This window comes from Bubalus kerabau, chromosome 6 (assembly GCF_029407905.1).
Source record: "Bubalus kerabau isolate K-KA32 ecotype Philippines breed swamp buffalo chromosome 6, PCC_UOA_SB_1v2, whole genome shotgun sequence".
Lineage (NCBI taxonomy): Eukaryota > Metazoa > Chordata > Mammalia > Artiodactyla > Bovidae > Bubalus > Bubalus kerabau.
Window position 1 is genome coordinate 92,610,501 of NC_073629.1, and position 105,097 is coordinate 92,715,597.

The following is a 105,097-nucleotide window of genomic DNA, read 5'->3' on the forward strand; positions in this document are numbered from 1 at the left end:
CTAAGGAACGTGGGCTCTCTCCTGTGGGAGAGGGCAGAGCAGTGACACAACCAGGCATGAGGACCCACCTCTCACTAGCTCTGTGACCTTGGGCAAGGCACTGCCCCTCTTGGAACCTCGGTTTTCCAAAACTAAGATCATGGCATTTGGTCCCAATCACTTCATGGCAAATAAAAGGGGGAAAAGTGAAAGCAGTAACATATTTTCTTTTCTTGGGCTCCAAAATCACTGCAGATGGTGACTGCAGCCATGAAATTAAAAGACGCTTGCTCCTTGAAAAGGAAAGCTATGACAAACCCAGACAGCATATTAAAAAGCAGAGACATCATTTTGCCAACAAAGGTCCATCTAGTCAAAGCTATGTTTTTTCCAGCAGTCATGTACTGATGTGAGAGTTGGAGCATAAAGAAGGCTGAACGTTGAAGAATTGATGCTTTTGAACTGTGGTTCTGGAGAAGACTCTTGAGAGTCCCTTGGATAGCAAGGAGATCAAACTAGTCAATCCTAAAAGAAATCAACCCTGAATATTCATTGGAAGGACTCATGCTGAAATTGAAACTCCAGTACTTTGGCCACCTGATGTGAAGAGCTGATTCTTTGCAAAACACCCTGATGCTGAGAAAGATTGAAGGCAAAAGGAGAAGAGGGTGACAGAGGATGAGATACTTAGATAGCATCACCGACTCAATGGACATGAATTTGAGCAAACTCTGGGATAGTGGAAGACAGAGGAACCTGGAATGCTGCGGTCCATGGTGTCACGAAGAATCAGACACAACTTAGCGACTGAACAGCAATAACATTCATTCATTCCTGCTGCATTCTGCCTCTCAGGGCCTGGACAAGGACTAATAAGACAAGAGACAAAAACAATTATATAAATTGTAGCAGATCTGACAGATGCAGGTTGGTGGGAGGCATGGAAAGAAGTGAACAGACAGCAGTTGTGAGAGTAGCCAGCTGTTTTCATCTAGAGACTACCAGATTGCCTCCAACTTTTATTGTTATTAAAAGGAATAGCATTTGCATGAGGCCTTGCTACTGCCATGTGGCTTTTATCACCTCAGTTGAGGGCCCTCAAACCTTTTAAGTTAGATGTAATTATTCATCTTGGGCTTCCCTGGTGGCTCAGACAGTAAAGAGTCTGCCTGCAGTGCGGGAGACCCAAGTTTAATCCCTGGGTTGGGAAGATGCCCTGGAGAAGGAAGTGGCAAACCACTCCAGTATTCTTGCCTGGAAAACCCCATGGATGGAGGAGGCTGGTGGGCTACAGTCTATGGGGTGGCAAAGAGTTGGATACGACTGAGCAACTTCACTTTTATTCAACTTACAAGTGAAGACACCAAGGTGCAGAAAGGTGAGGTGATCCCTGTACCCACCGAGCCCTACAGGCTAGGGGCAGAGCTGAGCACAAGTTTGGGGTTCCAGGTGCACAGCTGTGTTCTTTCAGTGTCTCATGTGACCTTCTTTATACTGTCAGCTTGTCAGAGCCAGAGGGCAAACCAAGGGCACGAAGGTACAAGGAGACAGGAAACAGCAAGAACTGAAGACTAGAGGTATTTGAGGTCTAGAGCACTGGTCAATAACCTCGAAGGTCTGACAGGTCATAACTTGTCATTTTACTGAAGTCCAAATCTGAATTCTTTGCCGCAAGACCGATAAGTGGGGCAAAAGCCTGTCAGAAAGGCCATCTGGCTGACTGCCCAGTGGGCAGTTCTCAGCTCAGCTGCCCGGTTTTCTTCCTGGGGGAGGCGGAGAGGCCTAGGGTTGAAGTTGCACAGGGTTAGAAGCAGTCCATTTGGGGAGAAATCCCAGCTCTGCCACTTGAAGCTGTGTGACGTTAAGTGACTTCCTGTCTCTGAACTTGTTTCCTGAAATGGGATATAAGAATAATAACATCTACTTCCAAGGATGTTGAGAGGATTAAATGAGATAGTCATTCATAGGCTCTCAGGACAGCCAAGGAACTGGGTGGTACAGGGTAGCCTCTGGGAGGGGAAGTGGGAGGCAGGGATGCAGAAGAGGGAGGAAGGCTTACTGCTCACCATATACCTTTTTGTAATCTGTTTTGTTTTAATCATGTGTAGAGGGTCCCTTTTCAGATATATTAATAGAATTTCAATAAGTGAGATAATGCATATAAAATACTTGGCACAGTCTTGACGTATAACACCCCATAACTCTTAGCCTTATAGTTATTATATATATTAGTATAAAGTAGTTATTATGAACTCTTTCTTTGCGGACAATGACTCCCTCCTGCAAAGATGAAACCCTTGATGGAGCTGAAAAGGAGGACGCTAAAACAAGGGCTGTTTCTTACCTAGAATTTCACAGAGTTTCAGGGGGCAAATATTTGCCTTTGACCGGGCTTCTTGCTAAGAAAGGTTAGGCTAACACCTGGGCACCTGGAGGATCATGGCAGCCTCATTGGAGTAGGAGGCTGGCCTTGAACCTGTGTCAAACCATTGGTCCACAGGCCTGGGCTTGGCGCCTGTCTCTGTCATTTACTGGCAGAGTAACCTTGAGCAAGTCGCGGAACCTCTCTGAGCCATCAGATTTTCAATTGACAAATGAGGACGGTGAGAGTGGTCTGCCTTTCAGGGCCATTGGGAGGATTTTGAGAGAATTATGTGGTACCTCCCATTATCACGTCTTCATCTTCATCACTGTAAGGCGTCTGTCCTTCATCTGGACACAGCGGGAGCCAGTAAAAGGTTTTCTGCCAGGCGCAGTAGGGTTAGATTTTAGGCATGAGAGGTCACTCTGGAGGTCAATGTGGACAGAGGACTGAGCGAGGAGGGGACTGAGAAGGATTCTGTGTGGACCCCCAAGCCCACCCCACCTGACCTCTCTGAGCAGCACCTTTGGCCATGAATTGTACTCACCCTAGAAAAGGACTGTTCTGGATGTGGCAGGGAAACAAAATCTGATGTAACTAACAGAGCTTTGCCTTATCCACTTGCCTGGGATGGTATTTATGTTAATCCTATTCCCAGCTAAAGCAACTCACTAATAAAAGCGGCGCCTCTGCTCTGGGCTTCACACCATCTGTCAGTTCCGCTTGGGAGGCGCTCTTCCCAGGGAGCAAGGAGCCCATGGCTGGGCTTCATGGGCCCTCATGGCCCAGCCTGAAGGCCCTGTTTACCTTGCACATACATACGAAGCCCTGCTGGGGGCCAAGCCCTGGGCCAAGCACTGGGGACCCGGAGGAGAGAAAACAGACAAGGTTGCGGTGCTCCCATGAAGCATGCACTCTGTTGCTGCTGCTGCTAAGTTGCGTCAGTCGTGTCTGACTCTGTGCGACCCCAGAGACGGCAGCCCACCAGGCTCCCCCATCCCTGGGATTCTCCAGGCAAGAACACTGGAGTGGGTTGCCATTTCCTTCTCCAATGCATGAAAGTGAAAAGTGAAAATGAAGTCGCTCAGTCATGTCCAACTCCTAGCGACCCCATGGACTGCAGCCTACCAGGCTCCTCCGCCCATGGGATTTTCCAGGTAAGAGTACGGGAGTGGGTGCCATTGCCTTCTCCGTGCACTCTGTTAGGAGAGGCAAAAACAAAAACACAAGTAAATAAATAAGTGACTGAGGTAAGTTCAGATTGGGTTAAATCCAATGCAGAAAAAAAGCCCTCATGTGTCAGAAAGTGGCCTAATGAGAGGGTGAGGGGAGACCTTGTTGAGAAGGTGAATCACCCTGGCCCGTCAGAGTGTGCCAGGCAGAGGGAACAACAGAAGCAGATCCCCCAAGGAAGGGCCACTGTCAGTGAGTTTGAGGACAGAAACTAGAGCACTGGGGCCGGGGTAGGAGATGAGACGGAGCCCGCCGGTGGCAGAGGTCAGGACATGGGGGACCCTGGAGGCTGTGGAATGACTGTGTGAGGGGAACCACAGGAGGGTTTTGAGTGGCATGACCTACAGTAGGTTTAGATGTCACACTGGCTGCTGGGTGGAGAGTCCATTGCAGGAGGGACAAGACTGCTCCCAGGAGACAGATAAGAGGCTCTGGCAACTGGAGATGGGAGAGAAGTAAGGCTCGGGGTTCCCTTTGAGGGTAACAATGTGAATAAGATCCAGAGTGTAGTTTAGCACAGCATCTAACACACCTCGGGAGCTCCCTCCATGATAGCTAGGGGTTTGATTATTAATATTTTGATTCTCCTCTGCCGCACAGCTTCTCCAAAATATTACCCTTTAAAAATCCTGATATTTGATCAGCTCAGGTACAATGCTATGGGCACTTTCCCCGGTGGGCTGGCCTCCAATCATGTCCCCAGTGGCCACGTGGGCTGCTGACCTCCGAAGTGACCCTCCCAGGGGCCATGCATTCATTTCCTGGCTCTGAAGCAATCCAACGTTTAGTGCCTCCTCAGGGAGCCTTGCTCTCTGCTTCAGGCAGGAGGGGATGGGACTCTTGCACACAGAGAGATTTCGAACCTGACACAGTCCCTGCCCTGGAGTGCACATTAAAGTGGAGGGGGAAACAGTGTCTGATGCACTACAGGTGCTCCGTATTTGTTGATTCACAGCTACCCACGTAGTAAGCCCCTCCCACTGTATCTATAACTTTACTTGGGTATCTCCTCATCTCAAAACCTTTAAACTTCTCTAGGTAGAAACTCCCAGCCCAGAATTCAGGCCCTTCACAGACTGGCCCCTACCTCTTCTCCAGTCTCACTTCAGGCATTCTGCCTCTTCATGCACTTTGCCTCCTGCCACAAGACACTTGGGCTTCCCTGGTGGCTCAGTGGTAAAGAATCCACTTGCTAATGCAGAAGATTTGAGTTTGATCCCTGGGTCAGGAAGATCCCCTGCAGAAGGGAGTGGCAATCCACCCCAGTATTTTTGCCTGAGAAATTCCATGGACAAAGGAGCCTGAGAAATTCCATAGATAGAGGGCTAGAGTCCATGGAGTCACAAAAGAGTCAGATATGACAGCGACTAAACAACAATAACACACGACACTTATTATCGTTCCCTGTTCTCTGACATTTCTCTGACTTGCACTACCTTTCCTTGTACCAAGAATATCACTTCTCCCATTCACTACCTGCTAAACTCCTATACATCCATCAAAGCCCAGCTCCAGGGAATACCCCGGCAGTCCAACAGTTAGAACTCTGCACTTTCACTGCCGAGGGTGTGGGTTTAATCCCTAATCAGAGAACTAAGATTCTGAAAGCTGTGTGGCAAGGGCAAAAAAAAAAGGTCCAGCTCCAACATTAGCATCTTTGCAAAGCCTTTCTGATTGTCTCCAGACCGAGACACTCAATAGGCAGAGTTGGCCCCCACTCCACGATACTCCCACAGGCTTCCACTCATTACTCTGGCATGCCAGACTGCTATGGATCAGTGATTCAGTCCTTCCATTGGACTGTGAGCCCCTAACAGGTTCATCTCGGTGACCCACAACAGGGCCTGGCTAGAGGAGGGAAGTGGTCAGGAAGCAATTTTGTTGGGTGACAAGGATATCGGTGTGGCCACAGTTACAGGTAGATGAGAGGCACAGGCATGAGGCCAAAGTGGCCAGCACATGCCTGGAGGGCAGGGCCTTGGGTGCCAGGGCTTGGGTGGATTTCAGCCACTGGAGAGAAAGATGAGGAAGAAGAGGAAAACCAAATCCCACTTAAAAGACCTGGGAAGGAGAACTATATGGCATTATGATCGGGGATATAAATATTAATTATGTTTATACAATGTTCTCAAAGGCTATTAGCTCTGGGTTCATTTTCCAACATAAATAAGAGAAGATAACCCTTGCCATTAAGAACTTCAAGTCTACTAATAGGTAAAAAAAATACCTGTGCACCTATAAACATATAAAATTGTCTCTTTCTTGACCTCTGACTCCATCTCATCAAACATTCCCTTATGCAGATGTAGAAATCGAGTCAGGGAGAGTTGAACTAGCTTGTCTAAACTTGTTAATTGAAGCAATAAGCTAATGACTATCCAATTCAAAGGCAGTCATGAAGTGCTTTGGAGGAAGAAATCTCACCAGTCACAGAACTTGTTTTTCATCCAGTATGGTTGCTTGTGTTTTCTGCCTTATACATGGGTTGATACTCACTGTGAAAAAAACCCAGATTGGATTACAACCCAAAGTGTAAAATAAATATGAGTCCATACTTACATAAAATAAATAATAATTAGGGGGGAATAGGCAAGTCTTCCTTAGGAAGAATTCCAAATACTATATGTAGATACTGCACCCTCCTCCAGGAGGTGGAGTTTGATTCCCATCACCTTTGAGTATGGTCTGGGGAAGAGAGTCTGAGATGGAGATGAGCACACAGGAAGTTTATTAGGGGCTGCTCCCGGGTGGAGGGAGGGAAATGGGTAAGATTAGGCAGAGATCAGCTGGGGGATGCAGTAGTAGGACCTCAGCTGGTGCCACAGAGCTGTGAAGCTCCCAGTCCTTCAGAGTCGTGCTGAATTGGGACAGTGGAAATAGGCCTTTATAACCTTGAATCAACCTGCCCTGGGGGAGGGGTCTGACCTGGGGGGAGGTAACTCTCCTCAGCTGAGGGAATTCCCAGCAAGGGGTTGCTGGCTGAGGGGGAATGAGGGTGTCAGTCACAGGGATAAGGTCTGGGCAACACAGGACAGCACCCTGTAGAGCCCACACTTTGTGCCATCCAGCCCCACTTCTTAAGTTCTGGGAGCATCTCTTCCGGGATTCCGGTGGGCCTCTTTTCCTGGGGGAAACTTACAGAGAAAAGTTAGCCACCCTCAGCATTGTGACTGGTCTGCATCTGATACTCATCTTCCTCTTCTGTTACCTGTTCTAGATTCCCCTTACCCTCAGCTAGCACCTCTTCTGGGCTCAGTGACCTACATGGTGGCGTGATCTTACCCTGCGGCCTGAGAGCCTGTGCTCACCTGATCCTTCTCAGGCCACGGCTCCTGCACTGTCTATCTACTATAAGTATTGGGAAAGGATCCCCTGGAGAAGGAAATGGCTACTCACTCCAGTATTTTTGCCTGGGAAATCCCATGGACAGAGAAGCCTGGTGGGCTACAGTCCATGGGGTCACAAAAAGAGTCGGACACGACTGAGCGACTAAACAATCTGCCAAGGGAATGCCAGGGGATTTCCAAATGGATTAGCTGGGTATGAAAGACATACCTCTCTGCTCTCCAGTGCTTAACAGCAGCCTTACCACTTCCCAATGATCAGGGTTAATTATGCTGAACGAATGGTGACTCTGCTTCTTGCCTGCTGGTTCCTGGAAACCAGGATCTCAAAGTACCTGGGTGTCAGACATGGTGAAAAGTTCAATAGTCATCTTGAGGTTTCCCCAGCTGAAGTGTTGCCTCTTTGGGAACCAGACCTCCAACCCTGCAGATGCCAGAGTTGTGGGGAGTGACCGTAAGTGTGAGACCACTCCTGCTTTCATCCTTGGTTTCTGGACCCATGTATTTATTCTCCCTGTTGGAGACAAAGCGCTGTGTAATGGTCTTTGATATACTGCTTCTAGGAGGATGGCATCCTGCCCTCACAGAGTGTTGTTTCTGAGCTGGTGGCTCAGCCGTGCCTTTACAGACAGTTCCAAACTGGCAGCTTAAGGACAGTGCAGTATGTGGAGGGATGAGCTGCCTCCATGGCCATGTGCCTACTGACGTAGAGTCATGCTGGATCCCATGCCAGTAGCTTAAACACCCTGTAATCCTTGCAGAAATGTGCAGGATGAAGCCCTACAAAGAGATACCTAGGATATATGTCTATTTCAGGAAGGATGAATCGCAGCTCTTTCCAGGGTAGAAGGGGTTTAACATAATCAAGTTGTCAAGTGGTTATTTTTCTCAAGGAAGGAGACATATCTAAGATTGAAAGTGGGGTTTTGTTAGTGGTAGCTTAAACACTTAGCATCAGCCATAGCTAGATGAGTCTTGGTGAGTGGGAACCCATGCTAATGGGCCCATACATTCTCTCTCTCCATGCCATCATGGTTAGTGTTTATTGACACCCCTATTGCCAACACTGGGATGGTCTTATAAAGCATACACATGGTTGTTTAATGCTTCCCCCCGCCCCCCGTCTGGTTGGTGTTAACACAGAATTCAATGACCTTCACACTCGGTGCCCATTTCCATAGGTCCATCCATACGCCTCTAGCCCAGGTCTCCTTGTCCCTGGTTTTCTAATCTTATTCTTCCAGGCCCCCAACCAAGCAGCCAAACCATGCACTGCTGCCCATGAGATCCAGTAATACTCCATCCTTGGGCCCCTTTTCTTTCCACAGAGTGGATGACTATGTGTGCTATTCAAAGCCCTGCCCACTGGAATTATTTTCTCCTCCACTGTCTTTCAAGGACACCCCTATGTGAGGCCTGCAGTGCAGCAAGTCTATTTTTGGCTTGCTCACACGTACTGAGCCTACCCACTCATAAACAGATTTTGGCTTTTTTTCCTCCTTCAGCTGGATATAAGGAGCTCTCCAGGCAGCCGTAGGTGAGCAGAGGAAGAGACACTGGTGCAAAGGGGGGAGGGTGACAAGGTGTCTGGGCCACCTGTTCATGCAGCTGCCTTCTGCCCTTGGTCCTGTGACCAATCCCAGCGGTACCACATCTGTCTCATGATGAACTACTGCAGGCCTTGTCTGACCTTCCGACTTGGTGGATCTGATAGAATCCAGCTCACAACGAGCAGCTCTGGCTGTGTGGTCAACTTGATGATGCAGAGTCAGACGATCTAACCTGGTAGCAAATCAGGAGCTGTATTTTGAAAAGTGTGTCATTCCTGGCTAGAGATGACATGGCCCTGCTCCAGAACCCCAGGGGTCTAGATGGTGATTCTCCTACTAGGCCTTGTCATAAACTCCACAGGCATCTTTTCCCACTACAGCTGCCTCAGATACCATGGGTTCTGCCAGATCATATGGTCCACACAGCAAAGCTATTTGTTTTACAGCCTGGACCTGCTGCTGAGTCCCGATCTAAACTCTGGGTCCCGATCTAAACAGGCAGCCCTGGGGGCTTCCCTGGGTCAGATGAAGAATCTGCCTATCAGTGCAGGAGACTTGGGTTGGATCCCTGGTCTGGGAGGATCCCACATGCTGTGGAGCAACTAAACCCATGAGCTGCAACTATTAAGCCTGTGCTCTAGAGCCCAGGGGCCACAACTACTGAATCCGTGTGCCCTAGAACCCTGGAACAAAAGAAGTCACTTTAATGAGAAGTTCATGCACCGCAGCTAGGAGTAGCTCCCACTCCCTGCAACTAGAGAAAAGCCAGCAGTGAAGACCCAACACAGCCAAAAAAACAAATAAATAAAATTACATATATTAAAAAAAAAAAACCCAAACAGGCAGCCTCTGTGTTATCTGATATATAGGAATATATATGGGAGGAAACAGTACGTATTCCTAGTTATGGAATAGGCTGCCTCCAAAACCCAAAGAGACATTGTGCTTCCTTCATAATGGAGGAGTAGATGCAACAATTTTGTCTTTTACTTTGGAGGGAATGTGTCTGGCAAATCCCCGATGACTGGCCCCTAAAAATTTCACTGATATGTCAGATATGCAGATGATACCACTTTAATGGCAGAAAGTGAAGAGGAACTAAAGAGTCTTTTGATGTGGGTGAAAGAGGACAGTGAAACAGCTGGCTTAAAACTCAACATTCAAAAAACTAAGGTCATAGCATCCGGTCCTATCACTTCATGGCAAATAGAAGGGGGAAAATTGGAAACAGTGGCAGATTTTACTTTCTTGGGCTCCAAAGTCACTGTGGATGGTGACTGCAGCCATGAAATTAAAAGATGCTTGCTCCTTGGAAGAAAAGTTATGACAAATCTAGACAACATACTAAAAAGCAGAGACATCATTTGGCCAACAAAGGTCCATCTAGTCAAAGCTATGATTTTTCCAGTAGTCATGTATGGATGTGAGAGTTGGACCACTGAGCATTGAAGAATTGATGCTTTCAAACTGTGGTTCTGGAGAAGACTCTTGAGAGTCCCTTGGACAGCAAGGAGATCAAACCAGTCAATCCTAAAGGAAATCAACCCTGAATATTCACTGGAAGGACTCATGCTGAAACTAAAGCTCCAATACTTTGGCCACCTGACATGAAGAGCTGACTCACTGGAATAGATCCCGATCCTGGGAAAGATTGAGGGCAAAAAGAGAAGAGGGCAGCAGAGGATGAGATGGTTAGATGGGACCACCAACTCAATAGACATGAATGTGAGCAAGCACGGGGAGATGCTGAAGGACAGAGAAGCCTGGTGTGCTGCAGACCATGGATGTCGCAGAGTCAGACACAACTTAGCAACAACATCAGGCTCCTGAATCTTCGTAGTGTTTTCTCCCATTCTCTGCAATGTGTGTGTCTCACTAAGGTTTCCAGTATACTTGCTGTTTCTTGCTCATCTGTTTCAATTAGCTGATGGGTTTAGTACAATAGATATGTGTGATATTCTGCAAGATACCTAGTTGGTATAGGTCTTTCAAAACTAGATTGTACGACAACATGAGAGTTAACAGCCCTGGCGCAAGACTGTAAATGTATACTTTTGTCTGTTCTAAGTGAATATGAAGTCTGAGCTTTCATTCTGATATGGAAAGAAAAGAAAAACATTCACTACATCAGTGGCTACATACTATGTACTGGAGAACATATTAATGTACTCCAGGAAAGACACCACATCTGCCATTAGAACTACCACTTGGCTGATCTTGCTCTGGTTCACTGTCACCTTCCAAGGTACATCTGATTTTTGTAGGGGACAGACCAGTGAATTAAATAGAGAGATAAAGGGAACACTATTCCTGCAACGTTTAGGTCTTTAAGGATGGCATTAATCTTTGCCATTCCCTGATTACCAGTGAGGTTGAGCATTTTCTAATATGTTTATTGGCTTATTTCCTCTTCTTTGAATTCCTATAATTTGTAATTGTTTACTTTTTTAAAAATGGTTGCTCTATCTTAGTCATCCCTGTGATCCTCAGACTTGGCACATGAGAACTCAACAAATATGCACTGAATCAAAGGTTTTTCTCTCTTTTTCGGCCGTGCTGCCCGACTTGTAGGATCTTAGTTCCCCAACCAGGGATTGAACCTGAGCCTTCAGCAGTGGAAGCGTTGAGTCCTAATGGGAAATTCCCTAAATCAAAGATTTTAACAAGATGAAAAAGTAGCATTTGATTGGACATCCTGGTCATTTGGGATCTTGAAACCAACCTCCTTAACTTATGGGTAAGCCTATTCCTGACAGCAATTGTATCATTTTGGTTTATTTAAAAAGAAAATACAAAGTCATCCAATCAAATCATCTCTCTTCTGAAACCGAGGCAGCGTCACCAAACTAATCGAAGCTCCAAAGCCTTGTTTTCTGGATGGACTCCCTTTGATAGCAATAATGGGCAGTAACAAACTGAGCCCTCAGCCCATCTGGCTGTGATAAACGCATCCAAAACACATTACAAATCTCAGAGTGAGGCTCTGAGGCCTGAGGCTGCAGCAAAAGAAAACCAAGGCTGACAGGCACAAGTTTAAAACCCTGATATTTTATAAATGAAAAAAGGCCAGCTGCCTGTTCCTTCACCACTGAACACGGTAAATGAATTATCTGAGCTTCCTGCCATTTTTCAAACTTGGGACTCTCAGATATCATTAGAGTGTATCATCAACTCTAAACTTCATTTGTCCAAAAAAAAAAAATCTCTAATTTACTGAATCTCTAGTGTTTCTTTCCTTTGCCTTAAATTGTTGTTGTTTTTAAATCATTAAGTTTTTTTTCTTATGTATCTGTTTATACAGGAACATCTTTATCTTTTTAAAACACACATCTTATTAGGTCTCTCACTTCCTCAGAAACTTCTCATGCCTTCCCATGATCTGAAGGCCAAAGTCCAAACTCCTTCACAAGGCCTCCAGGGCCCTATCGACTTTTTTTTGCCCAATTTCTCTCCATTCCTAAGACCCTTAAGCATCTACCACCCATTTTATTTGCCTTTACTGAAATAAGCCATGCACTTTATACCTCTGTGCTTTTGTGCACATACTGACCCCTCTGCTAAGAACTCTGTGTGAAGACTTCCTTTCTCTTCAGTTCAGTTTGGTTCAGTTCAGTCGCTCAGTCATGTCTGACTCTTTGCGTTAGAATGGTGTTAATCACCACTTTCTCCACTTCCTCAACATTGTAAATAAATATCTACAGTAAGCACTTAATATGCTATACTGTAATTATTTTCCTATGTGTTTGTCTCTCCACCAGACTAAGAATTCCTGAAAAGTAGAAACTGTATCTTTATTACTGCAGTTTCCCCAGTGCCAGACTAGTCCCTGGAACAGAGGAGGTGGGCAACATTTGTTTATTGAGTGAATGAACAAACAAGCTCCCTACTCCAAAGACCAGGACCTCCAATTTAACAACCACAAGAAAACGATCAGTAAGCTGCTGGAGCAGATTCTAAGAGTATTTACTCACCCGAATTTTCTCCAGCAACTGAACACACTCAGAAGACATATTCATGCCTAGACTTACGGGCAACTCAGAGGTCCCAGGAACTTCTCTCACCCCATTTCACAACCTGACCCTTTCATTTTTAAGAGGCTGGAGCTCAGAGGTGCTTCTTAGTGGGTGGGCAAGCTTGGATGGATGTCGGCAAGCTTCCCTTCGGCAAGCACTCAGAATAGCTCCATTAGTGTTCATGGAAATTCTGCACATGCATCAAGGAGAAAACAGCCACAAATAACACAGCCTGCTTTCCAAATCTCCAAAGCACATCTCTGCAATCATTTTACTTTCCAACTATCACCACCAAAGCCTTTCAGCCATAGAGCGATTTGTCTTCAACTTACTCTGGGCTCCTAAGTTAGCAGAACCCTTTGGCTGTTTATAAATGAAGCTTGCTACTTCCGGTCTCTCTCCCTGCTCCAGCTTTTCTTCTACACAGCCACTTATCCAAAATACTAACCAGTTCCTGCATGGCATCAGTCCAAATACCTTTACTTGATGCTCAAAAGACCCTTCACACTTGATCCTGGAAATCTAGGGGTTGACACTTGGGAGACAGGGATGGGCTGAAGATACAAACTGGAATTGCCATCAGCATGTAAAAGATGCTTGAAACCATAAGCGTGGATGAAATCAACCAGGGAAGCTATATATAGGCAAATCACCTGAGTTTTGAGGCTTAGATCTGCTATTCACTATCCATGTGACCTTAAGTAAGTTATGAAACTACTGTGAGCCTTACTTTTCTCATCTTTAATTGGGTATTTTAAAAAATGTCCAGCACAGTGCTGAGCAATTATTATTCAATCTCCCAGAGTTACTAGCAGTGGGAAACTGAACAAGATACTTCTGCATGGTAAGCCTCAGGGTCTCATCTGTAGCTCCTGCTAGGTATCCACAGGCACCATGGAATGGGTGCTCTGTGGCTGCCAAATAAAAGAAGAAATGTAAAAAACTGAAACAAAACTTAGTAATAAAATAGATGAGATGAATCAACAGGCTTTTTTAAACTGTATAAAGATCAATGTAAATGCTAATAAATTATCTTAGGAAAAGGATCTAGCACTTAGAAGGTAGACAATGTTAGGCCCTTTCTTTCTGTCCTTGCTTTAAAAAACAAACAAACAAAAAAGTTTCTAAAATAAACAAATCTCTGATAAGCTTAATCCACTATAACAGCAAAAATATAAACACAAGTACATATAAAATCATACAAATACATTCAACATCATTACATTGGCATATTTCGTTTTGCTACAGACTTTTTTCTTCCCCATCTCCTATTTCCTTTCATGCCATCTTCTGGCTCCCCTCTCCTCCCTAAGGCAGCCAGTGGAAATAGTCTGATACATACCCTTTCATACACTGCTCATATAATCCTGTACAGAGACATATATTCATATATAGGATTCTTTTGCTTCCTTTTTATAAAACTGAATTGTTATTAAAGACATTTCTCTGTAAATTCTCGCCCCCATGCCCCTGCCCCCGCACTTAATAATACATCTTGGTCAATCCTTCAGGTCAATGGATGCAGAAGTCATACTTTCTTTTCAATGACTGACTGCTCACTGTCAGTCTTCCTCCTCCCACAATAAAGCTGCACACAATGTCCTTCAAGGATTATATGTTTCTTTAGGAAACTTCTCTGCTGGGTCAGTGTACACACGTGTCTTAAATATGAGTAAATATTGGCAGATTATTTTCCAAGAGGGATGTGGTCATTCATATTCCCACCATCAGTGTAAAAAGGGACCATTTCTCCACATCCTCAACAGAAGTTGGCATTTTAATTTTAAATGTTTTCCAGTTTTACTGGTGAAAATGGCATTGTATTGTTGCTTTATTCTTCATTTTCTTGAATATTTTTGAGGTTCCGCATAGTTTATTGTTTACTGGTCATCTGTGATAAAGATCTTCGATGTACACAACTTACTATCAAGAATATCAGAAAAAAACTGTGTATGAGAGAGAAAATGAGAGCAAGATGGTGTCCTTGCTTTTTTAATCTATCTCTTCCTTTTCTGAATTTTAAATCTCTTTTTTTGGCCCAAGCCCCAAGGCTAGCAGGACCTTATAGTTCCCTGACCAGGGAATATGGAACCCCTGCAATGGAAGCAGAGAGTCCTAACCACTGGACCACCAGGGAATTCCCCAAACTTCTTCCTTTCTACTGGCTCCTTCTTTTCAGATTACAAACATGCTCCAGTCTCCACTAACCTAAAAAGTCTTTTTGGGGTCTCATTCTATCTCCCTAAATTCCTGCCTAATCATTCTTTATTTTCACCAACTATACTCTTTTCTCACCTCAAAACACTTTTCAATGAAAAATCCATACCTTTGGTTTTAGGGGAAAAAAGCCACAGTTTATTATTTTTTTAAAAAAAGCAAGTATCAGTTCCATAATTGTTTAAGCAAGCCTATATACAGGTATTTTGTTTTAAAAAACATATGTATATAATTTTTCTCTTACAGTAATTCATTTCAAGAGCAATTCCATTAGGTATCTTCTACAGAGCCCTAAACCGAGGCAGCGAGCATATTCAAATAAACTCCAAGGAGTGGGCATGCTTCAGGCCAGCTCCTCATTAGAAACCCCAGCATGGGGGCTCTGGAGACCAGCGCGTGGAAGGTCTTCCAGGGAGAGCTGAAACGTTCAGATAAGTCAGTTCTGCAAAGAAGGGGTAGCTGGCGGGCTCCAGCAGGCTCACCCCTGGGGCAGCGCAAAGAGAACAGACGGGGGAGTTCTGAGAGGCACTGGCGCTATCTAAACTCGGGGGGATGGAACCGAGTGAGCAGCAGCGGTAATTGAGTTTCAGTTACCTGCAGGGTGGTGAAATAAAGCAGTAACTTCATCCGCCTGACACGGGGGAAGTTTAGAGGTGTCCTTGGCACACGCACAGTGAAATCCGTCACCCTTTCACTGCGTTGGGTGATGGCAACCGTGCTGCGCTTCCTAGTGGCAGCGAGCACTCGTCCTGTTGGGCAGCCCCAGCGCACTCCAGCTAATGCGGCATTTCCTGCAGGCCTGCCTCCAGGGCTCTGCATCCTCTGTCTGAAGGAATGGCACCATGGGGAATTTAGCACAGCCAGCACCAACCATCGCCCAAACTCAAAAGAGTCTTTGAATGGCAGAGAGAGGCCCACTTTCCTTTCTGCCCAGCCCAGTGCTGGAACCACCCTCAGGTCACTTTTTGTGGGTCTGTACAAACGTGCCGACTGGCAGCAGGCCGCTCTTCACCTGCTCCCGGATTTCAGCTCGGTGCTTTAATGTGAAGACCAGGGCTCTCACCGTCCGCCGGTATGGCCCACTAATGAGGCGGGAGCAGAGATGAAACGTTTCCCGTTCAATATTTTCAACCAGTAGGTGATCCATCTAAAAAAACAGAAAAATTATCAAATTAGGGCCTTGCATTGCATAAAGATTAAAAGCAAGAGAGGCTGGAGCACTTTGCTCAGAGGCCTCCATTAATCAACTGAAATTCAAGGACATCTACTTCCTGTCACAAGAGAAACAGGAAGAGCAAATTAATTCCACCCTGGCAATTAAGGAACAAGGCCATGTGCTTTGTGACAGGGACCTCATTCACAACCCCTGCCGGGTGGTAATATTTGCCATTATAACAGGAAACTGGCTTGAACCAAGCAATGGGTTCTGGGCTCTGGGCCCTGTACTTTACCAACCAGGAAACGAAGACCAAGGATAATAAATCAGTGTAAGAGTTTATACTTTTTGTTTGTTTGTTTGAAAGTGCTTTTTAACCCCTTATAGCATTTTTAAACACTGGGTCTGGATCCTAAATGTGTGTTAAGCAGTTTATAAATCACTTTTCACATTTAACATTTAACAACTCCTATTATCTCATTTTACAGATGAGGAAACAGGTTCAAAGGTAAAGAAATGCTCCAGATTTTACAACTATTAAGAGAAGTTGGGACTCTGACTCGAACACTCATGTTTCTTCTCTTTTACCATACTCACTGCCCCCATAGCCTCCTGAGGGACCATGTGAGTTTGGAGAGACCCCAACAGGGTCAGCTAAGCAGAAAAGGGTCGAGAGGACAGGATCTGTGGCTATGCTGGGGTGTGCAGCTCAGGTCCAAGCCCTCCTGAAGTCACAGGCCTGATCAAAGAAGGACAAGTCTGGGACTTTTTCCACATGCTCCAGATCTAGGCCAGACTGGGCTGCTGGTCAGGGACCCCCTCACTCCTTCCTTTCCAGGCTCATCGCTCACTCTTTGCCTCCCTGGTCCTGACTCCAGCCTAGCCTGAGTATGCTCAGTTGCTTTCACATACCTCTACACCTCTGCACAGGTACTTGCTCTCTCAGCAAGACACAATGTCCCAGGAAACGCATTCCTATTTGTATGTGTAGCTAAAATACAAAAAGCAAAAAAGCTAATCCTAGTTTAAAGGACTACAAGTTCTTCTCAGGGCTGCCATAATGTCCTGAGCTCCCCGTAGTCATTTTCACAACAGAATGGTGTTGTCTTCCCTGAGAATGAATTCCTTGAAAACAGGAAACAAATTTCTCTCTCATTAGCTTTTTTTTCCTTCACTCTTTCCCTCCTACCCAACCATATATTCAGATACTTACTCAGCACTTACTATGTGCTTGGGCTGAGAAAAGAGCCGTGAACAATGTCAGTACAGTTCTTGACTTCACAGAGAGCACGGGCCAGCTGGAGACAGACAGGAGCAGGCCCTGGCAGTGTAGCGAGTGCTGGGACAGGGAACAGAAGCAAGTTCTAGGGCACTGAGATACAGCAAAGGGACCCGGCCCAGGAAAGAGTGAGCGCTTGACGTGAGACCTGGATAAAGAGTAGGATCAGGCCAGGTGACGTGGCCATTTGCTTGGTGATAAATTCAGTGAGCTGTACATATATGTACTGTACTTATACTTTAAAAAGGACAAGTTAAGGAAAAAATGCACTAAAATTAAAAAAGGATTACCTGACATTTGATAAAAAGTGTCCTAACAAAAAAGAGAGACCAACAGACCAAAATGAATGAAGAATCCCGGAAGAAATGAGACCCAAGCAGGGGAGCAGAATAGGACTGAGAGACAGAGAGAGAGAAGATGAATATCCAGGCCCAGATGTCTGCTTAGATGTAACAGACGAAAGACGTTCAGGGAGGTCTGTGGTCCTGATGACTGGCTGATCATCTCCAAGGATGGTGCTGGAGTGAGTTGGCTTGGCGCCACAGCTCTCTAAAACCCAGATTCCTCGAGTGTTCATGGCCTCCTGGGTGGGCAATGAACTAGCCCCCAGCCTGAGGCAGCCCCCGAACCAGACTACTTCACAAGGTGGTAAGGGTGGCTGGCTGTCTGCCCAGCATTTATCCAGCAACATTTGCAAGAGAGGCTCCTCACTCCAATGTGGGGTTCCTCATCCCAGTGTGAGGATGGTTACTGACTGTTTAGAGATTCACTTAATACAACAGGCAAGAAAAAAGTCTGTTTTTTTCCTTCGTTTTGAGGGGAGTGGTTGTTCGGGGAAGAAGGGTATGTGTTCCTTTGCAAAAATAAATCATGGCCATTCCATTAAATTATAGTGTGTGTATATGTATATGTATGTATGTATATATATATATATAAAAAGAACCTGAGAGTACCTTGAAATTCACAGAACTGAATACTTAATCATACTTCATTCAACAAATAGCTATTGAGTTACTACTGAGTGTGGTCTGATTTAGATATTTGAGACACCCAAGCAGAAGAGACCTGAGACCCTACCCTTAAGTCACACCCTAGAAAGGAGAGGTACGTACACAGAAAACCATGGGGCAGGAGGACCGGTGCTATCCCAGCGATGTGATGGGAAGGAGAAGCAAGCAGCTAACAATTCTCATGGATGCCTCTTGTTAAATGAAGCCCAGTCAGAATGAAGACATGAAGAAAAACATTTGTAATATTAAAATGTAAACCATAAAGGAAAGTGATTCATCATGTATCCTTGTGTATAATGTGTTCACTGCACAAAGTGAAAAATGCCTCTTATAACACCTTTGGACATTCCAAACCTACCCAAGCTAAGAGTCTTTCCCAGTGGGTCCTAACCTGGTAATTTAGGTAAGCCCCTTTGGGTGAAGCATTGAAGCTGAAGCTCCAATACTTAGGTCACCTGATGCAAACAGCTGACTCACTGGAAAAGACCCTGATGCTGGGAAAGACTGAAGGCAAGGAGAAGGGGACAACAGAGGATGAGATGGTTGGATGGCATCACTGACCTGATGGACATGAATTTGAGCAAACTCAGGGAGACAGTGAAGGACAGAGAAGCCTGGCGTGCTGTAGTTCATGGGACTGCAAAGAGTCAAACACGACTTAGCGACTGAACAACAGTAACAACTTCAGGTGAAAGGACCAGAGTCTTACTAAGACCTTGAGAAAAAGGGATTTTGCCATGGGACACACGTATGAATGGGAATAAGAATGCTGTAAGGAACCTAGGGAGATTTATTTATGGACCAAATCCTTTCTCTGTGTCTCTCATGATCTGCCTGATCTCTTTTTCACGTATTTTTGCTCCTTTTCATTTACCTTACTATCAGTTCTAACTGCCTTATTTTCTCCTCCTGCTGTACATCTCTCTATCCATAGCTTCTGCTTCCTTGAAACGCCTCCAAGATTCCTTCTGTTTCAAAACTTCCGTTGTTGTTTCTTGGTATTTCCTAGGTCAGTTTCCTAGAGACAGAAAATCTGATTTGCCTTCCTTATATATTTGTACCTATGGGTTGAATGTGTGTTATTGAGTTGTCCAATCATGGACAAACTGGGAGAAGATATAAAACACATCCACCCCGAACTGTCTTATGTCAAGGATTTTGGACTCAGAAGAAATGGGGCCATAATCAATTAGTGATGTCTGCCATGACTGTAAGCTTTTTAACAGCAAGGGAAGAAACTCTTCTTAGTGTGTTTATCTGAAGTGCAGAACTTCCCACACTGTATTATAACTTCTATTTGCCTATTTCCCTCAGAAGATTGTGAGTGCCTCCAGGGCTGATACCATGCTAGATCCATTTCTAAATTCCCCATGCCTAGCATAGGTACTGGCACATATTAAGTGCTCAGTAAATATTTGTTAAATGAATTTCCTCTTTCCCCATGTATACCTCCCTCCTTTTCTGCTCTTTCAGTAAAATCCTATATATAGCAGATGAAATATGTTTCTATTTTATATGTATTTTCTAGTGAGCAAATTCCAACCATTCTAAGGCTAGTTCAACTGCTGTCTTTTCCATGGACTTTTCCCAGATTTCCCCATCAGATTTCACTGTTCTGTCTTTTGTGTGTTTACACCTCTTTCTAGTACCACTATTTCAGACAGATTTCATCTTGTCTCGTATTATTTGCAGGCTCTTAGTCAGGAGACAGTAAACTTTCTTAGGATAAGGACTGCAGCTAATCTACGTTCACATTCTCTGCTGGCACCAGTAGTAGCAGAACTAAACACTTGGGGAATTGAATATCCACTAAAGGAAACTTTGTATGAGTTTTCCAATAGCATGATTGAACTTGTACATATATACCCACTCTCCTTTTTGACCATTTGAATACATTTATTAAAGAGCTGGTCAAAACCAGAGGTGCAGTCTGAGGCCATTAAGCAAAGAAAAAACTAACAGTCCCATATGGGGATGTACGCCTGACCTGGGTCTCATTAGCACCATCTGACAACCAACTGGGCCAACCAGCCAGTGCTTCATAACTCTTAACGATAACAGGCTCACTTTGAGAATCAGATTTATTTTTTTTAATGGCATAATAGGAAAATGATCACAGGCCGTGAGGTAGGAAGGGGAGTGGATAATGAGGAAGGGGAAGTAAGAGAATGACACCACAGGGGACCTTCATATGAGGAAAGATCTAAAATGCAGGGAAGAACAAAGAAGATCTAGAAGGGAGAAAGTAAAGGGGAATGGAGCGTGGGTCTCAACAATGGAGTTTTTATTCATCTATTCCATTATTCCAAGAACAAGGAAACAATCCACAAATCTGGAAAGCAAGATCTGTAGAGTAATAGAGAGATGCACGTTGGGGCTGTGTGTATATATTCTTCATCTGTGGCTTTCACTACTTAGACCAAAACAAATATCATGGAAACATTACTTTCTATAAAAACGTAATAAGTAGATTTGAAAAAAAAAACACATGCTAAAATCAAATTGCAAAAGCTTTTAAGTCACTGGGCCAATAACTTACCCAATGGTTTACTACTGCCTAATAAAATACATTTATGGAGATCTGATGTCTGATATGAATGCACTCAACATTATCTATTGTCAAAGACCAGATACTGGATTAGATGGTTCATTGATTTACCCTAACATGAAAATGTTTCAGATGATGATGGGTGTTAAGAGTTAACTTTAAAAAGTGTTTGTATTTATCTTTTCTGATGTATCAAACTATATATAAAAATACTATAAAGTGCTGTTTATGCAAGGAAAAGAGATTGACTTTTTTTGGCCAAGGAAGACAGTAAGATGCACGCTTCTAGTTTTTAAAATTTACTCTTTGGGAGCAAAACCATTCAACTATGCTTAATCTGATATTTTTTCTAATTATATTGGAAAGCACTAACAAATGTATCACTTTTTTAACTTTGCTTTGTAACACTTGAGTGCTTACCACTTGATGTGCCATTTAAAGGATAATTAATGGATAAACTAAAAGGATAATTATTATGGAGTTTAATATAGCAGGCAAACTGCTCATTAATTCTTATAAGCATAGCTTCGTTATTATCATTTACTTAAAAAGATACCATAGGGAACTGGTATTTACCACCACATTAACTATATATTATATATCCACACTCTATGTTTCTGCAATAATTTTGGTTTATTTGAAAAATAAACTTCTCTTAAAATATCAAATATCAAGTCTTGTTGGCTAATCAATGACTCTGGAAAATTAGACTTACGATCTTCGTATTTTTTTCTCTCTTCCAAGGGCTTAATGTTCATATTAATGCTTCTTTAGGAAAAGTTAAACAAACTTACAGTATATTAATTCACTGAACCATCAAATAGACAGTAAAAGTTAAAAACACAAAAAGTAGAGATAGATAAAAATAATAGAAAACTATATACAAGATGATACTGATACTGATCAAGATTAAATATAACATAAAAATAAACAATTGTCAATTTTGTGCAATGTCATTTAAATAATCAGTAAAAATACTTTACGGAACAGCTGGCACATAACATAACAGACTCTTAATAAACCTGGGATAATCATAACTTGACCACAATTCTTTGAAAAAGCTATAATAATTTACCAACAGGAAATGCACCAAAATGTTAACAAGATTATGTCTGGATAGTAGGTTCAATGGTGTCTTTATTTTTCTTTTCTATATTTTTCCATTTTCTATCACGTTTGTATTAAAAACTCAAAATTTTATTTTTAAATAAAGTAAATAATATACACAAATCCATTTGCCTTTCTTTTGTGGATGCATAATTGAGACAGAAAGGTTAAAATATTTTTTTAGAGAATATAGTGACAGATCTAGTCTAGTATTTAAATCGAACTTCTGAATGGCTTCTTTTTTGTTAATATTATTAAATCATTCTTTAAGGATACTTTATTAGGGGTACCCTGAGAGGAGGAAAAAATATCAATGTTATATGTCCGATTTTCCCAGAATACTAATTGAATGTAAGATTCATTTGATGATGATGATTAATATTATTGCTAATGAACAAAAATTTCTCTTCCAGCATTTGTACCTCAAACCACTAACACCATCTAACTGCTGGTCCCAAAGATGATAGAGATTATGTCTAGTCAACTGATTATAAGCATTAGAACTAAAGGTAGAATGCTGACAAAAAATGTAGTAGAGTCTTTTCAAAAAACAGTTATTTATTGTGCCATTGATATTCCAGAAGAGTCCATCTCAGAACTTTTGCTTCAGTGGGAAAGAATTTTACTTATTTATTTATTTTTATTGAGGTATAGTTGATTTATAGTGTTGTGCCAGTTTCTGGAATACAGCAAAGTGATTCAATTATATATATGTATATGTGCGTGTGTGTGTGTGTGTATATATATATTCTTTTCCATTACTGTTTATTATAGGATATTGAATTCAGTTCTCTGTGGTATACAGTAGGTCCTTGTTGTTTATCTATTTTGTACACAGTGGTTTGTATCTGCTAATCCCAAACTCCTAATTTATCCGTCTCCTAATTTCTTTCCCCTTTGGTAATCGTAAGTCTGTTTTCTATTTCTGTGGGTGTTTCTGTTTTATAAATAAGTTCATTTGTGTCATATTTTAGGTTCCATATATAAATGGTATCATATGGTATTTGTTACGGAAAGGATTTCAAAAATCAGAAAGAACCAACATTCATGAAGTGACTTCTAACCAACAGGCACTATACTATTCTTTTGTACATATAGTTCATTTAATCTTTCCAAAAATTTTAGGTAGTAGGAATTATAATCTTCATTTTACAGATTAAAAAATAAAGTCTTTGAAATGTTAAGAGACTTGCCTAAGGTGTCACAACCAGTACATACTTAAGCCAGTGTTTTAATCCATGTCTTGCTAGTTCCAATGCCTGCACTCCTTACATAATACTGTCTCCCAGAATGTTTACAAATCCAGAATCTTTAAAAAATAAAATTAGAATAGTTATGGTCCTAAAGAGAATGAAAGTTCATTGTGAAAATGTGAAGGTCATTTAACCAAGAATACCTAATAATCACATTCCAACCAAGACATTACCTCTAATTCCAAGGCTTCTGAGAGTAATTTCTGGGCATTTTTCCTAAATGTCTCAGTTTTGGCATCACTTCGGACTTCTATGGAAGGTCTATTGACATGTTTTTCTATGAAAGTTCTCCACTCAGTGTAAACTTCTCTGGCAAGACAAGCCACTTCTGAATCTGAGTGTTGACGCATCTTGTTCACAGTATGACCTGGAACAAGAGAACAGAAACCAAAGGAAACATTGTTCTGTCTTCTGAGAAGTATAGGACTGGAAGGACTGATGTGTGGCACTTAGCAAGTCATTCACATACCTAAGGATGTAGAGGCTCTTGTGCAAATGAAGACCTCTTTCTCAAAGGCTGAGCTAATGAGATAATCACTAGGGAAGAACCACTGGGTCAGCTAATGCAATGAGTCATAAAACAGAAGCATGATCAATAGATACTTAAAACAGAACAGCGAAGGTACCAACTCCTTAATCCAAAACTTGCAATGAAAGAAAATGAATTAAGCATTTATCTTGTCTTTTTAGTACATGTTATATTTTAGGACAACCAAACAGTCCCAGTTATTGATAAAATGTTCTTTATTCAGCTAATGAATATGGTAAAATTGACAGTATTTAAAAAATTTTTTGTGGCCCACAACGAAATAATTTATTCAGGTGACAATCAATAGTGGGTGAACTCAGTCAATGAAAAATTGATGGGGAAATTTACAGTGGAAGGATGGGCTGTCATCACCTCCATTGATCAACCTCAGCGTCCCTGAGTGGGATTATCAGACGGAGGCAGCACTTCACAGACCTACCTACAAAGTAGTCTTGCACTCTCTTTCTGAGGAAAAAATGAACCACAACCCAACTAACTCATCATTCAAAGCTAACCTCCAGTTAATACAAAATACGCGAGCCAGAGGAGTAAGTTAAATTCTAGCACAAGAGACAAATCCAGAATGTGAGGCATTCTGCAGGACAACAGACCTGGTTTCTTCAACTGTCAATGACATTTTTTTATAAAAGGGAGTAAGGTTATGGATTGATAAAGATTAAAAGAGTTTTTGAGTTCAAACTATCAAATGTGATGTGCAATCCAAATCCTGAATGGAATAAGCCAATCAAAATACACTTGGAGATAAACAAGGAATATGCATATACACTGGTTATTAAATTATGCCAAGGAACTACTGTTGATTTTGTTAAGTATGATAATAGCATTGTGGCTATGTAAGAAAACATATTTTTTTAGAGATGCATACTGAATGAAGTATGAACTAAAATGACCAAAGGTCTGAGATTTTGCTTTAGAATACTTCAGTAACAGTACAAAAACACAGGAAAGGGAAAGATAAAGTGAATAGGACCAAATTTTAATAGTAGGTGTTCTTTGGAAGGAATGATGCTAAAGCTGAAACTCCAGTACTTTGGCCACCTCATGCGAAGAGTTGACTCATTGGAAAAGACTCTGATGCTGGGAGGGCTTGGGGGCAGGAGGAGAAGGGGACGACAGAGGATGAGATGGCTGGGTGGCATCACCGACTCGATGGACGTGAGTTTGAGTGAACTCCAGGAGTTGGTGATGGACAGGGAGGCCTGGCGTGCTGCGATTCATGGGGTCGCAAAGAGTCGGACACGACTGAGCGACTGAACTGAACTGAATGAATCAAATATAGGTGAAAGGCCTATGTGGGTCTGTATTATTGTCTTTATTTTTGTGACTGAGATTTTCATAATAAAAATGGAAAAAAAGGGAAAAGGTCGAAAAATACCATAGCAAAAATATTTAGATAGAAGTAAACACATAGAAAAGCCAAAAAAATCAAGTAAATACTTAGAATTAAAAAGTCTAAGAATAACAAGGTAAGTGTATTTTTTAAAAAAACCAATAGCTTTTTTATGTTAGCCATAAACAGAATATCAGTTCAGTTCAGTTCAGTCGCTCAGTCGTGTCCAACTCTTTGCGACCCCATGAATCGCAGCACGCCAGGCCTCCCTGTCCATCACCAACTCCCGGAGTTCACTCAGACTCACGTCCATTGAGTCAGTGATGCCACCCAGCCATCTCATCCTCTGTTGTCCCCTTCTCCTCCTGCCCCCAATCCCTCCCAGCATCAGAGTCTTTTCCAGTGAGTCAACTCTTCGCATGAGGTGGCCAAAATACTGGAGTTTCAACTTTAGCATCATTCCTTCCAAAGAAATCCCAGGGCTGATCTCCTTCAGAATGGACTGGTTGGATCTCCTTGCAGTCCAAGGGACTCTCAAGAGTCTTATCCAACACCACAGTTCAAAAGCTCCAATTCTTTGGCGCTCAGCCTTCTTCACAGTCCAACTCTCACATCCATACATGACCACAGGAAAAACCATAGCCTAGACTAGACTAGCCAAAGACTAGACGGACCTTTGTTGGCAAAATAATGTCTCTGCTTTTGAATATGCTGCCTAGGTTGGTCATAACTTTCCTTCCAAGGAGTAAGCGTCTTTTAATTTCATGGCTGCAGTCACCATCTGCAGTATAGGGGGGAAATCACGCTTAAACTAGTGAAAACCATAAACCACTTAGCAGCATATTAACAAGAGGGCGCTGCATGTGCCCGCACTTGCTGTTTGTGTATGTGCCTGTCTCCTTCGTAGCTCTGGAACCACTCCTAAACGCCACCTCCATCACCACGGCCCTTACCTCAGGGCATGTTGCCTCCAGATGACTCCAGCAGCCTGCTGGCCTGTCAGCTGAAGTTTGGAACCCTGAATGCCATCTTCCACACTGCAGCCAGAGTGACCTTTATTTAACTTTATTATTTTCTCTTTCAGGGATATTTTTTCTAAAACAATCTGACCATTACACTCCCCCATTTAAATCTTTCAATCCCATACCCAAACTCTTCTCTCTTGTCACACAAGGACCTTCACAATCCGCCACCCTCCCGTCTCCCTCCCAGTTTTGTTTCTAGCTATCAGCCCCTGTCATGTGATATTCTAGCTACTGCAGTTCCTAAGACACTTCAATAATTTTCTCACCTCTTTTGAACATATACTCCAAAGAGCATTTTGTCTGCCTAGAGTATGCTTTCTTCTTTCTTCATCTGGTTAACTTCTATTCTGCCTCTAGGTCAGGAGTCCTCTCATCCTTGAAGTCTTAATAACCCCCAATCTTGGTTGGTAACTCTCCTCTGTGATTCCTTAGCATCTTGTGCTTCTGTTCATCACAATAACTTTTATAATTAGTTGTAATTATCTGATCAGTTATCTCTCTTGCCACCAAAGTGAGCTCCTTGAGGGCATGAGCTGTGACACATTCATCCTTGTATCTCCAGTAGAAAACACAGCGGCAGGAAGTGGGGGTCAGGAGAATGGGTGTATGGTAAATGTTGAGGAATGAGAAACCCGTATGAAGAAATACATATGCCTTTACTAAAATATACAACAGAAAACCTGAATGAAAGAGCAACATATATCATATTATATGATGGGGAGACTAGTACAGAGATGTCAATATAAAAATTAATTTGTAGTTTTAATGTAACTATGATAAAAAATCTCAGTAGGCTGCTTTTATTAGAATACATCCAAATAGCTTTACACTCATTTTATTAATTTTTTATTTTATATCTGAGTGGTAGGCCTCTTGAGAAAACTGTATGCAGGTCAGGAAGCAACAGTTAGAACTGGACATGGAACAACAGACTGGTTCCAAATAGGAAAAGGAGTTCGTCAAGGCTGTATATTGTCACCCTGCTTATTTAATTTATATACAGAGTACATCATGAGAAATGCTGGGCTGGAGGAAGCACAAGCTGGAATCAAGATTTCTGGGAGAAATATCAATAACCTCAGATATGCAGATGACACCACCCTTACGGCAGAAAGTGAAGAGGAACTAAAAAGCCTCTTGATGAAAGTGAAAGAGAAGAGTGAAAAAGTTGGCTTAAAGCTCAACATTCAGAAAACTAAGATCATGGCATCTGGTCCCATCACTTCATGGGAAATAGATGGGAAAACAGTGGAAACAGTGGCTGACTTTATTTTTTTGGGCTCAAAATCACTGCAGATGGTGACTGCAGCCATGAAATTAAAAGACGCTTACTCCTTGGAAGGAAAGTTATGACCAACCTAGGCAGCATATTGAAAAGCAGAGACATTACTTTGCCAACAAAGGTCTGTATAGTCAAAGCTAAAGTTTTTCTAGTAGTCATGTATGGATGTGAGAGTTGGACTATAAAGAAAGCTAAACGCAGAAGAATTGATGCTTTTGAACTGTGGTGTTGGAGAAGACTCTTGCGAGTCCCTTGGACTGCAAGGAGATCCAACCAGTCCATCCTAAAGGAGATCAGTCTTGGGTGTTCATTGGAAAGACCGATGTTGAAGCTGAAACTCCAATACTTTGGCCACCTGATGTGAAGAGCTGACATTTAAAAAGACCCTGATGCTGGGAAAGATTGAGGGCAGGAGGAGAAGTAGACGACAGAGGATGAGATGGTTGGATGGCATCACCGACTCAGTGGACATGGGTTTGGGCAGACTCTGGCAGTTGGTGATGGACAGGGAGGCCTAGCGTGCTGTGGTTCATGGGGTCGCAAAGAGTTGGACACGACTGAGCGACTGAACTGAACTGATAGCTGATTAACAATGCTGTATAATAGTTTCAGAATTTTAGACTTACTTTAGAAAAACAAGTAAGAGCATAAAATACTATTTTGAAAAAGAGGAATTCTGAGGTATAATAAGACTTATAAGATACTAGAACATATTATAAAGCCACTAAAATTATATGGACTGGCACCAAAAAATAGATGGATAGATCTACGAATTAAAGAAACGAAGCTCGGGAACAAATCCTATTGTACACAAAATTTAATATACAATAAAAGAGGCATCAATGAACAGAAGAAAATGGAGAATTCAAATTTGAGAAGATGGTCAAAACATTTAGAAAATTTCTCAGATCACGTGAACTGCATAGTTCAACACTCGCTTGATTTATTTACTTCCCACATGTCGACTGAAGGCCTACTCTTCTATGAGGAACTACACTAGTCGTGTGGGGCTGAATGAGAAACCGTCCCTGCTTTAAAGGTTCTGTGAGTAGCATCCTGGAGGTGAGAACAAAATGTAACTTTTAAAGGAAGACAAGAGTCTTTAACTTTTCTCTACCCAATTATCTGTCACTCTCTACCCAATTATCTGTCAAGAATTTTTACCTAGTCTTTCTACTGCCCAGGGAAAGAAGTACATCAACACTCAATACACAGAGGAAGGGGAAGGGGAGGAATGCGGAGCCCTCGTTAGAAATGGCTCAAGGTGCTTCCTAACTGGCGATGCTTAGTGAAGTGCTTCTGAAACACATGGCATTTAAAAGTTGAAGTCAGTACTCAACACTTTTCTTTTCTGGGTAGAGTTCTCCATATCCTTGAGATTATTCATTCAGAAAACAATTTTTTGTGCTGTTGGTCACTGTTGTGGATGCTAAAAATACCAAGATAAATGAGACACTGCAGGACCTCAAAGACCTAAATTCAGAGCATTTTATAATTTTATTTATTTTTGGCTGTGCTGGGTCTTCATTGCTGTGTGGGCTTTTCTCTGGTTGCGGCAAGCAGGGGCTACTCTCGAGCTATGGTGCACAGACTTCAGTAATCGCAGGAAGTGGGCTCAGTAGTTGCGGCTCCCAGGCTCTAGAGCACAGCCTCAATAGTTGTGGCACATGGGCTCAGTTGTTCCACATTATGTGGAATCTTCCCAAATTGGGGATTGAACAGGGGGAATGATCCTGCATTGGCAGGCAGATTCTTTATTACTGAGCTTTCAGGGAAGCCCCAGGGCATTTTAATACTTATATTGAGCACCTACTAACTGCCTGGTGCTGTAGATACAGTTGAGTGAGAACAGACTCTGAAATTTAACCTACACACAACCCTGTCAATGTGTGCAAATTAGATTCATGTATAAAGATATTCATTACAGTACCGTGTACAGCAGCAATAAGCTAAAAACAAACTACAAGCTCACCATTAAGGGTCCAATTTGTTAAATGAAAGGAGTACATCAAGGCTATATATTGTCAACCTGCTTATTTAACTTACATGCAGAGTTACATCATGAGAAATTCCAGGCTGCATAAAGCACAAGCTGGAATCAAGATTGCCAGGAGAAATATTAATAGCCTCAGATATGCATACAGCACTGTCCTTATGTCAGAAAGTGAACAGCCTCTTGATGAAGGTGAAAGAGAAGAGTTAAAAGCCTGGCTTAAAACTCAACATTCAAAAAAACTAAGATCATGGCATCCAGTCCCATCACTTCATGGCAAATAGATGGGGAAACAATGGAAACAGTGAGACTTTATTTTCTTGGGTTCCAAAATCACTGTAGACGGTGACTGCAGCCATGAAATTAAAAGACCCTTGATGCTTGGAGGAAAAGCTATGGCAAACCTTGACAGCATATTAAGAAGCAGAGACATTACTTTGCCAACAAAGGTCTGTATAGTCAAAGCTATGGTTTCTTCCAGTAGTCATGTATGGATGTGAGAGTTAGACCATAAAGAAGGCTGAGTGCTAAAGAATTGATGCTTTTGAACTGTTGTGTTGGAGAAGACTTATGAGTCTCTTGGACTGCAAAGAGATCAAATCAGTCAATCCTAAAGGGAATCAATCCTGAATATTCTTTGGAAGGACTGATGCTGACGCTCCAATACTTTGGCCACCTGATGGGAAGAGCTGACTCAGTAAAAAAGACCCTGATGCTGGGAAAGACTGAAGGCAGGAGGAGAAGGGGACGACAGAGAACAAGATGGTTAGATGGCATCATCGACTCAATGGACATGTGTTTGAGCAAGCTCCAGGAGATGGTGATGGACAGGGAGGCCTGGTGTGCTGCAGTCCATGGGGTCGCCAAGAGTCAGACATGACTGAGCGATTGAACAATGAATACTTTGCAGCCACTAAAGACTGCAATAGCTCTATATGTAGTAACATGGAAAGATGATTACTTTATTCAGGTTCTCAGAAGAGCCTGCATAGTATAAGTCAATATTTATTTTTAAAATTACATTTGTATACACACACATACACATATAAATACATATATTTGCTCACATGCAGAGAAAGAGTCTAAAAAATTTTATAAAGAAATTATTTACAAGGGTCTCTTCTAAGTAGTGGGACTGTGTGTATCTATGCAGTTCAACTCGAAATCTCATGGGCTGGCTCAACCTGTAAGGAATCCTAAAAAAGCTGGTAAATGGTATACTATAGGTGCATTTGAGTTTCTTTGGAATAGAGATCTTTCCCTTCATGTGTTCCCCACCTTATCCTTTTCTCTTTCCAAGAAAGGCACTGTTGATCCAGCTTTCTCCTTGAGAAATGAAGATGCAGAAGTCCTTCAAAAAGAGAGTGCTTCTACTTGTCCACTGGACCTTTTTATCGTGATGTTACTTTATCACTCTGTGGCATCTGGCACTGCTGCCTTCTCGCTTCTGAAATATTCTCTTCCACCGCTTTTTGAGGTACCACCTGTTAATGGTTCTCCTCTTCCTTCTCCATCTCTTCTGCTGGTATGTGCCTTGCCAAACCTTTAATTACCAGTGCAGCCTAGCTGGGGCATTGTCCTTGGCCTCTTCTCTTCTTTCTTCAACTGTTTTTCCTGAGTAATCTTACCCGCTTCTGGGGCCCAACTACCATCTGCAAGCAGATGACTTCCAAAGGCTCTCACTGAGCTCAAGACCCATGTATCCAGCCCCTGCTGGACAGCTCCACTTGTTTATTTTGCAAGCCACCTCTAGCTCAGCATTTCTAAAATGGAAAGTGGTACTCATCACTTCCCCCTCAGTCCCTCCTCCTGTATTTCATGGCAGTGCTACTCACCCATCGTTTTATCTCCTTAACATTTCTTATAACTTTTCCTTTTGCTCACTTCCCGCTTTAGTCTCAGTGCTGCCCTGATTCAGGTCCTCATCACCTCTTCACCAGTCTACTGCAATGACTTACTAACCAATCTTTGTCCCCAAACTGGCTTTCTCCAATTCATCCTCCATATTAAAGTTAAATTAACCTTTTAAAAACACAATTTGATCACATCATTCCCTTACTGGAAGTCCTTCAATGGCTTTCTCCTCTGTCTTCAAATTAATTTCTCAGTATAGATTCAAGCCCTCAATGACCTGGAACCTCTTTGGCCATATCTCTTACCATGTCTCTCTCTTTCCTCACTCTCCTCAGTCTCAAACTTCCTACATCTTGCCCCCCCCAGGGACAAAGTTCTAGTCATATAGAACAGTTTGCATGCCCTTGTTTGGGGTCAGGCTGTCTGGCCTTCTTACATTTCTGTACCTTAGCTCACAGTTTCCTCTGCCTAGAAAGGTTAAATGCTCATTTTTTCCTCTAAGCTTGATGTAAACATCTTGGGGGCAGAACCCCACACCTTACTCCTTACTCCAAGATACATTCCCAGCTCCCAGCACAGTGCCTACCACAAATCATTCAAGAAATGTTTGCTGAACTGAATCAGTTATATTAAAAAAAAAAAAAGTTTACATTTGGCTTTCAAATTGGCTTTGTAGTAACATCTGAATATGGATGCAGTTGATTGGGAAAATCACACAATTGCAAACAAAATAATGGAACTATACTCTAAAGTACTGAATGAAAAGGTTCTAATTCTTACCCACTGCTAAGAATGCTTCCTGCTTACTACTCCAAATTTTATAGGAATTATCTCATTTTTTTAATAACTAAAAAATGAGTTAAATACTATTGTTATATCTCTTTTTACAAGTGAGAAACTGAAGCTCAGCAAAGCAACCTGCCCTGGCCACACAGCTAGTAAGCGTGGAAGCCAGAATCTGAGCACAGCCACCTGACCCAAGAGTCTGCACACTTAACCCAACACCCTGTCCTCCTCTGTCATTAGGGACTGGCATATAGGGAGTGTTAAATAAAGCTCTGTTGAGATAATGTTGTTCACCTTCTTGATATTCCCAAATCAGAAGAGCACAGGTCCTGAGAGGTGGCCAAATGGCAGAAAACTTGGGCTCTCAGGCCAGGACAAGTGATCACTGCTCCTGGCCTGCAGAGGGCAGTATACTCCACAGTGTCCCCCACTGCAGCCCCACCCAGCCTGGTCAGAAGGCTCTCACAACACCAGGGAAACACTCCAAGCAGGGCAGGTCTAAGGAGAATGGGGGGTGCGAGATTTGCCAGCAACAGGGTGACAAAGGGAAGAGTGTCAGCAGGGAAGGCATTCAGTCTGGGGCAGGAAAAGAGAAGAGAGGAGGCCTAAGGAACCGCCTTCTGTAAAACACAAGGCAAAGTGAAACTTTAGATCAGAAAATGAATTTTGTGATAAGAATAATGACAGTTAGCCACTGCACTGAACACTCTACACTTAAGTCAATGAACTCTCAGAACAACCCTATGAGGTAGGTGCTATGATGATACCCTGTTTGACAGGTAAAGAACCTGAGGAACTAAGAGGTTAAGGAACTTGCACAGGACACAGCAAATAAGCAGCAAGGCCAAGTTTCAAATGTAGGCAGTCTGGCTCCAGAGCTCAAGTATTAAACCTATACTGTTGCCTCCAGTGATCATATAGTCCTACCTCCTCCTGATTCAGATGAAAAAATGAGGCTCCATGACCTTTTCCCAAGGTCACAAGTTGGTCAGTAGCTACATCAAGGAAGTTAATGATCTGCAAAAAGTCATTATTTGCTCCATGAAGTTTATGTTTTAAAGCAAGCAGTGCCACTGGCTGGTCTTATGATCTAGGTCAAGTCCCCTGGGTTGAAGAGTATGGGGTTTCTGCATCCCAGCACATTGTTAAGAAAAACTCCCTGCAGGAAGTGGTCTTTTGCTCATTTAACAAACATTATCAAATACTTAGTAAGTACCAGACCCTGTGCTAGAACTTGGGATAGAATGTTGAACAAGACATAGCCCTTTATTCAAGGAGCTCCACAGAGGTCTAAGCACAGGAGAAGACATCTAAACAAAAACAAATGCAGCAAAGTGTCACAGGTTCTCAGACAGTGTTGAAACGGGAACCCAAAGGAGAGTCAAAAGGACAGAGAAGTCAATCTGGCTGGCAAATGGGCCAGGGAATACCATGCAAGAGGCAATTCTTGTCCTAAGTCTTGACAAGCAGTGGAGTGAACAAGAGCAGAGAAGCTGAATGAGCACAGTGTAATTGGAGCACTGTGATAGGCAAAATGATGTTCCCAAAGATATCCATGCCCTAAACCTCAGAACCTGTGAATATGTTGCCTTACAAGGAAAAAGGCGTGATTAAAGTCAAGGACCCCAAAATGAGGAGATGAGTCTGGATTACCTAGGTGGGGCCAATCTAATCACATAAGTTCTTAGAGGCAGAAGAGTGGGTCAGAGAGACGAGGTGTGAGAAAAATCCAACCCACCATTGCCAGCTTTGGAGATGGAGGAAGGGAATCACAAGCCACAGAAAGCAGGTGGCTTCTAGAAACTGGAAAAGGCAATGAAACCGTTTCTTCCCTAGAGTCTCCAGGAGGATTGCAGCCCTACTGACACCGTGATTTTAGCTGAGACCTGTACTAAAGGTCTAACATACAGAAATGTAAGATAATAAATCTAATGTTTAAACCATTAATTTTCTGGCTTTTGAATAGTGGTGCTGGGAAAGACTCTTGAGAGTCCCTTGGACAGCAAGATCAAACTAGTCAATCCTAAAGGAAATCAACCCTGAATATTCACTGGAAGGACTGATGCTGAAGCTGAAGCTCTGATACTTTGGCCACCTGATGCTAACAGCTGACTCACTGGGAAAGACCCTGATGCTGAGAAAGATTGAGGGCAGGAGGAGAAAGGGGGTGACAGAGGATGCGATGGTTGGATGGCATCATCAACACAATGGACTTGAATTTGAGCAGACTCCGGGAGATAGTGAAGGACAGGGAAGCCTGGAGTGCTACAGTTCATGGTTCACAGAGTTGGACACAACTTGGCAACTGAACAACAATAGCAACAACAATTTTGTGGCAGTTTGTATGGCACTATTCACAGATAATGAATACAGGAGCTTCTCAGTAGTTCAGGATTGCTAAAACAGTGTGAATCTATAGAACAACCTGAGAAAGGAAGGCCGCTGGAAAGTACCTTGCCACTAAGTTACCCTGTGAACTTGGGCAAGTCAAATCACATACCTAGTCATTCATTCACTCACTAACTCATTCACTTACTCAACAAACACTTTTGCTTCACAAAGAAGATTATGTTTCATCTGGGCCTTAAAGGTCCAAGGTACCCAGCTCAAGCACCTTGAGCCTGCCCAAGGTGCATCTTTGGGTTTCAGGAGGTGGCAAGACATGGCCTAAGTCCCTCTTAGCTTTGTAGTTTATTTTGTTTCCTGAACTGGGGCAAGTTACATTAAACTCTCTAAGCCTCAGTGTTCTCATTTGTAAAATGAGAAAATAATAATATTTACTTTACAGAATTGTTATATAGATCAAATGAAGTCATAGTGTGTTAGTCACTCAGTCGTGTCCAACTCTTTGTGACCCCATGGATCATAGCCTGCCAGGCTCCTCTGTCCATGGGATTCTCCAGGCAAGAATACTGGAGTGGGTTGCCATTTCCTCCTCCAGGGAAGTCATAGTGGGGAAAGCATTTTGTAAGTATAGGGTTTTTTGTTGTTAATCAATTATAAATGAAAATCAGATCAATATGATTGACTTAAAACCTTTCCCAGATTATTTATATCTATAGTATTGCAGAAGTAGAGCACGCTCGCCTTGTAGGCTGGGTGCAAGGCCTAACTACACTGCCTTACCAGCCATTTACTGACAGCCCCTGCCCACTGGTTTCCTTTATAATAAAGGTATTCAAGTCACAGAGGCCCCATTAAGAGGCAGATCCAAAGGCTTTTACCCAGCTAGCCCTCAACTTCCCAGACCACTTGAGAACCGTGAGGCCACTCACTTTCCCTGTCTCTTAAAACACTCTCCTCCTTAGTCCACATGTCACTGCATGGCCCTGGTTCTCTTCCTCTAATTACACTCCATCCACTTCTTCAGCAGCTCCTCTTCCTCTTCCACTTTCCTTCCAAGGATATTCTCATTTCAATCCTTCAGCCCTTTAATCTTTTCTTTTACTCAAAGAATTCATCCACTTAAATGATTTTAAGCAAATGCCTCCAGGCAAATGTATTCCAAATACAGATTTTTCGTCTAAATATCTCTCATCTGAGTTTCAGTTCTCCATCTCTAACTGCCTATTGGACATTTGGTCCTAGACAGTTTATGTCAGAGCAAACACTGACTAAAATGAAAATACTAGGAGAAAACTCCCATATGACGTACACAAGAAAAGGCACTAAATTCTGATTTAAAAGAGGTGAGCTTGAGCAGATGGCAGAACCCATAGAGATAGTCCAATAAAATAAAGGCACATATGGCTGGGATTCAGGGCACAATGGCAGTCTGCTAACCAAGAAAGAACACTGCCCCAAGAGACCTGGGTTCTCATTACATCTCCGGTGCTAACCCACTATGTGGCCCTGGATAAGTCACTTCATCTGTCTGAGTCTGAATTTCCTTGTTTATAAATTGAGGTAGCTAAATGGATTTGAAAGTTTATGACATTGACATTTACAAAGTTCAAATACAGACAACAAAAATTATAAGATCTCAACAGACAAAGAACATAAAAATTCACACAAAAAGGGCAGAGTGCCAATAAGCCAATAGAAAACAATCCATTCTATACAGCAAATGAAAACAAGATGTTATTGGAAACGGTAGTAATGTAAATTGGAACAGTAATTCTAAAAATCTAAGATTCAGAAATGGATCAGGACAGGAGATGCATATCCAGGAGTTGTCTGAATTAAGGCCTCAGTTAAGCTGAAGAAGTGAACAGCCTCTCTGGCTAAGTGCTCTAAAGCAGAGCCAAAGACTGAGGTCTCCGAGCTTTATGGAACAGTCCCCTCTGAGAGGACAGGGAACAAAGATGGAAGAAACAGAGAGAGGCAAGAAACAGGAATACAGAAAGCTAGAAATACCATGGAGAAAACCTTGTTTGACTTTGTTATTTTCATTCATTTGATGAATATATCCTGAGCATATGCCACATTAATGCTTAAAACACACTGGTGAATAAAATATACAGCATGGTCCTGCTGGCATAGAGTCACTGTAAATAAAAACAACAAAGTAAATAACCAAATAAGTAATTACAAACTCAGATAAGGACTTGAAGAAAATAAACATTGATAAAATAGATAAAGAATTACCAACAAGTTCAGTGTCATTTATGTTAACAGAAAAGAGAGTAATCAATGGTCTCAAATTCATGGTTCTGGGAAGATGAGAACTGAGACAAGACTATTGGATTTGGATAGGATGAAATCACTTGTGTCCCGAGAGAGAAGAATAGTGGTTGTGGGTGAAGCCAGCATGGAACGAAAGAGTGGAAGAGCCAGAAATGGGAGTTGCGATTATTAATCATATTGAAAGGAATCTGACTATATAAAGAAGAAGAGAAACAAGGTATCTGGAAAAGATGGCAGACAATTAAAGGAGAAGATTTAAGTGTATGTGAAGGCAGAAAGCAAGCACCAGTAAAGAGGCTATGAGAGGCATCTTGGCATTCTCATTTCCACAGTCAATTCCTGCAAAGTCTGGTCCATTCTCCCTGATTAAGGCCTCCCTACGAACCTGTTGCTCAACAGGTTGGCTTCTCTATTTTTAAAATTAGAACTTTTTTCAATCCCACATTCCTTTCTGATATTGCCACCTCTCTCTTTCAATACCAAACTTCTTGAAAGAGTTGTCTATTTTCACAGTTCATTTCCTTACCTCCTCTTCACTCAAGCCTCTGCCCTTAACCATGCCTTTGAAACTGTCCTTAGCAAAATCATTAATGACCTTACTTTGCAAAATCCAACATGCACTCTTAGAATTCGTTTCTTCGGCCTCTGACAATGATGGACAGTGCTGACGAATCCCCTCTCAGAACCACTCTTTCTCTTTCCACAGCAACATTCTCTCCTGTTTCCCCGGTCACACCTTTCCCATCTCCCACAAGCCTCTTGCCTGTTGGTGTGCTTCTGGATGTGGGATTTGGCTCTTTGCTTTTCCTACATACTCTTCCCGGGCAATTGCCTTGCTTTCTCACTACATGCTGATGGTGACTCTCAAGTATATATTTATAGTTCCTCCTTAGCTCTAGCCTTATATATCCAACATTCTGTTGGATATTTCCTCTTGGATGTCCTACAATATGTCAAACACAGTGAGTCCAAAATTGAACTTACCATCCCCCTACCTCCAAACACGCTGTTTCCTATCCTAATGAGTAGTGCTGCCACACACCTATTTGTCTGTATCAGAGATCTGGGCCTCAGCCTTCACTCTTCATTCCCCAACATCCAGTCAACTTCTAGGTTCGCTGGATTTTAATGCATTTATGTCTCTTGATTCCAACCACATTTCTCCATCCTCATGATTACAACTCCTTCCAGGCCACCCTAATTTCTCATCTAGATGTTTTAGTAGCTTCCTAACTGGGCTTTCTGCCTCCAGGTTTGCTTTCCTCAAACACTCTTCCCCTATGGCAGAGACAGGTATTTCTAAACTGCAAATAAGAATTCAAAAATCCTTTGATAACAACCACTTATGATCTTTAGGATCTGAGGCTTTATAGTGGACTAAAGCTACACTTTCACTGCAATACAATTTGATTCTGGATAAAAATCATCTCAAAAAAAATAAGCGGAGGCTAAAGGCATAGGGTTATCCTAATGGCCAACTAATAGCAACACTACTGAAATACTTCGCTTTGGGTCAGTGGTGAAATGAGAGAGCTAATGCTGAGACTCTGATTCTGAGCTAGGATCCTTGAGTGGTGCACTAAAGCATTTCAGGTCAGAAGTGGTTCTTGACTACTGGCACAAACAAAAAAAGAAGCTAATCCCCTCTACAGAGAAATGTTTCCAGTTTAGCCTCACAGAATTCCCACATATTGAAAGAAAATAAGGAGCTCACAATTAAAAATCAACAAACAAGAAATTCTCTGGCAGTTCAATGGTTAGGCCTCTGTGCTTTTGTTGCTGAGGGCCTATGCTCAATCCCTGGCTGGGGAACTAAGATCCTACAAGCCTCATAGCACAGCCCCCCCCAAAAAAAGAAAAATCAACAAGCACAGGGAAAGGCAAACACCAGGAGAGTCAACAGAAACAATAAACAATAGAGTTAAACCCTAAGGACAACAAATATTAGAATAGTCAGATGACTACAGAAGAACTATACACTATATGTTTGCAGAAATAAAAAGGCACAATCACAAGTGTGTACAAATAGCATTTAAAAGAGACAGATTTGGGGGAGAAAGAAAGCTTGCAAAAATAAAAAAATGGTTTCAGGAAGAAAGTACTCAATGAATGGGTGAGACAGCAAATTAGAGTCAACTGAAAAGAGAATTAGTGACTTAAACATATATCTCTGAAGAAATTGCCCACAATTTTATGAGAGACAAGGAGACATATGAGCTAAAGAACATGGAAAATAAAAGCTCTAACCTATTTCTAATTGTAGAATCCCAGAATGAAGAAACAGACAATGAAAAGGAGGTGCTTTGAAGAGATAACCACTGTAAAACTTCTACAAATGAACATAAATCTGCAGATCCAGGAAGAAGAATATATCGAGGTTAAATTTAAAGAAACACATGCTGTGATAGCCAGTCTACAAGACAGCCCCAGTGATCCTCACCTCTTGGTATTCATAACCCACGTGTAGTTGTCTCCCAAGCTGTACCCAGGTTGGTCTGTGTGATCAACAGAATATAACAGAAGCAATGGTATGTCACTTCCAAGATAAGATGATAAAAGATACTGTGGTTTCCATCTTGGTTATTCTCTCTTGGATCACTTACTCTGGAGAAAGTCAACCACGATGCCATGAGCAGCCCTATAAAGAGGCCCAGGCATAGGGCTGATGAGAAACTGAGGCCTTCTATAAGCAATCCTGTAAGTGACCCATTAGGAGCATATCTTCAAGCCCTGCTCAAGCTTTCAGATGACTACAGCCCCAGTCAACAGCTTGATTGTAACCTCTTAAGAGACCATGAGTCAGAAGTACTCAGATAAACAGCTTCCAGATTCTTGACCCTCAGAACACCTGTGTGAGACAACAAATACTTAAGCTGCTAAACATGGGGGTAATTTTTACAGGGGACAGGTAACTAATACACATGCTGAGACTAAACATTTTTGTTTTTTTTCCCACTGTGCAACCCACTTCAGTGCCTGCAGCCTACAGACAGAGGCCAGGCAATGGTTTGGGGCCCGTTTGCTCTGTCATGGGATGCTATGAGAGGCCCGGGGTCAGCCTGCCATAAACCCAAACCCATGCCTAAGACCAAACAGTTTCAAATGACTTACAAAGAGTCTTTCCCATCTGATCCAGACGGATCTCTAACTGATTACATTTCAGATATACCAGACTTCTTTTAGTCTCTGCAATGCACCATGTTCTCTCTGTACAGCTCACATGACATAGCCCTGCCTGACACATTCTTTAACATCTTCTCTACTCTCAACACACGTACTCCTTGATCTAACTTCTCCTCATCATCAGAGCACTCACAGAAATCTCATGGGACAGGGACAGGAAGGACTCTAAAGGTGGGAGAATGTAAACATTCTCAGGCAATGATACAGATGAATCTTCAGGCTAGCAACTAACGTAACTACAAAGGAACCGAGGAACCCTTATATTCCATACAACCTCAGGTTTAGGCAAGGCCTGGGATAAGGTCAAGACTCAAATGTTGGATGGTTTCCAGGTCCTCCTAAGTCATACCCCCTTGTTGTGGTTTCATTATGATCCTTGAATTGAAATTTCTGAACATCAGACACGCCCATTCTTGAAAGCATACTCGTAATTGTACTTAGCATACTTGCAACTGTACTCAAAGGACAAACAGAAATGATTTTTAAAACTGTCATCTGTTCTGTAGTGTAGAATAATTCCAGTCTATTATGTTGACATTTAAGCTCTGATTGTAAGTGTATTTGTGGTGTGCCTAAATATGAACATATATATACACATATGTACATGTACACATCATAAAATATTAACCACTAGTACCCTCTACTGGTGGAAATACCTTATCTGTTCATATGAATGGTCTTATTGCCCTCTAGTGACCACAACCTATAAAGAGGAAATCCAGCAGCAGATGGGAGAATCTCCTTGGCTATAATGATAGGGTTTTATGTTCGTTAAGCATCTAATTTTCTCAGATTCTGGTTTATATTACAGGGGTGCAACTCTCAAGACTCTTGGGGGAACCTCTGGGGGATTTCACACAGCTCTTGCCAGCTGTTAGCGCCAGTCTGAAGCTACTCTCTCTCCTGCTTCTCATGAACAGAGGTCAAGGGGAGGCAGAGAAGGCAATGGCTCCACGGGTGAGGGCAAGCACAGCAGCTGTGAATGACTACCCTGGACTCCCTGGGGACTTGGGAGCAGCTTGAGGAACACATGTTGGCCCTCCCTCGCATATTATTCACAGTTGTGTACTGTACTAAAGCGGTAATTCGATGTAGTTCCTGACTTACCTCTTAAGATAACTCCAATGCTGTAATAAGTGATGTAAGATGCTATCATTTTGCTTTTACAAACCATACTTTGGAAGTTACTTCTACTCAAGACAGAAAAGCCAAGATTTAAGTGACCTGTTGCCTCTTCTATGGAGTTTTTCCTGAATTCCCCAGATGTAAGACTACTCTGTTCTCTGTGCCAGCATACACCTTGCACAGATCAGAATGGTACCACAGACATTATTCATATGTTTTTATTTTTAATCTAAACTATTTTACTACTTACACTTGTCTACTTGCTGGTTTCTCCACCAAACCCTAAATTCCTTGAGGTCACAATCATGTCTTCTTCATTTTTGCACACCCAGCATCAAGCACACTCAAACATTACCCACAGATCATGCAGTAAGTACAGAAACTGAAGTAAGCATTTAGAAACTTGTATAGTAGTCTGACAAAGTACTTCCACATCTGTTGAATCTAATATTTTTAGAAATAGGGCTTGCACTCCACATATTTTAATTTCATTTAACTGTTAATTTTTATTATACTATAAAAGTATTAGTCTACAATCAATGGAGAATTTTTTAAACAATGGTCTCTCACCACAGATAGTTTGAGAAGTACTGATATGATAGATAACTATGTTTGTGAGAGGGAGGAAAGAAGAAGGAAGGAGATAAAACAGAAGCACTTCTCATAAAATTCAGAAGGAACATACCTATCTTTGTTGACTTTAACACTTCTCTGGAAGGTATTTTCTTCTTTAATTCTCGTAAGGCTTCGACTAGATTCTCTTTGCTTTGATCAGGAAGCTCCAACATAGTTTTCCATCTTTTTATGTCTTCTATAACCACAACTCTCTGGGAAAAAGAAAAGTCATTTGGAAAATGGAACACTTTCATTAGAAAGACATCTGCCTTCACCTGACCTAATGGGGCTCCTACTGACATATGAATTATTGATTATGACCTGAACCAAAGCACAGTATATTGATGGCCCCAAATGATGGGTAATTGCTTAAAAGCAGCCCCTGCTTACTGCAAATCAGGAAGAGAGTTACATCTATTAGGAAAAGTGCAAGTTTTAATCTTACCATGTCGGACACCACGGGGCACTTAGCACTGAGAGGCAAAAAGGAAGAGAAGAAAAGAAAAACGATGCTGAGGTGAACCAACCCTATAGCTCACTTAAGTGTCTTAATCCATAGGGGAGGACAGAGAGCAGAGAAGTCATAAAGACATAGTTGTTTCAACAATAAAAAGCACACTTCAACAGCTTCCTACTTCCCAGATGGTAAAACTCAAACCTTCTCTTGTATGAAGAATTTTTAAAACTTCAAACACAAAAAGTTAGAGTAACTCGACCACTTATAATGAAAGAGTTACATTTTGCCATTTCACATAAAACAATAAAACACTGTATAGTTCAAGTCTCCTTACACCCTTCACCCTTTAATCCCTTTCTTCCATATCTAGAAAAAACTACCATCTTAAAGTTGACATGAATCTTTCCATTAAGTGTAAAATATTAACAAGGAATCCAGGTGAAAGGGATGAGGAACGTGTACTATGTTGCACTTAAAATTATTTTCACTAATAATTTTTTAAAATAAACTGGGAGACAAAAAATAAAGTTGCTTTTATAATTACAAAAACTTTTTGTTTCTTGTTTTGTATCATTATACCTTGGGGTGGTGGGCCGGTTAGGGTCTGGGAAGGGGCACAGGGGCTTCTGGTTCATGTCCTGTTTCTTGATCTGGATACTGGTGACACAAATGTGCTCTGTGAAAATCTTTAAGATGTACACTCATGATTTGTCTACTTTCCTACATGCCTGTGATAATTCAATATAAAGAAACCCCAAAAAGTCTTCATTTACCGCTCTGGGCAGGGTCTAGCCTAGCTGCCTGTGCTGGGAGAAGGGGATGTCTGGGGACTTCTCTATTTCCCCATCTTTGCTTCTCCTCTTTCCCCAGCTGCTTGTTTGCTTCAGTCTCTGATCCTTCCAGGTTTGAAACTGGGAAAAGGAGGAACAGTAACAGACAGGAAAAGCCTTACTTTTGGTTGCGATGCTGTGCTCACCAGGTTTCAGTACTCTCTAGACTTGGCAGAGAGTCAAGAGCTGACTCTCTCATGAGCTGTTTCTGTGGTTCCATGGCGGCTCCCAGGGTTGAGCTCTCACCTGTAGTATTCCCACAGCACTGGCAAGGTCTCTTCCAGCCAGCCACATACAGGTCTACCCTAAGTTTCCAGCTTCTGGCAACCAGCTTCATACATTCTCTGAAGGGGTCCCATTACCCTTCCAAGGATCCTTGTGAACCAATCCCCTTTAATTCAACTCCAGGTTAACCAGTATTATCTCTGCTATGCCCGCATCTTTGCCCTGAAAAACTCTGAGCATAACAGCCTTCCAAATGCAACCACTTCCCTTTCAGTGGCATCAGTAAAAACCTTCTGGTTTTAGACTTTCCCAGGCACAGGTCTGGTCTCTGTCTACCAACTCCAGGAACTGAGGTCAAGTTCTCCAAAAGAAAATATCACAGCCATCCCATTTTATCCAAAGGAATTTTCATTCCTTTCTTTCTTTACCTTCAACTTTCCTTATTACCTAAGATAGGTGATAGGTTCAGGATTCCAAAACTGGTCTTCACATCCTGCCTTCACAAGTTCTGCACAGATGGTTTAGAATAACTTTTGGGAACACCACTTTATACCTAATGCTTTGTTCTCAAGGCTTCCCAGGTGACGCTAGTAGTCAAGAACCCATCTGCTAGTGCAGGAGACCTAAGAGACATGAGTTCGATCCCTGGGTGGGGAAGATCCCCTGGAGGAGGGCATGGCAATCCACTCCAGTATTCTTGCCTGGAGAATCCCGTGGACAAAGGAGCTCAGCAGACTACAGTCCATGGGGTCGCAGAGTCAGACATGACTGAAGCAACTTGGCATGCACACACGCATGCTTTGTTTTCAGTCCTTAGGAGCCCTAACCAAAATTGAGACAGAATACTTTTCTATGACCTGTTACAATATAAAATAACATTGGTGTTAAATGGCATGAAAGACAAATAAATGAAGCTAGGTAAGGGATATTTTCGGAGAAGGCAAAATACTGAAGACCCACTCCAGTACTCTTGCCTGGAAAATGCCATGGACAGAGGAGCCTGGTAGGAGTCCATGGGGTTGCTGAAGAGTCAGACATGACTGAGCGACCTCACTTTCACTTTTCACTTTCATGCACTGCAGAAAGAAATGGCCACCCACTCGTGTTCTTGCCTGGAGAATCCCATGGATGGTGGAGCCTGGTGGGCTGCTGTCTTTGGGGTCGCACAGAGTCGGACACGACTGAAGCGACTTAGCAGCAGCAAGGGATATTTTCAGTAGGAAGTAGATATAAATATCATATTATGCAACTTGCACTTCTCACTCAATATAGTTTGACTTACCCATACTGATGTGTATAAACCCAGTTGATCCATTTTGATAGTATTGAATATTATTCCATTATTTTTATATACAATGTCTCAGCATATTAAAATCTATTCCCCTAATGCATATTTAGCATTTTCTCCCCCTCATATTTTTCCTATTATAAACACTGCTTTAGTGAACTCCTGCCTATTATATATTTGTATGTCTTCTATCCTTCACTTTCAACTTTTCTGGGTCATGCTTTAATAACTTATGGCTGCTTTATTTTGCTTCTCCTTTCCCATCCAATCTGAAAATTTCTATTTTTTAATAGGCATGTTTAATCCATTTGCATTTATCATCATTACTGATATACTGGACATACTTTCTCTTTGCCTTTTTTCTTCCTTTCTTATCTTTTATTTAACAGCCTGAGTTTTCCTTAATCTTGTCTTTTCTCTCATGTCTTGGAAGTTATACATTCTATTATTTTAGTGTTTGTCCCTACAATTTTTAAGATACTCAATGAAATCTATACCAAGTCTCTACATTATGGAAAACTCCTGTTAGAAATATATGTGGTCTCTTTGCCTGTCCTTCAAGTCTCTTAACTTTTCTGCCATATTTCTATTTCTGTGGGATGCATTCTAGTGATTTCCTCAGGTCTAGCTTTCAATCTGGGCTTCCTTGGTAGCTTAGATGGTAAAGAATCTACCTGCAATGCAGGAGACCCAGGTTCAATCCCTGGGTTGAGAAGATCCCCTGGAAAAGAGAATGGCTACTCCAGTATTCTTGCCTGGAGAACTTCATGGACAGGGGAGTTTGGCGGGCTACAGTCCATGGGGTCGCAAAGAGTCAGACATGACGGAGTGATTAATACTTTTTTTTTCAGCTTTCAATTCAGTATTTCTCTCCATAGCTATGACTTTACTTTTAACCTGTCCAATGTACTTGTCAACAAATATGCTTTTTCATTGGACAAATTATGTTTTTTTCTCTCTAAATCTGCCCATTTTTTTCATACTATCCTATCCTTACCATTTCTATTCCTTTCTTTATCTCTGTGAATATTTTTAACACATTTAAGATCTCTTTCAGACTGTTACCTATGTTTCCTGGAGTAGAAATTCTATTACTTAAATCTACCTGCTCATTCTCCCTCCTGGTGATTTATTTTACTGTAAGTTTTGTAAGTTTTGACCATGAGTACACTTTTAATGTTTTCCATGGGAATCCTATGTACTCTAAGCTTAGAAGTATCTTAACATGGAAATCTCACCTTTGCCTTTGTCAAGGCCCTTGGATTTCCCTGGTTCTGGACCAGTTTTTATGTTAATTTTTCAGCTTTGTAGATAGTATGAAGTTAAATACACACATACACACAGTAATAATCGTGAGGTTCTAGTTTATTATGGGGTCAACTTTTTTTGAACCCAAACCCTGACATGATACAATCTTCATGCTGATTCCTTAGACTGGTGGATGGAATTTTTCTAGTTCATTTTTCAAAAATATGGTAGCCCTATGTTGACTTCCAGCTCCTTATCTGCTATCCTCATACTGGCCCTAAAATCCCAGCCCCCAAACTCTGTACCTGGTTTCCATAAAACTATATAGACGCGTACCTTGTTTTACTGCACTTCACTTTACTGCACTTTGCAGATATTGCTTTTTTTTTTTTTTTTTAAACAAATTGAAGGTTTGTTGACAACCCTGCATTGAGCAAGCCTACAGATGCTATTTTTTCCAACAGATGCTCCTTCGTGTCTATCATATTTTGATAATTCCTGCAACGTTTCAAACTTTCTCCATTATTATTATATTTATTATGACCTGTGATCAATGATCTTTGATGTTACTATTTTAATTGTTTTGGGGGGTGCCATAAACCATGCCCATATAAGACAGCAAACTTAGCTGATAAATATTTTGAGTGCTCCACCAACGAGTCATTTCCCCATTTCTGTCTGCTCCTTGGGCTTCCCGATTCCCTGAGACCCAGCAACATTGAAATTAGATTAATTAACAGCACTAAAATGGCCTCTAAGTGTTCAAGTGAAAGGAAGAGTAGCTTGACTCTCACTTAAAGTCAAAAGCTAGAAATGATTAAGCTTAGTGAGGAAAATATGTTGAAAACCAAGACAGGCCAAAAGCTAGGTGTTCTGCATCAAATAGTTAACCAAGTCATAAATGCAACGGAAAAGTTCCTGATGGAAATTAAAAGTGCTACTCCAGTGAACACACAAATGATAAGAAAGCAGAACAGACTTAATGCTGATATGATAACATTTTAGTGGTTTGCATAGATCAAACTAACTACAACATTCCCATAAGCCAAAGCCTAATCTGGAGCAAGGCCCTAATGCTCTTCAAGTCTATGAAGGTGAGGCAACTGCAGAAGAAAAGTTTGAAGCTAGCAGAGGTTGGTTGATGAGGTTTAGGGGAAGAAGTTGTTTCCATAACATACAAGTGCAAAGTAAAGCAGCAAGTGCTAAGGCAGAAACTTCAGCAAGCTATCCAGAGGATCTAAGATAATTAATGAACACTACACAACAGATTTTCAATGTAGATAGAACAGTCTCATACTGGAAGAAGATGACATCTGGAACTTGCATAGCTAGAGAGGAGAAGTCAATGCCTAACTTCAAAGATTCAAAGGACTGGTTGACTCTCTTGTTAGGACTAATGTAGCTGGCGACTTAAAGTAGAAGCCAATGCTCACTTGTCATTCTGAAAATCCTTGGGCCCTTAATTATGCAAATTACTCTTCCTGGGCGCTATAAATGTAACAAGGCCTAGATGACAGCACACTTGTTTACAACATGATTTACCGAATAGTTTAGGCCCACTGTCAAGACCTATTACTCAGAAAAAAAGATTCCTTTCAAAATATCACTACTCATTGACTAATGAACCTGTTCACTCAAGAGCTCTGACAGAGATGTACAATGAAACTAATGTTGTTTTCATGCCTACTAACACAACATCCATTCTGTTGCAAGGAGTAATTTTGACTTTCAAGTCCTAGAAATATATTTCTAGGATACACACATAGAGAAATACATTAGAGATAAATTTCATAAGGCTATAGCTACCATACATAGTGATCTTTCTGGTGCAAAGTAAATTGAAAATCTTCTGGAAAGAATTCACCATTCCAGATGCAATTAAGAATATTCATGATTCATGAGGTTAAGTCAAAATATCAACATTAACTGTAGTTTGGAAAAAGTTGATTCCAAACTTTATGAATGACTTTGAGGGGTTCTAAACTTCAGTGAAAGAAGTAACTGCAGATGTGGTGGAAAGTGCAAGAGAACTAGAATTATGAGTGGAGTTGAGGATATGACTGAATTGCTGCAATCCCATGATTAAACTTTAATAGATAAGGAGTTACTTCTTATGGATAAGCAAAGGTTTCTTGAGACGGAATCTACTCCTGGTGAAGATGCTGTGAAGTCTGCTGAAATGACAAGGAAGGATGTAGAATATCACATAAACCTAGCTGATAAAGCAGCAGCAGAGTCTGGTAGGATTGACTTCAATTTTGAAAGTTCTACTGTGAGTAAAATGCTATCAAACAGCATGGCACACTATAGAGAATCATTCATGAAAGGCAGGGTCAATTGATACGGCAAACTTCACTGTTTTAAGAAGCCGCCGCAGCCGCCCTAACCGTTAGCAACCACCCCCCGCATCGGTTAGCAGCCACCTGCATCTAGGCAAGACCCTCCAAAAGGCAAGACCCAGCAAAAAGATTCCAACTCGCTGAAGGCTCAGATGATGGTTAACGTTTTTTAGCAATAAAATCTTTTTAAATTAAGGTATGTACATGTTTTTAAACATAACGCCATTGTACACTTAACAGATTATACAGTATAGTTCAAACATAACTTTTATATTAACTGGGAAACCAAAAAAAATCCACTTTATTGCAGTGGTCTGGAACCAAACCTGAAATATCTCTAAGGTATGCCTTCAGCTCCCACTTATAGCTCTGCATTTGGATTTCCTCTCTCTTCCTTGCACCTGAGGGTTTCTCTTTTTTCTTTTCAAGCTCAGGTCTGTTCTGGAGACTTTTTGCTGGTGGTTTTTTTTTTTTTGGTCGCATTTTTTTTTTTGGTCGCACAATGTGGCATGCATAATCTTAGTTCCTAACCAGGGATCAAACCCAGGCCCCTGCAATAGAGTCTTAATTGCTGTACTGCCAGGGTAATTCCTGTATTGGGTATTTTTTATTGAGCATTTCTACATGGCTGGAATGAGGTTGGGGGTTCCACATCAGATTATTTCAACATATGGAACTAGAGACGTTTAAGCTCTTTAGCATGGCATAAAAGGCCTTACATGACCTGGCTCTTGACATCCTTTTCAGCCTCACCATTGGCTCAACATACATCAAACAATTTGAAACTGCCTAAACAAATCACAGTATTTGACATCCTCTGCCTGGGATGTTCTTTCTTTGCCTGAATCACATGATAAACATCTGTTTATTCTTAAAGACATTAAAGAATCAACTACTATACAAAGACTTTCTTGCCTCTCTCCAACCACATTTAACCAAACTCCCATAGAATCTGCAAAGACATCAATTACTGCATACGTGCTTTCTGCAAATAGTTATCTACAAGGCTGTCTTCTCCACTAGACTATGAACAAGTTGAGGGCCAGAACAATTTCTTATTTCTCTATCTCCAATGCACAGTAGATATAAGAAGAAGAAGTGAAGTTGCTTAGTCGTGTCCAACTCTTTGTGACCCCATGGACTGTAGCCCACCAGGCTCCTCCATCCGTGGAATTTTCTAGGCAAGAGTACCGGAGTGGGTTGCCATTTCTTTTTCCAGGGGATCAGCAGATGTAACTGAACAGTTATTTCTGTTCAGAACTAAGAACTAAGTATAGTGGTCTTCAGATCTGAAATATTAGACCAAAAATAGAGAAATATAGCAATTAGTTTCAGAGAAGAATTCCACATACTTACAAAGAATGTTTCTCTATTTCTGTCCAAATATGAGCCCCAAAATAGATACTGCAAGTTCTTATCTGAAATATTTAGAGGAAAAAAAGGGAAGTGGACATGAAATATCAATGGGAAAGCTACTATGAGTAGTGGAATGGTTACTGCCAGAAAGAAAAGGTGCTTCCAAAATCCCATTTGGTCCTATAGTTGTGGATGGCTGAAATACAAGGTTTGATAAAACCAATGAGGGAAAATGCTTCGCTCATAAGCAATAACATGGGCATCATTCCACTGGTGGGGGCAGGGACAATATTAGCTAGTCAATCCTATAAGGGGAGTGAAGGCTTACAGAGCATTCTTAAGTGCAGAACCTAAAATAACAGGCATATTTCAGACTCTTTCAATTTAAAAAATCTCCTATTGCAACCAACAGAAGAAATCACTTTCCCTTAGGGAGTAAGAAGAGATTAACCAAATTAACCTTTACTATTCAAATGAACACCACATGAGCTCTATTGAGTAGCACTTTCATTGACTGTGATAAGGCTATGGCAAAATTACTTCTAATATGCTGATAACAGAAGTACAATGGTCCTAATATCCCAAGATTTTTATACCTCCTTTGCTGGCATTCAGAAACCTCCAGTTTTTTTTAGTTCTCCCTATAGGAGGCAGACTGTGGAACCAGATTGTCTAGTTCAAATCCCAGCTCTACCACTGAGAGCTTCATGAACTTTGGACAAGCTACTTAATCTCTCTGTGCCTTAGATTTTTTTCATCTGTAAAATATAAATGATAAAAGCATCCATTTCACAGTGCTATTATTAGAATTTAGAGTTATTATGTGTAAAGCACTTAGCACAACGCCTGGCCCATAGAAACAGGCTCAATAAATGTAAGCCGTAATCATTGCTCTTATCATCACCATCACCACCATCATTCTCAGCTCTAGGTTTACTACACAAGCCTCTTTTTTTTCCATATAAGAAAAGAGAGAACTACTTATTAGTTTTTATTTTGTGCCAGGCACAATGCTTAGCCCTTTCAACATGCATTTATTTATTTAGCCCTCATAACAACCCTGAAGGTGAGATACTATTTCTGATGTTACTGATAAGGAAATTGAGGCTTGAACATCCAGCAAGTTCTTAGCATTAAAACATAATGGTGGTGTGTGGGAAGTCACTTGGAAAAACGTGGATCTAGCTAACTCTCTAGAATTCAAATTTAACTTGTTTTTAATTTGTACTGTGCACACAGGAAAGTAACCATGCGTGCATGCATAAAGGAAAGGAAATAGTAGGTACAACTTATTGAATGGCTAGATGTCACTAACTTCCCTCTACCTAGCCAAATCTTTCCCTCTATTTAAGGTACTCTAACCCCTAAAAGAGACACTGAGCTCTCTCCTCTCTTAACTCTTGACCCTTATTGTCTAAACAACAATTTTGTAATGGATCATATATGATTTTGTATCATTACTTATTAATTTCTTATGCTGTCCTAAGAAGAAGTCCCATAAAGGCTTATACTTTTATCTTAAATTTTTCTTATGTTCTTTACAGTACCTAGCATAGAACTGAGTATAAAGCTGTTTCACAATAGCATTTGTGGAGGAGCTTACTGTCCAGACCCAGCAAGAACATCCCCAAATAATAATGATTATTGTTTACTCAATAAATCTTTACATACAATGTGGCAGACCCTGTGTTAGGCCTTTGAGCAGAATCAGAACACAGTAAGATACTGCAGTCCCAGTCCTAATAGCTCATGATAGACTGGGGAAACTACAGGTAATCAGGCAATTGCAATACAGTAAGGTAAGTGCTAAAACAGATATTTGAACCAAGTGTAAGAGAACATCAAAGAGGGAAAGATTAACTCCCCAGAAAGCATTTCAGCATTCACTTTTTTAACAAGTATTTACTAACCACTTAATATGTGCCGAACACTGTCTTAGGTCCAAGGGTAGAGAGGTAAATAAAACGTCCAAGGTCCCTGTATTTATGAAGTTTATAATCTAAGATTCACTTGAGTGGGTTGACAAATGAGTAGCAATTCACTCTGTAAAAGATGCAGGAAAGGGGATCAGCATCAAGTCAAAGCCCTGAAGACATGAAAGAAAGGAACTTAGAAAAAGAAGAGCAAGAAGTGAGGCATGGCTGGAATGCATTCCTGTTAAAGGGGAGCTATAAGAGATAAGGTGAGATGGCACCTCAGACAGAACAGATGGCACCTCAGACAGAACAGAAGAGAAAGGGTTTCATATGCCAAGTCCAGGCGTTTAAAGTTTTAGCTCATTTGGTCATTCAGAAAAATGCACCATGGCCTTCTATATGCCAAGTCCCATGACAGCTTTTGGGGCCACAAAAACATTAAGACAGTCTTTCCAGATGCAGAGAGTATACCAGGACACACGCATGGAAAGGAACACGTTTCCATCACAATACTGTAAAGTAATTATCCTCCAATTAAAAAAGAAAAACACCTTTTACATAGCACAAGTACAAGAAGTGCGCTAATGGGGCATGTTAAGAAAAGGGATAGCTTAGAGAAGGGAGTTGTTATATTGGCTCTGTATTTGAGGGACAGAGGGTTGTGGGACAGAGGGTGGCAAGGAAAGACCTTATAACAGAGGAGACTCTTTACTAGGGCACGGGGACAAAGGATTTCATAAAGTAGCTGATAACAACAAACACTTACATAGTACTTAGTACTAACCAGGTACTGCTCCAAGCACTTTACATATATTGACTCATTCAAACTTTACAACGAGCTTATTAAGTAGATGGGGCTTCCCTGATAGCTCAGTTGGTAAAGAATCCACCTGCAATGCAGGAGACCCGGGTTGATTCCTGGGTCGGGAAACTCCACTGGAGATGGGATAGGCTACCCACTCCAGTATCCCTGGGCTTCTCTTGTGGTTCAGCTGGTAAAGAATCTGCCTGCAATGCGGGAGACCTGGGTTTGATTCCTGGGTTGGAAAGATTCCTTGGAGAAGGGAAAGGCTATGGACTCGGGTATTCTGACCTGGAGAATTCCAAGGACTGGATATTCCAAGGACTGTCATGAGGTCGCAAAGAGTCAGACACAACTGAGCAACTTTCACTTCAGTTCAGTCGCATCAACTCTTTGTGAGCCCATGGACTGCAGCACGCCAGGCTTCCCTGTCCACCACCAACTGCCGGAGCTTACTCAAACTCACGTCCATCGAGCCAGTGATGCCATCCAGCCATCTCATCTTCTCTCATCCCCTTCTCCTCCTGCCTTCAATCTTTCCCAGCATCAAGGTCTTTTCAAATGAGTCAGCTCTTCGCATAAGGTGGCCAAAGTATTGGAGTTTCAGCTTCAGCATCAGTCCTTCCAATGAATATTCAGGACTGATTTCCTCTAGGATGGACTGGTTGGATCTCTTTGCAGTCCAAGGGACTCTCAAGAGTCTTCCCCAACACCACAGTTCAAAAGCATCAATTCTTCTGCACTCAGCTTTCACAGTCCAACTCTCACATCCATACACGACCACTGGAAAAACCATAGCCTTGACTAGACAGACCTTAGTGGACAAAGTAATGTCTCTGCCTTTGAATATGCTATATTTTGAATATGAATTCCTCAGACAACCATTTTGCCTTTTTGCATTTCTTTTTCTTGGGGATGGTCTCAATCCCTGCCTCCTGTACAATGTCACGAACCTCCGTCCATAGTTCTTCAGGCAATCTATCAGAATCTAATCCCTTGAATCTATTTGTCACTTCCACTGTATAATCCTAAGGGATTTGATTTACATCATACCTGAATGATCTCGTGGTTTTCCCTATTTTCTTGGTCATAACTTTTGTTCCAAGGAGTAAGCGTCTTTTAATTTCATGCCTGCAATCACCATCTGCAGTGATTTTGAAGCCCCCCAAAATAAAGTCTGACACTGTTTCCACTGTTTCCCCATCTATTTCCCATGAAGTGATGGGACCGGATGCCATGATCTTCCTTTTCTGAATGTTGAGCTTTAAGCCAACTTTTTCACTCTCCTCTTTCACCTTCATCAAGAGGCTTTTAGTTCCTCTTCACTTTCTGCCATAAGGGTGGTGTCATCTGCAAATCTGAGGTTACTGATATTTCTCCCAGTAATCGTGATTCCGGCTTGTGCTTCTTCCAGCCCAGCGTTTCTCATGATGTACTCTGCATATAAGTTAAATAAGCAGGGTGACAATATACAGCCTTGACGTACTCCTTTTCCTATTTGGAACCAGTCTGTTGTTCCATGTCCAGTTCTAACTGTTGCTTCCTGACTTGCATATAGGTTTCTCAAGAGCCAGGTCAGGTGGTCTGGTATTCCCATCTCTTTCAGAATTTTCCAGTTTATTGTGATCCACACAAAGGCTTTGGCATAGTCAATAAATCAGAAACAGATGTTTTTCTGGAACTCTCTTGCTTTTTCCATGATCCAGCGGATGTTGGCAATTTGATCTCTGGTTCCTCTGCCTTTTCTAAAACGAACTTGAACATCTGGAAGTTCACAGTTCATGTATTACTGAAGATCTCTAGTCTTTCCCATTCTATTGTTTTCCTCTATTTCTTTGCACTGATCACTGAGGAAGGCTTTTTGTCTCTCCTTGCTATTCTTTGGGACTCTGCATTCAAATGGGTATATCTTTCCTTTTCTCCTTTGCCTTTCGCTTCTTTTCTCAGCTATTTGTAAGGGTTCCTCAGACAACCATTTTGCCTTTTTGCATTTCTTTTTCTTGGGGATGGTCTTGATCCCTGCCTCCTGTACAATGTCACGAACCTCCGTCCATAGTTCTTCAGGCAATCTATCAGAATCTAATCCCTTGAATCTATTTGTTACTTCCACTGTATAATCCTAAGGGATTTGATTTAGGTCATACCTGAATGGTCTAGTGGTTTTCCCTATTTTCTTCAATTTAAGTCTAAATTTGGCAATAAGGAGTTCATGATCTGAGCCACAGTCAGCTCCAGGTCTTGTTTTTGCTGACTGTATAGAGCTTCTCCATCTTTGGCTGCAAAGAATATAATCAGTCTGATTTTGGTATTGACCATCTGGTGATGTCCATGTGTAGAGTCTTCTCTTGTGTTGTTGGAAGAGGGTATTTGCTATAACCAGTGCATTCTCTTGGCAAAACTCTGTTAGCCTGTGCCCTGCTTCATTTTGTACTCCAAGGCCAAATTTGCCTGTTACTCCAGGTATCTCCTGACTTACTACTTGTGCATTCCATTCCCCTATGATGAAAAGGACATCTTTTTTGGGTGTTAATTCTAGAAGGTCTTGTAGGTCTTCACAGAACCATTCAATTTCAGCTTCTTAGGCATTACTGGTTGGGGCACAGACTTGGATTACTGTGATATTGAATGGTTTGCCTTGGAAACAAACAGAGATCATTCTGTCATTTTTGAGTTTGCATCCGAGTACTGCACTTCAGACTGTTTTGTTGACTATTATGGCTACTCCATTTCTTCTAAGGGATTCTTGCCCACAGTAGTAGATATAATGGTCATCTGAGTTAAATTCACCCATCCCAGTCCATTTTAGTTCGCTGATTCCTAAAATGTTGATGTTCACTCTTGCCATCTCCTATTTGACCCACTTGCAATTTGCCTTGATTCATGGACCTAACATTCCAGGTTCCTAGGCAATATTGCTCTTTACAGCATCGGACTTTACTTCCATCACCAGTTACATTCACAACTGGGTGGTGTTTTTGGTTTGGCTCCATCTCTCCATTCTTTCTGGAGTTATTTCTCCACTGATCTCCAGAAGCATATTGGGCACCTACAGTCCTGGAGAGTTCATCTCTTAGTGTCCTATCTTTCTGCCTTTTCATACTGTTCATGGGGTTCTCAAGGCAAGAATACTGAAGTGGTTTGCCATTCCCTCCTCTAGTGGACCACATTTTGTCAGAACTCTCCACCATGAGCTGTCCATCTTGGGTGGCCCTACACGGCATGACTCATAGTTTCACTGAGTTAGACAAGGCTGTGGTCCATGTGATCAGATTGGTTAGTCTTCTGTGAAATTGATTTTCATTCTGTCTGCCCTCTGATGGAGAAGGATAAGAGACTTATTTTAGGTTATTATAAAATAATGGCTAGACAGTATATCCTGTGCTATACAGTATATCCTAGTTGCTTATCTATTTATTTGGGCTTCCCTGGTGGCTCAGCTGGTAAAGAATCCGCCTGAAATGCAGGTAACCTGGGTTCAATCCCTGGGTTGGGAAGATGCCCTGGAAAAGGGAATGGCTACTCACTCCAGTATTCTGGCCTGGAGAATTCCATATAGATTATTATAAAATAAAATAATGACTTTCACTTCACACTTCATTTATTAAATAGATATTATTATTAATCCCATTTTACAGATAAGGAAAGACACAAAGAGATTAACTTGCCCAAGGTCACACAGGTAGTTTAAGTGGCAGAGCTGGAATTTTAACACAGGCATTTTGGCTCCAGAGTCTGTGTTAATTACCACACCATACTGCCTCTAAGACAAGAGAAAAAAGCCATTCAAGGAAAACAGAACAGCATGTGCAAAGGTGTAGAGGTATGAAAGAACATATCTTTGAGAAATTGTGAGTGGCTGACACTGTATGGAAGGTAAATAAGAAGAACAGCAGGGCAGGCAGGTACCAGGTCACAGACGGCCTTTGGTGTCATGTAAAGAAATGTCTTTATCGAAAGGTAGTTTAAAAGCACTGAGGGAAGGGTTTCCTTTGGCAAGGAGGTGACCTGAGTAGATTTTTTTTTTTTAAGCTTTATTTCTCTGACTTAAGTGTGGAGGTTGGAATGATAGGGGATGCCAAAGTCAGGGAGACAAAGTTAACAGACCACAGAACTGCTCTAAATTCAAAAAGATTTTGAAATTTAAAGAGAGAGATGTAAGGGCAGAAAGGATTTTTAGGAGAGAAAATTGAAAATTGGATATAAATAAAAAGAATGAAGGGTGGTTTCTAAATTTCTAGTCCCAGTTACTTGGCATATGGATAAAATTAATACGGGAGGTTTGGAAGAAAAGCCATTGCACTGAAGGAGAATGTTACTTCATATGTCTATTGTTTATTCTGACTCCACAATCTTCACATGACATATTCTCATCATCACACACAGTGATTCTCAACTGGGGCCCACCTGGGGACACCAAGGGCAGAAGGCACAGGTGAAGGTATATTAGAATCTGAGTGTTTGTATGTTGAGTGTACATGTAGGTCAATTACTACTATCCCTTTTTTTCTTCCAGACAGTCTGATACCACAGTCCTGCCCACCACTGTCTCTGACAATTATATACAGTAGTGACTATATACAATATACAGTCTACAATTATTCGTGGATAGTCTGACAAAACAGTTGAAACACTTGAATGTGTTCTGCTGCTGCTGCTGCTAAGTCGCTTCAGTCGTGTCTGACTCTGTGCGACCCCATAGACAGCAGCCCACCAGGCTCCCCCATCCCTGGGATTCTCCAGGCAAGAACACTGGAGTGGGTTGTCATTTCCTTCTCCAATGCAGGAAAGTGAAAAGTGAAAGTGAAGTCGCTCAGTCGTGTCTGACCCTCAGCGACCCCATGGACTGCAGCCTTCCAGGCTCCTCCGTCCATGGGATTTTCCCAGGCAAGAGTACTGGAGTGGGGTGCCACTGTCTTCTCCGAAATGTGTTCTAGGAATTCATAAAACTTCAAAACTAGGGGAGATTTTTAAAGATCATCTTGAGCTTAGTAGGTCTCAACTAAGGGCTACTTGTAAATACGTGAGGGCATTTTCGGTCATCACAATGGGAGGCGCTATTGGCATTTAGTGTCTGAGGGCCTGAGATGCTCAACTTTGTAAAACTCACAGGACAGTTTCAAATGATGAAGAACTGTCTTGCCCAAAAGGACAACAGTGTTCGTTTGAAGAAACTCTGACATAGGTCAACCACATTTCCTAGATAAGGACAAAGTGAGATCCCAGTTTAGAAAATGACTTGCTAAAGATCACCCAGCTGCACAGGAGGGCCTAGTACCCAGGGTTTTTGTTTACACTTCCCTATAATTCTTTCTCATCTGGGTCTGGTAAACCTGTGGTATATCTAAAAGTCCAATGGAGTACTTAAGTCAAGTACTCAGAAGGCCCCCCACACCATCACAGTCTTTGTAAATTTTTCTCTAGCCCCTGATCCCACTCTCTTCAGAAACCTAGGCCAGAGGTGCAAGTTTGGCAGTCATCAGCATGGCAAGCCTTAAGATGAATAAGATTACCCTGCCCAAATACATAAAATGTGACAAAGCTCTGTAGAGCACAAACATTAGCAGTCTAATGGAGAAAAGAGGAAGCAATAAAGGAAATCAGAAAGTAAAAGTCCGTAATGTAGAAAGAGAGGTTCAAGATGACAAAGGAACTAATTGCAAGCACTTTTCTGCTTGTTTTTAGTGAAGTAACTTGTTGTTGTTCAGTCGCTAAGCTGTGTCCAACTCTTTGCGACCCCATGAACTGCAGCACTCCAGGCTCCCCTGTCCTTCACTATTAAGTGAAGCAATAATTACCATTAATTGGGTTCTTACATTCATTGATTCACTGTTGGTTGTCTATACTGTATTCATGATGCCTTGCCTCTTCCTTGCCAACATAAGTCAGACAGTTTGAGGCTGCAAAGAGTCCAGTTTAACAGTCTCTTTTTCAGTCTCAGCTGTAGCTATGAAGGCCACGTGATACAGTTCCAGTCAATATGACATGAGGGGTGGTATCATCATCCAATCTTATTGAGCTTGTACAGGGTACACAAATCATATTTGGTACTTGAACATTCCATTTAATACACAAGAACATCTTGCAGAAGAAGAATAATTTAAGAGGATATATCCTACCAGTTAGTGAAACATACCACAAAGCTAAAGTAATTAGAAGGGTGTAACAAAGGTCCAGAAATTGATAAATAGTGCATGGGGGAAACAAATTTGGAGCAGTCAGGAACACGGTGGGGAGGAAGCACATAGGTCTTCCATAGTAGAACTCCTTCAGACCTCCTTGCCATCCCAGTCATCTCCACTCCCGGATCCCCTCTCACCTTCAGGGATTCAATGGTGGCCTGCTTGTAAATCTTTCCTCCAGGATCTTTCTTCTGAGGACTATTCTGGATTCTGGGTGTTCGAATGACGAATTTATCCATTCCTAGGGGACTCCAACTACCTTCACGTGCTCGTGTTCTGCTCAACAAAGAGGGCAGGTTCTAAAAGGTCATCAGAACTTCAGTGATGTGTACTCCCTAAAGCGACATAATTCGGTTTTACATACTCTGGAAGCATTCTTGAATTATTAGGACTCTTGGGTGGAATTTAAAATAAGATATCCTCTTAAAAATGAAACATCTTCCTAGAACTGAAAATTGTATACAATGATCAGTCTACTTCCTGAATTAAGAGGTACCTAGTGCACACTCAGTAAAGAATCTGCCTGCAGTGCAGGAGACCTGGGTTCGATCCCTGGGCTGGGAAAAATCCCCTGGAGAAGGAAATGACAACCCACTCCAGTATCATTGCCTGAAAAAACTCATGGACAAAGGAGCTTGGTGAGCTGCTGTCCATGGGGTTGCTAAGAGTCGGGCACGACTGAGCGACTAACACTTAACTTAGTGCACACTGTAAAAAGGCTACCAGTAGAGGGCCAGGCGTTGAACCTGGTGACTTCTAACGCCTCTTCCATTTTAGGTTGCCTTGTGGTAGGGTTAGCTTTCCCCCAGGTTCAGTGAAGTTCTCAACTACCCTACCATAGCCACAACCCCAAGGGTTCCCCTTGTAACCAATATTCAACAACCTCCTCCAGATCTCAGCAGGGTCCTCACAACAACCAGTCATCTCCAGGAAATGCTCCACGGTCAAAGGACCCTAAAGACTGTCCTGCTCTAATCCCACAGCAACGGGAAACACCACCTTCCTCTGCCTTCAGCACTCAGGAGCCCAGGAAGGGGAAGACTAACGATGGCACGTGAGACCCACCAGGAAAAGCAGCCCTGCCAAGCAGCTGGGCCTCTCCGGCACGCACCCTCTGAGGGCCCAAGCCTGGGCCTTAGCGGGTCGTAACACCTTTTTCAGGGTTGGCAGTTTCTCGGTAAAAGCTCCGCCAGGAAGCTGAAGTCCAAGGCCAACCAGCGGAGGTTGGGCGGGGGGGCGGGATGAACCAAACCACATTGCCCAGAATACACCGCGAACGGGCAGGCTCGGGAGCGCCTAGGGCAGATGGTAGTTCCCCGAGACCAAGTTCCCCAACCACCGTGCGCCTCCCGCTTGAAGAGAACTACATGCCCCAGCATGCCTCGCAGAGGGAGGAGTCGTTTCGCTCTAGTACTCGCGATGTTTGGATCCACTTCCTCTCGCCAACCTAGAAGTTCGTAGACCTAGAGGTGGGGCGGGAGGCGGCAGTTTCGGACGGGTCAGGGCGGAGCTGAGAAGACTACAGAGGCGGAAGCAGCGCCCCGCGAGGCGGGGAAGGGGCTGGTCCCGGAAGAAGGAGGAAACCTTGAAAGAAAACAGCAACAAGCTGTGCTGCTGTGACAGAGGCAAACAAAATGGCGGTGCCGAAAGGGAGCCTATGGCTCAGGGCCCAACTGGGGATCCCGCCGCTGCTGCTGCTGGCCATGGCCCTGGCCGGAGGCTCGGGAACCGCTTCGGCTGAAGCGTTTGACTCGGTCTTGGGTGATACGGCGTCTTGTCACCGGGCCTGTCAGTTGACGTATCCCTTGCACACCTACCCCAAGGTAGGGCCCGTCCGAACCGGGCTACAACCCTTCCCTGGCCGCCCATCTTTCCGCTCTCCCGCACCTCTGTCGTTTCTGGGAGCCTGATTGTTGAACCCACCCTTCAACCTTTGTCTCCCATCTCTGTGGCCCCTGTTTTCTTTCTTAATCCTACCCGCATCCCGCTCCTCCTGTAATTACCGGAAGTTTGTGCCGCACCTACCCTGTAATAGGTCGGGGACAGAAAAATAAGCAAGACACGACCCCTTTTTTTCTGGGGCTTTACGGGGAAGGGGTGTGGGGGGAAGGAGAACCCAGATGATTAACGCAGGGTCCTCACTTTCCAGGGATGGCGGGGCGGAGGGGAGGCAGTTTCAGATACGCCAGTCCTAACCCAGTTCTCTAAAAGATTAGTTCTTAACCCCTTCTTCCCTTAGCGCCTCTCTGGGCTGGAAGCCAGCAGTCTGTACCTGGAGTCAGACAAGTAGATAATTCCACCATAGTATGAAATGTAAGGAGTTGGGAGACATCAGGAAGGGCTTTCCGCCTATGTTGAGTAACTGTGTGCTAGGTGCTGACACTGGGACTGGGATGGCTTAGAGAAAAAGCAGGTAGGTTTCTGCATTCAGAGAACTTACCTTTCGGTGCAGCAGAAGACAGGGGATTAGTAGAATGGGAAAGAAACGAGAATGGCCCTCGCCGCGGATCAATATTACGAAGAGAGTTGGACCCTTCCTCCCCTCCTTGTCCGCCCCTAGGTTCCACTTCTCAAGTTGTTTTTGCAGCTTTAGAACTGTTGACTGAGCATCCTAAATTGCGTGGTTTGTCCCCCACCCTTCCAAATATGTGATTTCGGTGTAAGCCCCGCCCCGCACACCACTGCCTTTCTTTATAACAGCTTGTGCTGGTCTTTCTGCCCTTGTTTTTACTTTGTCTTCCCTATGCTATATACTTAACCATGTGGCTAGGCCTCTATGCTCTCTCAAACTACAAAGTGACTAGGAGGAGTTTAGGATGTTCCTTATTGGCAAGTGCTTTCAGGCTTTTGAAATGAAAAGTTCTAAATGCTGTTTCTGCCTGTATCTGTTTACTGCTGGGTTTTACATTGCTTGAGGCTTATCAATCTTAAAGAAAAAGTGTGGGAGAGGGGATTATCAAATTATCAGAGACAGATATATCATTAGCAATCAAGAGAGAGAAAAATGAGGAATTCTGACTTCTAGACTTTTAAATCAATGTGTACTGCTCCTGAATACATTATTTTCTTCTCTTTTTATAAACCGCTCATAAGTAAGAGGATTGTATGAGGAAATTAGTAATGATTTGGCCTGGAATTGGGCAGAGATTTATTTTGTATCTTTTTAGTGTTTGGATGTACTGGCCTTCCCTCCCACCCACCCCTGCCCTTTTTTTGAGATTTTCCTAGCATATTTGTAGTTACTTGAGTACATATGTTGGAGAATAAGCAATTTAAAAGGTTAGACATTTCTGGAACCTCTGAGTACTTTTATAATATCCACTACTTTCTAACAATTGATGTGATATCTATAAATCTTTCTTTCTTTTTCTGTAAAGCTATTCTCCCTAGGAACTTTAAATCACCTGGTTTCCTGTCCTGGACTTAAAGTTTATAAACTGCCTGCTGTCTTATTAGCCAGTATGATGGGAGATTTACCTCCGTTATCCCTAATTCTCACCCTGCCAAGTTGGGCTTGTCAGCTGAGGAAATCAAGGCTCTGACAGGTTCAGTGACTTGACCTAGGTCACATAGCCAAGAAGTAGTGGAGTAGCAGGAATTCAGTCCTAAAACTGGCTACACTGTACTGCTTTCTACTAATAAAGTTGTAGATTAAAAATATTTAATTATTTCGCTAATGTACTTTGGTCCTCCGTCAAATTATTGTGCTTTATGATTTGGAAAAAAGCAGTGGGTGTTACATTATTTAAATTTACAAGCTCCTAAAGCCTCTCTTCGGAGAAGGCAATGGCACCCCACTCCAGTACTCTTGCCTGGAAAATCCCATGGATGGAGGAGCCTGGTAGGCTGTAGTCCATGGGGTCGCTAAGAGTTGGACACAGCTGAGCGACTTCGCTTTCACTTTTCACTTTCCTGCATTGGAGAAGGAAATGGCAACCCACTCCAGTGTTGTTGCCTGGAGAATCCCAGGGACGGGGGAGCCTGGTGGGCTTCCGTCTATGGGGTCGCACAGAGTTGCTCACGACTGAAGCGACTTAGCAGCAGCAGCAGCAAAGCCTCTCTTGGTCTGGTATTTGTGACTGGTAAATAGAAATCTCATTTTAATGACTCTTTTTCAAAATTATTTGTTGCAAGAAAGCATGGTACTTTATTTGTTTGTAGTAGGTACTTTAAAATTATCATATTTCACCCTTTAACTTTCCTCAGAAGTAGAATTGTGTAATTTGTCTGGGTCCAAATATGGGAGACATAAGTCCTGTTAATAATAAAGGTAATTAGAGTCAGCCTGGTCATTTTTAAGAGTGTGGGCTCTGGAACCTTATAAACCTGGTTTCGTTCCCAGCCTTAGAGTTACATATCTGTGTGTCCTTGATAATCACTTCTCATGACTTCATTTTGTCAACTGTAAAAAAAAAAAATCTTGTGGAGTAAGTGTGAGGATTAAAGATAATATACATGGGACTCTTAGCACAGTACCTAACACATATCAACAGATAGTTGTTTCCTTTGTCAGATGTCATAAGGCCAGTTTGGTATGTGCAGCATATTAGTAGTGCTGAATAAGAATAGTTAGCTTGACTTAGCTTAGGATAAGAAAATGCGTGTAAAATCTATAGATAGTAGGGTTCCTTTAAGGAGGATTTGGTCTAAATTAGAGAAGGTATATTTTATATAAGCTTGCCAGTAACTTTGGATGCATAGGGCATGAAACATTGTCTAAAACATGAAACACTTATTTAGAACAAGGATATGACTTAATAGCTACCAGTTGAGTGCCTGCTCTGTGCCAGGTGTCCTATGATATATTGTTAACTCCGTACCTGGTACATTGTGGGTGCTCACAAAATATATGATTAATGTCATATCTGTTTATTAGATAGTATAGCATAATTTTAATGATCCTATGGATATAAAATAATATGTAAATAAAATAATAAAATATAAAATCCTCATCATATTTCAAGATTGACATGTAAGTATTGTCACTGTTCTACAACTAAGGAAATTGAGGCTGAGCGAGATTAAGGCCCTTGCCTAAGGTTGTGCAGAATAAGTGATGAGGCTGAGCGACTAACCAGGGCTAATTCCTGAGCCTAGACTCTTTCACCATGCTACACTCTCTTCTGAGAATCGTACTGGAGGGCTTACTGGATTGCTTTAATAAAAGAAAACATCTGAAAGCAAAATGGCTTGCAGTATAGCTCATACTAATGAGCTCATACTTCTCCATGCCGTAGTAGGAAGTGTGTGATGCTCCAAAGACATGAGAGAATTCTACTGTCTTACAAAAGCTACTCAGGTATAAAATTTACTTTAATGGTTAAAACTCTTTCGATTTCACTGTAACAATAAATGCAGCTAGAACCGACATCCAGAAATGCACTGCCTTCCAAGTTGTATAATAAAGATTGTCAATATTAGACAATTAGGATGAAATGGTTGGATGGCATCACTGATTCAATGGACATGAACTTGGGCAAACTCTAGGAGACGGTGAGGGACAGGGAAGCCTGGTGTGCTATAGTCCATGGGGTCGTGAAGAGTCTGACATGACGTGGAGACTGAACAATAATAAATACTAGACTGCAGCCATCTCCTCTTAATGGATTGTTTGCTGCTGCACAAATTTTACTAATCCTGCTGGAAAGAAATGCATAACTTTGTATTCCATTGGTTGCTAACTGGTATATGCACATGCTGTTTCCTTCCTTATTAGGTGCCTGCCAGTTTGTACACAGTGGATCACACAGTAAGTTGAGTGGGCTTCCCCACATATACTGGTTTGTTTCAAATACTATACATTTCACCAAAGGAAAGCCTGTTGAAGACATTGTCATTAGTCTTACTGTGCAGTTCACATTTTCCAGCAATGAAGAATCTTTCTTCTCTTGAGCTCTCACACAAATACAATGATGCCTACAACTGTTGTTTTCTTTTTTTTAAATATATTATGATGATTAACACTACTACCATTTATTGAGCACCTTTAATGTTCCGGGCACTGCACTAGGAATAGCTGTCTTCCAGCATTATTGAGGGGTTTAGAGATAATTTATAGCTTTTGTTTCCTTTTTGACGTTTGTCAATAGATAGGTAAAGTAATGGGCATGCTGATCTGAAAGGTTTTGATCCAAGTCTGGCTGATCCCAGTGGCCTTTTCCACGTGTCACATGTTGCCCTTGTTTGTGTTTTCAGTTCAGGTAAACTGAGTTTAAAAAAAATCCTTTCATTTAAGCATTTTTCTAAATGTGTACCTCACTTTGTGGGGGCCTTTATAGCACTATCTGCTTTGTAAAACTAGTCATGATATTTTTCCTGATAGGCCTGATGATTTGTATAAATATTTATGTGGCAGAAGTACACCATTGGTCCTAAAGTACTTGTTTTCTCATTTTTGCCTCTATTAAAGTTCTGATTATGTCACAGTTATTTTTATTTTCAACTTTTCCCCCCAAAATATGACCATGGAATGTAGGAAAAGGGTGATGTTTTTATGCACTCGGTTTCTTGATATCACTTATTATTTATTTGTTTTGGATATCACTGTTAAAATAAGAAATTAAAACTTCTTTATATGGCAGACTGTATAGTCTTAAATATTACCTGACTTCTATTATTTTTTCTTTCTTTCAGTTATAAAACTTTTATTGGACAATTTATTATAAACCCTACTAACTTTGCTTTCTTTTGACTTTTTTTTTCCCCCCCATAAGGGAAAAACGCTGGGTTTTTTTTGTTAATCCTCCCTGTTCTTGACCTCCCTAGGAAGAGGAGTTGTACGCATGTCAGAGAGGTTGCAGGCTGTTTTCAATTTGTCAGTTTGTGGATGATGGAATTGATTTAAATCGGACCAAATTGGAATGTGAATCTGGTAAGATGCTATGCTAATGACATCAGCAGTATATAATAACATTGGTGTTTTCTTTGAGTTGTGTTATGCTTTTTATGTATTTTCCTCGGAAAATGACAAGCATACTATTTAAACTAGTCATCAAGCATATTTTAATTATTATAAAGTTGAACTTCTAGTAGCTGCTGCTAGAAATTTCATGGGCTTTAAATTTCATCTATTTGTTGAGACAGTGTTTATTTTGTACTATAGATAGGAACACCTTTGTTTAACCAAGTATTTGGTTTAGACAAATGTAATAGTGATTACCCTTCTCATAATTCATCACTATCCTTTCAGTGGATAGGATAATTTTCCTAAGCCTTTCAATCATAGGCTAGTTGACTTAGCTCCCAAGTTTTTTTTTTACTGAATCAGGCCTTTGACTCAGTATTTAATAGTGTATTCTTTGTGAGTCATGCCAATAAAAGAAGTAACTAGAGTCTTTGTCATCTCTTAAGCCACTATTCTTACCTTTTGCCCAAAGCGATGTGTTTAATAAAAGAAACCTGTAATCAGGACAAAATTGATATTTAGCTTTTTAAAAACTAGAATGGAATTTTCTTCATTCATTATCTTACACTGTTTATTCAGTGCAGTAGGAGGTAGCTTTCTCCCTATCACTATGCTACTATTTCCATCTACCCTGTGTAGTATCATAACCTCTTTTTTCATGGCTCAGTCTCCTAACTGGACATCTTTATATGTGCATAATACTGTTCAGTTTATTATCTAGTACCTTCGAGAAGTGTACTACAAATGCATGACTGGGTGGAAAGAAAAATAAAATTGTGGTGTAAAGTGTTATATCACAGGAAAGAAAATGCTCTAGTGAACTAAATGAAGAGTGTATATGTGGTAGAGACTCATTCCAAGTTTGGAATCCTGCTGCAGAACATTTTCAAAGTTCAGTTTTCTCAGAATTTAGAATATTAGACTGATTGTTTTATTTTTCTTTGCCTTGTGAATACCCTTGCTGCTGAACTCAGTGATCTAGTTTTTAACAGTAATATCATATATTTGTATAAATACTAAAGTATATCATTTTGTTCAGCCCCATAAATTAGGTGGTATTAATTCTGTTTTAGACATAATAAAAATCAATAGTCAGAGAGGTTAAATAGCTCTACCTAGGTCATATACACCAGCGAAGGCGATGGCACCCCACTCCAGTACTCTTGCCTGGAAAATCCCGTGGACGGAGGAGCCTGGTAGGCTGTAGTCCATGGGGTTGCTAAGAGTCGCACACAACTGAGTGACTTCACTTTCACTTTTTACTTTCATGCATTGGAGAAGGAAATGGCAACCTACTCCAGTGTTCTTGCCTGGAGAATCCCAGGGACGGGGGAGCCTGGTGGGCTGCCGTCTATGGGGTCGCACAGAGTCGGACACGACTGAAGTGACTTAGCAGCAGCAGCAGCAGGTCATATACATAGCCAACAGATGATGGAGCCAGAATTTCAGGATGCCAATTCAGTGTTTTTTCTTTTCTGCAAACCTTAGCTATGAGGTTCACCTCATATGAATGTCATCATAGCCAGAGCCTGAGTGTGTAATTAATAGGTTTATTCCTGAAACATTTGACTTGTGGGAGGCAAAAGATACGGGATTTTAGTAAAATAAAACATTTGCTGTTATTGCCAAATATGAAAACTCATATTAATGAATTTAAGTATAATAAATTGCTTTATAAAATGATAAATTCCTTCCTTTCTATTCTATCCCTTTTCTTTCTCTCCTCTTTTTTCTTGTAATTTACTGTTTTTCTCTTCCAGCATGTACAGAAGCATATTCCCAATCTGATGAGCAATATGCTTGCCATCTTGGTTGCCAGAATCAGCTGCCATACGCAGAATTGAGACAAGAGCAAGTACGAAACAATACTGCCCTTCAGAAATGCCTGCTTAGATCGCACTTTGTATTGAAATGTATATTGTTCACATGATCCTATTGCAGTATTATATTTTATAGTTAGTCTTCAGCAAACAAAGTATTTTTGCAAATAGAAAAGTCAGTTATTTTTGTATAAGGCTTTAATGTTAAGAGGTATGTTCACACCCATAATCTCATTTTGTTTTTTTTTTTTCTTGGTCTGGTGACAATATTATCCCCATTTCGCATATGAAAAAACTGAGGCTCAGAGAAATGGAGAGTTCCTTTTACCCTATCTGCCGTTACCTTAGATCAGCATCATTTCTCATCTGTATTACTAAATTAGCTTCCAGTCTGTTTTTCCACTTCAGCCCCTTCTAGTCTATTGTTTAGTCTGTGTCTGGATATTTATTTTCTAAATGGAAATCTCATGCCATGATTCTTCTATCTTATATTCTTCAGTAGTTTCCCATTATATACAGGTTTAAGTCCAAACCATTTATCACGGCCTGGCTTCTGATTGCCTCTTCTATATCATCTCTTAGAATTTCTACCCCTCATACTCCATCCAAGCATTCAGGGAAAAGTTGTTGAATTTTATTAACTTTGGCACAGGAAATACAACCACATGGTACAGAACTCAAAAGGTGAAGAAGAAAAAAATATGGATATATATGCACACATACAGTTGACCCTTGAAAAACATGGATTTTAACTGCAAGACCATTTACACTTGAATTTTTTTTTCTTAATACTATACTGCACTACATGATCTACAGTTGGGGTTGAATTCTCAGATGCAGAATCACAAATATGGGAGACCAACTATAATCTGTGTATATTCACAGATTTCAGCACACCTAACCCCTGCCATTGTTCAAAGATCGTTGTATAGTGAAAAGTTTCCTACCCCTATATCTCTTAGCCACTCCGTTTTTCTCCATTAATGTAGCCAGGGTTACCAATGCAGAGGTGTTTTATACATATACAAGGATACATGTATTCTTTTCTAAAATATAATTAAAGACTGTCTACTCATGTTTTTCCAGTACATACATATTTCATTATATGGATGTATCATTTATTTAAGTAGTCCCTTGTTTATGGACATGTGGGGTTGTTTCTGACGGAGAAGGCGATGGCACCCCACTCCAGTACTCTTGCCTGGAAAATCCCTTGAATGGAGGAGCTTGGTAGGCTGCAGTCCGTGGGGTCGCTACGAGTTGGGCATGACTGAGCAACTTCACTTTCCCTTTTCACTTGCATGCATTGGAGAAGGAAATGGCAACCCACTCCTGTGTTCTTGCCTGGAGAATCCCAGGGACAGGAGAATCTGGTGGGCTGCTGTCTATGGGGTCACACAGAGTCGGACACGACTGAAGCGACTTAGCAGCAGCAGCAGCAGCAGGGTTGTTTCTGGGTTTGGTGGGCTGCTGTCTATGGGGTTGCACAGAGTCGGACACGACTGAAGTGACTTAGCAGCAGCAGCAGCAGCAGGGTTGTTTCTAATTTTTTAGATGTACATATAATGTTGCATATTTTTCACATTTATATTTCTAGAATAAAATCATAGGAATACAATTGCTGAGTTAAGTATATGCATTTTTAATTTTTAGAAATAGAGCAAAATTGCCTTGTATGGAATTTCTATCAGGTTTTAAAATTGAGATATAATTCATACTATAAAAATCATTCTTCTGAAGTATACAGTGTAGTAGTTTTTAGTCTATTCCAGACTGTGCAGCTTCCACAAAGTTTTTATTATCAAAAAAAGAACTCTCTTACTCATTAGCAGTCACTGTCCTTTCCTCCTCCTCCCAGTCCTTGGCAATGTAGTACTTTTATTATAGTTTTAATTTGTGTTTCTCTTACGAGTAACTTTAAACATACTTTCTAATTTTTAAGACCCATTTTTATTTCCCTTTCTCTTAATTATGTACGTACTGAGAGGTTCTTAATGTTTGTAATATGTTAATTGTGACATTATTTCTTGTTTCTTCTATGCTGTATCTGCCTAGTGAATCCTTTTGACTCAGGGCAAGTACCATGTCCTCTGTGAAGCCTTCTTAACCACCTCTCACCCCAGTTTGGGTTAGATGCCTCTCCCCCTACACATGTATCACCCTGTGTTTCACCTCTGTCCTACGTAGATTAAACACAGACACGTGGATAAATAAAACACACGTGGTTTCTGACTCTTAAAATTTATACTCTCAATGAATGCTTACTTAGTGAACTAATCAATGAATGATTTCACAGCTTTTAAGTGAGTACAGATCTCTTCTGATTCTAAAAGCTCTTCTCTCTTAATAACCCCATACGGTCTTTCTTTTGAAATATAGCCAGAACCAAAGCTGTCCCTAGAGTTCAGCGAATGATATCTCATGCTTATTCTCTAGAGGGGCCCACTGCTGTTGAATTAGTCAATGGTCAGAATTAAAGGGAAGGGTATACCAATTAATGTAAAAATCTCATCAGTAACTTACTGTAGGTAGTCAGCCCATAAATATTTCGCTCACTCTGCCCTGTTATCAGATATCTCACATTTTATGCATATATGGATTGATTTTTTTCCCTTTTTTCCATTGGTGTGTGTTACAGGATGGTTTGTTTTACATGAAAGTATTAAAGATTTGTCCCTTCCCCTTCTACCTCTTGAGGCCTTGCTAATCCTTATTTAATCAAAAGAGAAGAATTAAGATTCTCTACATTTTTGGACCTAATTCAAAAGCCTGTTAATTTGATAGAGGTGACAGGTAGCTTATATTGTATTAGGTGATACATTAAAAGATCCTAGGAATTTAAACTTCTCATGGTTCATTGCATAGATAATGAAGAGTTTACTCTGATGCTAATGATGATAATAGGATCACTTGTTTTATATTCTGTCCAAATAAGGATTTGATTATATTGTTCTTTTATATATGTGTATATAAAAAATAATATATTTCACCTTGATTTAATTTTTTTTTTTTTTTTTAAGCTCATGTCCCTGATGCCAAAAATGCATCTACTCTTCCCTCTAACTCTGGTAAGATCATTCTGGAGTGATATGGTGGACTCTGCACAGAGCTTCATAACCTCTTCGTGGACTTTTTATCTTCAAGCTGATGATGGAAAAATAGTTATATTCCAGGTGATAACTGTGCTTCATAGATTCATTTAAATACTAGCAGTAGTAATGTATATATTTTAAATGAATATCTTAGCATAAAATCACATACTTAGTCCCTTACAAATATTTATTATCAAATAATAATTACTTTTTAGCCTGCATTAAAACCTACATTGGGCATCAGGACCCAATGTAATTTACTCCTCCCTCTGCCCGTTGGAAATCTATTTAAAGCCCATTGATCTGTATCTAACAAGATCTCTGAGTCTTCTAAATTTTAGAGTGGTTAATTGATAAAATGAAACCTATAGATATAAGAGCAGAGAAGGCAATGGCACTCCACTCCAGTACTCTTGCCTGGAAAAAAGGAGCCTGGTAGGCTGCAGTCCATGGGGTCGTGAAGAGTTGGACATGACTAAGCGACTTCACTTTCATGCATTGGAGAAGGAAATGGCAACCCACTCCAGTGTTCTTGCCTGGAGAACCCCAGGGACGGGGAAGCCTGGCAGGCTGCCGTCTCTGGGGTCGCACAGAGTTGGACATGACAAGTGACTGAGCAGCAGATATAAGAGATAAGAAAAATTAATGTAGTTTGAATATAAATAATGGTATGTATTTATACCACATACGGATATTAGAGAAAAGCAATGGGACATAATTTTTAGTTGTTAATAGTGCTTTTCCTCTTAACTCTGATAAAAGAGCTTGTTGAAGAAGCATGTTGCCTTCTAGAGAGATAACTTTTCTCCCAGTTCATTGTTTATCCTGGGATATGATAATTATAGCTGCTGTTTAGTGAAGGTGCATGTGTACTAGACATTTATATATGTTGTCTCAGCTCTCCAAACAACTTCATCAAGTTGCATTACAGCTGTTTTATTGATGAGGAAACTGTGAAGTTAACTTGTTTAATTAAGGTCACACTGCCAGAAGTAACAGAATTAGGCGTCAAACCTGGGTTACTTTAGCTCCAAGGCTCATATACCACCCTACCACCCTACCATGCTGTCTTCTTTTTAATTTGGTTGTTAAGTTCCTCAAATTTACCAGCCAATGAGTTATGTTATGATGCTTTCTCAGGAAATAATTAAAGTAAACCTTTTAATTATTATTGCCAAGTGAGTGGCTTACTGTAAGCCTAGTATGTGATTTTTAGCATCATCCTGAGTCTTGGGTACCCTGTAATTTGGTAATATGTGAAACACAGAAGGAATTTTCTCTTAAGTTCATGAATAAGTTCTATTTCCTAAAGCTACTTAAGTTGACTCTTAAGAGTAGAGTCCTTCATTCCTGATTAGATGTACGGTTAACTGTTTTTCTTTTTGTGTCAACTTAAGAATGATTATGATGGAGAAACCCCCTACTCCAGAGCATCAGAGCTACGTGAAGATGTAAAGTACAGAGTTGTTGGCTGTGTTTTTAGTCGCTTAATTGTATCCGACTCTTTGCAATGCCATGCACCGTAGCCGGCCATGTTCCCCTGCCCATGGGATTTCCCAGGCAAGAATACTGGAGTGGGTTGCCATTTCCTTCTCCAGAGGATCTTCCCAGCCAACCCAGGGATCGAACCCACATCTCCTGCATTGGCAGGCGGATTCTTTACTGCTGAGCCACCAAGGACGCCCTAAAGTATGGAGTATTGAGCTATAATTTATGAGTTACTCATAGGTAGAAAAGAATAGAATGTTTCGGATGAGAAAAAATAGAAATGTCTAACCAGAAATTTTGGCAGTCTGCCAAATTATTCCTGATCAACTAGAATTAGACTCATTTTTTACAGGGTATGATACTTAATGCACTATGTTGTAATCTATTTTTTTATTTTATTATTTTTTTTATGTTGTCAGGAAATTAAACTGACTATTCTTGATGATGATAGAAATCTGTTTCTTTGCAAGACACTGGATCTAGTGTTTAGCACAAACAGTTAAAATATACTGTAGTTACTGTGTTTTATTTTTTATACCATACTTCTATTACTTTTTCTCAGTTTGAATGTGTATAGAGATGATATGTTATGGAACTCTGTACTGAGAAAGGCTTAAGAAGTACAAACGACTTAATTGCTTCTTACCATTTTAGTCTAAGCCAGAAATCCAGTATGCACCACAGTTGGAGCAGGAGCCTACAAATGTGCAAGACTCGTCACTAAGCAAAATGTCCTGTAAGTTTTATTTTCAGTAGCCTAGGATTAAACACATTAGCAGTCAGATCTGATTATGGTAGAATTGGTTGTATGGTTGTTGGAAGGTGAATAAATGACTTAAAACCGTGGTCCTCTGGAGAAGGAAATGGCAGCCCACTCCAGTATTCTTGCTTGGGAAATCCCATGGGCAAAGGAGCCGGGCGGGCCATAGTCCGTGGGATCACAAAGAGTCGGATATGACTTAGTGACTGAACAACATATCCTATATAGATATACCTAGGGCCTTTATTTAATATCCTCTTATTGTGCAAGTATTTAAAAAAATATTTATTTGGTTGCTTCAGGTCTTAGTTGCAGCACATGGGATCTCTCGTTCTGGCTCCTCTCTAGTTGTGGCTTGCGAGCTAAGTTGCCCTGCAGCATGTGGGATCTTAGTTCTCCCACCAGCATTGAACTGTGTTCCTTGCATTGGAACGCAGATTCTTAACCACTGGACCACCAGGGAAGCCCTTGCACAAGCAAACTGGTCCTCAAACTTTATTGTGCATTATGATCTGGAGAGCTTATTAAAAGCATTTCTGAGCCCCCCCTCCAAAGTTTCCAATTTACTCGATCTGGGATAAGACATGAGAATTTGCATTTCTAATAGATTGCTGGGTTCTGTGGGTGGTCTGGGGATCACACTTTGAGAATCACTATTCTAAAAACATGTAGTTTTCCTTTAAGGATGTTTTGAGTATGAACTAAGGAGATGTTCTAGTATCTTCCAATAAACTAACCAAATAGTGAAACTACCCTGAAAATATGTTTTTATTCTCTTTTTATTTCTATGCTAGAAGTGAATTTAAACTCATAGAAATATAAAACATCAAGCTAAAACTATGCTTACCATTTTAAAGCTATTAGCTCATTCCTTATCTTAAATACTGATTTTATTAACTTTAATTATTTTGGTGGGTGAATGATGACAGCACACAGCACAAGGCCATCTTTAACTGTATCTTTTTATTTTTTTAAGATTTATGTATATATTTATTTTTTGGCCGTGCTGGGTCTTCATTGCCTCTTGTGGGCTTTCTGTAGTTGCAAAGAACAGGGGCTACTCTTCATTGCAGTGTGCGTGTTTCTCTTGTTGCAGAGCATGGGCTCCAGTAGTTTTGTGTGGACTCAATAGTTATGCCCCCCAGGCTCTAGACTACTGACTCAGTAGTTGTGGTGCATGGGCTTAGTTGCCACGCCACATATAGGATCTTCCTGAAGCAGGGATCGAACTCTGGTGCCCTGCCTTGGCAGGCGGATTCTTAACTATTGGACCACCAGGGAAGCCCCATCATTAATTTTAGATTTGAACAAACCATTCTATTATTACATTCGGACATGGAAAGCATCAATGTCAATAAAAATTTGAAAATAAAATAGGGAATTCATAATGTTGTATAGTATCCAGTTGGTTTTTAATGTGCCAAAGGAACTTGCATTCATTATACCAGATTACATTTACAGAAATAACTGGGTACAGTGTGTATATCTAGAAGCAGTCATTTGAGACCCCCTTTTGGAATATAGGATATCATTAACTTGTACCTTATTATTTCAGCAGATCTGCAAATGAGAAGTTCACAAGCACATAGGAACTATCTTGAAGATGGAGAAAGTGATGGCTTTTTAAGATGCCTGTCTCTGTATGTATTCATCTTCACTTATGTGTACAGAAGATAAAATCTGGCTTATATCAGAGAGATGCAGTCCTTTTTATTATTTTAAAGTTATATTAACTGCTCAAAAGTAAAAAAAAAAAAAAAAAAAAATCTTTTTCCATCCTTTCCCTACCAAAACTGTACTTTTGGATATTTTGGTTTCTTTAAAAGGTGATACTCACTCTAATAAAACCCAAGGTTTTTTTTTTCCCCGCAGTACAGAAGCACTCTTATTCTCGATGGGAGTCTTTGATTTATGTTACAATATGCACTTCTTCAGACATCTCAGTTAAGCTTTAATTAATTTAGTTGGAGGGCCAACTGTATATTTATTGAAAAAAATTCACATGAATTTTTTTCAATTAAAAAAACAATTTTTAAAAATAAAAATAAATAAATTCTCCCACATAATTCAAACTTAAGTTGTTCAAGGATCAACTGTATTTACATAGCATTTACGTTTTATTAGGTATTATAAGAATCTAGAGATGATTTAAAGTGTATGGGAAGATGTGTGTAGGTTAGGTGGAAATACTATGCCACTTATAAAAGGGAATGGATCACCCTCAGATTTTGGTATAGGAGAGGGTAGCATTCCTAGAACCATTGCCCTGGGAGTACCCAGGGTTAGATTTTCATTTTTATCTCCATGGCCAGACAGGAGGCTAGGGGAGGTGGATAAGGGCTATAGATTAAGGAGGGCTTTGTGTTCTATACTGAGTGTCATCTCCATGCCAAAGATTCTTAAGGGTGGCAAGGGAAAGTGGACTGGCGAGGGTAATGGGTACCTTGTGCCCTCTTGGGAAGAAATATCAAGCTTTCTAGAGTGAGGAGGGTTTTATCCAAGTATGCAACCTTTTACTCCTCCAAGGAGTTCTGATATGAGCCTTCCCCTGACAACCACCTGCAGCCCCTAGCCAAACAAAGGGACAGTAGCACTTGGTGATAGTTGTCTACTGTGTCAGACACCAGGTCAGGCACTTGAGTAGAGAGGTGAACGAGTGGACTCTTGTGTCTCCAGTGTAACACTTCAGTAGTCCAAACTGCATGCTTCCTGTAATTTCTTAGAGCAGAAATAGTTTCTTGACAGGTTTTAATCAGATATCAGATACTTTTTATTTTAAAGGCTAGGTAAGAAAATAAGAATTGAACTTCAAATTTCCCCTTCCTTTAACTTCTAAACCTGCTTTTGATTTTGTACCAAAATAGGGGAGTTTTTCTCTCATTCAGTGTTTTGGATTTTGTTGCAGTTTGATAAGTTTTATGAAACCTAAGTTATTGCCTAATCTTAAGTTACCATTTATTCTTTTTTTCCTTTTTGGTCACATCACTCAGCTTATAGGATCTTAGTTCCCTGACCAGGGATCGAATCCAAGGCCCTGGCAGTAAGAGCAATGAGTCCTAACTGTTAGGCCATCAAGGAATTCCCTACAGTTTATCCTTAATACTACACTGCCTAGCATCTTACTGGTGCCTTACTACCCTAATAACATTTTGTCATTATATGTTATTCTTTTAAATCTAACATTTTAAAAATAGCTTTTTCTTTGAATCTTAATCTATTGTTTGGGAAACAATAGGTCAATTATGGAAAAAACTCCAGTTACTAATTCTTACAAGTAGCCTTCTACACTGAGATATTTTAATCATAAGAAAAATATAACTATCTTTTTTTAGGATATGCTGTGATGAATACAGAATGCCTCATAATAGGTATACTCTTGTAAATTGAAATTCAAGTAAATTGTGGCAAGTTAAATATTTGAAATATAGTAGAGAAGTTAACTTCTGGAAGCCTGTTGTGAATCCTTTTATAAAACAAGTTATTGTTTCATAATTTACCTATTCTGTACCTTTTCTTAAAGCAAATGTTATCTTAATACCTTGCAAGTATATATATATTTGTATAGCAGTGTACAGTTTATAAAACACTTTGATTTGCTTCATCTCATTTAGTAATTTTAAAAAATCCTTAATAATTTGCTTTACTTTTATATATTTAGCAGAAAGCCAATATGTCTGTTTTTTTTTAATTTATAAAAGTTATATGGCCATGTTATAGAAGCTTGAGAAATGGAGGAAAGGACATTATATCACCCTAATATAATAGCTATTATAATGTTTTCTTCTGTATGTTTTTTTAAAATAGTTTTAAGGGTAGTACACATAAAATTTTATATTATTAAACTAAGTATACAAAATTGATTGCCTTTAATTGTAAAGAACCTTCTGTTCTTAATGTTATGCAATTTTAACAAAACTGTTGAATTTTTTTTCCAGTAACTCCGGGTGGATTTTAACCATGACTCTTGTCCTCTCTGTGATGGTGCTGCTCTGGATTTGCTGTGCAACTGTTGCTACAGCTGTGGAGCAGTATGTTCCCTCTGAGGTAAATTCAATTCTAACCCTTAGGCCATTTGAAGACTGAGCCATATCATTGCCTTTTTTAAATGTTTTGTTTGTTTAACTAGAAAAGCAAAACCTTTCTACTAATAGAATGAGAGAAAATTTGGCGGTTTAATCATACACGTGGGGGTTGGCACACATGAGAATTACAGTTTGCAGCATAAGCATCACTTCCCAATTTTTGTTGTGCTAACTACTATAGGGACCAGTGTACACTGGCAGACTTGAGGTCCGTGTCTCTCTTCTCCCTAGGTTTTTTTTTTTTTTATTTATTTTTTTATTTTTGGCTGTGCCACATGGCTCGAAGGATCCTACTTCCCCAACCAAGGATCAAACTTTTGCCCCCTGCAGTGGAAGCACAGAGTCCCAACTACTGGACTGCCAGGGAATCCCCTCCATAGGCCTTGGAGACTGAAAAAAAACCCATTGACATGTTTCTAAGGTGATATATAAGAAAGAAGGCTTGTGGAACTACTTCAAATTTTAAATTTAACATTGCCACAAATGTTAAGGAATAATTGTTGCTTTAGAAGCATCAAGGCTGAAACGTTTGATTTTGAGTAATGTGTTTTGCTATACTCTGAGAGAGATGGAACACTGTCTCGACTTTCTTGTTAATTAAAATTTAACTGGCCCAGGAATCATAAGGTAAAGGACTTTTGTTTCAGAAGAAGCCTCGAATTTGATGATTCAACTTAGCTTTAAAGGAAGAAAAATTATTTATGTAACTAAACATAAGATAAATTCTATTGACATCACATCCACCTGAAATAAACTTTAGTTCTCGTGTGCCTCCAAAATCCAGTAGAAAAAGAGTGAAAAAAAGGAAGGAGGGAGATTAAAATAGAATCTGATAAAAAAAAAAAAAAAAGAATCTGATAATAAGTAGTTAGCATGCCCCTCACGTGATGCTTGAACAGTACTCTTATGTTCACAGACTATAAAGATACGCTGGAAGATTTACACATGAATAATGATTCAGATAATATTTTTCATGTTTTTATTAAAACCATATGGGATATAGGCAGGCAGAAACTGGGACAGGATAATGTTGATAACTAATATTTATAATAGTTGTTCAAAATTTACAAAGTGTTTTCCTGAATCTTACATGTCCAGCACACCTCTACAGCAGGTTTTATTGTTCATTTTATAGATGAGTAAATAGGCTTATGAAGTTCAGATAACTTTCCTGGGGTTGCACAGCTATGAAAGTTTTGAGCCTGGAATTAAGCTCCTGTCTTTTGACTCTGCACCTCCTATGTCTTTTCCTATATACCATCTTTCCTCCAGCTGATCAACTATTTAAGTTGCACAAATAATAAATATATGAAGTGTTAAGGAAAACAGAGAGTATGTGTTGGATTGTCAGGATAGGTCATGAGGGTCTTGACCTGAACTTTGAAGAATGGTATGGATTGGCAGAGAGAGAAAAGTGGACAATTTTTAAACAAATGGATAAAGTTAGACAGGATTGCCTTGAATTGTGGAAATATTAGAGAATGGGTAAATTTCTAAAGAACTCATCTGTTTATGATACCATCTGAACATCCTCTTGCTTATTACCTACTTGTGTTCTTGTTTAGTTCTGATGTCCTTATTTTAATCATTTTTTTGTTATTGATAAAGTAGAAGTTAGACATCTTACATAGGATTGCCTTTGCCTGTTAACTTACTTTTGAACTGCCCCATGCACTCTAAATCTTCATGGCAGCAAAGCTACAAACCTATAGTAATAAATCTTTGTTTTACCCTCCATCACTAGGGAAATTGATAATGTGACTCATATCAGGAGCTCATCGTCTGTGTAACCTCTTTGACACTAGGAATTTGAATACTACCAGCAACACATGGTTCATGTTTTTGAGCCAGGATGCTCAAACTCTTACTGAAACAGTTCCTAGATGGACATTTCATAGTTCTTCCTCTCTTAATCTCCTTACTTGACTTACAGAATTGACATCTTCTGGTGGTGTTTAGACATAGCAATACCTCTAATTGGTGTTTGATTACATCTTACAGACCTGGGAATCCGTCCCTCCTTTTTAGATGACTTTTGAGCTTTCTCTTCCTTTTAGATGTTGTCTCTGCTGTGATAAATTTTGTCTTGATTGTATAGTTTTAATTCTGTGAGAAGTTCTCTCCCCTTATTTTCGGGTTGTTTGTAGAACATCTCACTGTTTCTGCATATGCCCCCCACACCCCTGGATCATGAAGCCTAAAGCATTAGAACCACATGTGGAGTCCTATTAGCAGTTATTACATTCCCTCCTGATATCTGCATATGGGTGTCACTTTGCCCCTTTACTCTTGCCTGGAAAATCCCATGGATGGAGGAGCCTGGTAGGGTGCCAGTCCATGGGGTTGCTAAGAGTCGGACACGACTGAGTGACTTCACTTTCACTTTTCACTTTCATGCATTGGAGAAGGAAATGGCAACCCACTCCAGTGTTCTTGCCTGGAGAATCCCAGGGATGGGGGAGCCTGGTAGGCTGCAGTTCATGGGGTCGCTAAGAGTCGGACACGACTTCACTTTCACTTTCACTTTCATGCATTGGAGAAGGAAATGGCAACATTCTCCAGTGTTCTTGCCTGGAGAATCCCAGGGATGGACCCCGTCTATGCGGTCGCACAGAGTCGGACACGACTGAAGCGACTTAGCAGCAGCAGAACTCTTCTTCCTGTCCTTAACAATCAAGAATATGGTGACACCCTCAAAGTATATATACTTTTCTAAGATAAATTTTCAGGAAAAATGTATCAAAGACAGCTATTTGTATTCACTGCTTTTAGGCTTTACTTTTATTTGAAACCACACTAGCTAAGTACTAATGTTTTTTCATCTCTATTTTTAATTATAAAAGGTCTATATATTTGACATAGAATTTATAAAGTTATATATAAAGAAGCAGGAAAAAAAACCACTCATCTAGAACTATTTTGTATTGCCATTTTAGTGGATTTCTTTTCAGTGAACTGTATCAATATATATTAATGTTTTTAAAATATTGCAGTGTAGATACTCCTTTTGTGATATTTTCTTCTTAATTTACTGTAAAAATAGCTGAGAATTTAAGTCACCTACTTTAAAACTTTACTTTCATAAAACCTTTTCATTGATTTTATTTTTTGAACATAAATTACTTCTGACCCCTCTCCATAGTAACATGAGAGTGCATTTTAAGTTATATAAGCAATGAGCAATGCTGTTTATATTTTGTTAATATAGTTTGCGTATATAATCCTGTGTGTTTATAGGAAATCAGAAACCTGCTGAGAGAATATGTTTGTCTTCAGTATAGACCTGGTATCTTGAGCTCAAACATGAAATATTAAAAGCTTCCTTTTCAGTCACTACAAATAAAGCTTAAAATGTTTGTAATAAAGGCCAGAAATGTAGTCTTGGAAACTTGTGAACAGCTTTGCTCTTCTTATTTAGGAAAGTTCTGAAATAACTTATCTTTAGCCTCTTTTGCACATAGTAAATATTCATCTCATTATCATTTAAGAGTAGTGCCAGAAAGAGTTGGCATTGGTTGATCTTAAAGCAGTATCATTTTGAGTAACTTGACTTATAAAGATTTTGATCCTTATTTCTCCGCTTTTCCCCCCTATTCTTTCACATGTATGATGTCATTTTTTTAGAAAACATCATGAAATAATGCTTTTCTCTTGTTGAACTATCTATTTAAGATAGTAAAGAGTTGTTATTCATAGTGATCCTTGTCAGGCAGGTCAAACCTGACTATAAAAACAGAGTTCAAGTACTAGATAGTCCTCTCTAGAGATCAAGCAGCCTCAGAAAAGTCCTAAAACAACAAATAATCATAGAAATGCTGCCTCTCTTATCTTATTATCTGTTTGCTTCCTTTTTTATTTGCAAAACCCATGATCATCAGATTTCACATGGTCAGTTTAAAAAAGTTTTAGAAGACTCCAAATAATATTCATGTTAGTAAATCACATATACTTACTGGTAACATACAGTGTGCCAGGCCCTGTTCAAGAGATTAGAGAGATAATGAAGAGTAAGATCACAATGAACAAAGTTAAATGTTAAAGATTTCAAAGACTGGAGTAGAATGAAACATGTTTTAAACTATAATAAACATTATTTTCTTTGTCTTAAAAAAAAAAGACCAAGAATCTTACTGTTTCGAATCTAAGTCTCAAGAGAGACAATCAAAAAATTTTATAAATGCCAGAGCTACCATAGCTTTTTAATCTAAATTCTGTTAAGAAATTTATCTTTGCTGTTTTTTGTTGTTCTTTCTCAAGCCTTTATCAAATGTAGTGTTTTTGTATACATATATATAAAAATAGTATATATAATATATATATTTTAGAAAATCTATGGATTTTTGCCTAGTTAAAAAATGTATGACATTTTGATTCCACTTGTCTAAGTACGACTACAACTTCTATTCTAAATTTCTAACATATTCACTCAAAACTTTGATATAGTTCCGTTTATTCTGGCATCTAGTATTATTGCTTAAAGACTAGAAACCTTATTATCTTAGTGATTTTTTTTTTTAATTGAGGCTTCAAATTTCTAATCCGATTTGAGAATATAAAGAAATACTTGTAACAAAGTACCAAATACTTTTGTTGTAAAACAAGACAAAGCAAAATAGGAAATTAACATGTGATATAGCATTATTAACTAAAGTGCGGATTTTGTTCAGATTTCACAAAATTTTATGCTAGAGTCCATTACTTGTTTCTTACCTTATTCAGGATTCCATCTTGTATTTAGTTGCATTGAGCAGCTTTAGCTGCATGTAACAAACTCTGATAAATTCAGAATTTTCATTTTTATTCTGTTACAAATATTTCCTAATTTTCCTTGTTATGGCTTCTTAGATACATCCATCATTTAAAAGGGACATTTAATTTCCAAATACATGGTGTTTTTAAAGTATCTTTTAATAATTTCTCATTTTGATATTTATTTCTCATTTAAATGCTTGCTTCTCTGCAGTTTTTTCAGTCTTTTAACTTTATTGAGGCTTTTGATGGCTAAGTCAAAGATCTCTCTTGGTAAATATCACTTTGCACTTGAAAATATGTGAGTTATTTTCAGATATCTTTTGATACTGATTTCTAACATAATTCCACTGTGATAAGAGAACAGACTCTGTAAGATTTCGGTACCTTTAGACCGTGACATTTTTGACCTTTGTTTTATGCGTCTGCATATGTTCCAGGGTCTCCTGGTTTATATCTATGAGAACTTGTATGGAATTTGTGTCCTACTGTGTGAAAATTGTATAAACCTTAATTATGTTGAATTAGCTCATAGTTGCTTTTCAGGTCTACTATATCCTTCTACTTTTCTATTCTATTAATTTTTGAGAGTTTGATATTGAAACACCAGATAAAAATCTTAATCTGTCTACTTAAAAGATAATTGTAATATATAGTGGAACTATATGTAACTTTGTATTTTCCAAGTCTTCATAAATGTATTATCTTACTTTCATAATTTAAGAAAGAAAAAAAATTGAGTCTAGAAAAAGATCTCTGTATAATAACTTGCCTAAGATTGCCGAACTGGTTAGTGAAAAGCCAGGCCTAAAGCCCAAATACATATTTAGTAATTAAATTTAAGTTTTAGAAGTAATACATGTGACATAAGGGGCTTCCCTGGTGGCTCAGACGGTAAATAATCCTCCTGCAATGCAGGAGACCTGGGTTTGACTCCTGGATCGGGAAGATTCCCTGGAGAAGGGAATGGCTACCCGCTTCGGTATACTTTCCTGGAGAATCCCATAGACAGAGGAGCCTCGCGGGCTACAGTCCAGGGGGTCACAGAGAGTCACACGACTGAGTGACCAACAGTGAGCGACTAATAAAATTGATTTCCTCTTCCTCAGTTCTCAGATAAACCAGTCAGTAGTATTAAAACATTTTTCCATGCAGTTGCCTTTTTAAAATTTTCTATTTTTTGCTTTTAATAATTTTAGACTTTTATCTGATGTCCTTCTACTATAGATGAGGAGTTTAGCTCCCTTACACTGCCTCTCATTTCCATCTCTTCACTTGCTAGTTTTTATAATGTGTATTATTATTTCACATACTTGTAGTGAATGCTTTATAAATTTCTACTGACTCCTTATTACTGCTTTTCTCTTTCTTCCCATACTCTTAACTCTCAATTTTCATTAGATCCTTGAGAAATAAAATAAATTCATTTTTCTGTATGTATACTTTCAGATTCTGCTGTTGGTTGATCTGAAAACTTAAAATCCACTAGATAGCTTTTACAATATTATAATTATGTAGATATTCAAAATAGAACCAAGTACAGTGGTGGTTAGAGTCACATGAAAGCAAGTTATAAACCTGAATTATTTAAAAGTGTTCCCAGGAGAATCTTCCAAATCTCTTTGCTTAATGGAACATTTTTGTTTTTGTTTTGTTCTGGCTTTCTTCCCATAAAAGTCATCTCATTTGCCACTGTTTCTTTTATGTTGCTTTCTTCCTTAGATTCCTCTTTACTTTTGCTGGAATACCTCAAGTAATTTTTTTCATAAAGGATACTTGGGCAGTAAACTTTCCAACTTAACACATTTGAAAATACCTTTATTGTAGCCTTGTATTTGATTGATAATTTGGAGAAGGAAATGGCAACCCACTCCAGTATTCTTGCCTGGAAAATTCCATGGACGGAGGAGTTTGGTGGGCTACAGTCCATGGGGTTGCAAAGTCAGACACAACTGAGCGACCACTTTGATTTTCACTTGAGAATACAGAGTAGCCACAAAATCACTAAATGTACTGGTTAGAGGTTATCCATATGCTCCCGTCCATTTCTCTGCACAGATTTTACTCTTTCTCCTTATTCTTTTAGATAGCTTCTTCCATACAGATGTTTGAAATCATTGGAAGTTTCTGTCACTGTTTCAAGGCTTTTAAATGTTAAGTAGAATTGTGAAAGTTTTTCTTTTATTGTGCCTCAGAGCAAATTATCACCCAAATAAAACCCAAATTATTAATTTGGATTTTAAGGAGCCCTCACTGGATCAGATCCATGTCCAATCCATCAACCATTGAATTTGTCTTGAAAATTTTCTCTTACCTGGAAAATATCAAGTACTGGGCCACCTCCTTGTTGAAGGATTATTGTTACCTTGAAACAGTAGACAGCAGACCACATCAGAAATGTGTTCAAGTAGGCAGCCATCATGAGAATCACTTTTAGAACATTTTCATCACTCTAGAAAGGAAACATGCTAGTAGTCACTGCCCATGTCCTCCAAGTGTCTTTACCAGCCATAGACAATCCATATGTCTTTCTGGCCTCTTTCACTGAGCACTACGCTCCGTATTGTTGCACATATTGGTATTGTAGATACTTAAACTTCGAAGGTGCTCTTTATTCAACACCTACTAAAAGCATCTTTCCAACACTAATACTTCTATGTGGTTCTCTGTTTCTTTAAATACATATTTATTTTTTACTTATTTATTTATTTGGCTGCACTGGGTCTTAGTTGTGACATGTGGGATCTTCTGGTTGTGGCTTGTGAACTGTTGGTTACAGCATGTAGGATCTAGTTCCCTGACCAGGGATGGAACCTGGGCTCCCTGCTTTGGGAGTGCAGAGTTGTAGCCACTAGACCAGCATGGAAGTCCCTATCTTTTTAATATAGTTAGTTGCCCTGTCAATAATGTCAGCGCTTCAGTTTTTAGCTCACAGAATCAGAGATTTATTGCCACATGCGTTAACAACAAAATCTACCCCACCTCTTAGTAAAAACTTTTCTTTTTTTACCTTTAGGAAATAGACCTGTATCTAAATAGAGGTACTTCCATTATACTTCAGTGAGTTTTATGACATTTTCCCTGATACTGTTTATGCTTTCATTCTCTCATTTTAGTATCTTTTTGAGTATGTTAGTAACAAGTTGAACTTTTATACATTTATGAAGACCTTTCTGTCAATGTTAAATTATTTCGTGTATATTTTTTGTTCTACTCACAGACTTAAAATCGTACATACCATTTTCCATATATGTTAATTTAGAACGTTTAGTAGCAGAGAAACTTACTCCAAGTCATTTGACCACTTGGTTGGAGAGATAAGGTCTTAAAGGAATTGATCACTCAAGGCATCAAGCATCCGTAATCCATGCTCCAGAATCAATACCAGGTGTGGTATGACCACACTTACTCCTTTTAAATCTGAGCAATTTTTCCTGATAGTCAGTTGTTAATTTGTAAGTATTTTAATTCAGGACATGTGGAAAATTTTTATTTGACCAGCCCCTGGGAATTGAATCACATATCTGTAACACTTTGAGTAAAAGGATTCTTGAGGATGTTTATAGAAATTCTTTTTTTTTTCTTCAACTAAGTCTTAACATAATAAATTGCTATTTGAAGCCTTACTTGGAGAAGTTCCAATTATGCAAATTGCTAATATTCATTGATTTTTTTTTCTTTTGCAGAAGCTGAGTATCTATGGTGACTTGGAATTTATGAATGAACAAAAGCTAAACAGATATCCAGCTTCTTCTCTTGTGGTTGTTAGATCTAAAGCTGAAGATCATGAAGAAGCAGGGCCTCTACCTGCAAAAGTGAATCTCGCTCATTCAGAAATTTAAGCTTCTTTTTTTTTTAAAGAAAAGCGGAATAGACATCTAAATTTCCATTTCTCATAAAGCTTTTTAAAATGGTTTCATTGGATATAGGGCTTAAAAATCACTATTAAATGCAAATAAAGTTACCCAAATCTGTGAAGACTGTATTTGCTGTAACTTTACCTTCAATTTTTTTCTAGTAATTTAAGAGATAGCTCTTTGGGATTGTATTTTTATTTTACTAATAACTGTAGCTATTTTAATTATTATTTGCATTGTTTTTGTTTGTTTCCTTGCTTAGCCACATTCTGTGAGCTGACCATTGTTATTCCCCACCGCCTGCCCTGTCAGTCACCTTAGTTAATAAGCTGAATACTCAGTAGGATGTGATGCTGTTGCTCAGAAATGGCCGACAACTTGTAATTTGAAATTTAGTAGAAAATACCCTTTAATACACTACATTTTCAGTTGTATTGAACTGAAATCATTAAAATTTTCTTTGAATAATTATGTGCTGAGATTTGAGTTAATATGCAGCTGATTTTCCAGATTTTCCCTTTCGCCACTGCCCAACCCAGAAAACAAACAGGAAATGTTCTGTCTGTCTATTGCTATATGATCAGGAAGCAAATGAAAGCAAAAATGATCTTCTCACAAGTGTTCTTTATGTTATTTTGCACAGACTATAGATTTTTCTGTTGGATGGATCTTTCCAAAGAACTGTTTTTCTCTGTTACAAAGCATGTCAAGTATAAGTTATTTTCCAAGAACTTCATTTTGACAGTAAGAATTTGACTCTAGTGATGCAGGACTAAGTTTAGATTTCACTTTGCAGAAAATGGTTGTTATTTATCATTCCTTTATTATTATTATCAATAATACAGATACAAAAATAAGAATGACATCAGGTAGCATAATACACTTCAGTCTTAAAGTGATTCAGTGTCATTATACCATGAAATCGTAAATGACTTTGCAAACCAGTATTTTTTCACTCACGTGCATTACTGGCAACTGCAGTAGTGCCAATTGACTACAGAGTGAGTCACGAACTTACCTTCAGCCTGGTCGTTAGCTTTCTCTGAGTCAAGAAAAAACAATTAACCAAGTAAGGCTTTGGTCACAAGATAATAGGTTTTGGTTTTCTAAATAGTAGGTTGTCGAGATTTGGTAGATAGAGGGTTAGAAAGTATGTGAACACATTCAAATGGGGAAAAGAGAAATTACTAAGTGTTGCCAAGCAGTCATTGTCTCTTCTTATTTTGTGTCAAAATACAGTTATATAAACAAGAAATGGACTGGATTTGCCTTAGGGAAAAAAAAAGCCCAGTTGTCTTATTTACCACTTAGGGCACACACTTACGTTCATTAATCAGTCACAGGTTTAATTGTGGTGCACCAAGTGAGGGAAACGGGGATATGTCCATAATGCTGCAGATTTGTAGGAGTCAGCCTAAGTTAGGAAAGGCCTCCCTTATAAAAACAAAACAATACAAGAGATAACAAGAGCAACTATATGACTATCCTATATTCTTCCACCTTCCCTTAGTTTTGTTTCTCTTTGCTTCCTGAATGAAGTATGCCAAGACATCCTCATTCCTCTTGAAAGTATTGATCCAAGTTTAGACAAACTTTCCCCTCTTGTTATGAGACAGCTCCTTATATGTAAAAATACCCAATCATTCCTCTATTTGGTAGGCACTCAAATATTTGTGTCCTGTCTTTTTATTTTAGCATGATTAACCAGACATTTTCAAAAACAATTTTACTTTAACAAAAAGAAAAATTACCACCCCCTCCCCCAAATGTATACAGCATTAAAATATTTGACTTGAAAATTCCAACAAAAGCAATAAAACTGGCCCCTTTTCCTAAAGTAACAGTGGCCCTTTCGGTGGACCCAACTTTACTTAGTTTCCCTTAGGTATCACCTTTCCTACCACACAACATCTTAAGAAGCTTACCTTTGCTCATACGCAAATTATCAAAACTCTTGAGTCGGTTCAATCCTGCCAGAAGGACTTCCTAAGGTCCTCCTTGTTTCAGGTCCCTGGTCTAAGAGATACGCTGATTCAGATGATTACAAAGGTGGTAGTAATCCTAAGAATGATCTAGGCCAAAGATTCCCAATCTTTACACAAAACTTCATGGATACCCTCTCAATACGGTATATTTTTTATCAATCAGGAATTATCAGATTATCTGGTCTATTGATCTTAGAAATCCTTTTGTGTTACCTGCCAATCTGAGCTGCGTATTAGCATGTTGAAACCTGGTACTTTGACTCAGCCAAAAGCAAACAACTTTATCCCTTATTATTAGTCTGTGTGGCTTTATTTTAGGTAAATGTGACATTTCCACTGTGATTTTTTTAAATACATAAAATAATTCCCATTATAATTTTTGTGGGCTCTTATGTATTTTAGGATCACATGAGGGGAATCATTAATACAGAAATTTGTAGAATTTTTTTTAATAAAGCTAGTCAGCCCACCCACCAACCTTTGGAACAATCGATACAATTCTCAGCTATGTCCCCACTGTCCCCACACCATGGCAGTGATTTTGCCAAGATATCCTATTAGAGATCCACATTTTAACCATTCAACAACCACTTGAGAGCCTGAGTGTCAGGCCCTATGCTGGATGATGGGGCTGCAACAACAAAGACCCAGTACCCAACTCTGGTTGCTCAGATTTTAAAGGAGACAAACTTATCAATGTGATATGACCAGATAAGCATGAAGTACTATGGGAGGACCCCCAACTTCAGTGATACCCAAGCTTAAACCTAGAGGGAAAAGGAAAGCCAAACAAAATACAGGGAGCAGTGTACCAGTGAGGATAGCATGCTCACATCTAGAGGCATCAGGTGGGGAACTGCAAATGGTTTAGCAGCCTGAGATAGCACATGTAAAAACAGCAATAGATGGGGCTGGACAAACCACAAAATAAAGGACCTTAGTAAACCTGGACCTGGTCCTGAGCAAGATGGCAAGCATTAAAAGGTTTTAAGCACGAGAGCTGCAGCGCTGTGGAACAATGCACTGGACAACGGTGCTCCTGATAGACTAGAGGGGAATTTGAGAGACAGCAACGTCTTAGCTCTGTAGTTACCTCCAGGATCTGTTAAATTTTGTGTTTATCCAGCCACAGAGAAATGGGAAATCCCATTTGCTTCCCAGGGTTGTGTTTTTGTTTTTTAATGCCCAATAATCCTATTTCATTTTGTTTCACATATATTAATATTTTTGAGCTCTTAAGTATAAGGGTCTCTGTTGTTCCACATTATTGTTTGGGTGGTAAGCCTACTCATTGGGTCATAAGCACAATCTAAGTATTGCCAAGCAAACTGGAAGGCTGTCCCATGGACTCCTAAGCTTCTTACCAGTCTTCACGTTGGGCTAAATTTTTAAACCACAGTGCTTGGTCTACTTATTATTGTCCTCAAATTCTAGGTGTGCCAGCCCAGCTTCTACTAACCCAGGGTATTCCTGACCCCTTGCCTCCACATTACCAGTTGCAGAGCAGGTTATGTTTGCATTTGAGTATCATCAGTAGAAGCTCCCTTTTTTTATCTTTCTTTTTGCTTCTAGACTAGAGTCTAGGGGTGGTGGTACGTGAAGGAAAGTTACATGGCTCAAAATAGCCTGGAGTTAAAACTCCACTCCGGGTCCTCCCCACCATTCTATGCAAAACAAAAAACTCTCTCACCTGAAGAAAAAAAAATGGACATTAAGGTTGATTAGCCCAGCTCCCAGCCGGTCCAGCCTCTGGCCGAAGTCCAGAATTCCTTGCCCCAGCCATTTAAGAGGTAACTACTCCAAACAACCTTGGAGAAGAACAGGCCCCCTTAAGACAGTAGATTTCCACATATATGCCTATATATACTTACTCTGTTCTTAGGCTAGTGCAGCAGCTCCCTAATCGGACTCCTGCCCCTTCTCGCCTCACTAAAGGTGATCTGTTCCTGTAAAGTGCTGGTCTCGTTCACTTTTTCCGAACCTCGCCTTCTCTAACTCTCTTACCCTACAGTATGTACAGTGACAGAGACAAAAGACTGAGATAGTGGGAAACGCAGCCTTCTGTAAGAAGCTGGATTGCACAGTTAGTGTTGATTTTCTGACTCTTTGCAATAATTAAATTCTGAAGTGCTGTTTGTATACCTTCTCTGAAATGTATAATTGTTGAAGTCAGCTTTACTATTTCACTATTAAGTATTCTCTTCCTGTGATGTTAATGAATTATCTGTTTAGAGCAAGCATTCTTGACCTTTTTCATGCCATGGACCTTTTTGATAATCTGGTGAAGCCTATGGACTGACTCTTCCTCAGAATAATGTTTTCACATGCCTAAAACCAAGCATAAAGGATTGCAAAGAAAACTAATCATATTAAAATACAATTGTTATTTTCAAAATTTTTCAATTATATATATATGTGCTTCTTTATTAACACATAAAATAAGGCCTAGTGGTGGTTCTCGGAGAAGGCGATGGCACCCCACTCCAGTACTCTTGCCTGGAAAATCCCATGGACGGAGGAGCCTGATGGGCCGCAGTCCATGGGGTCGCTAAGAGTCGGACACGACTGAGCGACTTCAATTTCCACTTTCATGCATTGGAGAAGGAAATGGCAACCCACTCCAGTGTTCTTGCCTGGAGAATCCCAGGGATGGGGGAGCCTGGTGGGCTGCCGTCTCTGGGGTCACACAGAGTCGGACACGACTGAAGTGACTTAGCATCAGCAGCGGTGGTGGTTCTAAAACTACTGGAATTTCAAAGTAATTTCAAATTTTATTTTGAAATCTCAGCAACAACTGGAATATGTAAATATCTGATTTCTATTTGTGATAAAGTCATAGGAACTGCTCACAGTACTATCAATCGTTGACTGTGTTCATAATTAAAGGACATGCTATATTTCAGTTAGAAGTTAGTGAAAATATTTAACTTTTTTCTCTTCCAAGTTACTGAAACTCTGGTTTAGGGGTTGTCTAATTTTACTTTACTTGTTATTTTGAGAGTATAATATTTTTATTTGTTCACTTCTAAATGATTTGGGCTTATTTTACTATTATATGTTTTATATACTTGAATTTTTTGGCAACATTGCAGCAATAATTGAAGGCTTGGGTGGAAAGAAATCAGCAACTGATTAGAAATGAAAGGTTTCAACAAAAACTCTTGAAAATGTTACCTCAAGAGATACCATCATGCAGTCATTATTGGAGCCCCACATCTGAAAATTTCATAATGCTTAAGTATGTATGTGTCAAATAAAATTTGGTTCATCTGCACTGAGAAATATTATAATGCTATCTTGTAAAAGTGTCTACTTAGATATTTCATGGGAGAAGGCAATGGCACCCCACTCCAGTACTCTTGCCTGGAGAATCCCATGGATGGAGGAGCCTGGTGGGCTACAGTCCATGGGGTCGCTAAGAGTCGGACACGACTGAGCGACTTCACTTTCACTTTTCACTTTCATGCATTGGAGAAGGAAATGGCAACCCACTCCAGTGTTCTTGCCTGGAGAATCCCAGGGATGGAGAAGCCTGGTGGGCTGCCGTCTCTGGGGTCACACAGAGTCGGACACGACTGAAGCAACTTAGCAGCAGCAGCAGCAGACATTTCATGATGAAGTTTGTATATTGATTCCCCATGACTTTTGCAAAGCCCTTTAGAGTACTCTCACTGTCACTTTTAAATGTGTCTTTACAGCATCCTTCTGGGAAAGCAGGATGGGGTTTAACATCTCCGTGTTAGAATTGAGGAAACAGAGTCTCAGCGAGGCAAGGCATCCAGCCAGGACTCTCAGAGTTATGGAAGGTACAGTGATAGATGCTGAAGCAGGGACTGAACCTCACCTCTAGGCAGGTCTGGAAGTCGATGTGACAGGTGCCTGGGTCAATCTAGTTGTAGTGCCCACTTACTATTGACCAACCCTGAGCTGCGCCCTGGACTACAAAGTAGTCCCCACCTCAAGCAGATCTCTTTGTAATTATAAACAAACCAAGCCATTCAGAAACAATATTGTATTCTCCCAGGGTGCAGAACACCTTCACTTACGTGCACTTACTTCGTTCTAACCACAAAATTCTGAGGTAAGTATTCTTATCTCCATTTTCAGATAAGGAAACAGAGAGGCTGTGACTTGCCGCCTTAAATTAGGTAGGTATTAATTTGGCAGAATCAGAATAAAAACCCAGGTTTGTCTGACAAGCTGAGATTTGCTGATCTTATGGGCAGAGGATCTCCGCTAGCCATAGCCAGGGTCAGATGGAGCCCTAGACCATAAGGAGTACGCTGCTGCTGCTGCTAAGTCGCTTCAGTCATGTCCGACTCTGTGAGACCCCATAGACGGCAGCCCACCAGGCCCTGCCGTCCCTGGGATTCTCCAGGCCAGAACACTGGAGTGGGTTGCCATTTCCTCCTCCAATGCATGAAAGCGAAAAGTGAAAGTGAAGTCGCTCAGTCGTGTCCAATTCTTAGCAACCCCATGGACTGCAGCCTACCAGGCTCCTCCGTATAGGGAAAGACAAATCCGAGGAGGTGGGGAGAGTTGGAGAAGGCTTCATGGAGTGAGATTATTGCCTGGTTCTGGACAAGAAAGATGGATTTAGAAAGGTGGATGGAGCCAACAGAAATCACTCTAAGCAAGTGACAAGCTACATACTGGGAGAGATGTGTTTGATCCATGCCACAAAGGATTCAGATTCAGCATAAAGAAACCCATAAGTCAATAAGAAAAAGATAAGTCACCTATAGAAAAATGGACAACAGATTGGAAAAAGCCTTTCACGAGGGAAGAAATCCACATGACCAATATATTTTAAGAGGGCAACGTTACAGCATGGGTGGGGCAGGGCTTTTCAAACTGAATATGCATTTGAACCTCCTTGTTAAAATGCAGGTTCTGGCTCGGTGGGCCTGGATGAGATTCCATCTCATACATGATGAGGTCCTGCTGGTCCGAGGACCATACATTTAAGAAATGAGGAGATAAGTAGAGGTAATGTGTGAACTTTTCAGTCACCCACGTCTATAACGCAGCTATGCCTCCTTTCAATTGTGAGCCTTGGGCAAGTAACAATGTTTCTGTGCCTCAATTTCCTCATCTGTGAAATGGAGATAACAATAGTCTCCATCATTTGTGGTCGGGAGGGCTAAGTGGGTTAACATATGTAACACATGTAGTGGAGCATGTGACAAAACAAGTGTTCAATACATGTTAGCAACTGGGGGTGGCCATAGGAGTTACTAGAGAAATGCAAACTAAACCATAGTGAGATACCATTTCACACCCACCAGAGGCAGATTGAGGTCAGAAAGTCTGACACTTTCAAGACTGAGGAGACAGAAACTCTTGTCACTGCTAATGGGGGTGCAAACCAGTACAGCCTCCTGGAAGAGTGGTCGGGTAATATTTGGTGAAGTTGGGGAGCCTCTGCAGGGTGATTCTAGATGTATGTGTATGTGTATTTCTAGAGAGTGTGTAAAACCTAGCCACTGGAAGCATACGCAGCATGTTCAAGAAACTGGTTGGCTCTGGGGAAGGAGGGAAGGAATAATACAACTGGGGAAAAAAAGAGAACTACAGTTTTGCTATACTTGATGGAAAGATGACTAAATTTTAACATTATTATCTCTGGATGGTGGGCTTCCCTGGTGGCTCAGATGGTCAAGAATCTGCTGCAATGCGAGAGACCCGGGTTTGATCCCTGGGCCAGGAAGATCCTCTGGAGGAGGGCATGGCAACCCACTCCAGTATTCCTGCCTGGAGAATTCAATGGACAGAGGAGGCTGGTGGGCTTGAGTCCATGTGGTGGCAAAGAGTTAAACAGGACTGAGCAACTAAGCACAGAAACATACACATCTCTGGATGATGGATACATGATTATTTGTTACATTAGTCTTCCAAATTTTTTGTATTTTCGTATGTTTTTAAATTTTGTTTTTCAGGGAAAGAGAGGGGGAAGAAGGGAGACATTACAGCAAGTGGACTGAGTGGGTCTGGTACAGTGTTGGGTGCTGAGTGGGGAGGACAAAGAGATCCATCTACGGGGGCACCACTTTTCTTCAGGAACGAGGGGAAAAGAAGTTTAGAGAGACAGATGAGAAAGCTGAAACTTGGGTTAAGTGACATATCATTTTAGTGGAAAATACATATTCTTTCCACATATGGTATGTATTTCATTGAACAAACATCAGTGAAAACATGATCCCTACTTTTTAGCCACTGGAACCTTAATTCTGGGTATTTCTGCCTGGATCTTCATGCAGCTGGGGGGGACCTGAGATCCTCCATCTCATCATTGATGTGGGGGAAAATCACACACTGAAAAATTCCCGGGTTCAGCTTCCCTCTCAACCCCGCACCGTGTGACTCAAGGGCAGTTTCTCGCTCTCTGAACCTCAGGCTCTTCTGTCACATAGAGAATTCTGGCGTTGGACCGTGGCTGTCAGCCTGCAGAGGGGGAAGAGGCCAGGCTGGAGCAGGACCCTCCTGCCCTTTCCTCTTCTTGGGAGGCAGCCTGGGAGGAGCCTGCCCACAGGGAGGGTGCGGCCGGGAGAGGCCTCCTGTCCTTCCTCCTCCTGGCTGCCCCTGGTGACAGGCCAGGAACCTGCCGAGTTTTCTGCACTGCCAGGGCTGGAGACTGGAGCTGGGAGCCAGAGACATGAACAAGATCTTCCCCCAGGTAAGAGCTGCCCTGAGACGGTTCCTGACCTGGGCAGGGGGGCGGGATGCAAACCCCAGGCTAAGGGTGGGCAGTAAAGAGGGGAGACACTGAGGTGACTCAGGTCCCCTACCGCCCCGGAGGCTCTCTACCAGGTTGTAGGGAGACGCAACAGGTGAACCAGATACATGGTTCAGGTGGTGAGAGCTGGGAGGGGACAGGAGGTCAGGGGAGAGAATGATCGGCATTAAGGTGGTGCCTGGGGAGCTTCTCCAAGGGGGTACGCCCTGAGCTGGTTTGAAGGATGAACGTTTGCCAAATGGGCAGTGGAGGAAAAGGCTTTCCAGGCGAAAGGCACAGTTCAGGCAAAGGTGTGGGAACATAAAGTAGACACGAGTGTGGAGCAGCCAAGTGGGAGGGCCAATGTTTCCACCCAAGGCTCTTGGTGATGCTTCTGAGAAACTTTTCAGTCTAGCTCCCTGAGGCTGGACCTCCCCTCACCTCAGCCCACCCCACATTCTGTTCTCTTGGGCAGGGGGATGCCAATGGCAATGCTGCTGCTGGAAGCAAAGCCCTCCCTGGAGGGGAAGGTAAAGGCCGGGGGGCCTGGGGCCAGCCCCTCCCCTACATGGGACTCCCTTGATGCTGGGCTGTTGCTATGGAGACACAAAAGCGGCTCCCTAAGGCTCCCTCTGTCTCTCAGACCTCGGGCCCCGTTGTTGATGTCATCCATTCCCAGTGTCCCGGCCATCTGTACTGATGGCCATTTGCTAAATGCATAAGCACATGTGAGCACGTACTGTGTGCTGCCCACCCCACAGACATACTGTGCCCCCCAAACCCATACAGGAAAGAGCTCTAGAGTCCAGTCCCTGACTCATGGTGACCCAGGTGGGTCTCTACCTCTGGGGGATAAGGTGGGAGGGATCTCACGTTTATTGAGCACCTGCTCTCGGCCGCGGGCTCACCAAGTGACCAGGACAGTGTGGTTTACTTCTGTGGAATAAAGAAGAAAAGGACACTTTTATTGAGCACCTACTATGTGTCCAATCTTGACTCTCACTTGACCACTGAGGGGACAGACCCAGAGAGGAGCTACTACTAATAACTATCAGGGATCAAGGCCCTACCGTGTGCCCAGCACCATGGGGCCTCTTCTACACCCAATGGTCAGCTCTGAGGGGGTCTCCTGTAAGGTGCAATAGCAGATGAGGCAGCTGAGGTGACGTGAGGTCGGATGGTTCAGCCAAACTGGGATCCCGCACGGATGGGAGGATTGAGACAGGGTTCAAGTTCAAATTAGGGTCCCTAGGCTTGCAGAGCCCCAGTATCTTTTTGCTCCACACTGGCGCTCATTAATTTCAAGCCTGCTTCACGAAGGGCCTGGTGTGGAATAATGGCCTCCTTTTCCCATCTGTCCCCAAGGGGATAAGCACTTAAGGGCTTTCAGGCTTTAAAGTGCGACCTTCACCTGGCCATGGACCCCGAGACACTCCTGTGACCCCTCCTGCCCAACCTGTGCTGCGCAAATATTTGAGAAGCAGCTGCTTGGCCAACAGACCAGGACGCTTCTCCTTGCTAGCCTTCTCGCTGTCTCCCTGGTTACCCGAGTTTACAAGGGAGCCACCGACCAAGGCTGCAGGGAATGTGGGTTTTAGATTTATGCTGCGTCTCCTACTCTGTCTCCCTTCCCAAGGTATACCCATCCCAGGCTTCAGCCACACTTGCTGTCCCCCACATGCCATCGGGACCTCTACCCTCCTGCACTCTCTACCTGGACTGCACTCTCCTTGCACCTTCCCCTCACCCGCCCATGGAAATCCCATCCTCCTTCAAGCACCCAGAACACCTCATTTACCACATTGGTCACCTGGCTGTGCGAGCTGCTGGGGAACAGGTACTGGTCTGACTGAGAGACCAGCACAGAGCAGGCTGCTCTGAAAATGTGAGTGGACCGTATGGAAGTGACCTGAACTGACCCGAACTGGGTTCTTCCCTGGATCTCTAGATCAGAACATTCCCAAAGCGCCTATTGTGTGCCTGCTGTTGGGCTGACCTCTGGGGACACATGCTCCTGCCCCTTCCCTCAGATAATAGTCCCCGGGGGACAGAGGAGTGTTCACACTCTTCTTTTTATGTGTCCAGACCTTGTCTTCTAAGTGCAACTGCAAGCTTTTGGAGGGCAAGGATCAGAGTTGTTATTGCTTTTATGTCCTCTACAGAGCAGGGCACCTAGTCACTCAGTCATGTTCAACTCTTTGCAACCCTATGAACTGTAGCCTGCCAGGATCTTCCAGGCAGGAACACTGGAGTGGGTTGCCATTTCCTTCTCCAGGGGATCTTCCCAACCCAGGGATTGAACCTGGGTCTCCCATGTTGCAGGCAGATTCTTTACCATCTGAGCCACCAGGGAACTTAGTAGGTCCCCAATAAAATTTTCTTTCATTATTTCACAAGCCAGAAAAAATTCAGGAGCAAAGTCAGTTAAAGGTGTCACTATCATTTCCAGATTGGCACATAGTAGATGCTCAATAAAGACAAATAGTAGCTAGAACCTTTATAGCACTTACTATGTACCAAGCCCTGTTCTGATCCAGTTCCTAGCTCAATCCTCTCAACAACTCTAATGTAGGCATTAGAGCCCCATTTCCCACGTGAGGAAAACAGGCACAGAGAAATAAAGTGGCTTCTCAGTGTGGCCCAGCTGAAAAGTGGTGGAGCTGGGATTCCAACCAGCATCCTGGCAGGTTCCAGAATGAACAATTAGTTGACACCGTGGAAAGAGCACCAATTTTGGCAGCAAATAGATGTGGACTGACATAACAGCTCCACACAAGGGGACCTGGACTTTTCCTTCTCTGAGCTTCAGTTTCCTCATCTGTAAAATAAAAGTTGTCTTGAGTAATTAAAATAATGGCTATGAAGGGCCTGCTTTGGTTTCTGCCCTATGGCAGGAACTCAGGAAGCAGGTGTCCGTGTCTCCTTCCCTATCTCCTGAGGAGACAGACTCATGGAAGGACATGGGGGTTATGAGTGGAGCAGAGACCTGGGGCCCTCGTCCCGACTGCCCCTTACCAGCTGCTGGATGTGGGCCAGGGCCAGGCATTTGGTGGGGTGGGACCACAGGCAGAGCTGAGAGCATCTCAGTGGGCTTGGGAGCGCCCTCCTCCAGGGAAGCCTGTCCTGCCCCAGCACTCCAGTGAAGAGGGACCACTTGTAGGGGTCAGGGCAGGGGTCCCCGGGCCCCCACACTGGCTGCTCCATCACTGGTTTCCCACCCCACACAGCGAACTGCAGCCCTTGCTGCTGCTCACGCCGAGGGGCCTGCCTCTCAGCCTTCCTGATGCTCCTGCTGACAGCTCTCGCAGCTCTGATCGCCCTGGTCGCCATCCTTGGACCCCCGCCTCGCACGCCAGGTCAGGGTGGGGAAGAGAGAGTGGGTCAGACTTAATGGGAGGGTAGAGGGAACACAGAGCGATGGGGAAACTGATCCTGCCTGGCTTCTCCACAAAGTGACGTTTGAACAGTTCCTTGGGGTGCATGTACAGATACACACCAACACTGACACGCACACATCTCTGAGCTTCCATCTGCGCATCTGTAGCTTGAGCTACTGAAGTGGACCCAGCTATGATGCCACCTCCTCCAGGAAGCCTTCCCTGCCTGCCTTGTTTAGGAGCCTTGTTTCAGCTCCCAGTGCTCTCACACTTCCTCTCCCCCAAGCCCAATCACCCTGAGTGGTGTTGTCCCTCTGTGTGTCTGTCTCCACCACCAACAATGGGGACCTCTCCAGTCCATCCCTGAGGCCAGGCAGGCTTCAGCATGAGCCCCAACACCAAACGTGACCTCGTGGAGCTAACAGTTTGCAGAGTGACACGGAGGTTAACCCAATAAGCACTTTAAGGCAGGCTTAGTGGGAGCTCTGAGCGTCTGGGGCGGGACTCTGGCCAGTCCAGGGGTCAGGATGGGCACCTTGAGAAGTGAACGGTACTGAAGCATGAAGGGAAAGCGGGGTTGGTTGGTGGAGGGGGTGGTGGGAAAAGCATCCAGGCACAGGGAACAGCATGTGTGGGATGGGAGGAAATATGAGGAGAATGTCAGTGGACTCAATGGACAGAGCAGCGGGTAGGGCCGGGGGCCCAGGGCCCAGCGCCTCGAAGGCTGCATTGGGGAAGGAGGTCACCATGTAGAGAGCCATGGGAAGGAATTATCTGGGACTGGGGTGTCACCAGACCTACCTTTCTGAGAGATATCTCTGTTGCCTAACAGGAGGTGCTAAGGGGACTCAGTGAGGATAGGGGTAGAATCCACCCTCATGCCTGTGCATGGACACTGTGGGTAGATGTGAACCCATGAAGAGCTGCCTCCATGCATGCACCCGTGTGTCTGTGTGTACATGTGTGCAAGCATCCGTGTGTATGCACATGTTTGTATGTGCAGGTACATATCTATGTGTGTTTGCCCTAGTGTGTGCATGTCTGTGTTTGTGCAAGTGTGTCCAAGCATGTATGTCTGTGAGCAGTTGTGTGTGTGTGTGACAATGTGTCTCTGAGAGCCAACACCTCACACTAGCTGAGGCAGTTCCAGGAGATGAGCTGTGATTCACATGTGCACAGACCCACATAAACTCGCCCCCACCTCCAACCCCACACACGTGTGTCTGCGTGCGCAACCCGCAGAGCTGGACCTCCAGGCTCCTCTGTCAGTTTCTTTCCCCTAATTCTTTGGAGCAGCCCCAGGGCTGGGTGCTCCACGCAGTGGGACAGAGGGAAGACTCTTAGAGGGACAGACACTCAGATGGTCCCCACCAATCCTGGGCACTGCAGAGGCAGCCCAACCTCAGGAAAGAGAGAGGCAGCAGCCTGATTATTAGCTGTGTGGCCAGGCCTCTCGAACTTCACCGAGTCTTACTTTTCTCATCTATAACATGGGGCTAGTGATGGCATGTCACAGGAGGGTTCAGGGAAACAATAGAATAAAAATATGAAGGTGTTTGCAGCCTGTACAGCTGTCCCAGATATAAGGACTGTGGCATAACGGTCGCTAGCTGGCCCCAGGATGTTGCCTCTGACACCCTCACCTGCACCAGGAGCCCTGCCATGAAAACCGCATCACTAACTCAAGGCCTGTCCTGAGGAGCTTCCTGTGAGATGGTTGTTCAATAGTCATGGGAACCATGACTTTCTTTGCATTCTCTCTACCGTTATTTACACAGAGACTTTTATGTAATCTCCCCAGCAGTCCCACGGGGTGTGTGCTATGCTCCCCACTTTGCAGACAAGGAACCTGAGGCACAGAGAGGTCAGGTCACCTGCCCACGGTCACACAACCGGCAAGTGGTTGAACTGGGGCTTGCACGCCATCTTCGACGTTGAGCTCAGAGTCCTCCATGTGGCCCCAGCCCCTCGCTCCAGCTCAGGTGGGGCTCAGGGAGGGAGAACTTGGTGATGCCCTTGTGAACACCACCCTTGACCCTTCTGGGGCTCGCCCCGCCCACCCAGGGGCCCAGGCCTGTGTGACGCAGATGAACAGGACGGGCTTCCTGTGCGACGACAGGAGCAGCTGCATCCCGGCCAGCAGCGTCTGTGACGGCGTCCGCACCTGTGCCCACAGCGAGGACGAGGAGGAGGCCTTGTGCCGTGAGTACCTACGCCAGGGCCCCTTGGGAGTTGCCCCCAACTCCAGCTCTCCCTGCAGCCAGACTGAAGCTCAACCACCCTGAACATACCAGGCACCCTTGTGTGCTTCTATGCCTTTGGTTGTATACTGCCAGGAACATTTTCTCCCACCCTGTCCCAGTAACATGCACACACATATGCTCACACGAGGGAATGCCTCCATTCTGGGTCTGGAGAAACTTTATGCAACCTCCTCCAAGAAGCCTTCTCTGACTCCCAAACTAGATGAAGTTCCCTTTACTGGACTCTCAGCCCCTGTGCTTACCTGTGTCCCAGCTCCAGTCACATTCATTGTCAATCTCATTTGGCATGCTTGCCACCCCCATCAGACTGTGAACTCCTCGGAGGCAAACCTAGTCTGCTTGATCTTGGGGCCCAGGGCTGGAACAGGGCTCTGCACAGAGAAATATCCGGAATGATTTGTTGAATAAGTGATGAAATCAGTGAATCAACCAATGAATGAATGGGAAGGTCTAATCCCAGACCTTAGACCTGACAGTTCTCAAGAGAGAGGAGTGTGGCAGTTGCCACAGAGGAGGGAAAGAGATTGGTGAGTTAGAGTGGGTGGGGTGGGGTAGCTTATGAGCGGAGGGTCGTTGTGTCGTGAGCCCTCAAGACCAGAAGAGATCTTAAATTCATCTAGCCCATGTTCCAGCTCACGCCCCAATCCCCTCTGCCACCCAGCCTCTGCTTGCACACTCCCAGGATAGAAGCTCACTACAACTTGAGGCAGCCGCTCCCATCACTCTGGTTTTCCAGTGGGGACGTCTCCCTTGTACTGAGTTTAGGGCTACCTCCCAATAGCACCCTTGACTGGTTCCAACTGTAACCTCTCATCAGCCCCTGCCCTCCAAGAACCACACGTCAATCTGTTTCCCATGACGGTGGCACTGCGTGGATTGGCGATTACTTTGTTGTCCCAAGTGAGTTTCCTCTTCCCTGAACTACCCTCTGAACTCCCAGTCACCCCATTGTGATTGGTTTTTCCCACCCCACCAGCATCCACAGAACACAAACCAACTGCCCGTGTCCCTCTCCCTGGACTAGCTCCAGAAACATCCATGACACTTCCGGCTGGCTCTGGCCAGTCCAAGGAACAAAGACTTTTCCCCTCCTAAGTCTGGGTTATATCTCTAGTGATGTGGCCTGAGTTTGTGTTAATTTTTGGTAGCCCTGTCACACTGCTGTCCAACACAGAACCCACTTTCATGAAGGGTGCTCTGATTCCCTCTCACAAAACATGTGAACCCACATGCCCTGAGTTCCGGGATCCAAGTGCAAGACTTCACATTTATTCTTTTAAAAAATTATTTATTTTATTTATTTATGGCTGTGTTGGGTCTTCACTGCTGGTCTGGCTTTGCTCTAGTTGCAAAGAGCAGAAGCCACTCTCTGGTTGCAGTGCTCGGGCTTTTCATTGTGGGGGTCTCCCTCGTTGTGGAGCACGGATTCTAAGTGCAGGGGCTTTAGCAGTTGCAGCACATGGGCTCAGTAGCTGAGGCTCTCAGACTCGACAGCACCAGCTCAATGGTTGTGGCTCACAGGCATAGTTGCTCCATGGGATGTAAAATCTTCCCAGATCGGGGATTGACTCGTGTCTCCTGCGTTGGCAGGTGATTTCTTTACCGGTTAGCCACCAGGGAAACTCCACATTTATTCTTGTTGTGTTCCAGTTGGAGGAAACTTCCTGGAGGTGTAGGAACTTGAACCTGGACTTGCAGGTGGGATGGTTTTGGACAGGTGTCAAGAAGGACATTTCTGGAGGGAGGAGCAGAGTAAGACATGGTGTGGATGGGAAGGAGCAAGAGCTGAGTAGGAGTGAGGAAGGGAGAAGCGGCTCTGGGCATCCTGTTGGATAAACAGGGGAAGAACCCTCCTCTCCCCTTGACTGACCTCCTCCCCAGGAAATCTTATCCTTGTGCCCTTCCTGGATGCTCAGTGACCTTGGGTTTGTCAGCGGTCAGGCTGGTCAGGACAATCTACCTCCATTTAGCCATGAGACATCTGCAGCCTGAATGTACCAGCCTGCCCGTACCTGAACTGAAGCCAGATGTGGACTTGCTCCTGCTTCATCTCTCCCTCTGTAGGAGCTGTGCCCCAGAGCCTCCCTGGCTTTCTTGTGGCTCACTGTGGAGACCCTGCTTCCTGGATCTACTCAGACCAAATGTGTGATGGGATCAACAACTGCGGGGACTGCTCAGATGAACTGAGCCCAGGTGGGGGTCTGGGCACAGGCTGGGCTGGGCAACTGGCCAGGTAGAGGCCAGAGGGCAGAAGTTAACCAGAGAATCTCTGAGGTTTCCCCTGCGTCCCCTGTTTTCATTCTAGGAAGATGTTTTCCACTTCTGCTTGAATGCCTCAAGTGGCAGGGTGCTCATTACCACTATAAGTGGTTCCTTCCAGAGAGTTATTTTTCTGTGGTGGGGAGCTTAGTTTCAAGGTCTCAAATGAGGAAGCCAGGGAGCCCAGAGGGCAGTCACAAGAAGGGTACTTACGTGGCCCAACTGGGGTTTGAACCTAGGCTTCCCTCATCTCCTCTGCACCACCCAGCAATCCTGTGAAGAAAGCAGGGCAGGAATCACTGGCCCCAATTTATATGTAGGTAAACTGAGGCCAGAGGGGAGAAGAGACTTAGTAAAATGAGTGATAAAGAGGGAGCTTGGGTATAAACCCAAGTCTCCCAACTCTAAGATTTGAGTTCTTTCACTGCCCCAGAGTTTGCTTCCAATCTCTTCCCTGGCATTCAACCCACAAATATGTTCTGAGCACTGTTGGGGCTGGCCTGGTGCCAGGTCCTGCTGGGGGAAAGCCAGGGGTCAAACATATGTCCTATCCCCAGGACTTACATGATGCTAGTGACTAAAAGTAGTGCCAGGGGTCCTGGAGAGGTTTTTGTTGGGTGGGGGAGGGGAGAAGAAATAATCAAGGGAGACTTCTCAGAAGAGGCTGTGTTCAAGCTGGCCTTAAAAAATGGACAGGGTTTCACCAGGCAGAGACTGGGTGTGCAGCGGGGAATGCTGGAGGCCCAGGGTCCAGGTTAAAGAAGGGAGGCCTGCAAGGTTCCCTCAGGGAGTTGTAAGTGGGCTGGTGGGACCAAATTAGGGTGAGAGAGGAGGATGGGAGATGACGGGCATTAATATTTGAACACTGACCATGGGCCTGGCACTTGGCCTATCTTTCTTAGTAACAATCTTGAGCAGATGAGGAAATTGAGGCTCAGACAGGGTGAGAGACTTGCTTGAGGTCACACGCAAAGTCACATAGAAGTTTAGCCCTTCTGGATGGCACACATATGATACATATGCCACTTCCTGCCGCTTTGGTACCTAAGGCAGATATTACTAGGCTTGGATACAGCCTCAGTGCTGTTCTCAGCTCAGTAATCCTAGTGGGGCCCACTGATGGATCACATGAGATGTACATGAGACAGGGTACTTGTCACCCTGCCGCAAGGATGCCACCCCAGGAGGCTCTGAGCTGAGTTGGGGAGTCTAGATTCTCTCTTCTGCAGGAAATAAGGAATACAGTCAACCTGTGTCAGATAGGGTAGGGCTGGGGGGGCTATGGCCAGCTGCAGGGCTTAGGAGTGCCCCGGTGCATGGGGCATTCCAGCTGTTCTTCTGTCTTCCCAGTGACTACCTGCCCACCCTGCGGCCCTGGGTGGTGGCGCTGCCCCTCGACTGTTTTCAGATACTGCAGCTGTATCCCCAGGACCCTCTGCCGGGATCATGTGCAGCATTGCTTCGACTGGTCCGACGAGTACTCCTGTCCTGGCCCTTGACTGAGTCACCCAGGCCAGAGTGGGCTGCTGGCTGGAATAGGGTTGATAACCCTTCACATGTGCTATGAGTCCAAGAACAGAAAGGAGTCTTTGAGATCACGTAGAGGAATCTACACACCATTGTCTCTGAATAGGAATTGCCTCTCCTGCTTTCAAGTTTTTCAACCTCTGTTTGAATTCTTCCAGGATGGGGGGCTCATTACCATGTTAGGCAGCTCCTAACAAAGATGAGAGAAATCTGCTTCCATGATTTGCGGCCTGCCTCTGACGACACACAGAGGAAATCTGCTCCTTTGCTCCAAGACAGGCTTATAGATACTGACCTTGCCACTCCTTGGAGAAAAAATAAGTTTTGAGCTTGAACACCAAGCTGAGAAGTTTAGACCTTCTGGATGGCACATATACGATATATAATGCCACTTCCTGCTGCTTTGGTACCTAAGGCAGATATTGCTAGGTTTGGATACAGCCTAAGTGTTTTTCTCAGCTCAATAGTCCCAGTGGGGCCCACTAGTGGATCACATGAGATGTACATGAGACAGGGTACTTGTCACCCTGCCACAAGGAAGCCACCCCAGGAGGCTCTGAGCTGTAGGAAGAACAGCTTTTGGAGCCCCTCCTCAAGCCCTTCCATCCCCTCTCCTCTGGACCACTTCCACCCTCACCCCAAGACCACCTGCCCAACCAAACAGCCCAGGTTCCTTCAAGTAGGGATTGTATTTCAGTCCCGAAGCCTGAGTGAACCAGCTGTTTCTTGGCATACATTCCAGTTTTACAGCACCCAGGCAGGCAAAGATGGATATATCCATTAAACAGATGAGGAAACTGTGGCCCCCAGGATCATACAGCAAAGTCAGGCTCAGAACTGAGACTCAAACACAGTCCATGGTGTCCCAACCCCAAAGTCATTTCTGCTACCAATGTGACCCTATCTTGGCCGGGGTGTAGGCTAAGAGTCTCTGAGTTTAAAAATGTAGCTTGAGGGTCAGAAAGTGTCCCACCCTTATTCTGAAAGATGGACTTGGAATCTGGCCAATAAGAGGGTTCCTGTTGATGGAGACAGACATATCCCTGTTGGAAATTAATATAATCAATTCTATGTATCAGTCTTCTGTGAGTTTTGAATTAAAAATGGACATCTGAGAGACAGGTGAGCTCCAGTTCATTCATCGCCACCTGAGTCAATTCATTTGCTCACTGAACAGTCTCTGTGTGCCTGTTCTGTGCCAAGTCCAGTGCCAGGCACCCTGAAGTGAACAGACCTGGACCCCAGCGCCCGAGGAGAAGAAGGTGCCACGGAGGAGGCACCTCACACTGGAAGGACGGGTGGGGCAGCAGGAAGTGCTGGGCTGAGGGCACCAAGGAGGGGCCTTGGAGAGCCAGGATGTGGCCATATTTCTGACTCAGATGACTTGAGGGCCAGCTCGCGGAACAGGACACCTCAGAGATCCCACCTGAGCGAGGCTCAGCCTGGGTTCTGGCACCTTTGGCTGAGTTTCTCTCCAAGGCAGCACAAATGGGGCACAGCCGGCATGCTCGCGGCATCCTCGGTTCCGAAGACTGATCCAGAGGAACTGACTGACCCCTGAGGAGGAAGAAAAGAAAAATCACTTGGACCAAGTGCCAGGCGGGCTATAAACCACGGGGTAACAAAGAGTGGGACACAACTGAGCAACTAAGCATAACACGGGGAACAAGAAACGGTCCAGCAGCTCATGCCCAGTGTTCACATGCCAACAAGCTCCCAATGCCCGGAGCATTGGTTGTTGAAAACAGGGTCACTGAGGAGAGGCCATGGGAACAAGAGCCTATGCTAGCTCCCACTGAAACCACACAACTTAGGTTAGGGCTCATACTCAGCCAAAGCCCAGGCTGGGACTTGAACCCACTGTCTTTTAATTGAGGTCACATGCCTGGTCTCAGGATTTAATGAAGCTCCGGTTTTTTAGGTCTCTTCACAGAAAGAATCCAGGGAGAGGTAAGAAGTGGGTTTATTTAGAGAGATACATATTCTACAGACAGAATACGGTCCATCTCAAAAGGTGAGAGTGGCCCTGGGAGAAACACTCCACACACAGAGCGTGGGCCATCTCAGAAGGTGGAGGACCTGAAACATGGGGTGGTTAGTTTTTATGGGATGGGTAATTTCATAGGCTAACGAATGGGACGATTATTCCAACTATTTT

The 105,097-nt window shown here is 41.9% G+C and overlaps 3 protein-coding genes and 1 non-coding gene across 16 annotated transcripts; 2 read left to right on the forward strand and 2 right to left on the reverse strand.

Annotated features, from left to right (window-relative positions):
- Nucleotides 1-14,808: 14,808 nt before the first annotated feature.
- Nucleotides 14,809-60,690, reverse strand: TCEANC2 (transcription elongation factor A N-terminal and central domain containing 2). 7 transcript variants are annotated; one of them, XM_055585809.1, is made up of 5 exons: nucleotides 60,501-60,690; nucleotides 58,198-58,336; nucleotides 41,491-41,632; nucleotides 23,225-23,418; nucleotides 14,809-15,845 (listed from the first exon to the last, which is right to left on the reverse strand). In XM_055585809.1, exons 2-5 carry the CDS (start codon nucleotides 58,297-58,299, stop codon nucleotides 15,657-15,659), a joined length of 627 nt encoding a protein of 208 aa, XP_055441784.1. In that variant the 5' UTR covers nucleotides 58,300-58,336; nucleotides 60,501-60,690; the 3' UTR covers nucleotides 14,809-15,656. The 7 variants fall into 7 exon arrangements, with proteins under 7 accessions (XP_055441784.1, XP_055441778.1, XP_055441780.1 ...); XM_055585803.1 differs by lacking the exon at nucleotides 60,501-60,690 and adding an exon at nucleotides 59,172-59,348; XM_055585805.1 differs by lacking the exon at nucleotides 60,501-60,690 and adding an exon at nucleotides 59,126-59,310.
- Nucleotides 39,451-39,579, reverse strand: LOC129656693 (small nucleolar RNA SNORA42/SNORA80 family). Its single transcript, XR_008716484.1, has one exon. It is a non-coding gene; the product is annotated as a small nucleolar RNA SNORA42/SNORA80 family (small nucleolar RNA).
- Nucleotides 59,510-85,283, forward strand: TMEM59 (transmembrane protein 59). 5 transcript variants are annotated; one of them, XM_055585797.1, is made up of 9 exons: nucleotides 59,511-59,883; nucleotides 63,777-63,809; nucleotides 64,826-64,931; nucleotides 66,725-66,819; nucleotides 69,805-69,957; nucleotides 72,019-72,100; nucleotides 73,680-73,764; nucleotides 76,060-76,168; nucleotides 84,642-85,283. In XM_055585797.1, exons 1-9 carry the CDS (start codon nucleotides 59,695-59,697, stop codon nucleotides 84,795-84,797), a joined length of 1,008 nt encoding a protein of 335 aa, XP_055441772.1. In that variant the 5' UTR covers nucleotides 59,511-59,694; the 3' UTR covers nucleotides 84,798-85,283. The 5 variants fall into 5 exon arrangements, with proteins under 5 accessions (XP_055441777.1, XP_055441772.1, XP_055441773.1 ...); XM_055585798.1 differs by having other exon boundaries at nucleotides 73,683-73,764; XM_055585800.1 differs by lacking the exon at nucleotides 63,777-63,809 and having other exon boundaries at nucleotides 59,513-59,883; nucleotides 73,683-73,764.
- An 8,169-nt stretch (nucleotides 85,284-93,452) lies between these two features.
- On the forward strand, nucleotides 93,453-102,911 carry LDLRAD1 (low density lipoprotein receptor class A domain containing 1). Of its 3 annotated transcripts, XM_055586952.1 has the most exons (6): nucleotides 93,453-93,473; nucleotides 93,988-94,042; nucleotides 96,740-96,868; nucleotides 98,954-99,091; nucleotides 101,218-101,346; nucleotides 102,763-102,911. In XM_055586952.1, the coding sequence occupies exons 1-6, from the start codon at nucleotides 93,453-93,455 to the stop codon at nucleotides 102,909-102,911; spliced, it is 621 nt and encodes a 206-aa protein (XP_055442927.1). The 3 variants fall into 3 exon arrangements, with proteins under 3 accessions (XP_055442927.1, XP_055442928.1, XP_055442929.1); XM_055586953.1 differs by lacking the exon at nucleotides 96,740-96,868; XM_055586954.1 differs by lacking the exons at nucleotides 96,740-96,868; nucleotides 98,954-99,091.
- Nucleotides 102,912-105,097: the final 2,186 nt, after the last annotated feature.

Bases quoted from the DNA above. Each gene is read 5' to 3' on its own strand.
- TMEM59 (XM_055585797.1), top strand. From the start codon at position 59,695: ATGGCGGTGCCGAAAGGGAGCCTATGGCTCAGGGCCCAACTGGGGATC. The intron at 63,810-64,825 runs GTAAGTTGAGTG...TGACCTCCCTAG, and splicing joins TGTACACAGTGGATCACACA to GAAGAGGAGTTGTACGCATG. The intron at 73,765-76,059 runs GTATGTATTCAT...TTTTTTTTCCAG, and splicing joins TTTTTAAGATGCCTGTCTCT to TAACTCCGGGTGGATTTTAA.
- LDLRAD1 (XM_055586952.1), top strand. From the start codon at position 93,453: ATGAACAAGATCTTCCCCCAG. The intron at 93,474-93,987 runs GTAAGAGCTGCC...TCTCTTGGGCAG, and splicing joins TGAACAAGATCTTCCCCCAG to GGGGATGCCAATGGCAATGC. The intron at 96,869-98,953 runs GTCAGGGTGGGG...CCGCCCACCCAG, and splicing joins ACCCCCGCCTCGCACGCCAG to GGGCCCAGGCCTGTGTGACG.
- TCEANC2 (XM_055585803.1), bottom strand. From the start codon at position 59,317: ATGTGGTTTGGTTCATCCCGCCCCCCCGCCCAACCTCCGCTGGTTGGC. The intron at 41,633-58,197 runs GTGAGAGGGGAT...TCTTTTTCCCAG, and splicing joins CCACCATTGAATCCCTGAAG to AGAGTTGTGGTTATAGAAGA. The intron at 23,419-41,490 runs GTATGTTCCTTC...CTCTTGTTCCAG, and splicing joins GTTAAAGTCAACAAAGATAG to GTCATACTGTGAACAAGATG.